At 43.3% G+C, this 124,116-nt stretch overlaps 2 protein-coding genes and 1 long non-coding RNA gene across 12 annotated transcripts; 2 read left to right on the top strand and 1 right to left on the bottom strand.

The window, feature by feature from the left end:
* The first annotated feature begins 3,301 nt into the window (after positions 1–3,301).
* Positions 3,302–91,043, top strand: RALY (RALY heterogeneous nuclear ribonucleoprotein). 9 transcript variants are annotated; one of them, XM_049649965.1, is made up of 10 exons: positions 4,247–4,583; positions 42,514–42,578; positions 78,367–78,631; positions 80,039–80,111; positions 80,305–80,352; positions 82,410–82,576; positions 83,303–83,416; positions 83,624–83,808; positions 84,999–85,047; positions 86,236–86,330. In XM_049649965.1, the coding sequence occupies exons 3-9, from the start codon at positions 78,376–78,378 to the stop codon at positions 85,041–85,043; spliced, it is 888 nt and encodes a 295-aa protein (XP_049505922.1). In that variant the 5' UTR covers positions 4,247–4,583; positions 42,514–42,578; positions 78,367–78,375; the 3' UTR covers positions 85,044–85,047; positions 86,236–86,330. The 9 variants fall into 9 exon arrangements, with proteins under 9 accessions (XP_049505917.1, XP_049505922.1, XP_049505923.1 ...); XM_049649960.1 differs by lacking the exons at positions 4,247–4,583; positions 84,999–85,047 and adding an exon at positions 3,302–3,322 and having other exon boundaries at positions 86,236–91,041; XM_049649966.1 differs by lacking the exon at positions 80,305–80,352 and having other exon boundaries at positions 4,292–4,583.
* Positions 91,044–96,850: 5,807 nt separating this feature from the next.
* EIF2S2 (eukaryotic translation initiation factor 2 subunit beta) lies at positions 96,851–115,040 on the bottom strand. 2 transcript variants are annotated; one of them, XM_049649968.1, is made up of 9 exons: positions 114,750–115,040; positions 108,663–108,840; positions 107,390–107,493; positions 103,401–103,536; positions 102,668–102,768; positions 101,956–102,104; positions 99,918–99,974; positions 97,894–97,979; positions 96,851–97,320 (listed from the first exon to the last, which is right to left on the bottom strand). In XM_049649968.1, the coding sequence occupies exons 2-9, from the start codon at positions 108,838–108,840 to the stop codon at positions 97,145–97,147; spliced, it is 987 nt and encodes a 328-aa protein (XP_049505925.1). In that variant the 5' UTR covers positions 114,750–115,040; the 3' UTR covers positions 96,851–97,144. The 2 variants fall into 2 exon arrangements, with proteins under 2 accessions (XP_049505925.1, XP_049505924.1); XM_049649967.1 differs by lacking the exon at positions 114,750–115,040 and adding an exon at positions 114,345–114,528.
* Positions 114,594–117,981, top strand: LOC125936098 (uncharacterized). Its single transcript, XR_007461928.1, has 3 exons — positions 114,594–114,735; positions 117,415–117,488; positions 117,745–117,981. It is a non-coding gene; the product is annotated as an uncharacterized LOC125936098 (long non-coding RNA).
* Positions 117,982–124,116: the final 6,135 nt, after the last annotated feature.

Below are 124,116 nucleotides of genomic sequence, written 5' to 3'. Positions count from 1 at the left end.
TGAGAGACAGAGCATGAACGGGGAAGGGGCAGAGAGAGAGGGAGACACAGAATCAGAAACAGGCTCCAGGCTCCGAGCCATCAGCCCAGAGCCTGACGCGGGGCTCGAACTCACAGACCACGAGATCGTGACCTGGCTGAAGTCGGACGCTTAACCGACTGCGCCACCCAGGCGCCCCCTCCAGATCCTAGTTCTAGTCTACCTTTTATATCTCATCTTTCCCATCTCAGCTCATACCTTATGCTGCAGAAACCCCAAGCTCTTACATTAATTCCTGCCTTTATGTTTGCTATAATGTAAGGCATTATACCTCCAGCTATTGAACCCTACTCATCTGTTAGGAAATCTGTTTTCTTCTTCTTCTTCTTCTTCTTCTTCTTCTTCTTCTTCTTCTTCTTCTTTGAGAGAGAGAGAGAGCAAGCACAAGCAGGGGAGGGGCAGAGGGAGAGGGAGAATCTTAAAGAGGTTCCATGCCCAGTGAGGAGCTAGATCTCATGACCATGAGATCATGACCTGAGCCAAAATCATGACTTGAGTCCAAATCAAGAGTTGGACACTTAACTGACTGAGCCACCCAGGTATCCAGGAAATCTGTTTTTCGTTGTAAGTTACAAAAACACCAATTGAAACTATTCAAACTATAAAGACATGTTGGTTCATGGAAAAGTCCAGAGGTAGGTCAAGTTTCAGGTAAGTTTTTAGCAGGTTTCTGGCTCATTTCTTCTACAGAGTTTTCTTAGTCCTGCCTTCCTCCATGTGATGGCTTTACTTCTTTGGGTGACTTCCCTCTTGGTGGCTTTGATGGTCAATTTTGTGTGTCAACTTGACTGGGCTAAGGTATGCCCAGATAGCTGGTAAAACATTTCTGGGTGTGTCTGTGAGGGTGTTTCTGGAAGAGACGAGCATTTGAATTGGTACCCTAAGATCACCCTCAACAATGCAGGTGGGTATCATCCAATCTGTCGAAGACCAAATAGAATAAAAATGCAGAGGAGGGCAAACTTGCTCTTAGCTGAACTGAGACATCCATCTTCTCTTTCCCAGGACATTGGACATCACCAATCCTGGTTCTTAGGCTTTTGTACTTGGACTGAATTATACCACTGGCTTTACTGGTTCTCTAGCTTACAGATGTCAGATCATGGGACTTCCTGGCCTCTATAACCATGTGAGCCAATTCCTATCATCTATCCCCATCTATATCTATATATCCTATTGGTTCTGTTTCTCTGGAGAACCCTAATACAGTGGTTAAGAAAAAATTCTGCCACAACTCCAGGCATCATAGCCTATACCACATGTCCTGAAGGCGATAGAATGTTTCTGCTTCATTCTTCTTCTTTATTGGACCAACAAGAGTAGGTCTTTGATAATTAGGAGACAGGTTAGTCTAGTGTTCAGCATGCAGGCTCTAAAACTGGACTCTAGCACTTAGTAGCTGTGTGACCTTGGGAAAGTTAACCTCTGTGCCACAGTCTTCTCGTCTGTACAGTAGGGATTATAATAGTACCTACTTTGAGGGCTGCTGTGGGAATTAAATACGTTTGAAAAATGCTTAGCACATTTCCTGGCAACTAGTAAATACACCACATTAGCTCGTGTTGCCAGTGTATTCTTCAGAAACATCTCCCTTCATACTGTAATCTTCAAGGATTCTTCTGGACAACACAGAGTATTCCTAACACGTCTCTGTTTAATTCATAGCCATCCATTCAACAAATATTAGTTCTAGGGACTGAGGAATGAGCAAAATGGACAAAATCCTGTCTTTGTGAAGTTCACAAAAAAAAGTAGTAGAAGGTGGGGATGGGAGAGGGACAACAAACAAATAAACAGTATTTAAGGTGGTAATGAATGCTACGGAGAAAAATCCAGCAGGAAAGAGCACAGAGAAGTAGGGTGTTGCTATTTTAAGTGTGGGCCAGGGAAGGCTTCTCTGAGGAAGTGACATTTGAATGGAAACCTGAAGGAGTGAGCCATGCCCACATCTGGGAGGAGGGCATTTGAGGCACCTGCACAGGGAGGGTGCAGCACCACAGCCAGCACCTGGTGGTGGGGCTGATGGGAGGGCAGAGAAAGCCTCTCAGAAGAGGTGTTCCTGAGTTGAGTTTTGAAGGATGAACAGGAAGTATCTAGGCAGAAGAGGAGGTGCAGTCCAAGTGGAGAATGTGCTACAGCAGAGGGTGCTGAGAGACTGTTGTGTATTCAAGTGCACATGGTAAGGCCAGTACAAGGGGAGGGAGGTGAGGAGCCAGGAATGGCCAGAAACAGAGCAGAGGAGATTGGCAGGGACCAGTTCCTTAATTGGTTGGTTGATTGATTAATTCACTCAAGTGTTTACTGAACACCAGGTCTATACCAGACATTGCACTAGGTAACAATTGCATTGTTACCAGACAATGATGTACCCAAGCAGTCAAAGATGCTTGGTCTCATGGAACTTACCTTCTAGTGGGGAGACAGACAAAAAACGCACAGACTAATAAATGACAAGACTAAGAAATACCATGAAGGAAATGAATAAGAGACTAAACTAGAGAACATCTTTAGCTGGGGTGGGAAAGGCCTCTCTGCGGTGATATTTATTTATTTATTTATTTTTAATTTTTATTAAAAATTTTTTTTAAATGTTTTTTATTTATTTTTGAGACAGGGAGAGACAGAGCATGAACGGGGGAGGGGCAGAGAGAGAGGGAGACACAGAATCGGAGGCAGCCTCCAGGCCATCAGCCCAGAGCCCGACGCGGGGCTCGAACTCGCGGACCACGAGATCGTGACCTGAGCCGAAGTCGGACGCTTAACCGACTGAGCCACCCAGGCGCCCCTGCGGTGATATTTAAACAGAGACTTGAGGCAGAAGAAGGAACCAGAAGTTAGAACATGTGGAAGAAGAACGTTCTTGTCCTTGGTCTCAGTATCACTATTTCTCCAATTGGACTTCTCTTCCTTTGAAGGGAGACACGGCGTCATCAAATAATACAAACGGAGCTATAATTGCTGGTTTCGCAGGGCGAGGATTCCATTCAAACTCTGCCCTGTTAGGACTCCCGTCCTTAGGTGGGTTCTGGGGCAAGCGATGTGAAAAACACGATCATGAAATCACAGGTCTGCCACAAGATTTCGGACAATTCTCACCCTTCAGGGAAGTATAGCTGAGGACAGAAGGGCAACCTTCTCCTGTGCTCTTTGAAGGCCCCTCCGCCTGTTCCGTGGAGGCTGGAACACTGATTTGGGTGAGAGTTTACGACAGGAGAAATACTCAGGAGAGAGGACCACCACCCAGATCAAGTTATCTATCAAACGTTTCCAGCACCCTAGAAGGGTAAGCGTACTTCAATTTAACCTCCTTTGTAGGTGGGAGTGGCGCCTCCTCTCCAAACCCAACCCAACGGCTGCCTCTCCGCCCCGTCCTAGCCTAGGCTGAGAGGAACTATCCTCGTCCTCTCCACGCACCTGGTTCGCTGAAAGCGAAAGGACCTAGGGCTCCTCCCAACGCCATCTCTTCCGCACCCTTCGGTACGGCCCCCCGCCAACCTGTTTGGGCCCTGTCTCCAGACCCCGCCCGTCTTCAGCACCAGCCAGCCGCTCTTGCTTTGGGTCACGCCTCCTTCCGGCTCTTCCCCAGAGTGGCCACCTTTAAGCCCCCACCTCCCTGCTCCGCTTCCGGGCACGCCTCCTTCTGTCCCGCTTCAATTTTTCCTCCCTCCTGGGTTTCTCTTCAGCCACGCCTCCGGCCCCCTCTGCTAAGGGTGCCGCTTCGCCCAGCCTCGCCTCGGTCTCCCTCCACCTTTGACTCCTCCTACGGGCACGGCCTCCCTTTAGCTCCACCCACATCCCCTCCTTTCAAGCACGGCCCTGGCTCCTGGCTCGGCGTGGCCTCCACGGTCTTCCATACCTGCCTTGCGCTTCTCTCGTCTCCGGCCTCACCACCCTCTCAGCCCTGCCCCGCCTTCGGCTCGCTTATTGGTGTAGCAGAGTCTCTCTTCCAGTCCTTAGCTCCGCCTCTCCAGCCTCCCTCCTCGGTCCCTCCTCCCTCAGTCAGGCCCCGCCCTGGCTCCGCCTGCCTCTTCTCCCCGCCGAAGCTCTGGACCTTTCCAAAGCGAGGCTGAGGGGGTGGGGAAAGCCCATGCGCCCGGGAAGCCGGGCTGTGTCAGGGTGGGGCTGCGGACTCCTAGCACTTGGGTCTCGGTGTCCTTTCCTGGAGAAAGAGGCAGGGGCGTGGAGGGAAGGCCCAGGGCCAGGGCTGGAACGGCGGGTGGGGCCAAGCTTAGGGAAACCGTTCAGGGCACCCCCACCCCCGCGCGCTTCAGTGGTGCCGGCCGAGGGAAGGACTCGCGGCTGCGGGGCTCGCGCCGCTGTCAGTGCGGCGGGGCGCGCGAGCGGCGCGGGCGCAGGGCGGGCTGAGCCGGGAGAAGCTGAGGGGGCGGTAGCGGCGGCGGGGGCGACTCCCGCGCGTGTGCTCAGCTCCTCACGCCGCGGCCGGAGCCGCCTTCTTCCTCCTTCGCTCCCTCCCTTCCGCCCCCGAGTGCGGCGGCACCGCCTCCTTCCGCGCCGCGCGGCTTCCTCCAGACCTCTTGGCGCGGGTGAGTGGGGGCCACGGGCGTCTCCTTAAGGGTGCGGGGGAGTGTTCCTCTTTCCTTTTCGGCCGCCCACCTCTTCACTCGAGTTCCTGCCTATTTTTAGAAACTCTTTTTTCGGCCATTCTGGGCGTCCCGGGAGCGGGAGTAACTCCCGGCCCCCTCCGCCCGCACCTCCTCCCCATCCCCGGGCCCGCCGCCCCGGGTCGCTAGCCCGGCCCATCCTCGCCTGCCCCCGGCCGCCTAGCGTTCCCTGGCCGATTCCCCCTTGCGGGCCGGGCCTGGGCCAAGAGTTGGCGGGGTGGGCCCGCGCCCGCTCGGAAGTTGGAGTCTTTGTGCTCGCGCCCCGCCCCACCCGGCGAGGGGAGGAGGGAAGGGAGCGGAGGCCGCGCCGGGGAGGCCTGGGCGGGCTCGGTCCCGGCTCCAGCCCCGGCTTCTTCCAGCTCTCCTGCCCGACCCAGCTGGGTCTGCGGGCTCCCCGAGGTGCGCAGAACTGGCCCTGCCTCGCTCCCCCCGGGCTTGAGCGCCGCCGCGGCCCCCGCCGCTGCCGTTCCTGGGCTCCTTGCGCACCTTGGGGCTCAGAGAGGAGCAACAACCGGTCCTCGAGCTGGGGCAGTGTTCCGCAATTCACGCAGCCCTCTGTGTGCAGCCGAGCTTTAGTTTGTCCCTCCGTAAAATTTGGGAAAGAAAGTCGCCTCGCAGCATGTTTGTGGATTTAGGAAACTAATACGTGAGAGAAGTGTTTAATACCAACAGGTAACATTTAATGGACTTGACTAGGAACTTTGTAAGCCCTATTTCATTTAATGCTCATGACGGCCTTCTGGGGTTATCCCCCTTTCCAAAAGCAAAAAACAAGGCTCAGGGAGGTGAAATAATGTGCTGCAAATCATAGTAGTCCTAGAAGTGTAAAGTCTTGGTACTAGTACCTGTTACTTATTTCTTAAGTGTGAGCTTGTGTAATCTCTTAGTGCAGAGAGGATTTTGATTTACCCTTGGGTCACATCGTTAGAGACGTAACTCCGTTTTCCCTGACTTCTAGGCTAGTGTCCACTATGCTGTGGATGAAATCCCATTCTGGGGATATGAGGGGTCGGAGGGAAAGGAAATTACTATGGATTTCTTGCTAGTATTGCCCGTTAGAATTTGATGAAGGTAGGGGACTCCAGATCTCAGGCACAACTGAAATTCTCTGGGATTTTGGCTCAAGGAAGGCTTGAGTCATTATAACAGTGAGGGCTATCCATTTTGTTTATAGTATGTTCCTCCCCCCAAACCTTGAGTGTTCTCCATAGTGTTTAGATTTATAGCTCCTGGTTGGGGAAGGGGAAGCAGGAAGTGGCTCAAGTCAAGTGCTTCAACTCTCTGCCTTCAAATAGGGTTTTATTTTCCCTATTTTCAGGTAAGACCAAGAGGGATAAAAGCGAACTAAAATTAACTTTGACTAGTGTTCTAGTTTTCCAGTGTGTTTGATCCTGGTGTGGGAAGTGTCAAAATCAGGTAGGCCACATTTTGAAAGAGTCTCCTGATGTTTGCATTAATTCTTGGGAGTCTGGAGGTCTGTTGTGCCCTCCTTTTTCCAAAATTCTGGATTTAGAAGTCGTGGTATGTAGGGGCTGGAAGGGGTCTTACTATCTGGTCTAACTTTTTTGTTTGCCTTGTCCCTCTTCCCTGTTAATTGAACACTGAAAGGGGAAGTAAGTTGTCTAAATTCACAGACTGCCTTAGTGACAAATCGGAACTAGAATTCCCAGTCCAGTAGTAGTTATATTTCTACAATCCCTTGCCACCTTTTGAAAGGGCAGTAAATTACATAGTCAGGCCTTAAGACCAGGAATCCTGAGTAAATTGAAATCACGAGGAAGTTGTTTAGTTCCAGCCACTCTCCGTGCCTCAGGTTTTGCATTAAAAGGAGGTCAGGTTTTGTGCACAGGTGTACCAGTTCTCATTACTTTTATTGTGTGGTACTTTATGGTTTATAGTACTCTTCTGGAATCATCTGATTTCGTTTCTAATCAGTTCTGTGAGGGAGTTCTTAGAATTTGCTTTACATCTCCATTTTACAGCTGTAATTGAGAATGGAGACATAGCAAGGTTGGGGTACTTGCCTTTCTTATAATCACCAGATTAACAAGTGGTAAGGACAGGACACCTTTCATGGGCAGAGGATTTGATGTGGCATAATAAATTGAGCCACTTATTGTGACTCTGTGAACCTGTTTCCTTTTCTATAAACTCAACAGGCTTGTGTGGGAGCTGTGAGAAATGGCTGTGAAAGTCTATTGCAGTAGTAGAAATAATAGCTAACATTAAGTACTTACCATATACCAGGTACTGGACTAAGGACTTTCTGTGGGGTATCTCATTTATTCCTCAGAGCAACTGTATGAATTAGGTATTATCCCTGATTTACAGAGGAAGAAATAGGCTTTAGAGAGGTTATATGACTTGTTCAGGATCCTGTAATTGATAACTGCAGACAGTATAACTTTAAAGCCAGTGTGGGTGTTTTTTTGTTTTTTGTAAAAATACATGGGACATAAAATTTACCATTTTAACCAGTTTTAAATGGACAGTTCTCTGGCATTAAGTGCATTCACACTGTTACGCAGCCATCACCACTATCCTTACCTAGAAATTTTTGTCTTCCCCAACTGAAACTGTATCCATTAAACACTAACTCCCTATTCCCATCTCCCCCCAGCCCCTGGCAACCACCATACGATTTTGTGTGTCTGAATTTGACTATTCTAAGTACCATATGTAAGTGGGATTGTACATATTTTGTCCTTTTGTGACTGGCAAAGTTGGCACTCTTTGTGCCTCCCTTGACCTCAGGGTGCTTTGTAAATGCAAAATGATCAGCCCTGATTGGCAGTATGCATCCCCAGAGTGGGAACCGAAGCCTGATTGTACCTTTGGTTAAGCTCCTTGCCCCCTTTTCCTCTATCACTGAAGCCCGTTTTGGAGATCTGTGCTCGCCTCTTTTGTGTCTTCCAAAGTGACCTCTTACCCTTGAAATAGAACCCAGAGGACTCTCCACTGGCCTTGTTTGCACCTGCCTTTCTGACTATACAGGGTTTGGGCATATCAGGCTGCAGTGATCAAGAATAGCAGTGCTATGACAGCAGCTCGGATCAGAACTACTCAGAGGATGATTAAATGGATTACCTTTATGAAATGTTCTCTCTCTTTGCCCTCCTCTTTGTATATAGTCACACAAGAGGGATTAGCTTTGGTTTCCTAGAGGGTGTTTATGGATACTCCTTGTTTGCAGGTGGTTAAGATGGAGTTAAATGCATTTAGCCTTCAGAATTCTCTTTGGTTTGACCTTTTCCCGTTCTATGTGTTTGGGAGATGGTGGGGTGGTAGAATGTGGTGTTTGTGAAGGGTAGTTGGAATTTTGTCCTGATATTTACAGGGGGTGGGAGTGGGAGGTGTTCCAGAGATGGGTTTAATAGGGCAGCAAACAGATCTGAGCCTGTTGCACTTTCCTTAAAGATCTGATGGCTTAGCATTGCCTATGTATTAAGTCCAAACCCCTGAGTGTGATAATGTCAGAATGTGCTGAATTGTTTATTGGGGAGGATCTTGTAGTTGAGGAACTTTAAAGTCCCGTTCTGGCTACCTGTTGAGATTTGGTTTCATTGGACACTTCATTATCGGAAAGTTTTTCATTTACAGGAAAATTATTAAGCATCTGCCATGCACAGTCCTAACCTTGGGGATTTGGGTCTGTATAGTGTCGTGGGGAAGACAGGCAAGGAAACAGGCCATGTGAGAAGTATTGTGAATAGGGATAAACACTATGAGAGCATAGAGAAATGGTTACTTATCCAGCCTTGGAGGCTTCTTCAGATCTCAAGAAAAACAGAGAGACCTGAGGCAGGAGGAAACGAGATTTGGAGAGTTGAGGAGAGAAGATAAGACTAGGCAGAAGGAATTGCAAGTTTAGAGATGGTGGTGGTAATAGGTAAGACTTTGGCCATTTACTGTATCTATCAGGTACTATACTCTTAAGCATTTAACATGTGTTACTCCTTCCTATAACCACCTTGAGAAGTATACTATTACTCCCATTCCGTAGGTGAGAACAGACCCAGAGGGGTTAAATACATCTCTCCGTTTTCTCAAGATTGTTGAATGGATCATAAAACAAAAGATGGGTGGATGTGGCCCAAGATGAGAGGAGACTGGTACAGTAGGTAGAGCAGGAGCCAGGTCATGAAAGGGGCTTGTTGCCCAGGTTGAGGAGTTTGAACTTTAAACTGAGATGAGGGGGGCCATGCTCCCCTGGGCATTTTAGAAGGCTCTCTGGCTACCTGTTTGGAGAGTGGATTGGAGGGCTAGAGTACCATGGGCAAAAAAGACCAGTTAGGAGGAGGCTGTTATGGTACATACAGGTAGGAGATGATGATGTTTCTAATGAAGGGTGTGTGTGTGTGTGTGTGTGTGTGTGTAGAAGGAATTGTGAATGAGACACAAAGATGATTGGTGTGGAGAGTAAGCAAGAAATCAGGGATGACTTCTAGATTTCTACCTGGTGCAGTTGTACAGATGAGGATGCTGATTATTGAGGTGAGGACACAAGAGAGAGGGTGGATTTCTCATGCAGGGTCCTACATCTGCTTTCATTTACCTTCTAGTTACTGATCCTAGTTCTCCATGGGGAGGGTGGGAGTGGGGGCATGGGTGAGGGAGAGATATTTCACAACACATCTGGTAACTATACCTGACTAAACTGGGTGATGTAAACGCTAGTTTCTTTTTTTTCTATTTTTTTTTAATGTATTTATTTTGAGTGAGAGGGGAGGGGCAGAGAGAGAGGGAGAGAGAATCCCAAGCACCCTCAGTGCTCTTAGTGCAGAGCCAGATGCAGGGCCTGAATTATGAACCATGGGATCATGACCTGAGCCAAAATCAAGAGTTGGATGTCTGACTGACTGAGAGCCACGCAGGTGCCCCAACATTAGTTTAGAAAAGGGGGAAATATTAAGATATCAGACACCCAGGCCCTCCGTAGCCCTGAAGATTGCTTATGTTAAGCCAAGAACAGCTTACATTTTCTTTAGACAATGTCCTTTGGTACTGCTCTATGTGCTTCTGTGGCCCTCTCTAAGTCACTTGTGTTTACTACCTGCTAGGCACTGGGAAAACAAAGTTGAGTAAAACAGGAGCTTGCATCCAGAAAGGCAGCAGGTCTCAGTAGTTTAGCTAACAGTGGTGGAGGCAGAGGGTAGGGTGAGGCTGGTCAGGGTGGGACCAGATGCCGAGGGATCAAGAGGGATTTTTGTTACGATTCTAGATGATGATTTAGATAATATATCTCTTGAAGAGAGGCATTTTCTTTCTTCTTTTCTCTCCCATTTCTTAGGCAGTGGGGGGGGGGGGTGGTGGTAAGAGTAAAGATAGGAGTGTTTTCATATGAATGTCTATAAAAACTTTTTTTTTTTTTTCAATTTTATCTTGAGGTATAAAAGGTACAACTGGAGTGGGGAAGATGACAGCAGTAATGTTAACCTGCTGACTTACAACTGTCCATTAGGTATTATAAGGAAAGTTTCAGACCTGAGATGGGGTACTGCTCTTAGACTCTCAGGATTAGAGAGAGGGGACAGTGGGATAAACTGGGAGCCTAGTCATGAGCCTGAAGATTATTCATTCTGGTCCCTGCTGTTAATTCAGCTTGTGGTCTTGCCTTTCCTTTTCTGGTGCCATTTCATCATAAAATAATCTCAGAGCTCCCTGAAATTCTGTAAAGACCCAAAGGGTGGGAGCTGGGGGCAAAAATTAATTTTGAGGTCCTTCTCTGGTCACCTTCTCCACCCTGCTTAAATGAATAACTAGACACAGGCATCTGTCCAAGTATCATTAGTTATCTTTTCCATTTCTATAACCCTCCCTTTTTTTTTTCTTCAGTTTTATTATCTTTCACTTCTTAAGGACCTTCATGTGAATAAATGACCATACCTCATTGGAGGATGGGGGGAAGTGTGGAATATATCACTAGGTTCTATTCTATATCTCCAGAAGGTCATTTAGGCTGTCCACTGCTCTCTCTACAGGGTTAGGGGTGGGGAGATTGTGGTTGAATACTTACAGTTTCTTTCTTTGATTTTTTTTTTAATTTTATTTTTTAAATTTACACCCAAATTAGCATATAGTACAACAATGATTTCAGGAGTAGATTCCTTAATGCCCTTTTAGCCCATCCCCCTTCCCACAACCCCTCCAGTAACCTTCTGTTTGTTATCCATATTTAAGAGTCTCTTATGTTTTGTCCCCCTCCCTGTTTTTATATTATTTTTGCTTCCCTTCCCTTGTGTTTGTTCTGTGTCTTAAAGTCCTCATATGAGTGAAGCCCTATGATATTTGTCTTTCTCTGACTAATTTCGCTTAGCATAATACCCTCTAGTTCCATCCATGTAGTTGCAAATGGCAAGATTTCATTCTTTTTGATTGCCGAGTAATACTCCATTATATATATGCCACATGTTTATCCATTCATCCATCGATGGACATTTGGGCTCTTTCCATACTTTGGTTATTGTTGATAGTGCTGCTGTAAACATTGGAGTGCATGTGTCCCTTCGAAACAGCATACCTGTATCCCTTGGATAAATACCTAATAGTGCAGTTGCTGGGTTGTAGGGTAGTTCTATTTTTAATTTTTTGAGGAACCTCCATACTGTTTTCCAGAGTGGCTGCCCCAGTTTGCATTCCCACCAGCAGTACAAAAGAGATCCTCTTTCTCTGCATCCTCGCCAACATCTGTTGTTGCCTGAGTTGTTAATATTAGCCATTCTGACAGGTGTGAGGTGGTATTACATTGTGGTTTTGATTTGTATTTCCCTGATGATGAGTGATGTTGAGCATGTTTTCATGCATCAGTTGGCCATCCTGGATGTCATCTTTGGAGAAGTGTCTATTCATGTCTTTTGCCTGTTTCTTCACTGGATCATTTGTTTTTTGGGTGTTGAGTTCAATAAGTTCTTTATAGATTTTGGATACTGACCCTTTATCTGATATGTCATTTGCAAATATCTTCTCCCATTCTGTCGGTTACCTTTTAGTTTTGCTGATTGTTTCCTTCGCTGTGCAGAAAGAAGCTTTTAATTTTGATGAGGTCCCAATAGTTCATTTTTGCTTTGGTTTCCCTTGCCTCTGGAGACGTGTTGAGTAAGAAGTTGCTGCGGCCAAGATCAAAGAGGTTTTTGCTTGCTTTCTCCTCGAGGATTTTGATGGTTTTTTGTCTTACATTTAGGTCTTTCATCCATCTTGAGTTTATTTTTGTGTAGGGTGTAAGAAAGTGGTCCAGGTTCATTTTTCTGCATGTTGCTGTCCAGTTTTCCCAGCACCACTTGCTGAAGAGACTTTATTCCATTGAATATTCTTTCCTGCTTTGTCAAAGATTAGTTGGCCATATGTTTGTGGGTCCGTTTTTGGGTTTTCTATTCTGTTCCATTGATCTGAGTGTCTGTTTTTGTGCCATCTTTCTTTCTTTCTTAATGTTTATTCATTTATCTTAGAGGGAGAGGGAGAGCGCGCACACGTGACTGGGGAGGGGACAGAGAGAGAGAGAGAGAGAGAGAGAGAGAGACCGACCCAAGCAGGCTCCATGCTGCCAGCACAGAGCTCGATGCAAGGCTTGAACCCATGAACTGCGAGATCATGACCTGAGCCAAAACCAAGAGTTGAATGCCCAACCGACTGAGCCACTCAGGTACCCCAAATAGAGTTTCTGAGGCTCCGACATATGTATTTGAAGTGCTCCACTGACTAAAGTGCACATCTGGTTATTCTTCTGACACGCCCAGTGTTGCTCCACTGGGCGAAATAGGCTTTTTGATGCTTGCCAAAGTCATGTAACTTGTAATTACCTGATATTCTCTGGGATCTGTCTTCCTGTCTAAAACAAGGGGGTTGGACTAGATAATATTGAATGATATTTTTACCTCTTAATAGTATGAATTTCTGGTTTTATGGAAGTGACTTAATTCATTTCTGGAAGGAGAAACAGTTTTGTTAGAGCATTGAGAGTATGTCAGAGGGTTAAATTCTGAGTTCACGGGTACCTTTCAGTATATAAACAGATGGATATTGCTTTTTAGAGTGGACAGATTGCTGAAAAATTGCTTGTGAGATGAATTTATCAGATTGTCTAAGGAGCTCCATTATAAATGTGGAGCTGTTGTCCCATGGACAAACTTGGAGTCTAAGGACTATAAAAAATTATATTTAAATGTTTGGCAAACTGTTTAAAATCATAGAATAAAGACAGATAAAAAACAGTATAAGATTCCCAAACAGTACTAGGACTGGAAAAACACTATACCCGGAATTTGCATTTCCTTAGAGCTTTAGCTTTATGAGGTAGATGCCTCTACTGAGGTTACCTGGCCCTTAAAATGCCATCTGTAGAGACTGAATAGTTCTCTTTATTTGTTAAGGTAAGAATCATTGCTTTATCCAAGTAAGTATTCTCTTTTAGAAGGCCAGGTTAATAAGTTTAATGTTATTGGCCAGGTTTTCTTCATTCTAGAGGTATTTATCTGGTATTTAGCGGTCTCCTGTTTGTTTTATTAAGGATTTTTTTTTTTTTGTAATTTATTGTCAAATTGGTTTCCATACAACACCCAGTGCTCATCCCAAAGGGTGCCCTCCTCAATACCCATCACCCACCCCCCCCTCCCTCCCACCCCCAATTAAGGATTTTACTAAACCTAGTTAAAGGTACTGTTTGCATGGTCTCTGTTGATCTGTTTGTCTAGTTTCCTTTGTAATTCTTTGTGCTAGTGAAAGCAAGCTCAGCAGTAGATTTAAAAGAATCATTTCTATAACTCATTTCTCTAGATCTGGGTTTCCTTTCTGGAAGTAGGATCATGCTATACTGAGAGGTCAAATGTTGCCTGCTTACATGGGCCTTTGGGACTTTGTTCTTCCAGATAGCTGTAAGCTGGCAATGAGGAATGGTATTGTCAGTATAGTAATAATAGCGATGCCTGAATCAGAATCAGTTGAACACAAGAATAACTTTTCTTCAGGCCTTAAAGACTCACCTTAAATTGGTTTTCACATAAGTTAAAATCAGCTCTTGATAAAATTAGGGTCTTAGTAGAGTTACCATACTGAGTAGGCTACCTAGCTGTGATAGCATGATTATATTTATGCAACTGCCTTTCATCCCAAAGTTCAGTCATTCTTTTCCAGGAATTTGGAGTACCTGCTATGTGTTCTGTCTATGGAGAACATAAAAACAAAGTAAGACCTGATTGCTGCCCTCAAATTACTTTCAGTTTTGAGAGAAGTACAGTGGATCCTAGTTTCTGCTTACTCCTGCTGCCCTGGCCCAGATATTTGGGTTGAGGATTCAGACTAGAAATAGCAGAATTGATGGATGTATCACTAGGCAAGGAGACCTTTTTGAAGATCTGACTTCCAGTGTTTGCATATATTTTTGCCCCCCTTTATCTATTGGTGAGGTGCCCCACACACGGTGTGTAAAGTCAAGAACATTAGGGTAGGGGACAACATTGTCCTTCAGGCTTGGGTGTCCAGACATCTGTCTAGTGCTTTTCCTAATCTCCTCACATCAGTTCTCTGGCTGGCTTCCAGAAAGATTTGATACTGTCTAGCTTCTTCTTTAGGAAGTAAGAAAATGAAGTTTCATATTGAATTATTTGAAGTTTTATTATACTCAGTTTTGAAATAGCTCTCTATTTTGCTTGAAAGTGAATTATATGAAGTGTGGTTTCTGGCATTTGCTCAATTTGTGACTTAATAATTGTGATTAAATTGTGGTTCTTGAAGCCCACCACCACTGTCTCTGCCAGTCGTCTTTGAACACTTTGCAGCATGGAGCCCTAAGGAAATGGAGGGAACGTTGAGCTTACCCTGATCTTGAAGGGCTCTTCCCCTTTTCTGGTTTCTACACTCAAAAAAGAAAGGTTTTTTGGATGTTGTGTTGTGTTCGAACAATTTAGCATTGCCTGTGAGGTTTAGAAGAAGAGAAAATATGCCTGTGCCTGTCCTTGAAGGTTGGAGATAATATTGAAATCAGTCATCCAAACTGTATGGAGCCCATTGAATGCCTTCTTGGTGCTGTGAGGGATGTAAACATGTATAGCATATTCTTGACTTCAGGGAACCTATGGTCTCTTTGGGGAGAGAAGATGTGTATCTGACAATAAGGCAGTTTGGTGTAGATAGCGTTGTTTGGATGACTAAGGTCTACTCTTGTTCTTTGACACTAATTTGGCCAGGTAAACTGAAATAAGTCATTTTTCCTCTTGGACCTCCATTTTGTCATCTATAAAATGGGGCTAATATTCCATATCTTAACTTCTTCACAATGTTATTGTGAGGAACAAGTTAATTTTACTAAAAGTACAAATGATACATTATAAAACCAGATGATGCAATTTATATGTGAATTTATATATGAACATATATATATATATATATATATATTATACATGAAGAACACATGAGCTATTTGTCAGAGTTAATGGGTAAATGGCAGTGTTTTCCATAGAAGGAGAGATCTCTTTGGGTTGGAGTGATCAGAAAGAGCGATCTGAATCAGCCTCTAGGACTGGAGAAAGAATGATGGAAGCATTTAGACAGGGGCATTGATGAGGCAAAAGACTAGGAAAAACTTAAGGGGAGCAGGTTAGTGTTTTCCAGCCTCAAGTCACAGGGTAGGTGTATGTTCAGCATTAGTTACCAGTTTTCGAAGGCATACCAGATTACACTCTCGTTAGTGGTATAGGAGAGATTCCTGTTGATTCGCATTCGGGTCAACACTTAGCATTGTCTTTTTCATTTTAAGTCCTGTTGGTTGATAGTTACAGAACTGAGTTTAATGAACGTAATATGAACTCTCAGGTAGCAATGCCATGAAGAAGTAAGATTGGGATTTCAGAGAAGGGAGAGATTGCTTCATTTGTGGTGTGTGGTGCCCAGGGGGCATTTATGGTGGAGTGAGCATTTCACTGGGCTTTGTAGGATAAAGATAGTGACCATATATTATCTGGGACCACTTCAGTTTCTCATGTTCTGTCTGGTTGTGCTTAATAAATTATGAAACACCAGTATTTCTGTGTCAGGACTCTTATCTCCTTGATACCCTGAAATCTCTTCTCAATTGCTGTGCCCCACTCCCTTTCCCTACCCCATTTTCCCAGAAAGTACGGTCACAGGAGATTTTAGGCTATGGAGATGGAGAGAGGACATTCTGTTGAACAGAAACACATGAGTGACTAAATTGAATGGCATCCCTATTCTTGCTAATGAGCTGAAGAGGGGAGGATGTGTCCATACTTCAAGGGGTGGATGGTGATGCCTTCTCATAGCCCTCTGGAGCAGGTGGAAAATGTCTACTGTTCCCAAGCCAATTGTATTTAAACTGGATAGGATGAGAATGACCTCTTTGCCTGAAATTACATCATTTCAGGAAATAAGTTAATCCAGCAGTAATACTTGAAATATATCAAAAGAGAGTTTTTTTTTTTTTTTTTAATTTTTTTTTTTTTTTTATGTTTTTTTTTTTTTGTGAGAGAGAGAGAGAGAGCATGAACGGGGGAGGGTCAGAGAGAGGGAGACACAGAATCTGAAACAGGCTCCAGGCTCTGAGCTGTCAGCACAGTGCCCGACGTGGGGCTTGAACTCACGGACCGAGAGATCATGACCTGAGCCGAAGTCGGCCGCTTAACCGACTGAGCCACCCAGGCGCCCCAGAGAGTTTGTCTTTTAAAAGAAGGGGGAGGTGGCAAGAGGGAATACCAAAACCTAAAGAGCTTAGTCTCTCAAAGCTCATCTATTACTTGTATATTTGCTCAGGGAAAAATTGCCATTTCTTTATCAGCTTTCATCCTGCTGGGTGGACCCTAGCTGAGTGTTTATTTTCTGTAGTTTTACCAAATCACTTTGAAGGCTGGTGTGAACATTGATCATTTCTTAGAGCCTTTCCTCTTTGTTCTGTCAGCAAATTTTAGAAAATGTACCTTAAATTACCTGGTTGGGGGGAAATGAGGTGGCCCTGCCTGCTCCCAGAGAGCAGTACTTCCATGTTAAACATTAGTTAGGTCCTGATCCTGTTTCAGGTCTGGGGTATTTGTCAGGAGAGACTGACACTGATCCCACTGGGGACATATACTAGAGGGTATTTAGGCCTTCTGTCAAGTAGACTAGTTGAGTACTTGATTAAAAATCTGATCTCGGTTCTAAACCTAACTCCGTGTTTGTTATTAATAGTTGCTGCCCTGTATCGGGTGCCCACTGTGTTGAGATACCATGCTTGGTACCTTGGTTCAAACTAATAGAGCTGATGTTTATTTAAAATTACTGTGTGCTAATAAGCTCTTTGTGTATGTATAGAAATCTTTATAAATCCTATAATACAAGACCTATATAAGAAAATTTATGTATCATTTACATATGTTATATAAATCTTGTATATCATGCATAAGTCTGTCTATATATAAAAATCATTTATTCTTACTTCAACCTTAAGAAGTAGGTTCTGTTGATCCTCATCATATAGATAGGAAACTGAGATGCCAGGAGGTTAAGAAATGTATTGTCACACTGCCAGTAAATGAAGTTGCCAGGAGTTAAACCTAACCAGTTATTTATTTTTAATATGAAAAATTTTCAACATACCCAAAATAGAATAGATTAATGAAGCCTGATTCATTACTGTACCTATCACTCAGCTTCAATTCATGGTTAGTCATATTTCATTTATACCCACCCCTACCTACTTCTCATCGTGTGCTTTGAAGAAAATCTCAGCTATCATATTTTGTCCTTAAATATTTCACAACATATTTCTAAAGGATGATTTAAAAAATAAAACTTCAGGGGCACCTGGGTGGTTCACTTGGTTAAGTGTCCGACTTCGGCTCAGGTCATGATCTTGTGTTTCATGAGTTCAAGCCCCGCATCGGGCTCTGTGCTGACAGCTGAGAGCTTGGAGCCTGCTTCAGATTCTGTGTCTCCCCCTCTCTCTGCCCCTCCCCTGCTTGTGCTCTCTCTCTATCTCTCAAAAAATAAATAAATGTTAAAAAAAAAAAATTTAAAAAACTGCAGTGGGGCCTGATTGGCTCAGTTGGTAGGGCATGCAACTCTTGATCTCAGGGTTGTGAGTTCCAGCCCCACATTGGAGGAAGAGTTTACTTAAAATACAAAACACAACTACAGTGCCATTTTCATCCTTGTAAAATTTAACAACTCCTTAATACCATCAAAATTCAGATTGTGTTCAAATTTCCAGTTACCTCATAAATGTCAAAATCTTACTTTTACAGTTTGTTTGACTTAGGATTTATATAAGATCCACATTTTAATTGGTTCCATCTTTTAAGTCTCTCTCTCTCTCTCTCTCTCTCTCTCTTTTTAAGTTTATTTATTTATTTTGAGAGAGAGCATGCATGAGCAAGCAGGGGAGGGGCAGAGAGAGAGAGAGGGAAGGAGAGAGAATCCCAAGCAGGCTCCGCACTGTCAGCCCAGAGCCTGATGTGAGGTCTCATCCCATCAACCATGAGATCATGACCCAACCTGAAATCAAGAGTCTTATCCTTCAACTGACTGACCACCCAGGCGCCCCCTAAGTCTCTTTTAATTTGTAGTTCACCCCTGTGTGGTTTTTGTGTTACCTTTATTTGTTGAAGTAACTGGATTGTTTTCCATGTTCTGAATTTTCTATAAATTGGTGGTTGTATCTAGGGGGCAAATATGTCTTAATCCTCATGGCAACTCTGCAAAAAATAGGTATTTTTGTTTTGCAGATGAGAAAACAGACTGAGAAAGATTGGGTGACTTGTCTAGAGCCTCCCAGCAACCTTGGATTTAAGCACAGACCATTTTGTCTCCAAAGCCTTTGTTCTTTGCTTTTTTCCACTCCCCCATTCTCTGACCTTGGGCAAATCATTTTAAGTTCTCTGGGCCTTAGTTTCTTTGATACATACACTGATGAATCTTATAGGAGTAGTAGTTTATGTGTCGACCATTTGAATGCCTACTATGTGATGGCATGGTACTAGATGCTGTGGATGATACTCAGGTGAATATGTTTTCAGTGAGCAGGTGGTCAGCCAGGGACTGTAGGACTATACCCTGTTTCAGACATGGAGACTGTTTTGGACATGATGGGGCTATAGGAGCTTCCTAACTAACCTTTCTGTCTTGTCCTCTTTCATGCCATACTCCTCCCTGCTGCCAGGTGCCTTTTTCTAAAAACCATTTTTGTTGTGTACTCCCCTACTTATAAATCTAATTTGAGGGACTTGGTAAATAAGAAACACAGTTTTTCCAGCAATAAACCTTCCCTCCTTGAATTGAGTTACTATTTCAAGGGCAGCTGTTTTTTTTTTTCCCCCCTTTTGTTTGGCAAAGGTATGTTATTGCTTTTATGTAAATGCTGAGGGAATCTGGAGATGATAGAAAAATGGTGGAATAAAGCATGGGAATGCCATCTTGATTCAGGGGAGAGCATACATTTAGCATTGTACTGTTGACTCTCAAGGACATCTGACTGTAATGGAGCAGTTGTGCTCTTTTGCAAAGAAAAGGTACTTTTAGTTATGAAGTTTAGGGACAAAAGTTTTAGAGATATTCCTTTAAGGGGAACCAAGCTGCTGAACTTTCATTTTACTGGCTAGCCAAGCCATTAAAATGGATGCAGTATATAGAATTGAAGTCATGTAGAACAGTGGCTTGGGTCTGTAATTTGGGTAGCAGGCAGTCAGCACTGGGGTCCAGGCCAACATACAACTATAAGTAGTAAAAGTCCAAAGTCCAGAGTAGTAAGTCTCAGGGCATTTGTATCCCTAGAGTGCCTTATATGTAATAGGTACCTAATATCATTAAATCTTTCTTAAAAAAATATTTTTAACAGTGGATTAAGCTAAAGAAGGTGTGGAATCATGGGTTCTATTTAAGTTTATTTTGATTTATTTTGAGGGAGTGTGAGGGTGCAAGTGGGGGAGGAGTGGAGAGAGAATCCCGAGCAGGCTCCACACCCTCAGTGCAGATCCTGATGTAGGGCTTGAACTCGTGAACTGTTGAGATCATGACTTAATCCAAGAGTCCGATGCTTAACTGAACTACCCAGGCGCCCCTGGAATCATGGGTTCTAAAGCTCAGGAGCCAAGTGGTCCAGAACTCTGGATAGCTCCTTGGAAAAACAGTTCCTCTGACAAAAGTTAGGAGTCCTTAGGGGACTCCTAAATCCTTTCTGTTCAGAAGTATTCAGAGGATCTTCCCCTCTAGATCAGGGATTGCAAACTGGCAGCCCCTTGGGTTGCCCCTGGCCTGCATACATATTTTGTTTGACTTTACCTGTACTGTTTTTCTGTTTTGTTTTGAGTTGGACCCCAGCCTGGGGAGATTGGGGCTGCCTTTCAGTGGAGATACCTTGTATGAGATCAGAAATCCTGGCATGTGGGCTATGAGGGTGACTGATTTCTCCTGAAGAGGGAATAGCCCCCTGCTATTCTGTAGACGGCTTTAGTCCCTGAGCCCTCTATTAGGGATTCCCTGTATTGTGATTCCTTGTGCACTGCCTGTTTAAGAAGCTTGTATCTTGGCCTTGTTTTTTTTTTTTTTTTTTTGGTCTTTGAGGCAAAGGGATATGGCTTTGATCTTTGGGCAAGTCTGTAGCACCAGCCCAGTTTGGCAAAATGCTTGTGTTTTAAAGAATCACGTTCTTCATTTCTGTCCATCTCATGTAGTGTTTCCTTATTGGCTGGCTTCTTTAAATGGAGCATATTTGTTCTCAAGTTTGTCAAAGCCCTCACCATTTCCTATTGTCTCTGTGATACCCAAGCCCAGTGCTTATTGCCATTTATCATCAGACTAGTACTTTGTTCTTTGAAACACTTGGTCACCTGTACTTAATTTTGCTACCTGCTTGGTCCTTTTGGGCCAACCCCACTCTAGATGGAACTCTTTGATATTGAAGGGGCTTTGCCCAGTTATGTACTTATGTACTTTTAGTCTGCTGGGGCTAGATGAACTATCTTTATTTTATTAGAAACTTTTGGTATCCCTATTGGCTAGTAAGTCTGTCTCTTTGCTTGTCTTAGGACTTCACCAGGACAATAAACAAGTCAAGTCTCAGTGAAACTTGTCCTTGTAAAATTAGCATTTTTTGCAGTCTCTAACACACACAAGCTAGAGGAGAAGTGGGTTCTGATGCCTTGTGAAAGAAACCATGACCTCTAATACAAAACTTTTTTAAGGAGTTAGTCCCTGGTCTTTGTCCCACCTAGTTGCGATGAGCTGCAGCTCCTGGGTGTTTAGGTGACTTTTTCTGAATAAGTGACTTCTTGCTGCTTGATCTCTTTGGCTTCTTGTAATTATTGTAGCATTGTCATCTTGTATGTGGCACATCATGGTAATTTCAGTGACAACTGATCATGATATCCCAGATAAAGGGAGGAAGCTAATAAGTGTTAGGAACTCAAAAAGGATATTGGGCTAAGTTCTTATACGGCTAGTAGAATTTTGAACTGGAAAGGGGTTTTCAGCAAAAACCTAATTAAACCTTTTCCTTTTACAGATCAGTCCCTATTTGAGATACTTAGCTTTGTGTTTCTTTGTGCTCTCTATTCTGTATGGGTTTTTTCCATTATATCCCACTGGACCATGATCTCCACAAAGGCAGGAACCATGTCTGTCTTGTTAATTACTGTCTTCCCAGTGCTTGCCATAGGACGTAAGTATTTTTTGAGTGGATAACATGGACACATGGCTGAGTATTGGATGATATATGAAATCATAGGATAAAACATACCTTCCTAAAGTGTCAGTGTACTCAGATTTTTTGGATTTGGAGTAGTTTAAATATTATAACTAGTAATTGAAAAGTTTACTCTTATATTAAATCATGTTAGTATGAATTTCTTTTAGATAACATGAGAAGGCATCAAATAAATTTCAGAATTACAGTAGGTCCTTTGACCTTTGCCCCAGAGGTTTTAGAGTTGCCTGAATGAACTCTGATATTTTTGAAAAGCTAGAAAACTAATTTTTTTGGTATATTTTTTAAAGTTTGTTCATTTTGAGAAAGAGAGAGTGAGGGCAGGTAGGGGAGGGGCAGAGAGCAGGAGAGGGAGAATCCCAAGTAGGCTCTGCGCTACTGGGGCTCTATCTCACAACTGTGAGCTCATGATCTGAGCCAAAATCCAGAGTTGGATGCTTAACCAACTGAGCCACCCAGGTGCCCCTAGAAAACTAATTTTTTTTAAAAACATGAGATCTGATTTGAAATGCTAGCAGTTAATTCAGAGGTTTTTAAACAAATTTGTGTGGGTAAGACAAAACACATCCTTGGCTTGAACATTTGTTTGTGACCTAGTAGGTAAACAGGTCTGGGGAGCAACTAGACTTTGGATAGGGTCAAATAGATCATGGTGTCAGGGACAGTTGCCATTTTGGGCCTGGCTTCTTGGCTTCAAACTGGCCATAGTTTGAAGTGGAAAGAATGAAGTTACAACTTGATAGGTTAGGAAAATTCTCACATTAAATATCACCGTCTGGGAGGCTCTGTCATTTGAGCATCTGATTTCAACTCAGGTCATGATCTCATGGTTTGTGAGTTCGTGCCCCACGTCGGGCTTTGTGCTGACAGGTCAGAGCCTGGAGCCTACTTCAGAGTCTGTATCTCCCTCTCTCTCTGCCCTCCCCTGCTTGCACTCTGTCTCTCAAAAATAAATAAACATTAAACAAATTTTTAAATTCTCTGTGGGAAGCAGCTTCTATAAAGCTATCTCAGCCCTTAAGAGAGCTTCACCTTTACTCCCCTTGTTTTGCAGTTGAAACTGAGGCCCAGGGAAGAAAGCAGAGCTTTTCTTTAGGAACCTAAACAGCAGCCATAGGTCCTCGGCAGACCCTTCTTCAAACTCCAGATCTTTGTTGGGTGCTCCTGCCTCACACACTCTTAGGGCATGAGGCAAGGTGTTTTGGCATACTTTGGGATGGTTGGTAGAGCTAGGCAAACTCTGTTTCTTGGCATAGCCCTATCATCCTGAGCAAAGGGAGGGTTGAGGTGGCAGTTAGTAATGTGCTCAGTCTCAGCCCAAAGGGTCTATTTCTGTCACTAGCATCAGATTGACCTTATTTTTTCTACATAGAAAGATGTAGAAGATAGTTCAGCAACAAGGAGCCTCAGTGCCAAGATAGATCCATCCCTCCTTGTGTTTCCTCCCTTCCAGCTCCTTCCTCCTTGAGCCCTCCCCTGTGCATCACTTACCTTCTTCCTCTTTGAGCCTTCCCTTATGCATCACCTACCTTCTCCCACCCCCCATCCCCACTCTTTTATTCTTTGTATTTGTCTCATTGTTGCCCTTCTCCTCCATGGGGAAATTCTTGTAATCCTCTGCAGTAGGCAGAGTCTGGGATTGGACCTGTTTCTAGGGTTTTTAAGGGGACTTGCTCTCAAGTAGGGCAACTAAATAAAGGAGAATAGACATTTTTAAACTGCCCCCTCTTCTCTACCTCACCCCAGATTGGAAAGGATAAAATCTCAACTCTGGGCTTGACTGCAAGGCTCGTACAATCTGGTGCCACCTCACTTTGCTACCTTCTGTCAGCAGCATGGTAACATCCACTGTTTCCCTGTGCTCCTGCTCAATTCAGAATGACTTTGACTGTTTCTCTGAGTAGAAAGCTCTCAGCTCCCTGCCCCCTTTACTAGACAAGCTCCTGTTCATTTTTTCAAAGCATTTCAAATGCCATCTTCTCAATGAAGCTTTCCTTGATCACTCCATAAGCAGAATTAATATTGGTCTTCTTTGCACTTTGCTTCTACTTCTGTAGTTGTACTCTGCTGTTGTATCACACTCAGATCTCCTCTCATTCATGAAATTAAGATCTTATGGGCCAGGGGACAGTGTACTACTTAACTGTTTCCTCTGTGTCTCTGTAACAGGCTTGGCATAAATAGTACTTGCAGAATGAATAACAGAAATGTATGTGTACTGATAGCCGTGGTATAAACTTGAGTATTAAATGCTACAGGTAAAATGTGACAAAATGCTCTGGAACTTTATGGGACATTTTTTTTTTTTTTTTTAAGATTTTTTATTTTAAGTTTGTTTATTTGAGAGAGAGAACAAGTGGGGGAGGAGCAGAGAGAGAGGGGGAGGGACAGAATCCTAAGCAGACTGCACTGTCAGTGTGGAGCCTGATCTGGGGCTCGAACTCAAATCTGTGAGATCATGACCTTAGCTGAAATCAAAAGTCAGGCACTTAACGGACTGAGCTAGCCAGGCACCCCCCCCCCCCTTTTTAAAAATTTATTTTGAGAGAGCACATGTATTGGGGGGAGGGGGAGGAGGGGGCAGAAGGAGAGGGAGAGAGAATCCCAAGCAGGTTCTGCACTGTCAGCGTAGAGCCTGACACAGGGCTCAATCTCACGAACAGTGAGATCATGACCTTAGCTGAAATCTAGACTCGAATGCTTAACTGACTGAACCACCCAGGTGCCCCCCCTTTTTATTTTAGAGAGAGAGCATGAGTTAGGGGAGAGTGGTTGAGGGGGGCAGGAAGAGAGAATCTTAAGCAGGCTCCATGCTCAGTACGGAGCCTGACAACAGGACTCAATCCCACGGCCCTGGGATCATGACCTGAGCCAAAATCAAGAGTTGGATGCTCAACTGACTGAGCCACCTAGATGCCCTTGTGGAAGTTCTTGAGAACTAACTTCTAATTGGGAGAAATCTTGGAAGTTTCTAAAAACTGGTAGCATTTGAATATGTCCTTGAAAATTCAGAAGAAATTCAACTTGGCAAAGATGGTGGGAAGAACATTCCAGGTGGAGGAAATGGTTGGAGTAAAGGCAGTGAAGAAGTACAGAGATTCAGGCCACCACGTACTGCACCCATCTCTTTAGCTAGAATCCTGTTAGAGTGTTAGTGTGCTAAATTTCTAGGCCAGCCTAAAGGAAATTCTCTCCTGTCTTTTGTACCTTTTTTCTTTTGTGTTCTTCTTTCCTTCTCTTATCTTTTTTTTAAATATTCTTTTTTTTAATGTTTATTTTTGAGAGAGAGTGTGAGCGGGGGAGGGGCAAAGAGCGAGGGGGACAGAGGATCCAAATCAGGCTCTGCACTCAAACTCAAGAGCTGTGAGATCATGACCTAAGCCGAAGTTGGATGCTCAACCGACTTAATCACCCAGGTGCCCCCTCCCTTTTCTCTTATAACCTACTTGATGCCCCCCCCAACCTTTTCCCTTTCTTTTATCTTCCTATTTCTTCAGTCCTCCCCCCCACCCCGCTTTTTAACTTTATTGTTGATCTTTTTCTACCTATTTTCTTCTTTTTTGCCCTCTTCCCCAAGTTACCCAGGAAATCCAGTACTTTGGGTTGAAATGTGAATCAGCTATACAATATTTAACTCCAAATAAACACCTCCCTTTGTGAAGAAGTAATTATGGCATAATTGCTTGCATAAGATGTGTCTGTTGTGTTTTATTGGCATTGGCTTTTTTTAACCTCCCACGATGCTGGGGGTGTCGGTACCATTTTTTTTTTTAATAGTTGTCATAATGTCAATTTTAATGAGAAATTTCTGCAGACAGCCTTGCCCTTGAGTGGTATGAGCCTTGAGGCAAAGCTAGGGCTGGATGAGTCAGATACGCTCAGGGATCTGTTTTCTCATGCATATGAGTGTCTAGGCCACACACACTCCCTCCAGTCCCTACAAGTTCATATGCTTTGCAACACATAGACACAAAATTGAGTTACAAAGGTGCACACATTGCTTCTCTTCCATACACATCCATATAATCTCTCTTACACCTTCAAATTATGTACTCCCCACCCCCCCTCCTGCCATGTACCAACACGTTTATCCTCCTATACCCCCAGTTCTGTTCTATTTTCTAACCAGGTACTCCGTATGTGTTGCAAAGGTATCTGCAAGCCTGTCTCACAGACACCACACTGTTTACTCCCTTACATATCGACATAGGTCTTCCTCTGTACACAGACACATCTCCCTACACCTTGGGTCTCATACATTCCACATCACACCATCTCCCACTATTGCCTACACCCCTTCCTTAGGTATTTCTAATCCTCATAAGAGACATTTTACTTTCAGACTAGTTTTGAAAGGAAATGTCTTTGCTGATAGCCAAACTAGTGGACCACTAGGAAGTCTGAACTATTACTTATGACAGACCATTCTGAGGCCCCTAGAATAACTTTGTTATGGTTGGGGTGGGGGAAGGCTGGATCAGACAATAGCTGGTTTCTTCTAAATGGTACTACTGTGACCCAAGGTGGATTTGAACCTAGCTATAAACTGGTCCTGTGATTTCAGAGTTCACTTCTATTGGAAGATGATCATATACTTCATAAAAGAACCACTGCATATGTTCTAAAAATTTTTTTTTTTTTTCAACGTTTTCTTTTTTATTTATTTTTGGGACAGAGAGAGACAGAGCATGAACGGGGGAGGGTCAGAGAGAGGGAGACACAGAATCGGAAACAGGCTCCAGGCTCCGAGCCATCAGCCCAGAGCCTGACGCGGGGCTCGAACCCACGGACTGCGAGATCGTGACCTGGCTGAAGTCGGACGCTTAACCGACTGCGCCACCCAGGCGCCCCATGCATATGTTCTAAATCAGGTTCTCTAACAAGTTCCTGGAGTGCTTCTGTTGTGTAGCCAGGTTTGGAGGCAGTTATCAAGAGGAAAGAAATAGAAGTCAGATCTGCATTAGCTTTTTGTACCACCATGGACAAATGATCTTTTCTGGACCTCCGTTTTCTCACTTGTGGCATAAACAAAGCTCATACTCATAAAGGACCCTTTTGGCTCTAAAATTTTATGCTGCTTTATGAGTTCAGTCAGGGATCCTTTTCTACCACAAAAGTGTTGGTTCTCTGGGTCTACCCTGGGCAAGAGTATTTTAGGCTTTGGCCAGAGGCCAGCAGAGGCAGCCTAGGCCCTGACTTTCTGTCAGAAGCACTGACACAGGTCCTAATTAGAAATGGATCAATATGGGCCGGTAGCCAGGCCTGGGGAGCCTGGGAGAAGCCTCCCCTAGCTAGGGAGAATCTGATTACCATGAAGTAAGTGGCTTTGGTTACACTTGTCAACACTTCAGTTCTGCTGGTATAGCCCTCTTCCCCTGGGACCAGTGGGCAGGGGCTGCCCTGAGCAAACAAGGAAATGGTTAACTTGTATTCCCCTTTGGTATGTTTTCCTCACCTCTATAAACTTATGATGCTAGGTTTGTAGGACAGGTGTCCTCCTCAGTTGGAAAAATCACTTATTGAATACCTACTAAGTGCTCAGTACTGGTTTAAAGCTCCTTTGTGTGTTTATTTCTCCTCTAACAGCCTACAGGGATAGGTTCGAAAAGGAAACTGAAGCTCAGAGAAGTGAAATGACTTGGCTGCCCCATGTCACATAGCATGTTCTTTATTGTACTACACTACGTTTCTAGTATTTGCAACACTGATTCCAAGCTGATGAACTGTTTTCTACTGGGGCCATCCCTTACCTTTTTACCTATTGAAGTGGAGCTCAGGCCCTCTCCCTGGAGCCCTTCAAAGACTGGAGGAAATTCTTTAAAATCATCGATGAGGAGGAAGGGAGGAGATGCTCTGCTTGCTTTTGCTTTTGCTCTCCTTTCCAAAGTCCCTAAGGAATGAACAGGCTCTAATGGGAGAGATCAATCATCATTTGGGATCAATAGGAGGACTTCCTCTTGCATGGAGTGCAGAGTCAGGTTTCTGATCGGGCTGTGTGCAAGGAGGGGGAAGGGACTCATGACTGGATATTTCTAGGTGTTGTAGAATCTGGGGGCTTAACATGTTCAGCTACCGATGTGGTCATTCAATTTGTTGAGTATTTCCAATGTCTCAGGGCTTGTGCTAGTGCTAAAGATTCCCAGATGAAGACCCAGTCTCTGCCCTGAAAGACCTCACAATCTAGCATCAGAGTCAAACAAGGAAACCATAGTATTCTGTGTATGCCTTAATGGAGGTGTGTGCAAGGGATTCTGGGATTACAGAAGCATGAAGATGGGCTTTCCTGGGGAAGATAACTTTGATCTGTTCTTTGAAGGAAGAGGATGAGTTGAGGCAGGCAAAGCAAAGAGCGCCACTCCATACTAGGGAATTAGCACAAAGAAAAGCATAAAAATGTGACCAGCAACTCCTGACAAAGGGGTGGACATTAACTCAGTCCCTAACATGTAGCAAATCAGATTGACAACCCTAAGCTCTTGCTCCTTGCCAAAGTTGGGGCTATAATCCAGCTACTGTGAATGGCAGTAACACAGGAGCAGCAGGCAGGGAGGAGGAGGTAGATTTATTAGCAGGTGCTGACTGAAACTTAGTTTTAGGGAGGAAACTAAGGAAGGAAGCTGAAGAGCAGCAGCCCTCTGTCGTCTGGGCCAAGCCTACAGAGGTGCTGGGGGTTCTAGGCAGTGGTTTGAAAGCTCATCTGGCCCAGGCACATGTCTTTGGTTCTCCCATGGCAAAATCCTCTGCTCCATTCAGACTGCCCCTCCTTTCTATGTTTTTTTTAAAAAAGAAATTAATGGAATCTGTTCAAAATACCCCTGAAATGAAATTACATTTTTAACTCTAATTACCCTAATTAAAACTTGACAGCCTTAATCCTGAAATGAAAGATATGCTAAGTACCCCATGCCTGTGACAAGCTCACTTACCCAGATGGAATGTTGTTCTTTTCTGGGCTTAGGAGAAAAATTCTTTTGTGTGTTTGTTTTGTTTTTTTCCCATCAGCAATTTAGTCTTTGTCCTCACAGCTTCCCCAAGCTAGGATAGCCATACTTGTGGGCTATAGGCTTGCCCAGGACTTTTAATCTCCATAGAGATCCCTTTGTATTCAGAGGTGATACTCCTGATGATTCTTAGCACATACCTTTGAATTTCCTCTTCAGTTGAGGTTGGACTTCATGCTGTGAGCCTCTCTCTGGGTGAAATCCTCTGGATACCAGGGAACTGTGCTTATTAGAAGACTGTTTGCTGATTTAGGGCTAAGTATGGGTCTAGATCAGTTTATGGCTGGTATTGAGGATAACAGTTTGAGGTCAGGGACAGGGAGCTCTGAAAGTAAGATCTCTCGTCTCTTCACATATCTTGCACAGGCTAGGGCCATCTAGTAAAATGCTTGGTCTTGACTAATTACCTGTGAGCCCCAGGGAACACAATGGGGAGAGAGATGGGACACCCCTTGAAATAGACTGAAGGCTTTGATGCTCTGAGTCATCTCACGCTTCTGTTAGAAACAAAGTTCCCTGTGTTCTAGTGACCTCCTTTCAGCCTTAGAAGCCTGTTCAGTCAGTGGACACTGGACACTGGGTGCTATGTGAGGTACTGCAAGGGATACAGAGTTGAATGTGACACAATGCCCCTGAGAAGCTGACAATGTAGGGAAGTGGGGAGGGAGTGGTGGGTGAGGGGCAGCCATATAGATGACTGATTACATAAGGCAAGCAAAGATTTTTCACAGGTGTTGGTATTTGAGCTTGTTCCTGAATAGGTAATATTGGCAAAGGAATGGAGGGCATTGCAGGTGTCAGGGAGTATCATGGGGGAAAGGTAGGAAGTTGCCAGGTGACAGTTTGCTGTGATTGGAGTATACTGTGCAGGGGAAGGATATGGTAGAGGATAGGGGTAGAGTTTAAACTTTATCTTGTAGGCATAGGGGATCCATGAGGGTTTAGGGCTTGTCATATGGGTGTGTATGATGGATTGGGCAACAGGGTGATTGGAGACAGTAGATTAGTTAGAACAGGTGTCAGCAAACTATGGCCTGTGGACTGAATCCAGTCTGCTGCCTCTTTTCATAAAATTGTACTGGGCTACAGCTACACTTCTTTGCTCCTCTGGGATTGTTTTTATATTACAGTGGCAAAGTTGAATACTACAGAGACTGCTGTAGCCCACAAAACCTAAAATACTTACTATCTGGCCCAATACAGAAAAAGTTTGCTGACTTATGAGTCAGAAAGCAATTATGAAATTTCTGTAAGAGAAGATAAATGTTAGGACTAGGCTTGAAATGGATTGGAAGTATCCAATGAGACTTCTCAGAAGGAACGACTGAATGATTTAACAGAGGACACTTGCCTTGCCTACTTCTAAAAACTTTATGAAGGTCAAATTTGCTGAAAGTCACCATGGTTACAAAAGGACTCGAGATGCCAACAACTCCCAATTTGCCCTTATTAGCTTTGTGACCTCGGACAAATCACTTAACTTCCCAGAAGTTCAGGTGACTATGGTGAATAGACCAAAGAAAAGACTCAGTCCTGGCAGATTCTCCACATGGTGTAGGGCTCTTGCCACTTCTGTGCTTCAGTCTGAGGGCCCTCTAATGGAAAAGACCAGTATCCTCAAATCTGGAACGTAGTTTGAGTGGGATCTGTGGGCAGAGGGTTTTGATCACCCAGAGCAGCTGCTGTTACGGGAGAGGGGCTCATGAGTCTTTGAGGACACTGTGTACCATTCTTCCCTAACTTGTTCTAGCCAGATTGAACTTTGCATCAAGAGTGTTTTAGGCCTGTGTAAACCTAAAGGCTGGATTTCTCAGTCACCTCTCCCAGCTAGAAACTGCATAAGTACCATTTGACATCCTTTATGAATTTCTCCCTGCCACTAGATTGACACCCCTCCTGCCATGCCTCATTCCCCTTTTCCTAGAACATTGTGCATCTGCTCTATAGGATAGGAAAAAACACTAGATGGGGAGACCACAGTGGTGGGTTCCAAACTCGTTTCCCTTTAGCTTTCTTTGTGACTGAAGTCACAGTTTGTTTCATGTCTCTGGTCCTTCTGTAGGCTTCAGTACAAATGGCTTTAGCCATTTCTTGGAATTTGAGATTTTTTTTTCCCCTAAGACCCTAACTTCAGAACACAGCCTTCCCCTACCTCCTACTTTCCCTCCCTCCTTTCAATCTAGAATATTAGTATATTCCCACACCTCATTTGCTTGAAATTCACAGCCTTTGTGAGGAGAGTAGTCCTATCTCTAGCTGTTTTTACTGGCAGGTTCTAGGAACTGTCACTCAGTCTAATTACTGGCATGGAACAGGCCCTGGAGGTCAGGTCCATGTGATCCTAGAGGTTCAGCAAGGCATGATGTTTCTAGGATGGGCAGTCTAGTTCAGTACAGGCAAACATTTGGCCCTGGGCATCCATGATACAGTAGAGGAAGGTGTTGATCCAGGCAATTTGCAGACCCCCCCCCCCCCCCATTTAAAACCTCACAACTCTGAGATAGGTGATATTCCTATTTTACAGACGTGGAAACTGTTTTAGAGGATCATTCAGTAAACATGACTCACTCATTGAGGGTGCAGGGAAACAAATATTCCTTGTTTCTAAGTAAGGGAGAGTGGTAGAGGACATAAACAAGTAAACATTGATCAAAGCTCTAAGAGGATACTTGAGAGCAAGAGAGCAAGAGCAGTTAAAAGTAACTGTGTCTAAGGATACCTTGTTTTGGTGGCAGAGCCTGGGCTCAAACCCAGGTAGATCTGCATTCTATTTATACTGTACTTTGCTGCCTTCCTTGCAGAAGGGTGGGGAGGGCAGCAAACTCAAGTGCAAGTCCAGATTTGTAGGCAGTCTCTGGAGAATGGGCACTGATGGGGAGACTTGGCCTTGGATTCAGAGCTGGGCTTTAGTCCTAGAAGGGCCTGAATTTTTAGGCAGGTGACTAGAGCAGGGGTTATCACATGGACTTGGGCCCTTTTGTAAAATAGAGCACATAATTTTGTAACCTCTAGAAGGTGAAGTCTGGTGGTCAGCACTGGCTGACCTGGTATCCTGGAATACCACAGGGAGCCCATAGTCATCTCTGCTAGGAGAATGGAAGGAAACATTGATATCCAGGCCCTGTGGGTAGGGGATGGAGGTTGCTGTTCAGAGTGATTTAAGTATTTCCTGCCTGGAGTCAATTAGTTTGAGGACTGGATTGGAGTTGCTGAATCCCACCTGAAATGATAGAGCTAAGATAGACACTGAAAGGGAAGGGAAGAGATTTTAGAGGCTGACAGGAGCTGGCCTTCAGGCTAAAAAAATAAGCCTTATTAGATTCTAACATTATTACAGCTTAAAAACTTAAGCCATTTTCTTCTTAGTACAGCCTTTGCAAATACTGGCTCCTTTTCCAGGAGACCAGGCCATGGCTAGCTCTAGGCTGTAATATCCTTCAGTCCTGCTGCTTCACCTTGGGTCCTCTCCTCTGAAGCTCCCAATAGTGCTAGATTTGGTTTCTTCATTTGTGTCATATGGGGATTGGACTAGCAGACTGAGGGCTTTTTTTTTTTTTTTTTTAACTTTTTGAAGTTTATTTATTTATTTTGAGAGAGAACAAGTCGGGAGGGGCAGAGAGAAGGAGAACAGAATCCCAGGCAGGCTCTATACCATCAGTGCAGAGCCTGATTTGGGCTTTGAACTCATAAACCATGAGATCATGACTTGAGCCAAGGTCAAGAGTCAGGCACTTAACTGACTGAGCCACCCAGGTACCCCTAGCAGACTGAGGTTTAAGTGTACTGTCCTTAGCATCTCTTTTAGCCACCAGATCTGAAGTTCATTTTTAAGGCTAACTTTGAATCTTCACATAACTGAACTGAATACCAGCTAAAATGGCACAGATTCTTTTTTTTGCCTGACCATCTACTTGTGATTTGTTATTTATTTTACTTTTTATTTATTTAAAAATTTTTAAATATTTATTTATTTATTTTTGAGAGAGAGAGAGAGAGACAGAGACAGAGCACAAGCGGGGGAGGGTAGAAAGAGAGAGGGAGACACAGAATCTGAAGCAGGCTCCAGGCTCTGAGCTGTCAACACAGAGCCTGACGTGGGGCTCAAACTCATAAGTCATGAGATCATGCACCTTTTTATTTTTATTTTTTAATGTTTATTTATTTTTGAGAGAGTGCAAACAGGGGAAGGGCAGAGAGAGAAAGACACAGAATCTGAAGCAGGCTCCAGGCTCTGAGCTGTCAGCACAGAGCCCGATGTGGGGCACGAATCCATGAACTGTGAGATCATGACCTGAGCCGGTCAGACACTCAACTGACTGAGCCACCCAGGTGCCCCCATCTACTTGTGATTTTAATTTGGGGGTAAAATTGGCATTATCTCTCAGATCCTGGCTTTCCACCCATAACTGAGATTCTTGGGCTGAGTCCATATCTACAGAACATTGCTTTTTAAATACCTATTCAAAATCAGTATGTGAACTTGAAACTTACAGTTCCTGGTTCCACATTGAGGAACCTCCAAAGTCATTCTGTACTGTAGGAAGAGGAAGTGCCCTGATTGGAAGTAGGCATCTAGCCTTGCCACTGACTTCTTCTGTGACTCTGGACAGATCCTCTTGCCACTCTGGTTTTACTGCCCCTTGTAAAATGGTGGGGTGTCTTCCAGCTCTGGTCTCATCAGGGACAGAAAGCCATCTTTGTATACAGTTCAGGTGCAGAGCACTATCTGGCCCAAGCTTTGGTGTGTGGGTTACAGATTATAAACCTTTAGATTCTCCCTTTCAACTCAGAAGGGGGAAGGGGAACCATCCAACTGTCTCATTAGCATGGAGAAAAGAAAACAGTAATTACTTGTTCCTCCCTTGATGATTCCTGCGGGGTTGGTTCTTCTAGGGAAGGAGGAGGGGGAAACTGGAGACAGCTCCAGCTGAAGAAGAAGAGCTGTTAGCTGTTCAGAAAATGCAGAGGCAAGAATGATTGTCTTGCACATCTGTTGTATTCTCTGGACATTCCTCCAGGCAGCCTAGAGACTGCCTGGATTGAGTTTCATCTATTTATGGCACAAATACTGTTCTCATACACGGACATGGATTAGGCTCAAGAGCCCTAATGTCACCTGTCATAAGAAACCAGCTGCCCTTGAGGGCCTCCTTTTGTGATATGCTGGGCATCCTGACAACCTGTCTTTGTTGGGGAGTAGAGGAGGGTTTTACTGAGCTATTTTGTGACCTGGCTGCATTTTTATTATGTTGTGAGTCATCTTTTTAGCCCCCATGGCAAACTACAGCCAGTTGGTTTATTATGCCTGGGCACAGGCAGCTACACAATAGAGTCAGTCACAAGAGTCAAGGTCAGGTATTCTTGTGAGTGGGAGGAGTCTAGGAAAAGCAGGCCTCACAAGGATTGAGGCAGTTAGAGTTTTGAGGCCAAGAGGGTTAGGGGGCAGCTAGAACAGAACTAACAAATAAGGTTGGCAAGCATGGCTCCTGGGACAAAGGCTATTTGTTCAAGGGCCAATCTTACACTCTCTGGATATGGGCATTTTGCACCCTCAAGTGCTGATCATAGCAGAAGTGGGTCTGAGGCCACCTGCAGGTGAGCCCTGCCTGATTGAGCTTGGAGCTCTTATGCTATGATTATTTCCTGGGGCTGCTCATTCTTGCCTTGGTTGCTACCCTAGAGGCCTAGAGAACCCAGCTTCTATTTTCCTTTCCCTCTCCAGAGAAAAATATCACTTCAGCAATACCTTTCAGTCAGTCTTCCTGTAGGCCCTGGAGATTGCTTTTCTCTAAACAGCAAAGTTTTGATAGAAACATGCTATTAAAATTTTTCTTTTCTTTTCTTTTTTTTTTTTTAACAAATGTAGATGATTTCTTTTATCACAATCTTTCCTTAGCCCCCTGAAGCACTCCCTTTTCTTGTTCCAGGCCTTTTGCTTGGTTCCCCACTCTCCCAAAAGCGTTTTATGTCCAGGACTCAGTTCTTCCCCCAATTTTCTCTTAATTCACTTCCTGGCTCCTCTCCCCTAGTTGCCAGCTGTAGTTGTACTCCTGTAGAACATGCTCTCTATTGTTTATTTAAAATAATGTCCTGTGGGAATGCAAGCTGGTGCAGCCACTCTGGAAAACAGTATGGAGGTTCCTCAAAATTCTAAAAAGAGAACTACCCTACAACCCAGCAATTGCGCTACTAGGCATTTATCCACAGGATACAGGTGTGCTGTTTCGACGGGACACATGCACCCCCATGTTTATAGCAGCACTATCAACAATAGCCAAAGTATGGAAAGAGCCCAAATGTCCATTGATGGTTGAATGGATAAAGAAGATGTTGGACACACACACACACACACACACACACAATGGAGTATTACTCGGCAGTCAAAAAGAATGGTATCTTGCCATTTGCAACTACGTGGATGGAACTAGAGGGTATTATGCTAAGTCAAATTAGAGAAAGACAAAAATCATATGACTTCACTCATATGGGGATTTTAAGAGACAAAACAGATGAATATAAGTGAAGGGAAACAAAAATAATATAAAAACAGGGAGGGGGACAAAACAGAAGAGACTCAAATATGGAGGACAAACTGAGGGTTACGGGAGGGGTTGTGGGAGGGGGGATGGGCTAAATGGGTAAGGGGCACTAAGGACTCCACTCCTGAAATCATTGTTGCACTATATGCTAACTAATTTGGATGTAAATTTTAAAAAATAAAAAATAAAAGAAAAAAATAAAATAATGGCCTGACCCAAGGGAAGGACTGCTTCTCTTCAGACTAACTTATAGTCATCTGTGCCATTGTAAAGTGCTTCTCAGAAATAGGGACGATATGCACATCTAGGACATAGTACATGCTGAATCTTGCAAAGGTGTTCATAGCATTGTATTCCCTCCTGGTATTAGGTGTTTTAGTCATTTTTTAAAGGTTTTATTAAGAAAATTTTTTTTATGTTTATTTTTGAGAGAGAGTAAGAGAGACAGAGCGTGAGTGGGAGAGGGGCAGAGAGACAGGGAGACACAATCCTAAGCAGGCTCCAGGCTCCGAGCTGTCAGCACAGAGCCCAATGTGGGGCTCAAACCTATGAACTGTGAGATCATGATCTGAGCTGAAGTTGGCCTCTTAACCAACTGAGCCACCCAGACCCCCCCCTTTAAGATTTTATTTATTTATTTATTTTTAATTTTATTTTTACTTTTTTAAAATTTACATCCAAATTAGTTAGCATATAGTGCAACAATGATTTCAGGAGTAGAGTCCTTAGTGCCCCTTACCCATTTAGCCCATTCCCCCTCCCACAACCCCTCCAGAAGATTTTAAGTAATCTGTACACCCAATGTGGGGCTCAAACTTAAAACCCCGAAATCAAGAGTTGTATGTTCTACCAACTGAGCTAGGCAGGTGCCTCTTTATTAGGTGTTTTGATCTGGTATTTGAGTTCAACCCAGGCTGGACCTGTCATGGCTTCTTGACTGTTTGATACAGTCCTGGAACATCTTGTCCTTTAGGGTGTGGTATCTAGTTTGGAAATCATCCCTCTTTCCTTCCTTACTATAACAACTGGCTGAGAGCTCCTTGGGAAGGCCTGGTAAGCCACGTCCTACAAGTCTGGAACTTGATGGTACACTTGCATTCCACCCCTGCCCATCATTTCCCCAGGCATCTGAAACCAGTAGTTGCTTCATCAAGTATAAAATGGGAGAATTTGGTCCATTTCCTAAAACTTTACTATTGGTACCTATATGGGGGCGGGGAGGGGGTTCTCATTTTTGAGCAGGAGAAAAATGCAAGGTACAGGGTAGAAAGAACACAGTCTTTGGAGTCAGACCTTGGTTTCAGTAAGTTCTGCTTTCTAGCTATGTGGTACTAGACAAGTTATTTCTCTGAGGCTCAGTTTCCTCCTTTAAGATAGGGATAATTCTACTAACCTCAAAAGGTTGTTGGAAATAAATGAAAATAATTACGGTTTTGGGCATAGGACATGATACATACATAATAGGTAATGGCAAATGTGCATTTTTTTTCTCCTGGGTCTTTTTATTGCTTCTGATTTGTCCTTTTGTGGTACTTAAGTGGAATAATAATAACTATCCTTGAGTCACTTTTGCCAGGCTCTGAGCTGTGGGCTTTCCTAAACTCTCACTTATTTCCCTAATACCACATTTATGAAGCAGGAACTATTTTTAACAAATATAGGAAACTGAGGCACAGAAGGTCAGTACCTTGCCTAAGGTCACAAAGCTAGTAAGAGACAGAGCTAGGATTCAAACCCAGGTGTCTGATTCTAGAGCCTGAGCTCTTCACCACTGATCATTATTGATCATTACTACTTTTACTTTTCCTGAGTAATACGTGACTTCTAGTGGTTCTTATTTTCTCTCTACTTGGACTTATGGGGATTTGCATGCATGTGGTCCATGAGCTTTTCTTAGTCTTTTTTTTTTAATATATATATTTTTAATGTTTATTCATTTTTGAGAGATAGACCGTGCAAGTGGGGGAGGGGCAGAGAGAGAGAGGGAGACACAGAATCTGAAGCAGGCTCCAGGCTCTGAGTTGTCAGCACGGAGCCTGACATGGGGCTCAAACTCTTGAACTGTGAGATCGTGACCTGAGCTGAAGTCAGATGCCTAACCGACTGAGCCACCCATGTGCCCCAGGTTTTCTTAGTCTTGGTTGGTGCCTCATTTGATGGAAGTATAGACAATGACCCTGTTTGCTCCAGTTCTTCCTAATTTTTCCGCTCAGAGCAGATCCCTTCAACTGAAGGGTGGTACAGCCCTCTTTCTTAAGAGACCATCCCCTCATTCCTTCTTTACCATTTACATAAAACCAAGTAAATTTACAGTTAAAGTGTTCTTGCCAATCTTTCTGATCCCTCTGAAGATCCTTCAGAAGAGCAGATGCTGTCTCCCTCTTACAGACATGGAAACTAAGGTCCAGGAAGGTGAAATGACTTGTCCAAGGTCACACAGTGAATTAGAGGTAGAGCTGGAACTAGCTGTTATGTTTTCTGCCTTTCTCTACTAAAAATATAGTAAGGAGAGGTGGTGTGTATAATTTGCAGATCAGACCTAAAGAAGGTTAAGCTTTATTAGGACCCAGATCAAATGAGTTCTGAAGGGACCCTGCCTCCATCATCCACATCTTCACCCTCGTTCTTTCATACATATTTGAGGAACACAGCAGAAAGGGAGAATCACTTTCTTCTTAGGATTCAACAAAGCTTTCATGACAGTTTGCTGTGGGGAAGCATTCAGAGGCTGCAGTGTCTCCTCATCCATAAGGAAGGTTGGATTCCCAGGGCTTACTAGCCTGGAATAACCCTTGTGAAGGAGCAGAGGAATGTCAGGACCTGTATGTCTTCTGACTTCTGCAGGTTTTAGCTTAAGCCAGCTGAGGGTTGGGCTGGAGCAGGATAGTGGTAAGAACTGAGGACAGGAGCCCTGAGGAATTTAATTTTACCCCCCCTGCTGGTAGATTTTGTCAGGGGGTTTGGACAAGCAATTTGAAATTTATAAAGAGGAATTCCTACTACTCCTCTTAAAAAAAAAAAAAAAATCCTTGGTTTTGGCACCAGAAAAGAAACCTTTCCCAAAGTCTAGGCCTCGGACATTTCAGTCGTGGCTGAGACATTACCTTCCTTTTTATCTTCCCCCTCCTTTCACCCTTTTCTTCTCCCTCCTTTTTCTCCTATCCAGTCAGCTTCCCTTTTCTTTCCTCACCTCTCCTTTAACTCCTGAAAACAAGAATGGGGAAAGGGTACCTTCAGACAACAGATTAGTAGATAGGTGGTAATATAGATACTGGGGCTACAAGTCATAACTTGGAGCTTGACATTTTGGACATTACTTCTAGACCTCAGAACAATGGTTGATGGAACAGGTGCTTACTCATTCATTTATTTGCTTATGTACAGTGTCTTCTAAGTATAACCTGCCAGGCTCTGTTTCAGATACTTGGGCTATTCCAGTTAATAAGACCCTAAACCTGCCAATAAAATTATAGTCTTATGGGTAAGACATAGCAACAGTAAACCTCCTCTCCTACTCTCTCATTCAAATCATTGAATTTTAAGGTGGGAAGAACTTTAGAGTTTATTTGGTATTCCAGACCATGAAGTAAGTAAACATACAGGCTTTGGAATAAAGTAAAGCAGACCTGGGTTCAAATTCCAGCTCTGCTACTTCCTAGCTGTTTGACCTTGAATGGCACACTTAGCCTTGCCCATGTTCAGTTACCTTAGGTATAAAATGGACCTGCCATCACCTCTTCACATTATGAGGGTTAACTGCACAACACCTAGCTCAGTGTCTGGTGCATAGTAGTAGCATGTGTTTTTCTGTCATTCTGCATCAATGCCTGGCTTAAGTCCTTGTTCCTTTGAAACTTCTAAGGCCATCTCCTGTCAGCCTAGTTTCTTTCTCCATTTTTATAACACATGGAGCACTCTTTGAACTGTTGGATCCTACCTAATATTATTAGTCGTCCTTTACAGGAAGTTCACAGAGTCCCACCCTGGAATGCAAGGAGGATAAGAACTGTTCTCATCCATCCCTGTGTCTTCTATAACCCTAACTTAGAGCTGTGACCATGACCAACCAGGCCCAGGAAGTATTTTTTTGATTGATTGGCTAAGAAGGCTTCTATAAATAAACTTCCGAGTGTTTTGCAGTGAAAAAAAGAGCTATTGAAGACCTGGCCCAAAGTCTTCCATCCTAACTCTTCTCCCACTCCCCTTCTGTTACCATATTGATTCTCACAAAATCCCTGTCCGGTAATCAGGATGGGGATTGTATTCCATTTTGTAGAAATCTGAGGCTCAGATTAGAACCCAGGTCCTTTGTTAGGTGATAGATCCAGAGTAAGGTAAGAGTAGCAGGAATGAGAACAGAAATCTTAACTGACTAGGTCTTCGTTCTCTGGAAACAGCAGGAATCTTTACAAGGAAGAAGGAACAGAAGAGTTGGTTTTGAGGCCTTACCTGATGATGAGACCAGAGTCAGGTCTAGTCACAGTTAGAGATGATTTGAGAATATGACAGAGTGGTGAGAAAGGGTTCAGAATAACTTCATAGATTTGCTAGGCCTTGAAGATTAAGAAGGATATGAATATGTACAAAATTCCGAGTGAGATAACAGCATGGACAAAAGGATGAGAGCTGGAAAGCCCATAATAGAGGTAAGACAGATAATTAGATGAAGGCATACCTAGAGAGCAAAGTTTAGGTGATTGGTAGCTATGATATTTTTTCCTCTTTTTTTCTTTTTTTTGAGCAGGAAAGTGGCCTTGGGAGCATTAGTCTGGCAGTGTAGGCCCAGTAGTTAGAGCATGGAGGGGTAGGAGATTAGTGAAAGAGAGACTGGGGAAGACACTACTGCAACAGTCCTTGTAATGTCAATAATTTTTAAGAAATATTCCAGCATTGCAGGCAAGAGATAGATCCTGAACCAAGAGGAGGTTGACACAGTAGGGAATAAAGAAGAACAGTTTAGATGTAGAGCTCTTAGAATGACAACAAAAAAACCATGAGGATTTGGCAATTGAGGGAATGGGGCATAAGGAAAGGAGAGGTTGGAGAGCATTAACATTTGGAGTCTCAGTACTTGGGAGAATGGTTATATCATTTGCTGAACTGCAGAGGCTGGGAACAAGGAGATGAGTTCAGTTTATCAACATGTTGAATTCGAGGTGCTAATAGTTTATTCCCCTTACTGCCTACCTCCTAGTGCCTCTGCCTTTGTCCTTTGACCTGGGCGTACAGAGATCCTTCAGTTCCATGTATTTCCTGCTTTGTTTCCAGGCCTGGAACCCCCGGGGGATCCCTCCACTCATGTCTTGGAGCAACTGTTTCTCCCTGTCTGAAATAAGATAGTGCATGTAAGATGCTTAGCCTGGTACCTACTCTTTCAAAGTGTGCATTAAATGTTAGTGGCTATTAAATGGCTGTTGTTGTGGTTGTCATCATAGCTTTGTGATCACAGTAGCTAGAGATTTAGAGAAACGTCTGGAACCACCTGGCTAAAGGACAGTCATTTAGCTGGTATTCCGTAAGAAGTCTGGACTGCAAGTAAATGGAGAGGATTTCATTCAGTGTAATGGTAATTACACTGGGTGTAATTACACTGGGTGTAAATGAGGGCTCTGAGCCATATCAGCTAGGACTAGGGTATGAGTATGTTTCCTGTCTTTTTCTTCTGTTTTTGAGAAGTTGGTATAATGTGGTTAAGAGGGCAGGGCAAGCCCTAGAGGTTGGACTTCCTGAGTTCAGGTCTCAACTCTACCTTCTTCCTCCTCCTCCTCTTCCTCCTCCTCTTCCTCCTCCTCTTCCTCCTCCTCTTCCTCCTCTTCCTCCTCCTCCCCCTCCTCCTCCCCCTCCTCCTCTTCTTCCTCCTCCTCCTCTTCCCTCTTCTTCTTTCTTCCTTCTTCTCTCTTCTTCTTCTTCTTCTTCTTCTTTTTTTTAAAGTGTATTTATTTATTTTGAAAGAGAGCATGAGTGGAGGAGGGGCAGAGAGAGAGTCCCAAGCAGTCTGTGTACTGTCAGTGCGGAACCTGATGTGGGGCTCAAACCCACAGACTGTGAGATCATGTCCTGAGCTAAAATCAAGAGTCAGACACTTAACCGACTGAACCACCTCATTGCTCCTCAGCTCACTGCCCCTTCTGTTACCTGTGTAACTTGGGCAAATTTACTTCTCTGTGCCTCAGTTTCCCCAGAAGTAAAATGGGGAAATAACAGCAATCTTCTGAGATTGTTGAAAATCCTTTATTTGTATTAATCTTTACAACAGTGCTTGACATGTGCTACTGTTCTCCACAACCCTAGAATCCCCTCTGTTCCACATTCCAGGTAAATATACTCTTTCTTCCCACCCAACAGAGGAAGGGATGAGTAGAGGCCTGAAGCCAGTTGTAAGAGTGCTTGAAAGTTTGTCCCAGCTGGGATCCAGGTTATCTAAGCCTGGAGGAACCTGGCCCAAGAGGCAGGGAGTTGTCCAGATGACCTGAATTCATTTCCAGTTCTTTTTTTTCTTTTTTTTTTTTTAAGATTTTATTTATTTTTATTTACTATTTATTTATTTATTTATTTACTTACTTACTTACTTACTTACTTATTGGGAGCATAAGTTGGGGAGGGGCAGAAAGAGAGGGAAAGAGAAAAAATCCCAAGAAGGCTCTGCACAGACAGTGCAGAGCCTGACATGGGGCTTGATCTCATGAACTGAACTGTGAGATCATGACCTGACCTGAAATCAAGAGTTGGGTGCTTAACTGACTGAGCCACCCAGGTGCTCACATTTATTTATGTATTTTTAAAGATTTTATTTTTACGTAATCTCTATACTCCCAATGTAGGGCTTGAATTTACAACCCTGAGATCAAGAGTTGCATGCTCTACCGACTGAACCAGCCAGGCACCCCTCCATTCCCAGTTCTGCCACTGATTTACTTTGACCTTGGGCAAGTCATTTAACCTCTGAGCCACAGTTTTCTCATATATAAAATAGGGATCATAATTAATTTCTCCATATATACTTAATATCTCATTCTTTCCCTCACCACATTCTAGCTATATTGACTTTCTTGTTCCTTTAAGCATAACAAGCTTATTCTTGCCTATTATTGCTGCAGGGTCTTTGCACTTGGTATTCTTCCTCTCTGAAACAGTCTTCCCTCAGACCTTTGCAGATCTTACTCCCTCACTTCATTCAGGCTTTTTTTTTTTTTTTTTTTTTTAAATTCTGAGAGAGCATGAGCGGGGGAGGGGCAGAGAGAGAGGGACACACAGAATCCGAAGCAGGCTTCAGGCTCTGAGCTGTCAGCACAGAGCGTGATGTGGGGCTCGAACTCACAAACTGTGGGATCATGACCTGAGCTAAAGTCAGACACTTAACCTACTGAGCCACCCAGGTGCCCCCATTCAGTTCTCTTTCTGGTGGTCACCCTTTGGAGGTTTCCCTGACTATTCTCACTCCTTGTCATTTTTTCCTCCCTTACTCTGGTTTATTTTTCCTTATAGCACCTAGCATGACCTAAAATAATGTATTATCAACCTATCTTTTGCAAAGATATAAGACGTGTGAGAGCAGGATCTTGGAATGCCTGCACTGACCTAAGTTCATCCCTATTCTGAGCAGGACCCTGACTGACTTCTCTCTTTTTTAGGTGAGCCCTATTCCCAAAGGCAGCTGGTGCTGACCCTGTAACCCAAAAGAGGAAATTGAAGGCTGGTGAGTGAGGGTCTTTGGCAACCCTGGGCAAGCTTGGGCCAAGATACAGGGTAACTAGTTTGGGGCTTATTTTTACCTTTAGTACAGGTAACTTATAGGCAATTGATTATTCTCCTACTCCATGTTTGAGATATTGGCATAGGCAGCTTCCTGTGCTGGGAGGAGAATTGAACTTGGCTCTCTTGGAATTGCCATGAGATGGTTTGGGATCATTTACCATGAATAAGGCAAAGCAGGCTCAATTCTTTTTGGCTTCTGCCAGCTTTGTGTTGGGGGTTATCCTGAACCTGGCAGCTAAACTCATTCTCCTATAAGCTCTCTTAACATGACCTTGTAGCCCTTAGAAACTTTCCTGATTTCAGTCTTGACTGGCCTACCAAGCCCATAGGTCAGCTTCAGAAACTAGTTTTATCAGTCCTGGAAAATGTGATTATAAGTGGTGAGGATGGAGCGAAAGAGTTGGGGCTGTGTGAAGGGGAAATCAGGGGAAACTTAAAGGAAAAACCGAAGATGCTGAGACAGGAAGGGAAATCAACACATTAAGAACCAGTTGTGTTATGGGTCTCATTTAATCTAGACAAAATTTATGGATGAGGGAATTGAGGCTCTGATAGCTGAAATAAGTTGCCTGGAGTTCACATTTGGGAATCCATAAAGCTGATGTTAGAACCTGGTCAGTGTAAACACCATTGTTCTCCTTGACTTGGCAGACTTTCCTTGGGCTGTTAATCTCCCTGGAATCCTGATTTTTCTTATAAAGTTAAAAAAAAGACAGACCTCCTTAGGGATTCAGGAAGGAGATCCAGTTATTTGAGGGGCCCAGCAGGGAAGGCAGGAGTTCGGGGTTCCTTCTGAGGCAATGGCATTTCTAGTGAGGGGGCCAGGAGACTAAAAGTTGGAAAGAATCTTCATGCAGTTAAGGCCCAGCGCCAGCCATATGATTATAAGGGGGAGAAAATACCTATAACACATAATCGTAAACACGGGGATAAGCACAGATAGGGACCTGGAGAGCTGGGTTGGAGTTGGGAAACCTGGTTTTTTCCTCTTCTCTCTCAACATCTGCCCTTGGACAATCTCTGCTTCTGTATTTGTAAAATTGGACTGCTTCCCTGCACCCCCACATGTCTCTTGTGTGTACACCAACCCTGCAGGATGTCGTACAGAATCAAATGAGAAATGCAAGTTGGAAAGCTTTGTAAATTGTAAAGCAGCATGACCGAAATGAGAGAAAGTGAGAATAAAGCACTATAAGTATCTCTGGCACCTCAGTCCTTGACCTGTTTGCCACCCCACTCCCCAAAGGAAAAAGGGAAGGTTTTCCTTTGGAGATTTGTGCTGTAAATCTTCTCCCATACTCTTCTCTTCCTCTCCTTGTACAGGTTCTGCCTGAAACTCAATCTTTCCACAAAGGAAGGGATTCCAAGGCACACAGACAAAGCCAGGCAGCATCGGCAGCATGATTTGCAGCATGGGGGCTACAGAATGCAGGTTTAAATGCGCTCACACATACGGGCTCTGATATTAAAGCACTTTTCAAGAGCCAATCCCCAGCATGTGTCTGCCCTCACTGACTAATTCCACTTAGATGTTGCCTTGTTTCCTACTGTCCTGTCAGAAGAGGAAGGCTATTCCTATTTTGGCCCTAAGATCTTTGTCCATCCCCACCTCTCACCCTCCAACTAGTGAAAAATGAACTTATGCTAGAGCCTCATAATCTTATCAGAGGCTATGCTCATCCAGTTTTCCCCACCATCTCTCTCATGCCTGTGGTCAGTGATATAGGCCACTCTCTTCACATTCTGTAACAATGGACATTTTGTTCTCTGTTCTGTTTGCTGGAGGGTGCACAGAGAGGTCTGTCCCCAACCTGGTGCTCTTGGAATCCATATTAGCCAATCTTCTGTCCTATTCTGAATCTTCAGGCTCTTGATGGCACCTCTTTTTGTCTGGTTAACCTAAGTTCTGTAGCTTCTTGCTTTCCCATGGCCTGGTGCTAAGCTTGGACCTTACTGTTACACCACGTGCCTTGTGAAGAATTCCTTTATTGATTGTTTCAAACTATGAATGATTCCACGTGATAAAGTGTCTAGCTTATTTATCTAATGTACTCAAGTTTCTACTAAAAACAAGTTTCAACTAAAAAAAAACAAGGAAGCAAAGCATTGTCATCCTTAAGCCCTTAAATTTTTTTTTTTTCAACGTTTTTTATTTATTTTTGGGACAGAGAGAGACAGAGCATGAACTGGGGAGGGGCAGAGAGAGAGGGAGACACAGAATCGGAAACAGGCTCCAGGCTCCGAGCCATCAGCCCAGAGCCTGACGCGGGGCTCGAACTCACGGACCGCGAGATCGTGACCTGGCTGAAGTCGGACGCTTAACCGACTGCGCCACCCAGGCGCCCTTTAAGCCCTTATACAGCACTAATTTACTCCTATTTTTATGTGTTGTAACAGGCTTAGTAATCTGGTTTCTAAACTCCCATAAGAATCAAAGCAGCATATCAAAAAAGGGGGAAGAGCTGCTATATTAACAGCTAAAGGAGAGAGCTGAAAGGTAAGGATAAAAGAAGAATGATCAGAAAGAGAAGTTAAAATGAGTATGGAGGCCATTTAGTTTAGGGGCAGCAGTCCTACAGACATCTATGTACTTCAGTGAAGTGGAGCTAGGTAATTTTTAAGGTAGTTCTAGGTCCTCTTAAAGGCCAGGGGTATCAGAAAATGTTAAATTATAATGTCTACTATATTATCAGATGCTGTACTGAATCCTCTACATAAGTTGATTTCATTTTCATAGCAGCTTGGGAGGTAGGTGGTGATATTCTCATTTTAGAAATTACTGAGGCCTAGAGACAGACAGTGATTGGAAGAGCTAAGCTTAGAACCCAGAAGAACCCAGCTCCAGACAACCAAATTTTTTTCTATTATCCTATATTGGCTCTTCCCTGTGACCTAAAACCCTGGTCTTTCTCAGCCTCTTGAGCCAGTGATTTCTTCCTGCTCCCCTTTTATTCACTCTCCTATATAAAACTTTATTTTTAAAGATATTCATTCATCCAGTGAGTATTGAGTGTCAACCATGTGGCAGGCACAGTTTTAAAATATAGCAGTGAAGAAAATAGTTTTCTCTCTTATAGTTTACATTCTAGTGGAGGAAAATAAACAAATGAATATGTATGAAGACAAAGCAGGGTAAGGGAATGGAGTGGGACTTCATGATGAAAAAAAGGCCTCTCTTGAGAAAAAGGCCTCTTGAGAAAATAAAATCTCTGCAGAAATATACAGGAACTGTAGTAGTGAGCTATGCTTAATATCTTGGGGAATAACATTCCAGGCATAGAGTACAGCAAGTTCAGAGACCCTAAAACAGGGAGCATGCTTACTGTGTTTGAGGAGCAAAAGGGAGCCAAGTGGCTAGAGGTGAAGTGACCAAGAGGGAGAGTGGAGTATGGAGAAGTCATAAGGGTAGACAGGGACCCAGATCATATAGGGCTTTATTCTGAGTGAAATAGGAAGCCATTGGAGTGTTTTGAGTAGGGGAAAGATATAGTCTGACATTCATTAAAAACCTGATTGCACCAGTTGAGACCTCCAGCACAATGTTGAATAGAATTGGTGAGAGCAGACACTCTTACCTTGTTCCCAATTTTAGGGGAGAAATTATTTAGTCTTTCACTGTTAAGTGTGGTATTAGCTATAAAGTTTTTTGTTGATACTATATGTTAGCTATAGATGAATTTTATCAGGCCAAGTGAGCTTCCTTCCATTACTAATTTACTGAGAGGTTTTTTACCATGGATGGATGTTGGATTTTATAGATTGTGTGTTTTTTGTTCTTTATTCTACTAACATGGCACACTACATCAATTGATTTTTGGCTATCAAACTAACCTTGTATTCCAGAGTAAATCCCACTTGGTCAGAGTATATGATCCTTATTTATTTATTTATTTCCCCCCATCCTCAGAGTGTATGATCCTATTTAGATGGTGTTGGATTTGGAGTGCAGTGTTTTTTTTTTTTTTAAAGTTTATTTATTTTGAGAGAGAGCAAGTGGGGGAGGGATAGGGAGAGAGAGAGAGAGAGGGAGGGAGAACGGGACTACCAAGCAGGCTTCACGCTCTCAGCATAGAGCCTCATGGGGGGCTGGAACTAATGAACTATGAGATCATGATCTGAGCCGAGATTGGACGCTTAACTGACTGAGCCACCCAGGTGCCCTTTACATTGCTATTTTGTTGAAGATTTTTGTGTCTGTATTCATAAGGATTATTTACTTTTTGAATGTGTTACAGAATTTGCCAGGGAGGCCAATGTGGGCCTGGGCTTTTCTCTGTTGGAAGATTTTTAATTACTGATTTAATGTGTGTGTGTGTTGTTGTTGTTGTTGTTGTTGTTGGCCGACTCAGATTTTCTGTTTCTGTTTGAGTCACTTTTGATAATTTGTGCCTTTCTTGGAATGTTTTCATTTCATCTAAATTGACTAATTTCTTGGTTTAAAGTTGTTCATAGGATTCCTTTATAATTCTTTTAACTTCTGTAAGATCAGTCATGATAACCCTTTTTAAATTCCTGGTTTTGGCAATTTATATCTTCTCTTTTCTTGGTCAGTCTTGTTAAAGGTTTACCAATTTTGTTAATCTTTTCAAAGAAGCAACTTTGGTTGCATTGTTTTTCTATTCCATTGATTTCTTCCTATAATCTTTATTACTTCCTGACTAGCTTTCTTAGGGGTAGTTTGCTCTTCTTTTTCTAGTTTCTTAAGACCTAAGTTATTTAAAATAAAAAAATTTTTAAGTTTATTTATTTTGAGAGAGCATGCTAGCGAGCACATGCAAGTGGAGGAGGAGCAGAGAGAGAAGAGAGAGAGTCGCAAGCAGACTTTGCACTGTCAGTATGGAGCCTGATGCAGGGCTCAAACCCAGGAATTGTGAGATCATGACCAGAGCTGAAAGAATCAGATGCTCAACCAACTGAGCCACCCAGGCACCCCTGACTTAGGTTATCTTTTAAAGGCACTTTGCAGTTCCTAAGAGTCATCTTCAGACTTGACTGATGTGTGGGCTGTCAGTGTGCTTCCGATGTAGTCTCTTCAGAAGTATCTGGAGCTTCACAGAGGGCCTAACTCAGAAACATTGGAGTAGGCAAATTGTTCACATTGTATGTGTTATCAACTGGGAGGGGGCAGGGCTAGACCCATAATGCTGGGCAGCCTTGATCCTGCCTATCTCAAGTCAGGATTTGGGTGAGGCCTGAGCCTCATGTAGAATATTGGGGTGATGCAACAGGAAGTCAGGTGATACATGGAAAGCCAGAGCTCCCCAGGCTTCTGAGGAGATTTTGCCTGATACAGAGCTGAGCCAAGAGCTGGAGGAGATAACTGCCCACTTCACAGATTTTAGAGGCTTCAAGATGGCTTTTGAGACCTTGCAGAATACCTCTGTTGCCTGATAATGAGATTCTAAGCAGAAATTTAATTCTATTAAAGAAATATGGCTTAAATGTAAATCTCTTAGGTAACATTGAGGTGTAAGAGCTCTGAGGAATAACCTGGGCTTGTTGGTTACTTATTTGTGGCCTCTAGTTCCCACATCTGTGAACAAGGAATAACAGCTTCTACCTATCCAACTGTGTAAGGCACATTTCAAGTAAGTGCTGTATAAAACTGTTAAATACTGTACAAAATGTAAGGGACTATTAATGTTAGTAATTATGGTGATAGGGACCAGGGACAGAGTCTGAGAAGGTCCAGGGGCGGTAGCAGTGCATTCTTATCCTTCAAGGTGTGGGATGAATGTCTGACCTAAGTGGGCTTTTGGCTTAGTAAGGCAGGAGGTTTCTTATCTGCCAGGGTAATCATCACATGGCTCCTAGAGAATTCTGTGGAGAACATCTGAGGGAGGCTACCAGGGCAGCTCATATAAGAAGCAGCTGTCCCTGTTTTTTTTCCCCACCCAGGAATTTTGCCCACATTTTATTACTTTGGTTCTAGAAACAGCTGGCTTTCTCAAGGGTTGCTGTCACAGGAAAGCAATAAGGTCCAGCTCACTTAAGGGGAAGGAATAGTATGTAAAGGGCTCTGGGCTGTATTGGGCCCTGTGCCTCCCTCCTTCCTTTCCCAGTTTTCATTAAAACCAACGAGGGTCTTTCTGTCCCACTGGAGCAGCAGGCCAGACAGAAGAGGGACTGATAGGTCCTTTAGGTCAGATCAGCTAGAGGGCAGTTCTAAGGATGTTGGCTGTGGCAGAGAGGCAGGGTCCTGAGCCTAAGCATAAGGCCAAGAGATCAAAAATCCAAGATGTGAAACTGGGAAACAGTAGATGAGGAAACCGAGGTCTATCAGGAGCTGTGGTGCTAGACCCCTAAGATGAGTAGGACATAAGTTGAGGTGACTTAGGATTTAATGAGACAGATACAGAAAAATAATGAAACTATGCTACAAAAGCTTAAATTGCTTATTTTGAATTATCTGTCATTTTGTATTGTCTGAATTTCCACTCTTTTCCCACCCTCTTTGCCTCCCCCTGCCCTATTAGGATAATCTGTCAAGAGTTATTGCACTAAGTGCATAGGGCAAGAGACAAAAGTTACCTGCAGTATAACTGGTCTTTGGAAGTTTATTATTATTTTTTTAAAATAACATTTATTTATTTTTGAGACAGAGAGAGAGAGAGAGAGCATGAACAGGGGAGGGTCAGAGAAAGAGGGAGACACAGAATCTGAAACAGGCTCCAGGCTCTGAGCCATCAGCACAGAGCCTGACGCGGGGCTCGAACCCACGGGCCGCGAGATCATGACCTGAGCCGAAGTCGGACGCTCAACCGACTGAGCCACCCGGGCGCCCCTGGTCTTTGGAAGTTTAATTACACCCTTCCTGTGTACCTCTGAGCTGTAGTTTCCTCATCTGCAAAATGGGAACAAAAATTGGGATGGTTATTGGGATGCTAATAGGAGATTATGAAGAAAAAAAAAAAGTGCCTGGCCTGGATTGGTGTTCAGTCACTAGTGATAGAAATAAATTCTGATACCATGTGTTCAGTGTCAGATTATAATAGAAGGTGAATATTGCGACCCAGGCTCTTAACTCTGTTTTACTAACTCAGCCTTGGAAAAGCATTTAGTATGTCTCAGCCTCAGTTTCTTCTGCTCTGAAAAGAAGGAATGAGATAGAAAGTTGACCTATAATTGCTGATGTCCCTTCTAGTTCTGTGCCTCTAAAGGCACATTGATCTGTGGTTCAAAGGCATCAAAGAGTCAAGAGAAAACAAAAAGTCAAGAGGGGGTCAAAGAAGCCTTCAGTCCTGCTCGAGGCTGCAGCAAGGACAGTTACAATGAAAGCCATTATCTACAATGAGCAGATGTTGGAAGTGTCTGGGAGTCTGCTGCAGGGGCAGGGACCTGCAGGTCACCCAGCATTTGGAAAAGAAATATCAAAGAGTGAATCAGAATGGCCCAGAAGGTTGGAGACAGTAGATGCCAAGTATGAGAGAGACCATGAGACATAGGACCCCAATTTGTGCTCCATTACCTCTTTCTGGGTGTTCCCAGTCAAGTGATTTCTCTTTCTGCAGTCTTCATACCCCTATCTTTAAAATGAGTTAGGTGATGTATTCTCAAAGTGCCTCTTTAGGGCTTTCTAAAATTTCACTGTTCACTTTCTTTTGGCTCTCCTTGGTGTTGAGGATTTCATTTATATGCAAAGGCTTAACAAGTCACGCTTTGTCTAGCCCTAGAGTATTTAGAATGCTTTTGAAACCACAATTTCAGGCCACTAAGAATCATAAATTTTCAAGCTGAGGAATGCTTTGGTCCACCTGGTCCAACCCCTCATTTAACATTGGGAGATAATGCAGCAGAGTAGAAGACTATAGGCTTTGACAGCAGACTTTGAATTCAAATTCCTTCCAGTACTTGCTTGATCTTTTGGAGCTATAGTGTCATCATCTGAAAATGATGAGATAGAGTGATAATAGAGTAGGAGGCACATAGAGAATTACCATTATTTGGAGGAGGAAAGAAAAAATTGAGGAGAGAGAGATTAAGTCACCTGCTCAGGGTTGAACTCAGACCAGAACCTAGGTCTCTTGTGTCTCCATCTAGTTTTCTCCTCTCTGGAGCCAAGGTCAGTTGTAGTAGCAGAGATGAGATGTGCGTGTAGTAGCAGAGATTAGAAATGAAAGCATGTCAGCTTTCTTAACATATTCGCCAACAGCCTTCTCAATTCCCCTGTGGCATGTGTCAATAACAGCCCGCACTTGTTTTAGAAACAAGCGCTCTATAAGCACTTCTCTTTGATTTGCTTTGGCTGGTACAGGAGCCAGATGCTCTTAGAATAGCACATCAGACTCTCCAAATCAGCCCATTCCCATTCTGAGCAACTTTGATCAGCAGCTCTGATCTGCTGCTGGCTGGGGTGTTTGTCCCCAAGTCCTCCCTACCTGGCATGTGAATCACATTCAGTTGTTTTTTGCTATTTGCCCTTTCCTTCTTGATGGAAGTAACACTTATTGAGGTGTCTACTATGTGCCAGATATTGTGATAGGTACTTTAAATTGATTATTTCCTTTAGTCTTTGCAATTCATCAAGTTATTAATAGTTCTATAGGGAAAAGCTGAGGCTCAGGGAAGTAAATGAATTTGCTTGAGGTCATATATATCTAGTCTGTGAAAGAGCTGGGGTTTGAACTCTGGTCCTCCTAACCTCACAGATCCCATAGCAAGCTCTTCCTTGAGTACCATACTGCCTCTCTGGCCTCCCGGCAGGTAGAGTATTCAGAAGTGCCCAGGAAGGGACATTTAGTGGCTTTAGTATAATGGGAATATTCTCCATGCCTTCAGTGCCATTTTCCCATGAGTTTTTTTCTCTGCCTGCCTCAAACCAACTTCTTTAGGACCCAGGTGTGTGGCCCAAAGATCCAAGCAGGAGGCCGGGTTTCCATCTTCAACATGCAACACTGAATCCCTTGTAAAGAGTGTGCTTGTCATTTTCAGAGTTGAATGAGGGAACTATTTCAAGCAGTAAACCCCTACTTACGACAGCAGCTCTGAAATGCAGGGAAAGAAGAAAGAGGGTCTATATATCTGAAGTTTGATAAGCTTCCTTCGGGGACCTGGCAGGAGAAGAGACCTACATTTAAGAGATTAGGAATAAGATTGTTCTAATAGGTCCTCAAATCTGTACTCGGTTTTCAGTTACAAAGCACTTTACTTGAAGAGATCTTACTGTGAGGAAACTGAAGGCCTTTGCCTTCAGTAGCTAGTCTTGGTGACAACAGTGAATCTAAGCCCTTCCTGAAAGGGTTCTGTCCCTGGCCTTGGGCACCACCCAGTCTTCAGCTGCAAAATGGGCAGACTTAGTTCCTGCCCTTTTCTGAGTCCTTCTCTATTTGTCCCCTTCCTCACCCATTTTTACTCAGTTACTAGGGCTTCTTCTTTTTTTTTTTTTTTTTTTTTTTAACATTTATTTATTTTTGAGACAGAGACAGAGCATGAACGGGGGAGGGGCAGAGAGAGAGGGAGACACAGAATCAGAAGCAGGCTCCAGGCTCTGAGCCATCAGCCCAGAGCCCGATGTGGGGCTCGAACTCACGGACCGCGAGATCGTGACCTGAGCTGAAGTCGGACGCTTAACCGACTGAGCCGCCCAGGCGCCCCATACTAGGGCTTCTTAATGAGACACCCTTATAGTGCTACATTTTTAGGAATAGGGTAAACAATATTTTTGGCTCTGCATTTTCCCCATGATCATTTTCTAAAATGATGGAATTTTAGGATGTCAGAGTGGAAAGATACCTTAACTAACTGTCATCAGGTTTACAAAGGAACCCTTTTAATTATGAAATTGGGGCCCAGCAAGGGCCAATAAGTTATATGCCCAAGGTTGTGCAGTGAATTAGTGGCAAGTCTTCTGACTCTCAGCCTGGTGCCCTTTCCACTACACTGAGCTTTATGTCAGTTCCTAAATGACCACCTGGTCAACTTCACTAACTTACCTGTGCCTGGATGTGAGGCTTTTTTGTGTCTCCTTGGGTCTGTTTCCTGTGAGATAGGCCTATGGGTGTTTGTACTTTGTCAGGGCATAATTCTCCTGCATATGGTGAGCATGTGTCAAGTTTTGTTTAACTCATTAGTGTGGAAACCAAAAGAAAGAGAACAGCTGAGAAACTGGATTTCATGTTGTTAGTAGAAAAAAGGATTGCTGAAATTAGATTGCTTAGATTTCAAAATTGATTAATCTCCTAATGAAAATGTAAACTTTGGCATTATCCTCTCTGCTTAGAATTGAGCCTTCTCTGTTTTCTACACATTAACCTCTAACTTTGCAGTTTTGAAACATTTGGGTTCTAACCATTTGTGAACAGTAAGTCAAACAAAATTCCATTCTCCAAAAGTATCAGAGGAGCATCAGATGACTCTCACATGCATATTAAAAAATGTTCTAATCTGACTTTAAAAGGTCACACAACTGTTTCTATGCCTTATTTCCAAATTTTGGATAATTTGGAATTATCATTTCAGTATCATCACTGAAAATGATTAGAACCTCTTGTATTAAAGCTAGCTAGAGCTGTTCCAACCCAGGAGGGCACCTTTCTGTTCAGGGCACAGACCTTACTTCTTTGCTGAAGCTTCTGCTGATAGCAGCCATCAGCAAAATCTTGAACTCTCTCCTACAGCCCTACCCACTGGTGTGGAGCTTGGCCTTTACTGATCCTAGATTTGCTCCCCCACCCCCGTGTCAAGGAAGCTTTCTCCTTGCTCCTGGTTTCCCTCAGGGCCATCTTGGATGCCAAGAGCTTATATACTTCCATATGGAGGAAGTTGGTTTTGAGCACAGAGTTCTATTTGGGTGAAGTAAGTAACTGCTTTCATTATGTGGTTTTGTCTCTGAACATGTTTTACCCATCTTCTCATCCTCATTGCTACCACCCAAGGCCAGATCTTAATCCTCTCTCACTGGGACTATTTTCATTGTCAATCAACCCCTCTCCCTACCTCCAGTCTTTGTCCCTGAAGTATAACCTCCTTTCTCTTGCAATAGGTTTTAAAACACATTCCTTATTTACTACTTCCTGCTCATAAAACGTCTAGTAGAATAAGTCCAGTCTCCTTAGGATGACATTCAAGGCTCTGCAAAGACTATTTCTTTCCTTTCTTTCTAGCCTCTTCTCCATCTCCCTGTTCCTCAGGCTCTTTGTTCCAAAGGAGTTCATACTAGCAGGTAGAAATATTAGAGAAACCAACTTTTGGACAGTAGAAGGGAAGAACTACCTGATTGAGTCTATGAGAGAAGGTTAGGAAATGTTCTTAGTTTTGGAACCACACTAACACTCAATTTGATAAACATTTGTGGCAGGCATAGGGATATAGGTCCTTAGGGATATGGAGAAGGCAAATGCATGGTCAAGGCCTTTGGAGCCCATAGTTGATTTAAGAGGACAGGCAGGTAAAGTAAGTAGACTACAGTGATGATCACTATAATGGAAGCATATAGTTGTGGAGATCTTACTGTGCAGTGCTTTGGGAACATGGAGGAGAAGGGGATACTAACTGCCTGAGAGATGAAGGGAAGGTTCACGAAGATGGTATTTGAGTTGGACTTCAAAGATGAGATAGATATTTGACATTTGTGAAAGAAGTATTTGGTAATTGTGAAGGGGAGTCTGCAGCTTCCAAGTGATGAGACCAGTGAGGATAAAGACACAGAATTTAGGCGTATGTCTCAGAGAAGGGTAAATAGTCCAGTGTAACCAGAGTATAGGATTTCAGGAATGGAGTGTGGTTAGGGTTAAAGTTAACAGTAAGTTGGGGCTAAACTGGGTAAGGTATAATATTCTAGGCTAAGGAAATTCTATGTGAGTATTGTGTTTCTTATATAGCATGTAATTTACCATCTTTGAATTAAGTGATATGTATTTATCTATTTGTGCGTGTGTGCGTGTGTGTGTGTGTGTGTGTGTGTAGCTATGTGTTACGGTGTATATGTTACATTTGGAAATAATTTGTGAAGAGCCACTGAAGCAAAGTGAATGTTAAAAAATGGAGCCAAGAGGACAGGTTAGACCTAAGCTTACTTGAGCTTGAACCTCTGAGATGTTCTCCATTTCCACAAGTCCGTAAGTTAATCATAGCATGCTAGAATTAGAGTGGACTTCTCAGGACCAGTGGTCGGTCAGTCGGTCTGTCCATCTGTCCGACCATCCATCCATCCATCCAGTCATGTATTCAGCAAATGCCTGATGATACTCTTGGAACTGTGATATGGTAGTGAACAAAACAGACTACCTTCATGAAACTTGTAGTGGGGGAGACAGAAAATGAGTAAATCATTAGTTATTCTTTCATTTTGTATATGAAGAAAGATAAGCAGGAGTGAAGGGTTAAGCCCTTTCTAACATTTTCAGCTGATAGAAGAGCAAGTGAAAAGTCCCCAAGGCAGGAACACGTTTGTAGAAAAACCAGAAGGCAGACGGTGTGGCTGGAGCAGCAGCCTGAGGGGGCAGAAAGCAGGAGATGAGGTTGGTGAGGGCCAGAACATACAGGGCCCTGAGGTCCAATTGGCCAGTGAGAAAATGAGGCTGACCAATAAAGAGCCAGGGCCATACAGCAAGTTAGCAGCAAGGCCAGGATTGGTATCATCCTGGTTCAGCTTCCCTTCCTTTGCCTCCCTGCTGTCTTTTGGCTTTGATCCAAGATTAATTTGAATCTCATTTAATCCCTTCCTTCTCCTCTCCCTCACTCAGCTCTTTCCCTCTTCCTGTTCCCTGGGCTCCTGTCACACCATTGTAGTATTTCATTTCTGGCTACTTTTCTTTATCACAGCATTAGCATTTCCCAGACCCACTTTTGCACTCATGATCTGATAATACAGTGATTCCTGGAAGGTCAAAGCTAGAGAGGTTCTTGGACATCCTTTTGTTTCAACCCCCTGATATTAGAAATCCAGAGAGGACAAGTGATTTGCCCAAGGCCACCTATCTAATTAGTGGCAGAACTTGATTTCCTTTGCCACCCAGTCTCTGTTTATCTAAAGCTTTTTCCTGTTTATCTAAAGCTAACACTTAGGGGTTTTTCTGTGTGCCAGGCACTGTGCTAAGTGCTTTTAAAAAATAATTACAGCATGTGAATCTATAGTTTTCTCAAAGTTAAAAAATTTTCAAAACATTCTTTTTTTTTTTGTTTGTTTCTATTTATTTTTTGTATATAAATAGATGTCAGGTTAGGATTCGGTGCATACCTATGTTCTAGGGTTTCTATTTTCTAGCTTTGTAAACTTGGACAAGACTCTTGACCTCACTCTTAAATGTTTTTCCCACCAGAGCCCTAAAATTTCATCCCCTAACAATTTGGAAACCTGATATGCTTACCTGCTCACCTTGGGAAATGTGCCTCCATTGATGACTGAGCAGCCGTAACAGGCTGGCCCTGTGTGATTTGAAGAGGAAAGGATGGGGAGGCAGAGAACTGGGTGCCTGGGAGCCACTAGATCAGGAATTGGCAACTCCTCTCAAATCAAATAAATCAAAACATATCTAGGGTAGGAGCCTCGGGGTAGTGTTGATGGTGACTCTGCTTGGATTGTGTTCTGAGGATGAGGGGATTGCCAACTCTATTGAATGAGAGGAGCAGCAATGCATAGCGACCCTTGTTTGTGCAAGGGCAAAAGACAGTGTGTTGGTGGCAAGTGTCCCAACATGGCTGTGGCTGCCCATAGGCCATTTCTGCTATTCATGACATCAGCCATTGACCTTGTGTCAGCCCCTGGAGAGGGCTGCTGTGGTCTGATACAAAGAGCCCAGTCTCTGTAGTTACACAGATTGAGTTCAGACCACTGTCTACCAGTTACTAATTGTGTTTTTTAGTCTAATTCTTACTTTACCTCTCAGAACCTCCTGTCTTCCCTGTCTGTAAAACAGTGTTGTTGATAACAGTGTTTTGGGATTTGTTGTGAGGATTCAGAATACCTTAGGTAAGTAAGTGTCTCACAATACCTGATACTTAGTTGAGTGAATGGCAAGTTGCTCTGTTGTGATTAGCTCTGTGAAGACTAGTATCTTTAGAAGGTGGTATTAAAGTCAGGTCTGCTCTGATTCTCTGACACTCTCCTCCCCACATGCCCTGGATCCCTCCATTCTTTCCTCAAGTTCCAGCCCCAGAAATGTTGGGCAAGTGGGAGCCTCTCAGGCTAGTCTTTCGCTCCAGCTGGTATATCTGAGTAAGCACGATTGTTACATAGCAGACATAGAAGGCCAGGGAGGTAGCTCAGGCAGCAGTTGATGAGCAAAAGGCTTCTCTCTGTTCCCAATAAATTGGTCCGTGGGGATCCTAGCTTTGAAATTCTAATTGACACAGGAAGGAAAGGATTCATTAGGCTCTGGACTCATTAAAATGCTCTGCTGCTCACCTACGATTTATTCTTGGCAGGAATAAATCAGGAGGAATTCATCAGGAGGAATTAAGTAAACCAATGGGTTGGGAGCTGCTGACAGAAGAGTCTGGTTGTGGAGTAGGGATGTTGAGCTTCCCATATTATGGAGCACATAATTGGCTTCTGAAGTTCCTCACCTCTAGGACTTAGCACGAGTCTAATACTCGTATACTGTTAGTGCCAAAAGGACCTTCTGAAATCATTAACAGACAGTAGCTCATTTATGGGTCATTCAGAGAAGGGCTAGGGTTTGCCCAAGATCACCAAGCACTGTAGTCGTGGAGCTAGAATTAGAGTCCACCAAGCCTCTTGACTTCCAGGCCAGGAACCTTTTTCCTGCATCACTTTTGGATTTCTAGATCCAGTATTTCATTCATTAAACCTTGAGCTGACACTTTTGACATGGGAACAGTCATGGGAGGAGAGGGGACACCTAACCCAGTATTAGATTAGAAAGTCTCCAAATCTAAGGGGTGAATAGGAATTAACTAGGCAAAGAAGCAGATGAGCAGTGTTTAAACTTGGCAGACAAGCACGTACAAAGGCCCAAAGACTTTCCAGGAATGGGAAGTTGAATCTTGCTTGAGTTGGGGAATTGAGGAAGAGAGAAGTTGTCATATCTATGAGGTTTAGGCCCCTTGCTCTTTGGTAAGAATCCTAGACCCGGGATTAGTCCTGGGTTCTAGGTGTGTTTCTGCTACCAATGTTAGTTATTCAGGTAACATTTCTTTAGGTGTGCCATGCTGGGCATGGAGGTACAAAAATGCATAAGATGTATGTAGTCCCCTTCCTCAGAGATACGTCAGTTTAATGAGGCAAACAAACTAATAAACAACTCCTATAATAGAGCAAAGGAAAAATTACCTCTGCTGGAGGAAGTCACAGTAGAGCTGTATGTTACCGTCAGTATTTTCTCTGGGCTTTGATTATCTCACCTGTCACGTGGTGACAAGTACTGTTCTATGTTAGCTCATGAGCTGATGGGAAGACAGCTTTGTAATAACTGGTATTTATGTGGTGTTTTGTGGGTTACAAAACATTTTTCCATCATTAATTAATCTTAGTTACAATCTTGTCACTTAGGAAACTTCCCCCTAGTTACAGATGAGGAAACTAAAACAGAAAGACTGAGCCTTGTTCATGGTTTCACAGCTTTTGTTTAACAAAAGCTAGGGTTATAAATACAGTGGATCCAAACAGACTTTTGAAAGTAGAAAGATGACAACCTTTCTGTCCCTTGCTTGTGTGGCCCATTTCCTTCTCCCATCACTAGAAATACAAAGAACATCTCCAGTGTGAGAAAGGCAGATCTAAGTTGGCTGGGGAGGAAGAAAGGGATCTTATTTCAGTCTTTTCTAGATTGGGCTCTGAATTTAAAAAAAACAAATTTTTTTTATGTTCATTATTTTTGAGAGGGGTGGGGAGGGTCAGAAAGAGAGGGAGACACAAAATCTGAAGCAGGCTCCAGGGTCTGTGCTGACAGACCCTGACGCGGGGCTCAAACCCACAGACCCCAAGATCATGACCTGAGCCGAAGTTGGACGCTTAACCAATTGAGCCAACAGGCGCCCCTGGGCTCTGAATTTTTAAGACTGTATGTCCCAGTGTTCCTTCACTTACGGCCGTTCCATCTCATGCCATGTACAGAGTGTTGTCTCAACCATTATCTAATTAGGTACACATATCACCTTATGGGGGTAGACAGAGCCTGCTGTACAGATGGGTAAACTGAGGTTCATAGAAGTTAAGTAATTTTCCCAGAGTTCACTGAATTATTTATGCAGACCAAGGACTGGAATCCAGGGCTCCTGACACCAAACACGTACTCTTTTAAAAAAAAAATTTTTTTTTTTAATGTTTATTTATTTTTGAGAGAGAGAGAGAAGGAGGGAGGGAGACAGACCTCGAGAGGGGAAGGGCCAGAGAGAGAGGGAGACACAGAATCTGAATAGGCTCCAGGCTCCGAGCTGTCAGCACAGAGCCTGATGTGGGGCTGGAACTCACAAACCGCAAAATCATGACCTGAGCTGAAGTTGGACTCTTAACCGACTGAGCCACCAGGTGCCCCTAAACAGGTACTCTTAAAATTATAGAATGTAGGCTCCTTTGAATTTGTTCAGTTCACACAATTCTTGAATATACCCCATGAGCCAGAGACTTTGCTATACAAGAGAGTCTCTGGTTAGGCTCAGGCCATCTTGGTGCAGCACTTTCCTTAAGAGCAGGGACTTTTTGTTATTTACTTCTCTGTCCCAAGCCAGGGCCTGGTTTCAAGAATGCTTTGCTGTTGTTTTTGGCCTTAGTCTGCCAGAAGCTGGAGGGAGCAGATGGCCATAGCAATGTGGATCATGAGGGTGTGTGTGATCCCAGGCAGGGACAGAGGATGAGTTGAGAGCCCTACACATATACTCCTGTTCCTGTGCATATAGGCCCCTGCCAAGGTATTGTTCCATCCCAGAACAAAGTGAAGCTGGCCAACAAAGTGAAGCTCCCATCTCCTGTCACCTGGCCTCCATACACACACGTACTTGTTGGTCTCCTGGATGTATTTCATACAGATGCTTCTAGGTCCTGCTGTCCCAAAAGACCCTTTGGACCTATTTCCCAGGGATATCCCAAAATGAAGTTAAGAAGCCTCATCCCACAGCCATTCTGACATCTGAATGTTATAGACTCCAGCAGGCTACCACCCACTCTGCTGTTTTTACTCCTAACTCCTTAAGCAGATTGGCTGCTTAGTGTGACTTTGACAAAGAGACTAAATAGTAATCAATACTGAGAAGTTAACATGTTTCCTATTTATCCAAAATCTTAACCAGAAAGTTTTAAGGATTTTCTGGGGTGGGAAGTAACTGGGATAAGGAAGTTGACTTGCATGATGGGAAGCCTGTAATAACCTCAGGTACCTTATAAATCATGGAAGAAAATATCAACATTCATTCACAATGTTTCAGATGCCCCTCATATTCGTATCTTTATACATCACAGAGCTCTTTCATGCACATCACTGCCTTTGAGTCTTAGAGAAACTCTGCGAGGGAAGCAGTGCAAGGATTACCATTCCCACTTGACAGTTGAGACCAGGGAAGGTTAGTGACTATCTGATTGTCATGGTGGCAGAGCCCTAAACAAAATCACGACCTGAGAGACAGGTAGTCCTGGGTTTGAAGTCTGGTGGTCACCATTTGCTGATTGCATAACTAGGCAAGTTACCTAGCCCCTCCAAGCCTCAGTTTCCTTCTCTGTAACAGGAGGATAATAATATTTACTTCTCACGGTTGTCTAAGGATTAAATGGCATAATGAATAAAAAAGATGTCAACATGGTGTAGAACAAGTATTAGAAGCTCAGTACCTGCAGGTTTTCCATCTCAGGTGTTTTAAATTCTTGTATTCTCAGTCTTTGAAAATTAGTACTCTCATTACAGTAAAATGAGCTACATGTAATAAATTTCTGTTAACCAGAGTATCGTTTAAGTGCCTCATTGGGTTGAGAGAACTGAATTAGTGGGAAGCAAGGGTGCTGGGGTATTCTGGCTAAGTACTTCTTTTTTTAAAACTTTTTTTTTTTTTTTTTAACATTTATTTATTTTTGAGAAACAGTGAGACAAAGCGTGAGCAGGGGAGGGGCAGAGAGAGAAGGCGGGACAGAATCTGAAGTAGGCTCCAGGTTCTGAGCAAGCGGTCAGCACAGAGCCTGATGCGGGGCTTGAACCCACAAACTGTGAGATCATGACCTGAGCCGAAGTCGGGCACTCAACCAACTGAGCCACCCAGGCGCCCCCCGGCTGAGTACTTCTGATACAAACCACAGTGGGCTAGACCTGATAGGGACTCCAGAGGTGTGTGCTAGTGTGTCTTCCTCAGAAGAGATGTTAATAAACTGGGAAAGGTCAGACTGTGTAATATGAAGCACATTTCTTTCCTGCTGACTTCTCAGAGCCATAGTATGCACGTGACTCTGGGTGGAGTGATGTGTTGTGGGGAGATGGAATATGCCAAGTTTCTTGTTTGTATTTGACCTTGGAGCCCCTTTTGTGAGGAACTCTCATTAACATCTTGAGGAACACTGGTCATCCATCGAAGAGTTCATGCAACACTGAGCTGATCCAGTTCCTCTATTTTCTGACTAAGGTAATAGAGGTCTATAACCGAAGTTTACAGAGCCAGTCCATAGTGGAATGAAGTTTGAAGATCAGGGTGCCTGGAGAGTTCTAGCCTTTGCTTGGTAAGGACCTCGTACATCTTTCCCCACAGAAAGTCCAGATTTAGCAGTCTCTGGGCTGTAGTTTTAGCCTTTTTCTCTATTTAAAAAAAAAAAAATTAATTTCTATACCCAACATGGAGCTCGAACTCAAGACCCCAGGATTGGATGCTGTACTGACCCCAGTTGGATGCTGTACTGACTGAGCCAGCCAGACACCCCTCAGTCTCTCTTTTGAGCCTCTGCTCCCTTTGTCTACTGAACAAAGACACCAGTGGTCCCCAGCTTGTTGCTCTGTCCCTCCTTTGTTTTCTCTCCCATCACTGTCTTGCCTGTTCTTTTGCCATAATGATGGGTGAGGAACTTGGGCTCATCTCATGAACACTGACTGTACAGTTTACTTTTGAGGAGTTGCCATGTCAGGAATCCTGGGTAACCATTTACTGAAGCAGCACCCATCTAGGATTCTTTCACCTACCTGTTCATAGCAGAAATTCACTGAACATCTACTGATTGCCAGGGCAGTCTGGGAGCCTGGGATTGCAAAGATTAATAAAGAGTCTCTGCCTTCAAGGAGTTCAGAGTAAACTGGAGAGAGACAGGTGTATGAATACAAAAGTGCAGCAAATGTTGCTGCAGCAGAGGTCCATAGAGGATATTGGGTTCCAGAGGAGTGAGGGACTGCATCTGCCTGGGGGATGAGAAACAGGAGGCTTTTCTGAAGAGTTTTCATCAGGGGCATCACATCAGTGGATGTATGCTCAAGAGAACTCCTTCTTGCCCTAGCCTCCATCACCAAATCAAATAGACTCTGGTTCTGCTTTACTGATGAAGTAAACTCTCTCTTAATCTTACTCAATGATAAGATTGTGGTATTTTGAGCAGGGGGGCCAGTACTAATAGTTTTTTCATTTAGAAAATTCCTGAATGCTTAACTTGATGGTACATTATCTCATTGAATTCTCCCATCAGCCTAATGGGGAGGATACTGCAATGTTATTCCCATTTTACAAATGAGAAAACTAATTCCCAGAGAGGTTAAGTCATTTACCCAGGATCATATAGCTGATATATGGCAGAGCTGGGATTTGAACCCAGGCTGTCTGATGCCAGAGTCATTCTCCTAAAAGGGCCTCAGAAAGGGCTATCATGATCTTGATACAATTCTTACCTCAAAGACTTGTAAGAATGAGAAAATACTTAGCACCTCATCTATCACATAATAAGCAATTAATAAATCCTAATCATTTATTACATTATAAAACAGACTTCCCTAAAGGTTGGGTGGATTAGGCCCCTGCAAAGATGCCTCCTTTCCGTCTCACTCAAGTCTCTTCTGGCTGTGTTATCTGTACAGCCTGCTTCTTTAAGAGGAATGGATGGTGGAGGTGGCAGGGGCAGTGGTACGTGGAGTTCAGTTCAGCAGGTACGTCTGAGCTCCCACTCTTGGCCAGGGCCTATCCTGAAAGGCAGAGGGGATGCTGAAAGTGCGGTCCCTGCCATCAGGAATTCACAAGTCAGTGTAGGAAAGGAGATGACACAGAAACAGATTATTTTAATACAGTCTCCTCAGATGGATGTTAGGCAGCACATCAGATCCCACTGCCCATGGCTCATACCACAACCAGCAGGGTAGGAATCACTTACTATTATATTAATTGATTAATCATCCTATTAATATCCTTGTAATCAATTAAAGCCACTTTTGTTAATGTAGAAAGTAGGTGATACCATAAAGAAAGTCAGCAGCTACTTAAAGGAGACTTTTAACATGCTCAATTGGAAAAACCCATTTTATTTTTATGAGGGGGGTGGTGGTGGTGTTCCAAAACTGCCAGTAGAGCTGAGGGAGTCCTTGGCTTGAGGAGTGTACTATGGGGAAGGATTTATGTCCCTCAGATTTCCCCCCGGTCACCCAATGTGCTCCTTAGTTATTACTTACTTTATAGCTTCTTGTACCCAAGCATATTTTTTTTTATTTGTCAGAATGAGCAAGAAGGGGGAGGTAGCTTTCTGAGGCAGGACATCTGCCAAGAGAGGCAATGACTGAGCATCTGCTGGGATTGGCAGGGGCTGTGCCAGGGCAGCAAGGGCATTGTGAGTTGTGTGTATTATTGCATGAGGTACCTCTAATTAATTGGTTCCACGAGCACTTTTGGAATTCATGCCATGTACCTAATAATATGCTAGGTGATGTGAAAAATACCCCAAAGTTTTATGGTGCTTGGTGAGAAAAGACTAACACATAAGACAAAAAGGAGTCCACGCAGATGGGATGATCAGGGGTTGACTTGTGGGGTTCAGACTCTCAAGAGCTATAGAGACTTAGGACTGCCTCCTTACAGAGCACTGTCCTGCCTGTGACTTAGGAGTGGGTGATGGCTTCCATGAAGTCAGGCTCTTCAGCTGCCCACATGGCCGTTTCTGATCTGGCCTCTGCCAGGTCCCCTGCTTTCCTTGTACTCCAGACAAATCACAATACATATTATTGTTCCCTAAATATAGAAGCTTTATTTATTTATTATTTATTTATTTATTTATTTACTCACTCACTCACTCACTCACTTACTAATTAGCTTCCACAGCCTTGCTTATGCTCTTTCCGAAATGTTCTCCCTCTCTTGTTTGTGTTTGGGCTAACTTCCTTTCATCCCTCTGGACAAGATCAGGACTTCTTGATGACTACTTTCTGATTTCCTCCTTTCTCTTCTTTCCTGTCCTTTTGGTAAGTGACATGCTTTTGAGTTCTTCATGTCATAGCCTTTATCAAGATGAAATATAAGTTCTTGTTTTTCTTTTTTTTTTTTTTAAATGTTTATTTATTTTTGAGACAGAGAGAGACAGAGCATGAATGGGGGAGGGGCAGAGAGAGAGGGAGACACAGAATCGGAAGCAGGCTCCAGGCTCTGAGCCATCAGCCCAGAGCCCAACGCGGGGCTCGAACTCACGGACCGTGAGATCGTGACCTGAGCTGAAGTTGGATGCTTAACCGACTGAGCCACCCAGGTGCCCCAATAAATGATTTTTAAATGAGTAGATAAATAAAATGTTCAGCATATTATTCCTCTGCCTAGGAGCCTATAAAACTTCTTTGTGGCATTCAAAACTCTGTAGACCGAAAAACAAATAAACACAGGACACTATTATCTCACGTATACATGAAAAAAAAGATTTGCCTTTTTTCTCCTAATTAATTCTCCCGCCCCATCATAATACATGATACTTGTGAGATTGCCATGAAAGTGACATTCATTGGTGATAGGAGAGTAAATTGGTAGGTACAACATTTTTAGAAAGCAATTAGTGTATCTTAAGAGACATTAAAAAATCATACATTTTGACATAGTAATTTCACTTCTGGGGATCTGTCCTAAGGAAATAATCAAATATATAGAATAAACTTTACCTTAGATGTTATTTATAGTCATGAGAAATTGGGAAAAGCATAAATGATCACTTGACTACAACCATTATAAACTATGATAAAGTCACTCAGGGGAGTGACTATGAGTTAATAAACTCATAGTTAATAAACTATGAGTTAATAAACTATGAGTTATTTAAAACAATCACAAAAAATGGGGCTTATTGAAAATTATGCAACAATAAGGACAAATATATTATATATGTTACAATGTTAATTGAAAAAATCAGGTTACAGAATTGGATGAATGATTTAACTATGTAACCCAAATATAATGCAAAGGGAAAAAATGGAAGGAACTATACCAAAATGGTGACAGTAGTTCCATTCTAGAGAGGAGTAGGAGTTTAGGTGATTTCTTATGGTAATTTCAAAAAGTAAACACACTAAGTAGTACAAATACCCAAAATATTGGCTAAGAATTTTGAAATAGTAAAGCAAAACTTTAATTTCAGTTTTAAGCAAAGGAGTGATATGGTGTTATTATTCCAGTAACTGTGTGGAGGATGAATTTGAAAAGTGATAGTAAGAATAGAGAGACAGGGTTACATTCTAAAAGTTTTAGGAGGCCAAATCAGGCCTTGGTTCACTGTGTCAATGAGGGGATGGATGATTCAGTGTGGAGGGAGTATATATGCCAGTAGAGAACACTGGTTCAGGGAGTTGATGATTTGTCCAAGGTTATGTGGCTAGTAACCTGGATTTAAATCCTGGTCTGTCTGTTCCACAGCACATGCTCCTGCTCCCACAGCTGAGACCTCTGTTACAGTTTTGGGGGAAATACCAGCTATTATTGGACTATAGAAACTTGTTTAGTGTAGTGTTTTGTTTTTGATGGGAAAGGGGACCAGAAAGGGTTAGTTAATTATTTCTAAGATGATGACTGGGGGGAAAAGACCATCAAGTTGATTCTGTCATGATCAGTTGAATTGACTAGAGGTTCATTAGGTATTGGGTATGTTACGCTTGTTTTCTTGGGGGCTTCCCCCCCTCCACCAACTTGTTGTGGTTCATTAGTTGGCTTTTATTTGATGCTTGTGGCATCAGTGCCTCTTGAGCTTTGGTATGCACATGTGTACCATATTACATGCAGATGAATATTTTGGTCGTTATGCCAAGTTTATTAATGATGCTGTAGCTGGAGGGTGGAAGAGGTCAGATTGGCAGCCTCCAACAAGGGACAAATGTCTAAGCAGCTCCCTGAAAGGAAGGGTTTGCCTGAGCCATTTGATGCCTTATCCCCACACCTGTCTCATATAGCTTTGTCCAATAAAAGTTGGTTTCAAACTTCAGTCTATACTTTGGAGTCTGATACCCAGCCCTTTAGAAGAACCCAGTTCATGTTGCTTACTGTGTGACCGTGGGCAACTGACTTTGCCTGTCTGAACTGGAGTTTATTCACCTGTAAAGTGAGTATGACTTAATAACCCCTTAGAGTATCTTTGTGTGTGGATTTGATAGCCTTAACTCATGAAGCGGCTTCTAAGCCACATTAAAGGTGTTGGACTGTATTCTTGGTGGTAGGAAGCCGCTGGAAGGTTTTTAAACAGGAGGTGGCAGGGACCCAGTTGCTTTCTCTCAATCAAGGTAGATGCTTAGTAATGTTTGTGGAGTTGATTTGTTATCAGAGGGACAAAAGCAGAGTGACTTTGACTGACATCCTTCTTAGTGGTCCCTTTTGGGGCAAACATGGCACTGTGAGATCATGCTTAGAGTAAGCCCTCAGATACATTTAGATCAGCACCTTGGAGAGAGGTCAGCTTTTTTCCCTTTTCTGAATGTGGGAAATTAGAAAAATATATATATGCCAATGCATATGCTGTCTGTAGGATCAAGCTTTTGAGGGACTGTGAGGGTGGCATTCAGTATTTTTAAGGAGAAGGATTGTTGTAATGAGCAAAATATTGATTGCACATGAAAGGATTTTAATCAGCTGCCCTTACACCTGAAGGGGGCACAGTGCGTGGCTGCAGTGCCAAGTTGTGCACCATCCACCCCCTGCTTCCAGCTGACTGGCTTCCTGCCCAGATATCTCTGTCTAGGAAGATCTGCAACAGAAGTCCATCCAGGCAATATTCCTGTCCATATTTATGAAGCACATCTCCTGTAAAAGAGTACACTCCCATATGTTATCTCCTTTGACCTTCATAGCAGCTTGCATTGCCAGTGGGCAGAACAGGGATTTTTATCCCATTTTACAGATGAGAAACCTTGAACCTCTGAAGTGAAATGCCTTCCCAAGTTCACACAGCTAGTAGAGGTGAGATTCAGGACCAGGACTCCACAGACAAACAGAAATCCAAAGTTAGCAATCCCCTATTGCTATTTGAGGGCAAGGCCTGCTTGGAAGGGGTTAGGCCTCTCTTTCTGTTTTCCTCAGAATCACCTACTTCTACTTTTTTTATATTTTTAAAAAAATGTTTGCTTATTTTTGAGAGGGAGAAAGAGAGTGCACGTGAATGGGGGAAAGGGAGAGAGAGAGGGAGACAGAGGATCTGAAGCAGGCTCCATGCTGACAGCTGAGAGCCCCATGCGGGGCTCAAACTCCTGAACTGAGAGATCATGACCTGAGTTGAAGACAGATGCTTAACCAGCTGAGCCACCCAGGTGCCCCTCCCTTACTTCTAAGATAGTCTGGAAAATGGGGACTCGTGCACTAACATTGCACAGCCTTCTGCAGCCTTATTCAGTATAGAATAGCCATAGAATGTGGAGGTTATATTGGAGATACAGAACAGTGAGCAAGTAGAGGTTTCTTGCGGTATCGGCCCCTGGGGCCCTATTGCCCAGAAGAGGAGCCCGACCTGCCTTCTGGGTCTTTGAGGTACAAAGAGGCTTTTTGTAACTTTTACTTAGGGAAGGACCTCTTCCTGACCCCCTTCTCCAGTTGTGTTTTCTTGGAAGGGGGGAGCTGCTTTACTCTAGGTACTTATTTATTCATTCAACACTTAAGTGCCTACTCCTTGATTCCTTGTATGTTCAAGACACATTTCCAAATACTAGAATTTTGTGACATGCTTGAAGAGACTGTTGCATCCACAGTGATGGTATTCCTTCCTTTATCGCAGTTTAGTTCTGGGAGTATTCCTTCTTTCATCACAGTTCAATTCTGGGTGACATTATCACAGCAGAATTCACCACCTTCCCTTTGATACTTACAAGGAAAAGTTCTTACAGGTTCCATAGTAACAATAGTGGCAGCAGTAGCTAATATTTGCATACTTTGTAATGTACCAGATACTGTTGTAAACACATAAATTTTATCCTCCAGCAGCCCCACAGATATTGCTGTCCCCATTTTACAGGTGAGCCAACTGAAGCATAAAGAACCTAAGACACTACCCAAAGGTCGTGTCACACAGCTAGTGCAGTGGCTGAGTGAAGGCATTTTGGCTTCAGAAATTGCTCTTTTTTTTTTTTATTTTTAAATTTTAATTTATTTTTTTAATGTTTATTTTTGAGAGAGAGAGAGCGAGCATGAATCGGGGAGGGGCAGAGAGAGGGAGACACAGAATCCAAAGCAGGCTCCAGGCTCTGAGCTGTCAGCACAGAGCCTGACGTGGACCTCAGACTCGTGAACCATGAGATCATGATCTGAGCTGAAGTCAGATGCTCAACCAACTGAGCCACCCAGGCGCCCCTAATTTTTTCTTTTAAATTTTTTTTTTTTTTTAACGTTTATTTATTTTTGAGACAGAGAGAGACAGAGCATGAACAGGGGAGGGGCAGAAAGAGAGGGAGACACAGAATCTGAAACAGGCTCCAGGCTCTGAGCTGTCAACACAGAGCCCGACGCGGGGCTCGAACTCACGGACCGTGAGATCATGACCTGAGCCGAAGTCGGACGCTTAACCGACCGAGCCACCCAGGCGCCCCCCTAATTTTTTCTTTTAAATGTTTATTTATATTTGAGAGAGAGAGAGAGCAGGGGAGGGGCAGAGAAAGAGAGACGGAGACAGAATCTGAAGCAGGCTCCAGGTTCTGAGCTGTCAGCACAGAGCCCAGTGTGGGGCTCGAACTCACAAACTGAGATCATGACCTGAGCCAAAGTTGGATGCTCAATCGACTGAGCCACCCAGGCGCCCCGAGAAGTTGCTCTCTTGACCGGATTACATGGCCTCTTAATGTGGGAATAAACATGCAGGCTTTGGCTCCTGCTTGAGGACAGGCTCCTCCTCACAGCAGCAGGTTATACTCATTTCTACACCACCTCATATGACCCACTCTATTTTTGGTTGTGCTGAAAGATAGGCTAACCACATATGCTCAGTTAGAACAAACTTTTGTACAGTGATGATAAATTGGCCATGCACCTGGAAGATTCACGGTACACTATTGTGTCTTGGTTGCTCATCTGCTTTAGCCAGTCATACTCTTCGGTATATTGTGGCATTCGGGAATGAATCTGTCAATCTTACTTTTAAGAAACTCCTAGGAGAGGGAAGACTACTGTGTAAGCAGCCATGATACAAGACTATGGAAGTTACACATGCCCCCTTTTCCTGCCTAGTTTCTTAATGTAGTCTAGTGTCGAGGGAGAGAAGGTCCAGAAGTACCAGCCTCTTCAGGAATATACCATCCTCTCACATCCCCAGGCCTCAGGAAGGCTGTTTAAGTCCCAGACAGCCTAGATCATCTTCCCTTGAAGGATATACTATGAGCTAGAGTAGATGACCAAGATAAATTACCTGAAGTATTTGGTAGCAAGTTCTTAAACTTACCCTTGGCCTGCTTACCCTGTTCTCTTTCTTGATGGAAGCAAAAAGGTTAGGATAGTTTTTGTAAATTGGTCTAATAGTGAAGTCTAAAAGAATTGGGCTAAAGGACTTGAAAGAAATAAAATAAACTCTTCTTTCTTTGCTTTGGTTTCCATGGAGGTTGACAAAGACAGGTGAGAGTTGCTTCCAGGGTAGCGTGCTGAGTGGATGCCGGTCCACAACTCTTGCGGGGTTGTGAAAAGTCTAGAAATGAAGAGTAAGTGCCCAGAAACTAGTAATTTGACTTTTTTATTGCATTTGACAAATGTATTTGTCTGCAATGGATTGGAAGTTTAAAAAGAAAAAGAAAAAAAGTAGTTCTTCATCACAGTTTTGAGAAGTACCGTTTTGTCTGTAAAATGAGATTGATAATACTTACCTGTTGCATGCTCCTGAGACTGAGACAGCCAGGAGCCCCAAAAGCTGGCACTGTAACCATTATGGCATGTTCTGGATGAGGAGCCTGACATAGAGGAGAGGGCTCCCTGTCACTCTACTTTTTCTACCTCACAGGAGGTTTGGAGACGTGCTTCCTCATTCCACCACTGACCCTAACTTATTTTTGTGAGCTTGGGCAAGTCACTTCTTTAGACCTTAAGTATCTCATCTACTTTCAGTAGCAGGGACTATGTTTTATTCATCTGGTTCCTCAGCATTTAGCTGGACAGGACTTGGCATGTAATGAGTATTGAGTACTGAGGCAGTGATGACACTAGATGATCTGTAAGGATCCTCTCAGTCTGAACATCTTAGGTACCTTATCGTCTCTCCTTTCTGAGCATCCTATTCCCTACCTTCTCCACCTGGTAGCATACCTCTATTTCTTCATGTCTGTTTGTCTAGGCAGTCTTGATCCTAGTACTTTGAGACAGCCCACGTGGTGTCCATGTTTTGACTCATTTGTGAAGTGTGTCTAGGATAAACCCACCAGGGATAACACAAAGGATAGTAAGAGCTGGCTCACAAAGTCAGAAACATGCTCTTACTCCATTCTTACCCAGTGGGGCCTGGGCCTAGGGTAACCCTGCTGGCAGCCCTGCCAGACCTGAATAATGGCCACAGCCTGGAACAGGGTTTTCCATGAGCTCCATCGGGGTCTCCAGTAATTGGAACATGGCACCTTCCGACTTTTAATGGATGGCAGACGAGAGGAGCATTTGTCACTGCCTGACTTCCCTGCGGGAAAGAGGCTCATAAGTCACAGCTGACAGACCCTTTGATGACTTTTAAACTTCATTTACAGAAAAGAATAGCTCTAATCAACCAACAGCAAGCAGTGACTAATCTTGCCACATTATCACTGTGAGGAGCCAGCCCCTTAAGGTGTAGAAAGGGGAGGGGGAACATGCCCCAGCTTACAGCAGGTGCTTATTGGTTCTTGGACTTGAGAGTATGCCCTCAGCAAGACCCCATGCATTTATGCCCAGAGGGCCAGAGAGTGTTAGAAGCTGACCTCCTGGCTGGTACAGGGCACACCTAGCATGAAGCCATTTTGGGCCAAGGTTAAGAGCACCACAGCTCTAGTCTCAGACTGATGGATTGCAGCTCTGCCATTTCCTGGCTAGTGTAAGACTAAGTTCCAACCCTTAGTCTCCTTATCTGTGAAATGAGTACAATGTGTATACCATCACCTACCCTGAAGCAGAAGACTGAGTGCAGTAGTAAGTGCTCAGGAAGTGTTGGTAATGATTATCATGGTTAGCCCTAAAGGGGTCCTTTATGGTCACATGCTCCAAAACCCAACATCATGTGGCACATCAGCAGCAAAGCCAGAATCAGTCTTCTATGGGAACAGGGGAAGTCAGTGGGAGCAGTCTAGTGGATTAGGAAGAGCACAGACTTCAGAACCAGATTAAGATTAGGGTCTTTTTATCCTAATCATGCCACTTAAGTGTGACTGTGGACAAATTATTTAAGTTCTCTGAACCTTAGTTTCTTCATCTGAAGAGTGGAGATGATACTTAATCTCACTGGGTTGTGGTCAGGATTATGAGAGATTATGCCTGTAAAATTTTCAGCACAATGCCTGGTATAAAGCTGCTGCATATTAAATTGTGTGTTTCCTTTTTGTTCTTCCCCAAGACAAGAATTTGTATGCAGCTATCAAGGGAGGAAGAGGCAGCACTGAGGAAATTCTATTTCAAACATTTATTTCCAGCCCTGCCTTGCATATACTTGAAGGGGGAGCAAAGAGGAAAAAGCGGCATGTTTTGTACATTGTTATTGCAGTTTTTCCTGCCAAGCAGAGCCTCTCCTCATGTCACCACCCAGTTGAAATTAGCCTTAAACATACTCTCTTGTCGTGGAGACTTCTATGATGCTCCTTCCCATTCTCTGATTCCCAGACTGCTTTGTTTGGGCAGCTTCTGGGGCAGTGAACTCCAGCCCAGGGCACATGTGCTTGATGGTCATGGTGCATGTACCCTGATGGACTGGGAGTTCTTGAGATCAGGTACCAGACCAATTCCTGGATGAATGAGTTGGCCTTATTCACTTATGAATGAGTCGTGACTATTTGGATAGCTATAATTATGACTGAATGCATAGGTAAGTGTTTGGAGGACTTCTTTGGCAAAAATGAAGAGGTTGACAATTATTTTTAGATTCCTAACTGTAACTTAGTATTGGGGATTATAGGGCCAGGGTCCTACCTACCCACTCCTTGCTGCCTTTCTTCCCTATAGCTATAAGGACTGCTTGTCACAGATGCTAAGCCTCAGCCTAAGGCCACAATCATGGGTAGAGTTAGGGTACAAGATACCCAGACAACACTGTGGGGAAAGGTGACTGAGGCCCCAGCCCTGCTTCTGTCTGCTTTGGGGTCTCCCCTCAGGGCCTGTTTGATGCTGTTACCAATGTTGTAGTTTAGGAATAGAGACCTAATGGTATAGCTGAGGAGTGAGTCACTGGCTCAGCAAGGCCTAAACCCCAAACCCCTCCCAGCTAGCGTTCTTTCCTCTCCCAGCCCCTTATAGTAGTGATTTGATAGGCATGGGTGGAAGCAGCTTTATGAAATTTCTAGGTTTGGTTCCAGACACTGGGACAAGGGAGAGAGTATGCGTAGGCCCTCTACCCCTGACTCACTCACTCAGGCAGAGTATGGAGCACTGGGAGATGACAGATGGAAAGAACATAGGGCTGGAATGTGGATGATCTAGACTGCTGGGCTAGATTCATCTGTTTTCATGGGGCCTAGAGCATTTGAGTTTCTTATGTAAATACCTACTGGTCTTAACCATTATATCAGGCACTTTGTACATGTTATCTCTGATCCTAACAATCCTGGAGGTTGGTATAATTCCCATTTTGCATTTGAGGAATCTGAGGTTTATCGAGTTTAAGGGACATGTCCAAGTTTACATCTCATAAATTGTAGGGCTGGAATTGGAACTCATTCCTGTCTGACTCCAGGGCCTGTGCCATTTCTGCTCTTTCAGGTGCATTCTTTCCTTTGTTATTAGGAAACAGTTAAGAAACAGGTTCCTGGAGAGAGGGCTTTGTTGAAAAGCTAGTAGAAGATAGTGCCCTTGAGCATTCTTCCCCAGCATCTCCATAGTGCCTGCACAGAGGGGAATGCTTAAGAAATGTTTGTTGAATGGGTGAAGGGGATAGGAGTTGGGTAATAATAGCTGTAATCCTCTATCCTTTTATATAGTATGGTACAGATGCAACAGAGCACTTTCATACTGATTAGCCTATTTGATTTTATATCAGTTTTTAAAGGTAATCAGGACAAAGATTATTTGTTTTCGGAATAAGGATGATAAGGCTCAAAGAAATTATATGACTTGTTGCAGGTCATATGACTAAGAACAACAAAGCCCAGGGCCAGGCCTCCTGAACAAGGAGAGTACTCCTTATACTCTCACCCATTCTAGGAGCCCTCAGTATTCACATCCTGGGAGCTGGAGTTTCTCATGGGAGTGGGAATTGTCAGGAACTAAAGAGCATTCCTTGGGAAGTTAGTCCTCTCTGACCAGTAATTACCATTTTGGGCAATGCTAATGAGCTGGGGCCTGGTGAGTTGAATGAGATTAATAGATGTTCTGTCATCCTTGGCCGCCTGTTAACCAGGAGCCTCTGGACCAAGGAGGCCCTGGGCACTGATCAGTCTAATTGCTTGGCTTTCTCCAGAAATAACCTCACCATCACTGATAGCTATTTTCCTTCAAAATCATTCTCATATCCCTAATGTTATCTAAGGGCAGAGGTCTGGCCACAGGCTGGCGTGACCCTCATCTGCACTTTGGAGAATGAGACCAGAAGTGTCAAGCAGGGCTGGCCTAGACAGAGGCTGTAAATGGCACTGGGAGGCATCAGGACCAAGACCAGCAGCTCCTCTTTTGAAATTAGTGCTTGAAGAAGAGATCCAGTGCCAGGTAGGATTTACAGAATTGAGGCAGTGGGCATTCTGATGGCTAAGTGCCTCAGAGGTTAGGCTGAAGACTAAATTTGATCCTGATAGCCAGGATTATGAGGGCTGACATGGCAGAGTCAGAGCCTTGGGACAGTTGCTGAAACAGTGGTGTGTAGCAGCCTGGATTCCAGTCCCCTAGCTGTTCCCTTTACTAGCTGGATGACCTTAAGTAAGTCACTTTTGCTGAGCCTCAGCTTTTCATTTGTAAAATGGAACTAACAACATCAGGATCAAGGACATAAACTGGTTTTGTTCATTAAAGTCCTTTAAAGTCCTTACCTTGGCAATCAGTATCCAAGACCTCTCTTTGAATAGGCTTTTGGAGTCAAACAGACCTGGGTTCCAGTTCCAACTTTGCTCTATTAACCAATAACCTGGCCTGAGTCTTCATTCCCCTATTTAAAACACCTCACAGAGCTGTTGTGAGGATTAAATAAAGTGGCACATATAGAGTCAGAAGCTCTTTTTACCTTGATGGTTCTCTGGGGGTCTCATTTACCCAGAGTTCAGGGGTCGTCATACGTTTTAGGGTATTTCTACCTTTACAAAGCCCTGTCACCTTGACCACATGTTCAAGCTTGGGCTCTTGGCTTCTAAAACATAGCTTCCATCTGAAATGTTTCAACTGGGAAAAACAATTTGTTTTTGCTAAATTTCCTCTGTTCTTACTAGCTTGGAGAAGTGAGCCCATCCCTTTGAGCTGTAAATTGCATTTCAAAGCCTGTGTCTCTGGTGGGTTTTAATTAGCTTAAGGGCCTGGCTTTTATGCAGCAGTTGTTTCACCAGCAGGTAAAGGTCAAGACACTTGGGAGCCAGTCACCAGTTTTCCTCTAATAGCATATCTGCCCCCTCCCAGCCCCTCACTGTCCTGAGGGGCAGTCTTTCGCCAGCCCAAAGGAAAGATGGAATTTAAGAACTTGGAGGACTAATGGGGTTCTCAGCCCTGCCACTCATGGGCTGGGGCATTGTGGCCAAGTCCATTCCCCTCTGTTCCTCAGGGTGAGAGTATATAAACCCCATGTTCACTGAAGCCCCTGCTAATCTGACATTGCAGAAGTTTCTGTGAAGAAGTCTGGTCCCTACTTCCTCTTCCCACCACCACCAAGAATCATCTTTCTACCCAACTCTCCTTGGCTCGTCCTTCTACCCAACTTTCCTTGGCTCATTGCTAAACATGGGGCCTCTGGGGGGGGGCTGCAGACACCTTGCTCTCAATTACACAGCTAATCTGTGAGGCAGAGCTTGGCTTGGGGAAATAGCTTATCAAACCAAGCAGCTTCTGCTGAATAAGATGTCAATATTTACTAAGGCTCATACTCTAAGCTAGGGGGAAGCCTGGAAGAACCAAGAAAGAATTGTGGGGGGAGTATTAAATTGGGGATGGTTGTTCTGCAGGGGGTAGGAGAGTGTTTGGGTCAGAGACTCTAGTATTTTAATGAGATATCTGGGGGACCCTCCTCCCCCCCCCGCCAGCCCTGGCCATACATACTTAGGGCTACAGCTAGCCCTTCTCAGCACCTCCTGGGACATTATTCTTATTGCTTCCTCCGTAATTCTTATTGGGCACTTACTGTGCCCAAGCCTTCGTCAGGCCTGCCTCTACCATTTGCAGGACAGGACAAGAGTACAGGTGGAGACTTACATGCCATATTCTAAATATTTGTTTGGAGGTTATAAGGGAAGCTAACAAATTGTGAGGTTCGTAACAACCTGGAAGACTATGTCTGAATTTAGAATTCTTGACTCTTTGGGATTCTGTACCTGAACCTAGCAGTTCTGGAAGAACTAGTCTGGGCACCTTTTCATTTCCTAAGCGCAACTTGATCCCTCACTTTGAGGAGCCTCATAAACGTGTTTAGACACTGAAGCTTTTCCATATTCCTGTAGATAGCTATTCCTTTGGGCTTAGAGAGTATGCACAGTAGCAGCACAGCCTTCCCTTGGAAGAGTGTACAGGCCTTGAAAGCAGATTGAGGGCTGATTAGATGGGGTGGGGGAGTGGGTGGAGTATAGGGGTTGGTGCCTGGAGCATGCTTCAGATGGACATTTCTTCATGGCCCTGAAGATTCCTCACCCAGCTTGGCCACACGCATACGTGTCCCCCTTTGTGTGACATGGATTTTATGCTTTTATACATGCATACATGTCCCCCTTTTATACTAACTTTTGTGTGACATGGCTTTTGTCAGCCTTTTCTTGGCATTATTCAGAATGTGCTCCAGTCTGACCTTCATCTTCATCTAGAATGGGCCTTACCAGTGTTGGGCAGTGTTGTCAGAACAGAGGAGTTCAACTAGTCAGAGTGTAATTAATAGATCCTATAAAGAGTTTCACTGTTTGTAAAGTCCTTTTATGTACATTGTCCCAAACCCCAAGTGATGAGAGAAAAGATTGAGTACTGCCAAACCTGAAGAACTTCTCACCAGCCAAGGAGTGAATGCTGATCCTGCTGTAGAACTACACATAGTAGCTCAGCAAATGCTTCCTGGTCAGTGGTTGGTATTAGAGGCTCCTGCCAGAGGTAGGAGGGAGCCCAGCACCTGTCATGCCCCTGCCAGGTCAGTGGCAGAGGTAGTAGACATCAACAGGTCTGAACCATCGCCCCCCTTCTCTTTCCATCTTGGTCTACAACCCACGTCAGTGGTTGGTTCCCTTCAGCCACAGCAGGTGGCTTCTCCCTGAGCCCAAACTTCATTTCTCTGAGCTGAACCAACCAGGAGAGTTATCTGATGCCTGTGGAAGAGCCCCACAAACTTCTTATATATATCCACGGATGGATGAAGAATTAACTTTTGAATGGCTTGTCATCCAGCTAGGCGAGGGATTATCACAGAGGACTGGGGGGGGGGGGTGGGCAAGGGAACCCACATACATGGAGCATTTTCTGCTGCACATGGACGTTATGTTAAGTGTTTTCATGGATAATATCTTTTATGTTCCTCACTGCTTAATAAATGATGACTGGACGTAAAAGTAAACTGAGCACCAAAGAATCCTTTCCAGGCCCTTTCCAAAGCTGGCACCACCTCCTTCATCAGTAGCAGTGCCCTCTTAGCCCCTGTCCTTTACCTAGGATGGTACACACTTGACTTCAGTATATCCATCAAGCTACTGCAAGCCTGCCCTAGAATTTCCTCAGAATTACTTATTCTCAGGTCCAGCCTATGGTTTCCTTGCAGTGAGTGCCATCTGCTGGTCAGAACATGCCAGCTTCCAGACTGGGAGGATTGAAGAGAAAAGGGTCTCTTACCATAGTGGAACAAAAGATACCGCTTTCTCTGCCTATACTTAGCTCTGCTCTAATTCCCTGAAAAGAAGCTCCCTTTGCCCCCAAAATATTAGGTTTGTAAGCAGGTGTTTACAGTTAGCCTAGGTTGATGAGAGGTTTTTTGTTTTTGTTTTTTTACATACTGCTTAGGGTCTTCAGCACCTTCTGTGATAGCTCTACAATGAGGTATTGAGATAGGAAGGTTCCAAAGGGATTTGTACAAACCCATGCCAGTGAGCAGGGAAGTCTGGGCCAGTAAGTAGAAATGCCAGTACTTACTGTTAGACTTTTCCTACTGACATCAAGCCTCCTTTTCCTTTTCCTCTGGAGCCTGTGCTCTGTTATAGCATGTCCAGGGTTGGGGATAGGAGAGATATGTATGGCCCCTTGGGGTAAAAGACATTGCCAGGGTGTAGAGAGTGAAGTGTAGGTACAATATTATCTCTAAGCAAACAACAAAATTTGAATGAGTTAGTATAAAAATAGATAATATGCTGACTTAACTATAATATTTAAATTGGCTTTAGCTCTGGGAAGGAGAGTGATAGAGATGAAAAAAATGGGCTGTGGGGACCAACTGGCCTGTTTCTGACAAGTCAAAGAACTTATTAGAGTCTATTTCTGGTAAAATATGAGTAATAGTAATAATATTTAATGGAGTCTTGTGATTACTCAATCTTGCCTGCCACCCTTAGCCTGCCATGAGTGCTCAGTGAGGCTTATTTCACTCACCTTTTTAAAAATGGTTGGTACCAATAAAGACAGCCACAACTAGGTCAGTGTCTGCATCAAACAGCAATTTTCATAATGTGGTGTTGTTCTAGAGCAGGTATTATCCGCAGTTACCATATGACTTCCTCACCATGGTTATACATTGAAGGAACAGAAGAAAAACTATGGAAGGTCTTCAAATTTAGATCCTGCATGGTGTAACATTTGAGATAAGCATTAAAGAATGAGTTTAAAAGAATTAGAGTCCAGCAGACCAGGGTTCAAATCCCAGCCCTGCTGCTCACTAGCATTGTGACCTCTGACTGTGCATTTTCTCCCTTGTGAAATGTCTTGGTTCTGCATATCATGTCAGTACCAAATGAGAGAACATATACAAAACACCTGGCCACGAGGTCAGCATCCCAGTGAGATGTTTAAAGGGGAGGCTGAATGCTGTATGGTTGTGTGTATGTAGCAGGGCACAGAGCAATCCAGTTTAGCTAGGATTTGGGCCATGGGTAGCCCTTGAGCCCAACTGGGAGACCCAGTCTCACAGTGGCTCTCTCTCTCTCTCTCTTTAGGTGGCCACCATGTCCTTGAAGATCCAGACAAGCAATGTAACCAACAAGAATGACCCCAAGTCTATCAATTCTCGAGTCTTCATCGGAAACCTCAACACAGCTGTGGTGAAGAAGTCAGATGTAGAGACCATCTTCTCCAAGTATGGCCGTGTAGCCGGCTGTTCTGTGCACAAAGGTTATGCCTTTGTCCAGTATGCCAACGAGCGTCATGCCCGGGCAGCTGTGCTGGGAGAGAATGGGCGGGTGCTGGCCGGGCAGACCCTGGGTAAGCGTCTCTCTTTGGCCCTGCTCCTGGTATTCTCCTGAGCAGGTGCTGGCCTTCACTTTCCAGCTCCCCTCTTAGACCTTTCTTTTTCCCTTACTCTACTACTTGCTACCCTACCCCTATCTGAAATGTTATAACTAAATAGTTGTAAATTATATTTAAGTTATAAATTAAGTATTTATAAAATATGCAGAGTTGAGTTTTAGAAGCTTCTCAAAAATGGTTCTGTCTTGTCTTTGCTTTCATAGTGACTCTTAATGACAAGCTTTATGATTCTGGTTAAAATGCAGATTCCTAAGGGAAACGGAACAGAGTGGACTAGCATAGCCTGTAACATTATGCTACAGATGTCTTAGGTTAGAACTCTTTTTTTTTTTTTTTTTTTAAGTTTATTTATTTATTTTGAGAGAGCAAGTGAGCTCTCTAGAGGGGTAGAGAGAGATGGAGAGAGAGAATCCCAAGTAGGCTCCATGCTGTCAGTGCAGAGTCCGACACGGGGCTTGAACTCACGAACCATGAGCTCATGACCTGAGTCAAAATCAAGAGTCAGATGCTTAACCCGACTGAGCCACCCAGGTGTCCCCAGGTTGGAACTCTTTATGAGAGCCGGGAGGAGGGGCTAGGAGCACAAGGTGAAGTAGGTGCCTTTGGCCTTGGTGCTATGTATATATGATGTGGCCATGTGGTAGTCTACCGTGGAGTGTGTACAGTGCACCTACTTCTGTGTATATGTATGTTCAAAAAGGGATATTGATAGATGTATTCCTGAATGTGTGATATGTGGATGTAACTAAACATGTGGAGAATATGTGAACACATCTTTAGAATGTATATATGTAAAGTGTATGTGTCAGAATATACTAAGTGTGTGTAAGAAGATATGCATATTTATTTGTCAGATATTGAGATCCTGTCATAGGCTAAGCATCATTCCAGGTAGAAAGATGTTTGGTAGGATATTTGCTTGAATGTGGCTCATTTGTAGATAGGCAGTTATGTATATGACATCGGAGCCAAGTCTCAGTGTACTTGAGAGTCTATATGTTATTTTTGTGTGTGACTTGATTACCTGGATATGTGAACACGTATGTGAAGATATGTATCTGAAGTACTTATTTACATCAGTGTGCTTGAGAATGCTTATATGTGTGATGTCCACAGCATGTGTGTGTGAGTGATATGTGTGTGAGCGTGCGTGCATCTGAATGTATACGAATTTGTAAATAGGCATATCTCTGTGATGTGTGGGTAGGAGTCTAATGTGTGAAGACCTCTGTTGGTTGTATTAGTTAGGAGAGTCCATTGTCCCTCACACATAGAAATTGCTGCTAGTGTGCAGGAAGGTGTAAGTGTTTGGGTTCCCTGGTACCCTGCCAGCATCTGACTGTGCCTCCTTTCTCCACACAGATATCAACATGGCTGGAGAGCCCAAGCCCAACAGACCCAAGGGACTAAAGAGAGCAGCATCCGCCATATACAGGTGGGGCGCTCTGTCTCTTCTGTCTCTCTCCATCCGGGTGGGATTGGTCCCTCTTTCCACAGAGGGAGTGAACATTGGTTGGTGACAGTGTGCCGAGCCTAGAATTTGGGGAGGTGTTTGGAGATGAGGGCCTGCGGAGAGTGGGCTGAGTGGCTGTCCCTAAGCCCTGGCCCTCTCCCCTTTGTTTCCCCAGTGGCTACAGCTTTGACTATGATTACTACCGGGACGACTTCTACGACAGGTGAGCAGGGAAGGGGCGTGCCCAGGCATGAAAAAGCCAAGCTGGAAGGGTCCTGAGAGATTACTGGTGTAGCCCACTCAGTCCTCCATGTGGAAACTGGAGCCTAGAGGTGTGGACGGGCATCTGCCCAAGGCTGTTCCACAAGTTGGTGGCAGAGTTGGAACTAGGGTCTAGTTCTGCAGGTGCCCAGGTCAGAAGTTCCCCACCCCACACTGTCTCCCATTCTGACTGCCCTTCCTCCTCCTAATCCTGGGTTGGGACTCAGTGGGGCTAGACAGCAAGGGACATATAACCGTAGCAAATTGGATTATAGAAAAGGTTACTAGAGTAGGTGCAGGGAGTTTGAGCCCTCATGTTCCTGCTGTTTAGTCTCCTTACCTATTTGAGGTGCTCAGCCAGTTGGAAGGAGCCTCAAAAGCTCAATGAATACCTCTTGGCCTTTCATTTATAGCCAGGAGGCCAGCAGTCCTTTGGAGGTCTGAATTAGTTCCTGGTAGGCTATGTGGTCCATCCCTTCACCCTCAAGCCTTCCCATACCCCAGCCTTGAGCTGTGGGCTCCATTCTATGGCACTAGCCATATTCCCAAATGGAAATCATGATGGGGGCTGTTCCAAAATTCTCCCTTCCTTTGTCCTTCCCATCCTGCCTGCCTCAGTCTGTCCAGGAAGAACAGAACCTCTCTGAGCCTTGGTTTTCTCACTTCTGAATGGTTTCAGGAGACAGTGCGGTGTAGTGGAATGTGCCCTAGCCTGAGAGTCAGTCAGAAGACTGGGTGCTAATCTCAGCTCTGCCACTGAATGGATTGTGTGACTTTGGGCAAATCCCCTCCCAGTCTGTAAAATGGGCTTAACACTAAGTAATCCCTCAGGGCTCTTCCAGCTCTGGGAGTCTGTGGTTAGTGATTCTGACCAAGGCCAGAGCCGCCCCCTCCCCTTAGGGGCAGAAATGCAGGGTCTGGGACTGGATCCATTCCCAGAGACTCTCCATCTCCAGCCATCCCCACCCCAGGGCAGGGGCTCCCTGAACAAAGGAATGCCAAGCCATGGGGCATTGCATTGTCTAGTGATGGCATGTTTCCTGGCTGTCACCAAAGTGATTCCATAGTGTACCCCCAGGGCTGTGTTTCCCTGAAGAAAGGTAATAGTAGCAGATGTGGTGGGAGATACCCCTACTCAGCCTATTGAACTTCTGACTGATGAGCAGGAAGAGAAACTCTCTCGGAGAGGGCTGGGTGATGACACTGGGGACAGCATAGTCTGGGAGCCCAGGGATCTGATTGGTTGTCCAACCTTGATATTCTAATGGATCTCCTCCCCTCCATCTCTGGAGTAAGAGGGATGGTGTGATTAAGAGGGCCCAGAATGAGGACAGGTGTTTGGGACTCCAGCCTCATGCCTCTGAGGTCATAGTCTCCTGGTTTGAGAGTCTCAGTACCCTGGCCTTCACCTATCACACCTTTTAACATGTGTGCTTTTAACCAAGTTTTCTCATGCCCTGCTCTCACAATAGCCTTGGGGTGGGGTAGGGTGGGGGCCTGGCACAGAATTTGAGGTAGTCATCCTCATTAAGCAGATTTCGGGAAAACTGAAGCTCAGGCAGGCTTAGGGACTCCCTATTCCTACATCTTTTTGTTCCCAGCTGGAATTTTGCCTTGCTTTAGGGACATTTGCAAACTCTGACCAGAGGTTGGGGTGGCAGTTGACTGAGCAGAAGCAGAAGCCGGCAGGCCTGGGTGTTAGGGGGACCTGGGGAAGGCTCTTTTCTGGGGCTGGTCTCTGTTTGCTCCTTCCTTGAACCAGGGTTGAAACCATTACCACCTGCCACCTCACCTGCCCTCATCTGACCTGACTGGTAGGAAAGGTGGATGAAATGAGAGTCCCGGCAGCTTTTAAGGTGCCAGAAGCCCATCCTCTTCACTCCCAGGGCTTGTTGGGAGCAGGCGGAGGTGTGTAGTACAGGCTGCCCAGCCCTTCACCAGCACATGCTTGTCTAGAGTCGCAGTGCCTTCTGGTGGCCACAGGCCATGCTGCAGCCTCTGGCCCATTTGCCCCTACAGGCTCTTCGACTATCGGGGCCGCCTGTCACCTGTGCCAGTGCCCAGGGCAGTCCCTGTGAAGCGACCCCGGGTCACAGTCCCCTTGGTCCGGCGTGTCAAAACCACCATACCTGTCAAGCTCTTTGCCCGCTCCACAGCCATTACCACCAGCTCAGCCAAGATCAAGTGTGAGTGACTGTATCTTCTTCCTAGATCTTTTTTGTTTTTCCTCATTAGCAAAATAATAGAATCATATATTTTTACATTGGAAAATAGATGAAGGAACAAATCTCCCACAGTTCTGCAGCTCTAGCACAACCAAGTGAGTATTCTTACTGCATTTGTAAGAGGAAAAGCCTGACCTATGAGGAGGAGGGGCTTGGGTTGGGCACAGAAATGTCCAGTGCTGTGACATGGAGCCCAGTGAGGAGAAGGTGTCCTCTTTCCTATAATAAGGACAAGTTTACACAGGCCCACTGCTGGTGTGCACATTCATTCTGGTGTACACATGTTGCAGCCAGGCACCCAGGAAATCTGATGGTAAAACACCCACATCCATCCATACACCTTGAAATCTGGGCACCACCCTATTTAACATAAGGAAGAACACATGATTGCTCAGGTGCATGCCACATCTGCATTCTCCTCCATCTCTAGTCCCTTTCATTGTTGAGAGGTCATGGGAAGAGATCCAGGTGCAGAAGGGTGGACTGGTTACTATAGGCATGGTCTCAAAAGTCTCAGGGAGAAGCCACGGGCAGTTCCAGCCTTTTTGCTGGCAAAAGAACCATGGATGAAGACAGTTCCTGCCACTGGCCTGCCTTCCTGGTTGACAGAATGGGACTAGGGAGGATCTTAGGTTAGTGTCAAGCTCCCAGCCCCTGGGTGACAATGTATACTCCCTGTGCTCCCAGTAAAGAGCAGTGAACTGCAGACCATCAAGACAGAGCTGACGCAGATCAAGTCCAACATCGATGCTCTGCTGGGCCGCTTGGAGCAGATTGCCGAGGAGCAGAAGGCCAACCCAGGTCAGCTTCCATGGGTCCTTGCCCAGCTCGGGGACCAGGGGCACAGGGCAGAGTGCGGGGAGGTCAGCGCACAGGGCAGAGAAGGGCTGTGGCCTCCAAAGCCACATGGATCCACCATGCCGAGGCCTAGCTGCTGCTAAGATCCTGCCTTGGGCAGCTGCCCCAGGCTGAGTTCTGTTCCCCTCTTCCCACCCCTTTCCCCTCAAGATGGCAAGAAGAAGGGTGACAGCGGAAGTGGCAGTGCCAGTGGTGGGGGCAGTAGTGGTGGCAGCAGCCGGCCACCAGCCCCCCAAGAGGACACGGCTTCTGAGGCAGGCACGCCCCAGGGAGAAGCACAGGCTCGAGACGACGGCGATGAGGAGGGGCTGCTGACACACAGCGAGGAAGAGCTGGTGAGGGCACAGCTTGGGAGGGGTGCATAGGAGGGGAGCAGGGGAAGGGGGAACCCTCTGAGCTGCTGAGTGTCCCTGTTGAGCTCCCTCCTTCCTCTTCCTGGGAAGGGGGATACCTATTTCAGTTGCCAGTCAGAAGTCCCACTGAGGACCAGGGTAGACCTCTCTTGAGTCAGGGCCCATTCTAGACTTGGTTTCCATACAGGTTGGACAAGGGAAGAGTCAGGGGCTTCAGGGAGCACAGTCTGCAGTGTTTCAGGGGGCAGGACTAGGATTGCCTGGGGAAACCTCAGGGAGGTTGGGTATCCACTTTACCTGAGGATTTTCTAAAAGCTATTCCTGCCTAAGCATAAAACAGATTGTCTCATGAGAGGCATGGAGGGAGTTCTTTGTTATTGGAACCCTTCAGAGTGAGGCCAGGAAGTCATTGGCAAGGAGCTTATGTCAAGTAGGAAGGTAGACCAGACTCTGTGAGTATGTATGATAACTGTTGTGTGCCTACTACTTGTTTACCTAATAGACACTCACTGAGCACCAGGCCCTGTAGTTTCTAACTTTATTTAACCTTAACAGCGTCACACTGTGCAAAGTTACTACTCTTCCCACGTTTTACCCAGTGAAGAAACTGAGGCTCTGAGGAGTAGAGTAACTTGCTCAGGGCCTTATAATTAATAGGGGATGAGCCAGAATTAGAGCCCTGACTTCTTCACCAGGTCTGGAACTTTCTCCTTTTCATCAGTGCTGGATTCTGGCATGAGGACAGATGGGCTCATGGCCACTGTAGTTAAGAGATCCTCCTCCTTATGTCCCTAGCTTGTCTCTCCTTTTTTGGACCCATTTACTCTCTTAGGCATAGTAGTCTCCATAAAGGCCCTAACAAAGGCTTAGCTGTCCCAAGGATAGGGAGCTCACCCGTCCACCAGGCTTTCAACCTGCTACAGTCTAAGAAGGTCTTTCTACGTAGAAATGTGCTCCCCTGCCACACCTAGAACGCCCTTGACTGGTCCTGTCTCTCTTCTGGGGGACGGGCTCAGACCATCCTGTCAGGATCCCAAGCCAGCTGTGTTGAAACTGGTCCCATAACCATCCCTCTTTCGGAGTTTGGTCTCCAGAAGTGCAGTGGGCCCCAGGACATGGCTCAGAGTTGGTAGTGAGTGATGTATGGTCTCTTGTTGCCTCCTCCCTATCAGGAGCACAGCCAGGACACAGACGCGGAGGATGGGGCCTTGCAGTAAGCAGGTATGGGGCTCCTGGTGGACAGGGGGTGAAGAGAAGTGGCAGGCATGCCATGAAGCAGACCTGGCAGGGTCTTGCTATGCCCAGCAAGGACGGCCCCTCCATCCTGTCAGCCATTTGACCATGCTCCTTTGTAGCAGGAACTTGCTAGGCTGTGGGAGCAGGAGCCATGGATGGGCCAGGCAGGCCAGCCCTGCACAGGTTCCCTCAGTGCACTCTGAGGCATGTTGTCCAGCTCCACCCTTCAGAAGTTCAGAGTCTGGTGGAGGAAGACACAAACCATGTCCACCCAGTGTGAGCAGGATGATGGGCTGTAGAGGCAGGGTGTCCATAGGGGTGTGGTGGAAGAGTTGATACTTAGCTGAGCCTATTCAGGACTGAGGGAGAGGTATCTGAGGGAACAGCTTTAGTAAAATACAGGGTTCTGATGGTCCTTGGTATGTGGGAGATGGTCAGGAGTCTCCTGTGGCCATAGTCCTCCTAGCTCTGCATGGTAAGGCAGAGGGAGCAGTTCATCATCAAAGTGATGTTTGTGCCAGGCTTAGGGGCTAGGACTTAACCCTGCAAGGTTGTGATTGTATCAGTGTAACACATGGGAACTGAGGCACTGAAAGGGGCAGGGAGGTAGCATATATCTCACTAGATCCCAAGGTGGTAATCGGTGGAGCCTAGGTTTGAATCCAGTGGTGTATGGCGTCCCAGCCTACTCTCTGGCCAGTGCTTGCCCCCCTGCTCTGCCCCATTTCTTTGGGGGTCGTGTTCAGGTTAAGACAGGCTTGGGTGGAGGAAATCCTTGACCTCAGAGGTGTCTTTACACCTGACACGTTCATTTTGTGAGGTGCTCCACCAGCAAGAGCTTCCCAGACAGTTTAGGAAATTGTATATATGGAATCCATCCTCTTGGAGCTTCATGGTTGGTTTTACCAAGGTAGCTAAGTTTTACCTTGTGAAGCCGGTTCTCAGATGAGGTGCAGGGCTCAGGTGAGGAAATGGAGGCTCAGGAAGGGGGAGAGACTCACCCAAGATTGTATGGCCAGAAAATTAGGAGGCGAGAGCCAGAGCACAGGCACATCTCTGTCCGCAAACAGTAAACACCGTTCTGCCCTTTTGTCTTCCCAGCCCTAGTAATCATGGGTCCCAGGGGGCTCTTCCTGCCAGCCTCAGTCTCTCCTTTGTCTCTCTCTCTCTCAGCCTGACAGGAGCAACGGCCAGCGGCAGGAGAAGGGCGTGCACTGTATCAGGCCTCATGTTGGGCACCCACCCCTGGATACCACCCCCAGCGGGTCCCAGGAGAGCTGGCAGCAGGCACCTCCTCCCCCACACGTCCCAGCCACTGCCACATCCTCTGCAGGTGCAGTTATCGGCCTCCCCTCCCCACGCACCCTCCCTGTTGGCACCACCCAGGCCAGAGGACAGAGGTTTCCCTACACTCTACCTCCCCTCCCAGGACACTCCCAGGCTTGGGGTTTTTCTATAGGTTTGGAGAGGGGAGGGTCACGGGAGGGTACCCTGACAATAAAGAGATTGGATCCCAACTTGCTCTGAGATGGGATGGTTTGTATTTATTTTCTTAAGGTATCCTAGTCCTCCTGCCCAGCCAGAGTCTGGTCTAGTCTGCTTCATGCCAAGAGTCTAGTCTGGTTTGCTTTACCCTGTTCTTTTTCCTCTTTCACTTCTCCCGGTTAGGGAGCATTGTCTCGGGTGCATACTGCTGGGCTGTCTAGGCCTTAGTTTCCACAGCTAAAATGGGAATAGAAATGGCTAGTAGGGTTCTTGGGGGAGGGTCAGATGTCCCAGTGCCGAAGAGAATACTTTGGTGGCTGAAGTGCCAAGCAGTTATGAGCTACTTGGTTAGGCAGTGGTAGGTTCAGGTCTTAGCTTCTCATTTAGTCTGGTCTTTCCCAGCTTTAAGATGATTCTGGAAACTGCCTCGTCCTCTCTTCTCTGTCCTAGTTTAGGATGCTGTGTTTTTTCACTTGGGCTCTGTCCTCTCACCAGCTTCCCAGTCTCTGGCTTCTCCCTGCCCCATTTCCCACTAGCCACTATGGTGCTTTTTCTGAGTCGTGTCCCTTCCCTGTAAAACCCTTATCTGACAGCTCACCGATGGGACAAAACTCCCAACTCCTGTACATGATCCTGTATACTTTGGCCTCTCCTGTCTTTTGTCACCTGCCCCACACAAAACAAGTCCTTCCCTCTCATAGGCAGCAAGACTTAGAGCCTCACTCCCATTAACCTCAAGCAGTAGGAAGTTGGCATCAGGATACCTGTGGCTTCCCTGTACCTATTCTGGGCTTCCTGTCTAGATGTTTGCTTTGTTCTCTGACAACTGACAATGTTCCTTCAAATTTCCACTTCTGTCCTAATTTTACTCCACAAGTTGACGAATTTCCCTGCGTTCAAATTCCTAGGAGAGGATCACCTGCCACAGCGGATCTTTTTGATTCACTCATAGGTTATATAAGTACCCTCCCCAGTCCTGTGAACCTGGTGACAAAGGTGTGGTCAGTTAGTCTGGTCTCTCTGGTGTGGGGCTTTGGTGGGCAGACACCCAGAAGCGTGCTTTGCTCCTGGTCTGGCACGTACTCTTGCTCCTTTCTCCATCTGAGAGATACCCACTCATTATTAAGCTGCTGTTCCAGTGTCAGGCACCTCTGAGAAGTCTTTCTTCTCAGCTTACTGTTCATTCTCTCTTCTAGACAAACTTTCCCAACACCGAGAATTCGGTCCCATCATCAGAAAGGGGTTTGGGCTCTCCAGTCGTCTTTACATGTTCCTCAGAGTGTCAGGCCTGCTGGAATTCTTATTGAAAATCCCATTTCAGACCAACTGTTCTACAGCAGTCTCCATCAAACTTTCCCCAGACTTTGGCCCCAGGTTTTGGTGGAGGCTAGAGGCTGGGCTCGAGACAGTGCTCAAGCTAGGCCACCCTGGGTGTGGAATCACCCAGGGGAGTTTTTGTTGTCTCGTGTCTCCCTCCCTGGGCAGCCCCTCCTGCCTGTCATTGGCCGGCTAGCAGTCTGAAGCCTGAGTGTGGCTCTGCATTCCCAAGCTGTGCAGGGGGCTGATTAACCCGCCCTTGAGGCAGCCCAAGTTCTGGACCCACAGCTGAGCCAAATGCCCCCATCCTCGCTTAGCCATTGCCTCATAATGTGATGTGGAGCAAAGTTTCTGCCTTTTTGGAGCTTTAGCTCCACAAGTGGGCTCACAGTCCCCATAGGTGTGCCTGTCAGGGACCCTGGGCAGCAGGGGGAGAGAGGGTAGAGGCTGAGGCCTTAGTGGACTTAACACTGAGGGCTGGCACCGTGTTCCTGAGTCTCCAGAGCCTAGTGCTCTGTGCCCATTGCATTGTAATAACATTTTCGGATTCTATGCGGCCATACTCAATAGTGACTGAGGCACTCACTTTTCAGGTTTGGGGTCAGGTAGAATAGGAGGGGCTGTGAGCTTCTGTAGTATGCTAGGCAGAAGAGCAGGGAAAATCCCTTCCAGGGCAGGAAATGTCTGCCCTACGCAGAGGCCCTGCCTAATCACCCTAGCACCAGGACGTCTTGGACAGATGGAGATCCCCATCCTGGCATTCCACAAAAGGCCCTAAACTACTTAGCCCCTGGGAAGATTTGAGTGGGAAATTCACATCCACAAAACCCTGCTGCATACATCTGCCCAGTCCTCTCATTCCGTTGCTCATCGGTTTTCATTTATCTGTTCAACCTCTGAAAACCAAAAGGAGATGATGAAGAAATAGGATACCAGATTCTACCCAAAGGGCTATGATTCCATAGATATTTTGAAGATCTGAAGCCTCATTTGTGATCCTGGCAGCTGTTGAAGGAATTATCACAACCAGTGGTTTTACTGGCTTTCCTCCCTGTACTGCTGCCAATAAAGTTTGTGATGTAGGGCGAGTCTTATTCCTTGCTAGGTCTTCCGTTTCCTCATCTGTGCAAGGAGTTGGCCTAGATCAGGGATAGTAAATGGGCCTCTTATCATCAGTTAACTTGTATAACAAGCCCAAAATGTAGTGCCTTTAATAAACATTTATTACCTTCTGATTCAGTGGCTTGGAAATTTGGGCTGCACTCAGCTGGGCAGTTCTCCTTATCTCATCTAGGCTATGATATGGCTGAAGTGAGCTGGCAGATTGGCTGGGGGGCCGTGGGTCCCAGATAATCTCACCCACTTGTTAAGGAGTTGGCTGGGTAGCAGGGCAAATGGGCCACATGTACCCAGAATCTAGCAGGCAGACCAGGTAAGCTCCAGTGTACAAGTGCTCTTCCAAGTTCTTGCCCGTGGCATGTTTGCGAGGTTCTTTTGGTCAAAGCAAGTCACATGGCTAAGTCCAAACTCTTAATTTGAGGAGTCTCAAAATATGGCCCAATTTTGTTTTTAATCTCTCTCAGTCCTCGTTTCATGTGCTGACTCAGAATGTTTTTAGTAGCAGCTGCTGGAATGCTTTTTGAGGATTTGGAGCAGTTTTTAGATAGCTAGGAAATAGTAACATGATTTGGGTTTTTTGTTTTGTTTTGTTTTTTGCTTTTTTTTAATGGATGAGGAGTTGAAATGAGAGTACGTGAGTGTCCATTCAGTATTAGCCAGGCCTGGCCAGGTCATCTCTAATCCTATCAGGACATTATACACTCTACAGTGGACCATCTGACAAGACCACAGAAATACGGAGTGTAAAGCTGGGCAAGATTCTGATCTAGCTTTCCTGGGTTTGAATTCCAGTTCGACCATTGATTAACTTTGGGCAAATAAAAATCCCTATAGCCATGGCCACATTCTTTATAATAAGATTATTCTATAATAACAGTAAATAAAACTTGTGAATATGTGCTGTGTAAAAGGCACATTTTACATTTATTTAATCTCTATAACCACCTTTTAGGTGGATGTAATATGAACTTTGTTACAAGTTGTAGAAACTGGACTCAAATGTGCTTAAGCAGGGGGAAGTTTACTGTTTCACCAATTTGAAGTTCCAGATACAGTTATGCAGACCCAGTGGATGCAGGGCTTCAAGAGTTGTCATCAGGAATGTATTTCTTTATTCTTCAGCTTGGTCTCCTCTCTTAGCATTGTTCTCAGACAGGTTCTAAGTGGTGGCAGAGCATGGCCACAGGGCCTATGAGTGTGGACAGGGAAAGGGAAGAATCCCCAAAAGGAAAATAGGAGTTCTGCTGCTAGAAGAAGGGAAGTTTGGCATGACAAAAATAACAGGTCTTCATTGTGCAGTTATGTCCATCTTACAGATTTTATAGATGCGGAGGTTCTAAAACTTAGCCCCATTGACAGCTGGTATTTCTGTCCTCTCCCCTTTATCTGGACTCTAATCAGTAGGATACAGTGATGGTGATGCTAGGCCAGTCTCACAGTTGTGTTAAGAACTAGTAGTTTCTACTTCTGTGTCTTGAGACCCAGCCACCATGCTGTGAAGCCCAGGCCACATGGAGAAGCCTGACATGACAGCCCTAAGTTCCAGCTGATAACCAGTATCAGCTGTCAGACATGAATGAGGAAGCCTTCAGGATGACTCTAGCCCAGCCACTGACTGAAAACCAAGACAGAACTGCCTAGCTGAGGCCTGTCAAAGTCCAGCACCATGAAGGATAATAATCAGTGATCATCATTTTAAGCTAAGTTTTAGAGTGATTTGTTATATATCAGTAGATAATCTGAACACAGACTGAGGCTCAAAAGGTTAAGTAGTTTGCTCTACTTTAGGGGGACTGGGCTAAGAGTATAGACTTTGTGTAACTGAGTTCCAGTGCAGGTTATTTGCTGTATACCTTAGACAAGTCAGTTAACCTCTCTGAGCCTCATCTTCCTCATCTGAAAAGTGGAAAAGAGCACACTGTTATTATGACAATACCTAATGAGTTCACTTATCACCTAATCCAGATTTAGGTGATTTTTCTCTTAAAAAAATAACAGACCATAAGTTTCTTCTCTCTTATTTTTATATTCACCCTTTCCCAAAGTGTATTTCAGTATATATGTAATATTTAATTTCTAGTTAAATATTAGATGTAAAGTTAAACATTAAATAGAATATTATAAAAAGGAGACAAAGGAAGATAATAACAAGAAGGCTTTTCCCCCTACATCTAAGAGTTACTGCAGTCAGGAGCAGTGTGTCCATCTGGTCACTAAGCCTGTGGGGCAAGCCCAGCTGGCCCTCCTGCATGTATGGATGGATGGACACGATACCTGCTTCCTCTGACTGGTGAGTGGACCCCTGGTGCACACATACCCCTCCCTGAATCCCTGCCTCAGTCTACCTCCTGAGGGAGCCAAGATGATCAGGGTCTCCTCATACAAAGGTGCAGCGGCCAGGGCTTATTTGGGCAAGTACATGGGTTTGGCTTTTCCAGGTGCACAGAACACACACAGGGTCACCCAGTCCCACTTTCTGACATGGACCCCATTTCTTGTCCACATCCTAGCACCTTCTAACAATAAGCCCCCCTTTTTTTTTTTTCAACGTTTTTTTTTTTTTTTATTTATTTTTGGGACAGAGAGAGACAGAGCATGAACGGGGGAGGGGCAGAGAGAGAGGGAGACACAGAATCGGAAACAGGCTCCAGGCTCCGAGCCATCAGCCCAGAGCCCGACGCGGGGCTCGAACTCACGGACCGCGAGATCGTGACCTGGCTGAAGCCGGACGCTTAACCGACTGCGCCACCCAGGCGCCCCAATAAGCCCCCTTTTACCTCTAAAACCTACCTGCCGTTTCTCCTCTACCCCCTGCCCACCCCAGTGTTCAGTTCCATGACTACACAGGGAGCTGTCTTAAGGCCAGAGACTGTCTCATTCATTCTTGCCCATAAGGGCTTTAAAGAGAGTTTTAAAATCGGATGTGTAGCTTAGTCAAATAACTATGGAGCATATGCAAACAATTCAACCCAGCATCTACCTTTGTGGTTTTTTTTTTTTTTTTAACTTTATTAAAAAAATTTTTTTTGATTGTTTATTTTTGAGAGAGCATGAGCAGGGGAGGAGCAGAGAGAGGGAGACACAGAATCTGACGCAGGCTCCAGGCTCTGAGCTGTCAGCACAGAGCCAAACACAGGGATTAATGCACAAACTGTGAGCCAAGGTCACTTAACTGAACCACCCGGGCGCCCCTATTTATTTTTTTTAAGTAATCTCCACACCCAACGTGGGTCTTGAAGCTATGGCTCTGAGATTAAGTCACTGAGCCAGCCAGGAGCCCCTACCTTTGTGTTCTTAATTATACGTCGCTTATCCCCCCCTGCCGCCCCCCCCCCCCCCGCAGCATTGGACTTTAGAAAGGGATATAACATATATATGTATATATGTTTGCATTTCTGGGGTGCTCTAGTTCTTGAACATGGATCACATTATTTAACTCTCAGAATAATCCCTTAGAGCTGGAGATACTCCTCTCATGTTACAGGTTTGGGAAATCATGAACTTTGGTTGAATAGTTTGCCAAATAACATGTCCCCTGGGAAGAGGGGAAGGCAGGATGCACACCTGGGCAGTCCTTTCCCACATGCCCTGTCACAACCTGACTCTGAAATTTCTTTCCTGATTCTTGTGATGGCACGCTCTCCTGGCTTTCTCCTTCTCCTTTGTACTCTGCTCCTTCTTCTTCTTATGCATACCTCTCTACCCTCTTTTTCTATACAGCTTCCTGGCTAACCAAACCAATGGCTTCAGACTCCACAGTAATGCCTCCCTATCTCCATCTCTAACTCAGTGCTCCCCAAGAGCACCACAGTCCAGGCCTGCCCTGCCCAGCTACGAGTCTTTTTCTTCAGGCGTCCACATCTTGGGGAATGGCACCACTGTCCACCTGTTACCCATGTCAGCATTTTCTCTCTAGTCATCAAGTCATGTTAATTTTTCCTTGGTATGTCTTGGCTCTAACCTGTCTCCATCCCATTGCCTTAGGTTAGGCCCTTCTTTCTCTCTTACTTGGACTTTGTAAAAGTCACCTCTGAACTAGTCTTCCTGATGCTTGCCTCCCACGTCTGTCTTCTTTAGCACCATCATTTAGTTATTCACTACCCAGTGGGTAAACTCCAGACCCCTTTCCTTTCTTTCTAATTCAATGTCTTCTATCTCCCAATCTGACCCCTGTTGTCAAGCACATAGAACTAACTGTGGAAGGAACTATCTGGGTTCTGTGTCTTTACAGCTCCAGCTGCTTTTACCTGGGATGTTCTGTCTTCATCTGGTTCATTATCTGGCCTTCCTGGCCTGAGTTAGTCACCTTCCTGGCCTGAGTTAGCTGTGGCCGTCCCTACTTCTGTCACCCCTCTTACCAGACTATATTTACAGCTGGTTATTATTATTAGCACACCTATTATTGTCACGAAACTATAAGCTCCTGGAGGGCCGGGGACTGCCTTTTGCTGCAGGCATTCAGGTAACACTATTGAACATATGACATTGTTGCAGAGAGGCAGTGTTGCAGAGGCCGGGCACAGGCTCTGGAGCTTGAATGCCTGGGACTACAACCTCTTGGGCAAGTTGCTTATCCTTTCTGAGTCTCTGTTCCTCATCTATAAAATGGGAAGAATAGTATATCTTCCTCAAAGAGTCGCTGTGCTGATTAAGAAAGCACTAGAACAGGAACTGGCACAAAGTTGGGACTTGGTAGTGCTAGCCACTTACATAACAGATTATTTAAGAATATTTAGGAATAGCTTAGAGTTATTTAAGAATATTCGATTAATAAATTAAAAGAACAGAGGGGTGCCTGGCTGGCTCAGTCAGTAGAGCATGTGAATCAAAATCTCAGGGTCATGAGTTTAAGTCCCATGTTGAGCGTGGAGCCTACTTTAAAAAAAAAACAACAACAACAAATATCCATCATACTTAGCCTTTACAACAGTTGGTCTTCCAGTGTTGTATTAATAAAACAGAAGCCAAGCTTAAATCAAGGGGCAGTGCTCAGAACATTTTGGTAATATTTTGTTGTCAGGGAAGGTTTGAAAGGACAGGAGCCATGACAGACACAGGGGACCCAGTAGGAGTTTGGTCCTTTCTTCTCAAAAGCACCATTAAAGTGACAAAGCTCCAAGGACTATGCCTCTGTTGCACAGTGTTGGGAGAGTTTGATGCACCTGTGGCCAAAGGTTTATCAGGATCACTGTGAGACAGGCAACCATCCTGAGAGCGTCTATAATAGCCCAATAAACCCACCGTCACCATAAAAATAGAAGCAATACCCACAGTTCTCAGGATTTGTACACTTGGCTACCCTAAAGTCTGCCCATTGACTGTAGAAATTCAGTCTAAGAAGTATTCAACAGAAGGAAAATAGTTCCAGGTGTCAGACAGGGTTAAGCACTTGGCATATACTGTCTCACCATCTTTGAGGTAGGCATTTTCATACTTTATAGATGAGAATACAGAATATAATCAATGGCAGAGGACTGTCACTCCAGATTGGTCAGAGCTCATACTCCTAGTATTACCAAGAATTAACAAACACGCATCATCTGAGCACTAATTTAATAAACTATGGTAGAACATGGAAAACTCTTTGCAGCTTTAAAAAATTTTGAAAACTGTACTAACTTGGAAAACTGTTCTTGGTACTAAAAGGTTCTATGTTGGTAGGATTATGGGGATTAAGTTTTTAATTATAAATCCATCTTTTCAATTAAAAAAGTATACCACATGCTACAAAGCCCAACTTCTAAACATAATGCAAAACCTAATATTCTGTTCAAATGTGAAACCTTAGAATTGCCAGTACAAAGGATCGGGGTGGGGGAAACCAGGTCAGACTGGGCCTCATATACCACAACAGCATTTCTTTCCAGATGTCCAGCCCAGCAGTTTTTTTCTGCCAGAACACTTAGACTGATGTTGGGGCGGGGGAGAGAAGGGACTATAAAAGTTTGCATATTCTATGCTTTTAAGCAAACTCAAGTATTGGAACACCTACTACTTGCTCTCAGTACTTGGGGGAGGGGTGCATGAGTGAACAAAAACCCTTGTTCTCGGTGCCTACGTTATGGTGGGCTGGGAGGAGAAACAGTATTTTACATGCAGTGGGCAGGTGGGAATGAGCCAAGATGGAGTCAGAAAGGTTTTTCTGAAGACTAGAGATAGAACTGCCCGTTTATGTAGTCATGAAAATACCTATCAGCGTACTACTAAAGACTTTTCCTAGGTAGTCATGGAACGTGTTCATCTAGTCTCAAACTTTTTTTAACCACCAATGGAACCCTTTTTTCCCCCCTTTGCATAATTAGGAACACTCAAGACACACTTTGGAGATGGTGGTCTGGTTCCCCTCTCACAACCAAAACGTGGATCTTGATCAAAAACTCTCAGTTGCCTTTTGCTTTGTCACCCTACAGAAGGTTCCTTGCTGCTGAGCTGGTTAGTGAGAGGTAAGAGAGATGAAGTTGATACTACTGTGAATGGGTAACTTAGAGCAGCCCACAGTTTTGAATGGGTTAATACAGAGTTAATCCCATTTCAGTTCAACAATCTTAAAAGGTTAGTATTAGTCCAGGGACTGTTTTGAGAATGAAGTTGAAATTGGGTTGAAACCGCAAATATAACTGTGTCCCACAGGTAAAATTGTAAAGTCTTATCTTCTTTAAGGGGTCCCACTAAAGTAAATAAATGAATTAAACACGTATATACACACACAAAAGCAATGGAGCGCTCATTGATGAGCACAAAAGAGGCACTCATCCTTGCTTTATTCACGCAGTAACATCCGACATTGGGAACTATGTGGGCATAGATACAAAATAAGGAAGATGGCATCATAAACAGTTGAGTTCATCAGGGCAGTGGTGGCAGCTCAGCCAGTGTGTGGTTTCCCTGGGACCTATTAAGTCGAGGAAATACTCTCCTCCCTCCACCACTTCATGGCCAAGATGTTTTACAACACTTGGCCTGTACTTTAAAGGTCACAGTGATTAAAAACAACATGGGTAAGACATTCAGGGCTGAGTGACTGCTCCTGGGGCCACTTAGGAGTCTGGCAACAAGAGCGTGAGGAACAGCGATATGCCCTTATCCTCTGAAGTGTGTGCAAGACAGATCACAGCAGACACGTGAAGGGATCTTTCTCCCTGTGCTGAATGGAGAAATAACCGTTCGGCCAAATGCTTAGAAGGCAGAACTGGAGGCACCAAAAGCACCACACAGGCAGCATCACCTCTTGGTTTCTCATGGTCACACCGAAAAGCTACTGTTAATATACAAAATAGAAAAACATTTGTAGTGGGCCTTTTTCAAACCCAGAACACAAGTTAGGGAGGAAAAAGAAAAGCTTTCCCTAGGGTCATAGGTCAGACTCAAGTTCTCTGTACAGTACATGCCACGCTGCTTCCTCACCAATAGATTCCCAACTAGGGTTTTTTCTCCATGTGCCAGTTATCATAAAGGCTAGGTTTCTAAGATCTTCTTAGTGGTCAATAAGAAAGGGAATTCTGAGGGGGAGGGTACCTTGCACCTTGTATTCCTTCATATGGTAACAGCAGGAGGATTTGGCAGTCAGGCGGTAGCAATAATCCTCACATAATGAAAAGAATTCAAATCTATGAAATCGTCCCCTGACACTGAAAACAGGCTGTCCTCCCAGATCTCATGCTCCAGCCACCCTCTCTCTCATGTGAAGCTTTATCTCCAGAGAAGTTGAGAAGAAAAATGGCTGCCCAGCTGAAGCACCTACCAATCTCCAGTTTCACAGGATGAGACTATAAAGCCCTCACCGGAGCCCAGGCATAAACTGTTTTTGCTAAATTCATTTTAAGCACAGTTTTTATAGAAAACTGAAGGACAAACCAAGTTGAAAGAATCACTGTTATAATAACTTTAATTTATCTTGCATTTTACATAAGTCTATGAACGATTTTAAAAAAGCACCGCCTTACCCCATCATGTTTTTCTGACAGTTGTTAAAGTAGGCAATGAGTAGGTCAACAGCTTGAGCATCGGCATCTTGCAAAGATTTCAGACCAACCAGCCACAAGCCAAAAAACTTGGCAGCTTTTCTATCTTGTATTTAATACAATGATATATCCACTTTGATGGTAAACCTGTCCAGCCAAATCTCCACAACACACTTTGAAAATCAGTGGTGGTTAGCCAATTAGTTAGCTTTGGCACGGAGCTGTGCTCGCTTGCCTGTGACAGCCTGAAAGCCGGTCTTGATGCTGGCAACAGAGCATCGAGAATGACAAGTTTCGCACTGTAAGAAATAGAGTCGGGTGTCCTTTTGCAGGATTGTGTCCGGTGATCGGCACGTGTGACAGGTAACGTATTCCTCTGCAGAAAAAGCAACATACAGAATTACCTGTTGACTGCAGTGAGCCAGAAGTTTCTTCTCTCAAACATACTCTACACAGAACAACATAAGCCCAAATGGTACCCAGACCAAGGAAAACTTTAGCTTAACTTAGATATTCTAGGGGTAAAGACACAAGGTGTTTGCTGTGATACTTCAGGCACTAAATCATGGGCTGAAAGACCAAATGTCCAAGGAGGTAGGGGTGCTTGCCAGATGCCACTCCTGGATCTGTCTACAGGAGAGCCACTCAGAACTTCCTAGGTTACCTAGGTGGGAACAGACCTGCTAACTTTAAGCCATTAGGAAGATGATAAAGACAGGCCAGGCCTGAATGCAAACAGATTTCTCTGACTTGGCCTTCAGTCTACAACCAACCAGCAGCCTTGGTCTGCTGCGCCTTAAGAAAAATCCAAACCCTTCTCCCTGCTACACAGCTGCCAAGAAGTCACCTTGCTGTCCCACCTTCCCATCATTATCATTCTCCCTCATCCCCAAAATACTGCAGCCTGATGAGAACATTTCAGAGCGAGATTATGGAATTATGTACTTACTGATATATCTTCTCAAAACATTTTCTATCTGTTTCTGTTGGAATCTTCCTTTGATTACAAGTTGATTATTACCATCTATAGAACCACTATGAGAGAAAGCAAAAATATTTCCATTATTGTTTCCTGTAAGGAACCAAAGGACCTTTATACACTTGATGAATTTAAAATATATTCAGTGGCATAAGTTCTAGAGCAGTCCGATACCACCTGGTTTCTCAAGATTTATTTTTAAGTAGTTGGTGCCTGATGACCTACCCATATTTCCTAACATTAAATCCAATTTCAACCAACCAAGTCTCTAGTAACCTTTAAGTCTAAAACAAATTGATTCTGTGATGGCTTATTCATCCAACAAAGAAAAACACTTTTACTGAATGTATACCATGTACTAGACAGTGAGGGGGTCTATAAATATAAAAATAGGGAGTTGTATCTCTAAAAATTTTGAGCACTAAATGTTTTGATTCAGTCACATAGGTGATGAAAATATTCTAAGATGGGTCGTGGTAATGGTTCAACTATGTCAACATATTAAAAACCATTTGTACACTGAATGTGTGAACTATATAGTTACCAATAAAGAAGTACAGTTGAACTCACAGGCCACATATTGTCAATGGTGCTTAAAGAGAAACTTTCTGAAAAGGTGCTGACAAGCACTTTTGGTAAAGCTCTGGGCTAGACATCATTTGTTAAAAATTACAAATCACAAAGTGAAACAAAATTAAGCCAGGTAGCATTAAATTTACATTTGTTTTATATCTCATTATAAAACTGCCTTTTGTAAGAACCTCTCCTGTGATTCTCCTTTAACTATAAGGTTTATTATCCTCCACAGATTGTAACCCTTAATCTCCAGGCTACGGTGATCCCAATGCTCGATGTAAGAGTTTTTTTCCATTCACTGTCAAAAGAAATGGAATTTTCTCAACAACGCCATAATATTTAGCCCATTGACCATAAGTTCACTGGTCACAACTTGTTTTAATACCCCACCTCTACAAAAACTAAAATTATTCTGAGTAAGAAAACCACTGGTAGCTTTTACTGCATTAGTTTATGTAAGTTACAAATAAAGTAACAAATTTACATTTAAAACACAATTCTACAACAGAGCCTACGTATCCACCACTAGTCAAAGTAAGCCACTCCTTAACCCCAGAGCAAGTGTAGCCAATTGCATCAAACGGTTTTAAGAAGAGTTTTGAGTAGGAAGAGAGCAGAACACCTTAGGTATCTCTGTAAGCCTTTTAAGAGTTCAAGCTCCAGAGACAGGCAGAGCTGAGTGTGCCATCTTGGCTATGATATTAACTAGCTATGTGACTAACTACAACTTCAATGAAACGGTTTCCAAACCTGTAAGACGGTATTATTAATTTCTGTTTACAGTTCATAAGACTGTTATAAAGACTGAGACAGTACTCAAAAAAGTGCTTGGCACAGTGCCTCTCACACAGCAGGTACTGAGCATGTTTGAGTTGCTATTATCATACTGCTCTTAAGTCTACATCGCTTATCTTTAGTATTTATGGTCACACTCATTGGGATGGCCTCCCAGGGATTCTGGTCTCCCTGAATGGGGAGGGACTGGCTTGGTGCCTTCAACAGGTGAGCCCTGAAGACAGGGAAATAACTAACTAAGGCTCTGTTTCAGTGTTTCTCCTGTGCCACTCATCAACTTCTAAAGCTCTATTTCTTCATAGTAACAATTTAGAAAATAAATTCTGATTTAAGAAAATCGTTTCCTCCAAAAATATTTGCTCCATAAAAAGACCCAAGAATTCCAGTTAATGACAGGAATACCAGCAGGCCTGTACAGATGAGCCACTGAAAACTGTTCTCTATTCCTCAGCAGCCAAGCTCTCAGAAATCATTTCCCTCACTGGCCTAAAATTTCCTCTGATTATCAGGTGAATGTTCTAAGGGTGTTATGTATCCTTTTCAAGTTAGGAGAAGTTCCTCTGAAACATCCAGTACTACTATATATATAACTGTATATAATAAATGTGAATATAGTTTCTTACCTTGTACCCAATTCAGCCAATAAAAATGCAAGGAGATGTTTGGGCTGACGATGTAATCTAAAAAGAAAATGGAATATATAAACCTTATCTCATTGGAAATGGAACCAAATGTCTAAAACACCATCCTGTTCACTGTTTTAATCTGATTACCTAACTATTCAGTGAATTTTAGTGACCAGTTCATCAAACACTGAAATAAAGATATATAGGATACCATTTATTTATATTTAAAAGCCCATACAACATGTTATTTATAAATACAGATATATGAAAAAATGTCTGGAAACATGGACAGGAAAGTAAACACCAACTTTAGAGGTTAACATCTTTTTCTGAGAAGGAAAATGAAGGGATCATAAAGAGATAACAAAGATGTCGGTAATTTTAACTCTACAGCCCTCTTTAAAGAAAAAGATCTGAAGCAAATGTGTCAAAATATACCAACCCCAGGCAATGGACACTTTGGTGTTTGTTATGGTAATCCCTATGTATTTCCTATTTGAAATTTTTCATTAAAAGAAAGCAGGGGGGGGACAACATATTGGGAAATATTTCATGGTAGCACAACAGTAGAAAAATTGGTAACAGTTTAAATATTCACCAACTGGGGAGCTGTTAAATAAGTTAATGATACATCCATTCTATCTATGTAACAACAACAACAAAAGTACACATAGGAAAAAGTACAGAGCAATGCCAGTCAATATTTTAACTTTTAATTCTATTCACTTGGCATTGTTTGAACTTGTTCCAAACCAGGTACTACTATTACAATTTTAAAGTTATTTTTTCCCAAAGTGTAGTGAGGGTTGGTGAAAATACAACAAAACAGGTAAGCTCCTACATTGCTAGTGGGAGTATAAATTGGTACAAGCTTATTAGAAAGCAATTTGTCAATGTTTGCCATAAAAAATATCCATTCTTTTTAACTCAGCAATTCCATTTTGGGAACTTTTGCCCTAAGGCTATATTCTGAGTTATTGTCAAGATACATGTATCAGAATGTTTCCTGAAGCTTTGCTGATCATGGAAACACGGAAGCAACTGTATCCACCTAAGAGCTGTTAGAGTATGTTGTGTAGCTACTAAAAACATTTATGAAGACAGTTTAATGACATGGGTAAATGTTTTGTGATATACTAAGAGAAAAAAAGATTAAAAACCAGTATGACACCAATTTATTTAAAAATAACTACATGCACAAAACTAGCTAAACATAAAAGTATTAAACTATGATCTCTTAATGGTGAACTTACAGATGATTTTTCATTTTCTTGCATGTCTATGTTTTCTAGCTTTCTAAAATAAAAATATACTACTGTTGTCATCAGCAAAAAAAGTCTAAAATCTTTTAAGTAATGTGTATAATGAAAACCAGTGATTATCTCCGGGTGGTAGAATTTTTAGAGATTATTCTCTTTTCTGTCCATCATTGTTTTGCCTTTTATCTGCAATAAGCATGTATCATTTATGAAACTGAATAACAAACAATAAATGGATAAGATTGGTTGCCCTAAGAAGCCTCTCAGAAGAGATGCAGTTGAGCTGTGGGAAGTGACAGACCCAGACAGTGACCTGGTGTTGAAATACACATGGAATGTGATGGTAATTAAGAAATCTAAAATCTCACTGATCGTGTCTTGGCAACGGCCATCCAAGAAAGAAGCACATCAAATTCAGCTGCTTTCCCAGAGCTCATTCTTGCACCTGTTTGTAAGGCCTACCCCAGCCTGATGAGCCCTTCCACCTTCCTGGGCTCCCCAGGTTCCTGTCTGAGGACTACATTCAGCCTCCTCCCTTTTCAGTCTATAGTTAGGATCCACTCTCATGGGTCTCTCACCTCTGGATGCCTAATAAAACAAGCCCTGAGACCTATGAATTGAAATATCTACGGATAGGACAGACTTGAACGGTGACCTCCCTCAAACCAACCCCGACATTCTTTCTACCTGCAACAAAGTGCACAATAAAGACATTTAACATATACTCCTCTGAGAATCTGGTATTTGGGGTGGAGACTCTCCATTAACCAACTTACAGTTTACAGATATCTGTAAAGTTGACAAAAGAGGTTTTCTTTGTTCCTACTCGGACAACCTGTGGAGGTTTCATGACAAATTTCCTTTTCTCTCCAGCAACCATATCTGGATTCTTTTCCCTCATGATGTTGAACACTCGATTCAATAGCTAAAGAGAAACAATTGGTATTCATGTACATGCTTATTAATAGGAATATAAAGTTCCCACTCGAGTCACTGTTTTACTTCAAAACAAACATCACTTTTTACTAAACACACACACGTATCACTACATGAGAGCAAGACTCATCCCTTATGGATGCTGAGCAACAACCTGTTCACAGTTAAATGAACGAATGAGACCCTACTAATTCTGCGGCTTTTATGGGAGAGAGTATGATATATAGAAAAGATTCAGGAAAGCTGCAACAAGTGAATCCCAGACTTACTCTGGCCCCAAAATTAGTCACCCCTTCCTTTACTCTTCCCCCAAGTCCAAGGGGCTCCATGTCCTCAGAAGTTCTTGGATTCAGTTGGAACAGTGAATACCATAATGACTGCCAAACTCTGGGTAGCTGCCCCATATGAGGGCATCAGGCAACACTGTGCACTAATTGTGTGACCTCTCTAGGTCTGTTTCACTGTCTGTTCTTCAACGGCCCTTCCACTTCAGTATAAATATCTTGCTCTTCGTAACATCTTAGCCCTTTTTCTTAACAGAATTTGTCTTACCTCCTCATATGTGTAGTCTCTTTCTGAGCCTGCCCAAGCAGGGCCTGTCTGGTTACTGAAGGAGATACCATCATCTTTTTTGCTGTCTTCATCTTCTAAAGCTATAGATAACAAAGACTGTAAGAATGAGGGGTAGGCAGTAACAAAGTGAGGGGGGACAGATCTAGAGAAATGAAAGCTTCAAAGACATTTGTCTTCTGTCCCACAGAAAGCATAAAAGCATCAAGGATTAGAAACAACCTGTCATTTCTTAAAGACAGGGATGTTACAACTTTCATTAACAGACCACTCCAATTAGAATTTGTGATAACAGACATACCAAATTATTTCCTGATATAACAAACACAAGAGAAAATAACGCACTAGGATAACGAGAGGAAAAAAGTCCAGCTGTTCTGAAGTAAAAACCCATCTGCTGACTATACTCAAGTTCTCTAAAGACTTTAGTACTTAGAATTAATAAAACAGCACTTTTAACAAAAAATAGTAATTTTTAAACTATTTAAAATCCAGTTACAGTGATTTTCCCAATAGTCTTAATCAGCATGTCTTCATTGTAATCACAACTACCAAATTCTTCCCCCATGAAATCTTTAACAGTCATTATCAAGTTAGATACTCTTTCCTTTTAGCTTCCAGGCAGTGGAAGGAACAGGAAATAATAAAAAGGGACCAAGACACTAGGTTAAAGTCTTGAGTAGAACAGAAATGAGCTGCTGAGCCCCAATATTACCTTCATCTTTCTCTAGTATTTCATCCTCATCTGGGAACTTAACATTCTTCTTTTTCTTCTTTTTATTGCCAAGCATAATGTCAAGGTCATCCTCTGGTTCAGCTGCTTCTTGGATATCACTTTCAATCTTAAGATCCTGAGAAATTAAGTAAGAGTCTCAACATTTTGATACTAGGACTATTTTTTTAAATGATACGGGCTGGCATCATTTTGGAGGAAAAAATAAAATATTCACAACTGAAGTAATAGATAAGAAATGTCTTGGGGCGCCTGGGTGGCTCAATTGGTTAAGCGTCCAACTTCAGCTCAGGTCATGATATCACAGTCCGTGAGTTCGAGCCCCGCATTGGGCTCTGTGCTGGCAGCTCAGAGCCTGGAGCCTGCTTCAGATTCTGTGTCTCCCTCTGTCTCTGCCCCTCCCCTGCTCATGCTCTGTCTCTGTCTCAAACATAAATAAAAACATTAAAAAAAATAAAAAGAAATGTCCCTCACAGGTGGGCCAAACTGGCTCAGAGTCTTTGTCATTTAAACTAGAAATTGTCTAAGACACTTTTTTAAAAGTTGGCTCCACGCCCAACGTGGGCCTTGAATTCACAACCCCGAGTTGAAGAGTCACATGTTTTTCTGACTGAGCCAGCCAGGCACCCCTCTTTAAGACACTTTTGTGGGACCTTTTCCTTTCTTTTATCCATCAGCCTGGAGATCTTACAATTATTGCCCATATTTCCAAACCAGGCCACTGTCATAAACACCTGAGAATCTTTAAAAGACTCCTAATCTTCTGATTAACAATCTTTAGCAGGAAAAGGAGTATTCAGGAGTATATTAAGGAAGTTTCTAAGTATTTTGATGCAATCACTGGGAGGGGTTTTTTTCCTCCTAACACCAAATACATACTGTTTTCCACAGTAATTCTCCAACTCTCTGACATTAACTAGGTGGCCTATGATTCAATTCAATTCTGACACTATACGGGCTCAATGATAAGACTCCATAGGTTTAATGGCTCAGTCCAAGACTGTCCTTACTTCAGAGGCCAATGCAAGGATAGGGTCCCCATGTTTTACCCACATAGTCTGACAAGACTACAAATTTACAACACCCCTCCACCCCATTTAATAATTTGCTATGATGACTCAGAATCCAGAAAAGCACTTCACATAACCATTACCAGTTTATTATAAAGGATATAATTCAGTAACAGCCAAATGGAAAAGTGCACAGAGCAAGAAAAGCAGGGAGGGAGACAGGTGCAGAACCTTCCCTGGTTATATCATTCTCCCAACAGCCCATGTGTCCATTAACCCTGATGCTCTCCAACCCCCACTGTTGAAGGGTTTTTATGGAAGTTTTATTATGTAGGCAGGATTAATTAAATCATTGTCCACTGGTGACTGACTCATCTCCAGCCCCTTTTCCTGGAGGAGTAGGTGTGTGTGTGAAATTTCCAATTCTCTAATCATGGCTTGATCTTTCTGACAACCAGCCCCCATCCTGAAGCTATCCATGAACTCCTAGCCACTAGTCATCTCAAAAGACACTTTTGTCACTGCAGAGATGACAAGCGTTTTAGGAGCTGTGTGCCAAGAACTGGGAACAAAGACCAAATATTTATTTTTATTATACCACAGTCAGCCTGGCACCAAACTGTGAAGAGGTCTTTGGGCATCATTTCAATAGATGACACCATGAAAGAGGGAAAAGGCAGAACCCAGAGAATTAGGGTCACCTGATGAATGGAAGGAGACAAGGTAAAACTTATCCGAAGATTGGCTGCAATAGTTATGGAGGTAAATACGGCACTAGAAATGAGACATATACACCCCAGAAAGGGCCAGTCTCTGTCTCCAGCCTTCTAATCTCTGTCCTTTCACCAGCTTGTCCTGCTTCCTACCATGAAGTATGCTGTCGATATTACCTATCATCATCTATTTTTGTGTGCCTGCATCCTGAATTACTGACATTAGCTACTATAGTTTCATAAATCTTCACAGAAAAGCTGCAAGAACTGGAAATAAATGAAGCTCAGCCTTGAGATTCCAAATCCAGCTGTGTAGTTTGCTGGGTTTTTTCCCCAGCTGTGTAGTTTCAATGCCACATTTGGCCATCAAAGACCAAATCAGCCCATATGTATTAGCTGGATAACACATAAACAAGAAAGCAGATACTAACTTAGTCTCTGAGATGACAGTCAGTAAATGAGAAACTTGGATGTGCTGACATAAGTTAGCACACAACAGCCAATTTCTAGTCTTATACTATTATTTATTTCATCCCAGTAAGATCTACTTCCAAACTGAGGCTAAGACCCAGTGAAACACAGAAAATGGCAGTGTTTCTCAGTATTTTTCTAAAGTCATGTGATAGTCTAAAAATTCAGAAGAGTAACCCAATATCTTAAAAACACTTTAGTGTTTGACGGCCTGATGAGGATACTTTTAAACAAGCTCTTATGTTTAGGACTTGTCAATAGCAGAGAAAATTGTATTCAAGCACTTAGTAAGAATAGAGCTCATAAGCAATTCTTCAGGATGAAAGCTACTAGAGGAAATGCCTCCAAAAAAATCTTGTTAACCAAGACCTTCTGTAGCACATCTCTGATATGTCACCTTGATACCCAGGATATTTAAACCTCATTTATTCAGTATAATCTGAACATTTCTTTCTCAATTTCCTTACAATAGTAGGAAGAGAAGAGAATCCCCAGACAGGGAGAGAACAGATGAATCCAGGTAAAATCATCTTGTTCTAAAGGACTCTAAATTATCCCTGAACTAAAATAATCTCTGAAAACAGGAAAAATATCTTGTTCATTTCAGTACTCTAGCAATTAGCCTGACTCTCTGTAATTACCAATGCATATTTGCTGAATTAACCAAGTTATCAATATTATGGCACTATTTCTAAAACTGAATGAATTACTGTATACATTTCTTTGTTACATGTGGGATATACCTTATTTACTTCAGTTCAAGCAAACCAAAGAAAAATTGGGGTAGAAGGCATAAAATAGGACACTTAGTACATGTGCATGTGTTCTCATGCTTGCTCCTTCTCACTTGTATATACATAAAATTGCTACTATCCTGGAATTTTTTTAAATAGATGTGTGGACTCTGCTCAAGATTCCTGAACAGTCTAAAATAGTAGCTCCAGGGGTGCCTCTTAATTTTGGTTCAGGTCATGATCTCAGAGTTGTGAAACTGAGCCCCACACTGGGCTCCATGTTGGGCATGGAGCCTGCTTAAGATTCTCTCTCTCTTTGCCCTCTCTCTCTCGAAGGAAGGAAGGAAGGAAGGAAGGAAGGAAGGAAGGAAAGAAGGAAATAAAATAGTAGCTCTAAGTGAAGGAATAACAGACTTTCATCTCCTTCCTGATCCACCCTCTTATTTACCCCCCTACTCATACATTTACCTATCCCTGTTCAAAAGAGTTTTGAAGTATTTACATTGGAAACTGATCCAGTAACAAGACAATTATAGGGCCTCCTGTCCCTACAAGATCAGAGAACCCCATAAAACCAGGCTCAGTGCTCCTGTTCTCCTATAGGCCATATGATCATCAGCCACCAACCATCACAAGCTGGGGTTCATTTTTTGCTGCTCAGAGGCACACATATAAGTTTGTGTATCTTCAACATGCTACCAAAAGTTTAACAGAAGAAACCATAGGAATAGATACTCCATAGGATTTCTCTTACAGAAATATCTCTTCCTTAGCCAATTTCAGTGTGGTTAATGACAAGGGGCTTGTAACCATCTTAATGGCACACAATACAATGTGTAAAACCTAAATTTATATTCCTTTAAACCATAATCCCTTTAAGACACCTAGTCAGACCAAATCCCAAGAAAATGACCTCAACAGTGGTTCAAGTACTTAATAACAAAAGCAAAGCTGGTAAGAGACAAGACAAAGGGAGGGAAACATCAGTCATTAGCAACCTTTCGAGAGGTCAAATTTTACCTTCAATAAGAAAGCAATACTACCTTTACACCTTCTTCAGCTTCATCAATATCAAATATCTTTTTTGTTTTTTTCTTCTTTTTCTTCTGATTAAAGAAGTTCAAGTCATCTAAATCATCAGAAGCATCTAAAAAGACAGACAATTGAGATTAAAAATTATTAATAACTAGCAGAAGGCATAGCATCAGAGTTAAACCAACATTTTAGCTATTAATTAGTCATCACAATAGAGATCGAGTATTAATTAGTACAGTGGTCTCTCTAAAACCACAAAGATTATGATTCTGAAAAACACAATGGCAGGTCAAGTCAAAGCTCTGTAGGAAAAACCTGGTTAGGGGACCATGTTGGGAACATTTACTTAGTAATCTAACCATATTGTGCCTCATTGTTCCCAAGGCAAAGTCAGGGTTCTAACACAATTTTCAAGGCTCTCTAGTTTTCTCTCTCCATTTCTGTCTACCCTCTCATCTCCCTTACTTTAATCCTTCATTCCAGCACAACTAATTATTTCCACTTCTTAGTAAACTTTATCCATTATTAGTGAGTAAATAATGGGTTTATTCAATCAGTTTTTCATTTGCCCTGCCCTCTTGTACACTAGGAATATTTTAGGATCCCTCTACTACAAAGTTTTTCATGGAGCTATTTATGAATTTGTTTTGTCTTATTATGAGAATGATTTACTTTTCAAGTTTGTTTTAAACATGTACAAGATGCTTACTTAGCACATAGTAAATGCTCAATAAATGTCAGTTGTCCCCATTACTAGCAGTGTCTTATGTTCAGCAGGCGTAAATTTTATTTACAGAATCATTTCTTTCTAGTAGTCAAATGGTGTCTATGTCAGTGTGCAAGAGGGAATAACTAGTGCTGATATCTAAATCCAAACATTTTAGGTTGTAATTTTAATCTCTTCTATACATTTTCAGACTTGCTAAGACACAAAACTATCAGGCCCTAAATCTTTTTGCCTACACTCAAATACAACCACAATTAAAATTGGAGAAGAGACTTGACAAGTTAGACTGGAAAAACCAGGCCTGGAATGATGAGGTTTTGTCATTTCTACAAGTTGTGGATTCAGTAGCAATTTCTCTGGAACAAGTTTATCAGAAATCTGGCAAGATCCAGTGTACAGGGCCTGGTGATAGCCTCAACTTCACTGGAACAACCTTATCAGGCTGAGAGGTCACTGTATGTAAAAAAAAAAAAAAAAAAAAAAAAAAAAAAAGAAACACTGATGGAAGAGAACCAGGTCTCAAAAGACAACAGTGACTCATATCTACCACCTACCTTTTTTCCTACTGTCCTCTTCATCGGCTTCTACATCTCTGTCCTCAGTGGGCTCTGGTTCTACTTCTTTTGTTTCTGAGGGCTGGGTTTCTTCTGTCTGGGCATCCCCTTCCTCATCTAACATAAAAGGCTTCTTCTTCTTCTTTTTCTTCTTGCTCATAGTAGGATCAAAAATCATCTGTTTAAAAGACAATAAAGAAAAAGGAACTAAATGATTGTTTTTTTAATGATACATTCCAAACATGTTGTATTTTCTTTTTTTTAAACTTCTTAAAATGTTTATTTATTTTTGAGAGAGGGAGAGGGGAGAGGGAGAGGGAGAGCGCGAGCGCGCAGGGGGGAGGGGCAGAGAGAGGGAGAGAGAATCTGAAGCAGGCTCCAGGCTCTGAGCTGTCAGCACAGAGCCCGACATGGGGCTCGAACTCACGAGCTGTGAGATCATGACCTGAGCCGAAGTCGGACATTTAACTGACTGAGCCACCCAGGAGCCCTGGAACATGCTGTATTCTTAAAGGGTATATGCTTAGAAGTAAAACAGTATATGGTGCATTTAAGTACCAAATAGGATTTTACACACACAAAGTCCATCCAACCTTCCTTGTATTATTAAATAGGGGTGGAGGTGGGATTCTGAAACATGTGCACCTGCCTTAAATACGTAAACTGTCACAAGATACAGTAACTTCACTTTTAAAATTCATGAGCAAATTTGGAGACTATAAATGCATCATGGAACTTAGGGAAGGGACCGTAGAAATAACCTATTCTATGCCCCCCATTTTTTGGAGAAGAAAACCAATGCCTAGGCAGGTTATATATGTTTTATTTAAGGCTGTAACCTGGGGTTGCTATACCAGACTTGACCTGATTTAAAAAAAAAACTATTTTCCCCTCCAAGTTCAGATAAACCTTTATAAAAATCCATCAGCAGCCTTTCCTATAGCTAATCTCTATCTGAGTAAGAAAAACTTCCACACAACCTTTTACTTTGCTTTTTGTTTCTAGAACATTCAAAGTTTTCTTAGGTCATTTTAAATCTAATGTCTACTAGAGAATAAGTGAAAAACTAATTTATAACTTGTTTTAGATGATTTGTGTACACTGATCACTTGGGAAAAAATACAGATCATTATTTTAGACACAACAGTTTAAGAACATATAGGGGAGATGCCTGGTAGAGTGGAAAGAGGTCTCTGAAGTCAAGTAGAATTGGATTCAAATCCCAAATAATTTTTCTCTAAGTCCCTTACCAATCTTTGTCCAAATTCTACCATGCTTAAATTTAGCATTTTGCCCAATGAGCTTCTGGAACAGTTTAGTGAAGTATTTAAAAGCACAGGTTTGGGGGGTGCCTGAGTGGCTCAGTCAGTTGCACGTCTGACTCTTGATTTCGGACTCAGGTCCCGATCTCACTGTTCATGAATTAGAGCCCCACTCCATGCTGACAGTGTGGAGCCTGCTTTCTCTGTCCCTCCCCCACCTCTCTAAACAAACGCACAGGTCTGGAGTCCAACTGATTGAATTAAAATCCTGACTCTCACTGGTACTTGTGTTACTCCAGGTAAGTTCTTGACCTCTCCATGCTTCAGATGTAAAATGGAAATCAGTAGCAGAAGCAAAACCGAACCTCACAAATTTACGTAAATATGTTCATATATATTTAAACACTTGGCACAGTGCCTGACACAAAAGTACTCAATAAATGTTAGCAATTATTAGAATTTATACAACGCTTCATGGTTCACAAAGCATGGTATCTATTGATTCCTATCACTCAAATTTCATCAATTTAGGGTGATCAAATTTCTAAGACATCATAAAACTCAAAATCCCAAAAACTGATTCTAATGTACCCAAGTACATTAGAGAAATTGAGCTACACTGAAATCAAACTAAGGTCTGTAATAAGGTAGGGTAGTTACTGTCTTCACCCAATAGAGAAGGATCTTCAAGACATTCTGGAAATTGATACAGCCTTCTTTCAAAGACTTCCTCTTTTACTTTCACAAAAGATTTAATTGTATAGCAAATGAATAATTCTGAAATGCAGTCAGTCTGAAGGACATTACTGATTAAACTTTGAAAAAAAAAAAAAAAAAAAAGAAGAAGAAGACAGAACAGGAGGAAGTTCCCCACTGCTGATCCATCAGGCCTTGAGTCACCCTACATGGAGTGTTGCAATCTATTCCAGGGAGGTTATCTAGTTTATCCTCATTACTGAAATATGGAGGTTTGGCAAAAGGACAGCAATCTAGGCACTAAAAATTTGGATGTCTGGCAGGGCTTACAATTTACTGCATTTTTTTCAAGTATCAAGTTCTCTGGAATATTAATTAGCCTTTATTATCCAACAAAATAGACCAAAGATTTGAGGGATTCTCAAATCAGTGCAGCCTTACAGTTTTCTTATCCTATGAAAAACATTTGTACTTAAGTCTACAGGGAAACAGTTTGGTTGTAGCCTTGTAAAGAGTAATAAACATACAGGAAATTATACACTGAAATAATTAACATCTCTCTCAATTACTGTCTCTGGATGTTTAAGACACATACTCATTGCCTCATTATACTCCCACCACCTAGCAAAGTCGATTTTAAAAATAAGGAAACTAGGGATCCCAAAGTAGTGCCCAGAGAAGGACTACCCCAAAATATAAGGCCAGGTCAGCCCTGAAGTGAAAAAGTCTTTGTTTTTTTTTTTTCTTTAAGATTTTCATGTCTGACTTACAAATTATTACATTCAAAATGTTTTATGAGACTAGTTTGGCTTTGAGCAGCAAATAGTTGCTGACAGTGCACTTATGGAAAACCACAGAATCTCTTGAGTTTTTTGTTTTTTTTTAAGTCCACAACGAAGCTTTCAAAAAGTTTCCTACTTGCAACTTCCTGGGTTGGGCTGGAGGTGAGGAAAAGGGATACCAGCAAAAATTTACGCTGATAATAGCCTAAAATGCTTCATGAAAGTGGTAACCTACTCTCAGCCAACAGAATTTACCCAAGATGCTAACTTTATGACCACATCACACCCAGGAGACAAATGTTAGTTACAAAAGAACCTAGAGAAACAAGGTGAGAACAAAAGCTAAGCACTGTCATGTCTGTGTGACAGGATCCTGGAAAATTTTCATTTTTTGTATTCTTCTGTTTTGTAAACTTTGTACAACACACATCCATTTTTAATCAGAAACTTTTTTTTTTTTTAGTTTAAAGCTTCTTTTGTAAAAACATCCTACCATGTTGTGTGAAAACCCAATGGTTCTGATACTTTGTGAATGGGGCCTACTAATAAGCAGTAATCTTTGCTACTGACAGCACTTTTTAAAAAAAAGGTCTGAAAAACAATGAATGCCTGCAGATTAGGGAATTTTTCCTTACTAGGTAGCACCCCATAATTCTAGAACACTGCTTTACCAGGGTAAAGGTTATATATCAGTGAGTTTCTGGCTTAATTACCAGGCTTAAAAAGAAACGTGTGCAGTTTGTTTTATGTCAATTATACATCAATAAAGTGTTTAAAGAAAAAGAAATGTGAAGAAAAGAGGAAAAAAAATTTTAATAGTTGGTTCTTTAACCCTCTATCCTAGCCCAGGAATTCTACTCTTGGGGAGTCCCTGGCAGTTATAAATCATTTCCATGTACAAATTTTAACCTGATCCTCACAAGTCTGTAAAGTAGTCCAAAGTTAAGGGCTAGTCTAAGAGTATTTATCTAGTCGTCAGTACTAGAGGAATCAGATCCTGCACATACCTCCAGAGCGGAAGCCAAAGGCTGAGAGGTTCTAGTCCCACTAACTTGCTGTGTGATCTTGAGCAAGTTAACCTCCCTACGCCCTTGTTTCCTGCCTATAAAATGTAGTTGGACTGGCAGACCTGTGAAGTTGCTAAGCTGCTTAATACTTTATTGGCTTCCAAAGCCTTCTGTAGGAATGCTGGTTCTGCCATTTCTGCTTGATAAAATCCTGTTCACCCTTCAATAATGTATTCACATTCCAACTTCCTTCAAAACCCGATCCCACTGTTAACGCTGAATCCTCCAGCTCCCCAACTCGCTATGTTGAAATGGCCCTATTTCTTCTACCTCCTGTAACAACTAGTTGATCTACCTCCCTTACAATACTTGTGAGTACTTTACCATAAAACCCATGCACAGAATAGTACCCCACAGTACTACACAGGCACGCTGTTAAAGGTTATGAGAAGCTTAGAATATGGGTAGAAAAAAAGCATGACGCTGCTACTCTCAGAACTTTTGAAATAAAGTAGTCAGAGCATGACCTCCAAGCAAGAACCACCTACTTCACTTAGACTCTCAGTTTCTCTCCTAACAGACCAAGAGCCTGTTAGTTATCTAGATGGAGGTAATATTGCATAGATCTGGAATTCTACTACTGGTTCCACCAGTTACTATTTAATCATGGACATCACACAACTCTCTAAGCCTCTGTTCTCTCATCTCTAAAATGGGCATAACAATGATACAATCTTACAAGGTTTTTGGGAAAATCAAATGTGAGATTGGAGTCTCCTCCAGAATAAAATCAAAATTCCTTATTTTGGTCTTGAAATCCTTCTGTGAATTAGCCACCACTATATTTCAAGGGGATCAACCTTAACCAAATTGCAGAATGTTCTTTCTGTGATTACATGTACTTGCCTTCTCAACCACTCCTTTACCCTGTGATCAGGCCTTTCCACTACTTGTGGAAATTCTCAGCATCGTTCAGGGTCTACCTAAAACACCAACGCTCGAAGAAGCCTCGATTTTTTCCTCTAACTCCTCTCCAAGGCGCTAGAGGCCAAGCACCCCAATATTTACAAAGTGAATTATAAATTCAAGAGCATTGCTTTTGGCGGGGAGACCTGGCCGGTAAGCCGTAGCTTTCCCCCCCAGGGTTGATCAATACCTACTGACAGTACTTAAAATCAAATTTCATCATAAGCCGTTTGATTTTAAGTGAACTGGAACCAACCTGGCTAAAAAGGATTTGAGAAAATTTGCTGAGGTACAGGCACGACGGGAGAAAACGATCCAGCCAGCTTTGCAGCCGGATTTTCCCGCTCACGTCTCAGAGCTCTCCGTTCAGGAAGGCTCAGGGACTCCCTCCCTAAAACTTTCCGAGGTCAGTCACTTACTGAGGCTGAAGGATCTTTTCGTCTCGTCCTATCTCCCTCACCCCTCGGTCTTTTTAAAAAATAATGCTCGTTATGAGCATGAGGGCGGACACCGGCCAGGACAAGCCAGCCTGCAAAGTTTTCAACGAGGGCGCTCCGCCGGAGCTGAGGAAGGCTCCTCTCAGCACGCCTGGCGCCCAGCGAGGAGAGTTGGTGCCCCAGTGTCAAACCGAAAAGAATGCAGGGGTCGCCAGCCTCAATCTCGTTCTTTCGGGGCATTACCCGGGCATTCAAGCCCCCTTCTGAGACGGCGACTCAACGAGCTCTCAATTCTGGAAACGCCGGCCAACCAAAGGACGCAGGCCTCGGCGCCGCCGCCCTGAGGAGAGCCGGACGCGGCCAGGCCCGCGGCTCCGAAGTCCTCACTGGCTCTACCGCTCCCGGCCGCCTAGGCCCGGCTGCTCCACATGGCGGCGGCCGGCTACTAGGCCGCAGGCCCGGTCTCCCACACTGGGGTGGGTTGGGCTCCCCGCCTCAGTCCTCAGCCCTAGAGCCAGGCTCAGGCCCTCACCTCATCCCCGGACATGGCGGCAGCTCGAGTGGGCTCGGCACAGACGGGAAGTCGGACGGGTCAGCCCCAAGCCCCAGCTGCAGCGTTGCTCCTGCCGACACTTCTCCCACCGCCGCACTAGGCTCTTGCATCAGCGAAAGGGAACGACACCCCGCCCTCTCCTCCCAAGCGTTGGAAATACGCCTGCGCAGAACCTGCCAAAGCGCAGGCGCGCGGCGGGGCCATCCTGGAGCGCTCCGTCTGGCGCGAGTTACCAGGCGACGGCGTGGCGCCAGGCAAGCCGGGACTTGTAGTCCGCCTGGAAGAGGCGGGCACTTGAGGCACGGCAGTCCCGCGATCCGTGCGCTTTTGCTACGTCTGAGGAACCTTGCCGGGAGATTGGTTCTTGCAGGTGGCTGCTCTTACCTTAGTCTTTCGCAGCGCAGAGGTTTCTGCGATGTTCTGCACGGCTTGTCAGGTGAATTCGGGGCCATTTATCCTAGGTTAGGGTAGGAGGTGAGAGCTCAATAATATGAGCCCGTTAGGGTTTTAGTTCCCTTGCTACTACCTCCACTATGCGCCCTCGAGGTGTTCTAACGTTTGAGGGACTCATTGGTGCTAGAAGCGCGCACCTCACTTAGGAGCTTTTTACTAGGGGCGCCTGGGTGGCTCACTCGGTAAAGCGTGGGACTTGGGTCCGTGGGCCTTGGGTCCGGTCACGAAGTCGTGGTTAGCGGGTTCCAGCCCCACATGGGGGCTCTGTGCTGACAGTTAAGAGCCTGGAGCCCGCTTGGGATTCTGTGTTTCCCTCTCTCCCTGCCCCTCCCCTGCTCGCGCGCTGCCTCTCTCTCTCTCTCTCTCTCTCTCTCTCTCTCTCTCTCTCTCAAAAATGAATAGACTTTTTTTTTTTTTTAATTTAAGAGGTTTTACTTAGTGGGATTTCTTTTAAGTTTATTTATTTTGAGAGAGAGAGGAGAACATGAGCGGGGATGGGGCAGAGGGGCATAGAGAGAATCCCAACCAGACTTCGTGCTGATAGCGTGGGTCCCACCGTGGGGCTCCGAACCCACGAACTGTGAGATCATGACCTGAGCTGAAACCAAGAGTGGAGACTTAACCGACTGAGAGGCGTCCCTGCTTAAGGAGAAATTTAACCTAACAACAGGCTAGATTTCAACTTGGGAGGTCCAAAACCAAGTCTCTCCTCATGTAGTCTTGAGAGAAGATGTCCCCTAAAAGAAACAGTCTGCTAGCAGTCTGTCAGGAAGCCTGAAAATACTTGTTTATGAAACCCTGCTTGAACGCTGTGGGTGCATCATGCAATTCCCCTTGAGGCATAATAATAGCAAAACAACAACAACAACAACAACAACCCTGTTTATTTATTTATTTATTTTGAGTGAGGGAAAGAATGAGCAGGGGAGGGGCCCAGGGGAGAGAGAGAAAGAAAAGAGAGCTCCAGGCATGCTCCCAGTGTGGAGCCTGACCAGGCGCTTGAGCCCACCAACTGTGAGTTTGTGACCTGGGCCAAAATCAAAAGTCAGAGGCTCAAGCGACTGAGCCACCCAGGTGCTCTAAAAGTGGTTACCTTGTAAGGAGCTCTCACCATTGTCAGTGCCCTCCAGCCAAAGACCACTGAGAACACAGCTATCGTTGAACAAAATTGGGCTTATTGTCTCCTTGAGAGGAGGGAGACACACCAGGAAGGATGGGGACACTCAGGAAGAAGGTCCCGGGAAAAAAAATTTATATATGGGCTTGTGTTAGGTAACTTCAAGGAGTGTTTCAAGGAAGCAGGCCTTCTGTCTAGATTGGTTACTGTTTTGAGGTGGTGGTAATTCTATGATGGGGTATTTTAATAATTCTTATTTAAAAAGGGAGAAGAGCCAAGAGAAGCTAAAACTATGATTGGTTATGAAGCAGTCCCTCCTGTTAGCCAAGACAGGGAGATTTGTTTTTTGTGTGCATATGTGATTGGGACAACGTTCTTTGTTTGTTTGCTTGTTTGTATTTAGACATGATTATGGAGTGGTTTTGTTTTTGTTTTAATTCATCCTGACCAGAGTGGCTTTGTCCGATTTTGGTGTCCTATAAAATTGTTTATGTTCAACGGGGCAGCACATCCCAGTTTATGGAACCAGCCTAATTCCCACTATCAGGGGCTGCTTTTCTCCTTTTCACTGTGTTTCATATCACTTAATATATGTGTTCTACTTGAGGCCTCAAAACAACTATGTGAGACAATCCATAGACATTTAGTACTCTGCGTCAGATACTAGTCCCTAATCTAAGCTTGGCAGGTAAAATTAGGTCACTGCCTCTAAGGAGTTTACAGCTTATGAGAACACTTTATTAGCCCCTTTTTCTGAATGAGGAAACTGTGCTTTCATGGCACTGAGTGATTAGTCCAAAATCACAGCCAGCAAAAGAGGGAACCTGGGGAATCCAAGTCCAGACAATCTGATGTCAGCAGCTGCCCCTTTACCATCCTGAGAATCAGCATCCCTGTGGAGGCTGCAGTAGCTGAAGATGACTGAGGAGGCACTGCAGCCTCCTTAGGGCCAGATAATTCTTTGTTGTTGGGAGTTCTGTGCATAATAGGATGTTTACCAGCATCCCTGGCCTCCATCGTGTCAGTGGCACCCTGCCCCTAGTTGTGACAACCAAAAATGTCTCCAGACATTACCAAATCACCTGTGGTTGAGAGCCACTGGTGTCTACCATTTATCTCCTCCTGGGTCTTTGAGAGGTAACAAACATTTGGGGCATGAAAATCCCCAAACCATTTTGAATGGGGAGATCTTGAAAAGAGAGAGAAACAGTGTGCCTTAGGTTTTGGAAAGCCTATTCAACTAGAAAAATGAAGACTGAGACAAAGCATAGACAAAGGAAGTGGGGGAAAAACAGAGAAGTGATCAAAGTGGAGAGGAGCTCTTAGGAAATCACGCTTCAGTTATTCAGTTCACACTAACAAAGACACAAAAAGTCTTAATGAGGCCTCATAGGACCTCTGATCCATGTTTGGGAAATGCTAGTATGCTTAGCAAATAGTCTTGACCACTTTTCTGAAAAGATTTCTTTTCCATTACAGCGTGGTCCCAAATCTGACCTCCCTGAGCTGGCAACTTGCAAGAGACTCTTCAGAGATTTCAGGTATCCCCCAAGGTAATAGCTTGTTTTTCAGGAAAGCCAAGATTCCCTGGGGAGCTGACAAAAATCACAAAGTAATGGCAGCTAAGCTTTTCCAGGTTTTCGAAGAGATAGATCCTACTTAGAGTAAGCTAATAAGAGTAGCAACACAAATAATCACTTGTGTCTTCCTAACCTCTTTCATCTAAGAATCTCTGCAAAATATATAGACATTTATTAATTTTCTTCTCATTACAGTGAGGGAAATCGTTGTGATTTTTCTGTTTTATAGATACAGAAGCCAAGTTATGGAGTCCACAACGAATAGTGAGAAATCCAGAAATAGACTATTGGTATATTCACTCTGGGCCATTCTTGATGCTCAGTACCACTCCAGATCTCCAGCTACTCAATATAAAGGTAATGATAATCCTTCAAGTATATACAAAATTTTATGTTTTCATAGGCTTTAAAATAATCCATAGTGTTGGGGCACCTGGGTGGCTCAGTTGGTTAAGCATCCGACTCTTAATTTTGGCTGTCATGGTTCATGGGTTCGAGCTCCGCTTTGGGCTCCACACTGGCAGTGCAGAACCTGCTTGAGATTCTCTCTCTCTCTCTCTCTCTCTCTCTGAAAATAAATGAATAAAATAAACTTTAAAATAATCCACAGTCTCTTCACTTGGCCCATAAAATAGCAGGCCTATAGAGGCTATGACTTAAAGAAAATTTAACAGTGATAGTATTTGAACCGCAACCCAGAGCTCATGATTCTTAATCCTGTACTCCTTCTACTTGGTAAGCAAGCCCATATATCCTTGTAGGTGACACTTAATTTACAGAAAACATAAGATATTCTAATCCATATAGAAATCCAAACCTATGCAACCCTTTCATCTATTTGCACATTATGTGGAGTTTTTTAAGAGTTAGCTTGGTGAAGAAAGAGAACAGTCACTGAGATATTAATAAAAAGCATCTGGCAACTCTGAAATTAAATTAATCTTTGGGTTGCTGTAGTAGGCAAAAGGCATAGTGAGGCTCCCTGCAAGGAAGTCTTGAATAGAATTAACCTTTAGGAACTAAATTAGTAGAAATGAATTATTAATTAGTTAACCATATATAAAAATGACTTGTAAAATAATGTGTCACTGAGGAGATTTAGGAATTATCAATTCTAAGAAAGTTAACCAGGCTGTAGTTTAATGAAAATACATCTCTAAATACTGTCATTATGTTAATGATTCCTAAATTCATATTTCCAACCCAAACCTCTCCACTGAGTTCCAGCCGCAGATATCCGAGTACCTACTTTTTCTATGTTTGTTTGTCTCAGAGAGACCTCAAAGTTACTGTGTTTAAAACAGAATTCTGGGTATTTTCTGCTACATGTCTTCCTCATCTCATAAATTAAGGGCACTGCTCTCTACCCAGATGCTAGTTAACTCACTTCCTTCCTTTTCCTTGCCCTCTTCATCCAATTCATTATCAAGTCTTGTTGATTCTGTGTCCAAAATAAATCTGAAATCCAACCACTTCTATCTCCACTGCCACTAGTTTAGTCCAGGTGACTTTCTTGGATACTACATTCTCCTCTTGACCTTTTCCTTTATAACACTTACCATAATTTGTTTAGTTTATTGGTCAGTTGTTTACTTGTGATTTTCATAATCTCACTTCACTTCTAGAGTATATATAAATTCCTTGAGGATAATTTGTTGAATTGATGGATGAAAATCCAATAGTATTGAAATTTTAACATGATTGCTTATAGTGATATAGTTGAAGTTGGAGCCTTTATTTAACAATAAATGATTAAAAAAATACTGAAACTTGGATGGAACTGGAGGGTATTATGCTAAGTGAAATTAGTCAGTCAGAGAAAGACAAACATCATATGACCACTCATATGAGGACTTTAAGAGACAAAACAGATGAACATAAGGGAAGGGAAACAAAAATAATATAAAAACAGGGAGGGGGGCAAAACAGAAGAGATGCATAAATATGGAGAACAAACTGAGGGTTACTGGAGGGGTTGTGGGAGGGGGAATGGGCTAAATGGGTAAGGGGCACTAAGGAATCTACTCCTGAAATCATTGTTGCACTATATGCTAACTAATTTGGATGTAAATTTTAAAAAATAAACAATAAATTAAAAAATAAAAAAAATACTGAAGCTAACATAATAAAAATCAACTATGTTGCGATATGTTTAAGAGTGTGTTAGAATTGAAATGGTTCACCTGGAATCCAGAAAGAGAATCCTTAGCTTGGATACATCCATGTTTTCTTTTCTTTTCTTTTCTTTTCTTTCCAAAGGAGGAATAATCTTTTTTGTTAATGTTATTGAAATATAATTAACATACAGTGTTATGTTAGTTTCAGTATACAATGTAATGATTCAACAATTCTATACATTACTCAATGCTCCTCATAATAAGTGTTCTCTTAATCCCTTTTATCTGTTTCACCCACCTCCCCTCCCCACAACCACCAGTTTGTCCTCTATATTTAAAAGTCTGTTTTTGTGTTTGTCTCCTTTTTTATTTGTTTTTTCATTTGTTTTGTTTCTTAAATTCCACATATGAGTGAAATCACATGGTCTTTTTCTTTGTCTGACTTGCTTCATTTGGCATTGTACCCTCTAGGGCCATCTGTGTTGTTGCAAACTGCAAGATCTCATTCCTTTTTATTGCTAATATTCCATTGTATGTATGTACTGTGTCATCTTTTTTTTTTAGCTTAATTTATAACTTCATTTATTTACTTATTTATTTTAACTCCAGATAAATACCACATCTTCTTTTTTTAGTGTTTATTTATTTTTGAGTGGTGGGGAGGGGCAGAGAGAGAGGGAGACACAGAATCTGAAGCAGGTTCCAAGCTCTGAACTGTCAGCACAGAACCTGATGTGGGGCTCGAACTCACAAACGGCGAGATCGTAACCCGAGCCGAAGTTGGACGCTTAACTGACTGAGCCACCCAGGTGCCCCTACATCTTTTTTTATTCATCTATGGATGGACACTTAGGCTGCTTCCATATCTTGGCTATTGTAAATAATGTTGCAATAAACCTGGGTGTACATATAGCTTTTGGAATTTGTGTTTTTGTTTTCTTTGGGTAAATACCTAGTAGTGAAATTATTGGGTCATATGATAATTCTATTTTTACAATTTTTTGAGGAACCTCTATACTGTTTTCCATAGCGGCTGCACCAATTTACATTCCCACCAACTGTGCACTAGGGTTCCTTTTTCTTTACATCCACACCAACAGTTGTTATTTCTTGTGTTTTGATTCTAGCCATTCTGACAGATGCAAGATGATATCTCATTGTGGTTTTGAATTGCATTTCCCTCATGATTAATGATGTTGAGCATCTTTTCATGTGTCTGTTGGCCACCATTTGTATGTCTTCTTTGGAAAAATGTCTATTCAGGTCCTCTGCTCATTATTAAATCAGATTATTTGGGAGGGGTATTTTTGGTGTTGAGTTGTATACATTCTTTGTATATTTTGGATATTAACCCCTTATAGGATATATTATTTGCAAATATCTTCTTCCATTCAGTAGGTTTCCTTGTCGTTTTATTGATGGCTTCCTTCAGTGTGCAAAAGCTTTTTATTTTGGTGTAGTCCCAATAGTTTAATTTGCTTTTGTTTCCCTCATCTGAATAGCTAGAAAAATGTTTCTATGGCTAATGTTAAAGGAATTACTGCTTCTATGTTTTCTTCAAGGAGTTATGGTTTCAAGTCTCACATTTAGGATTTTAATCCATTTTGAGTATATTTTTGTGTATGGTGTAAGAAAGTGGTCCAGTTTCTTTTTTTTTTTTTTTTTTTTTGCATGTAGCTGTCCAGTTTTGTCTGCACCATTTGTTGAAGACACTGTCTTTTCCCCATGGTATATTCTTCCTCCTTTGTCAAAGATTAATTGACCATATAAGCATGGGTTTATTTCTGGGCTCTCTATTCTGTTCCATTGATCAATGTGTCTGTTTCTGTGCTAGTACCATACTGTTTTGATTACTACAGCTTTGTAATACATCGTGATGGCCATGTTTGTTTTCATCCAGAAATGTTCAGGAAGAGAAATCATAAATACAAGGAACATTGTTAAGCTATTCATTACAATGTATACCTGTTCTGGCACGCAGATATACCTGTGGCCAGAATGAAATGGACTTTAAAATCATCTACCTCTTTTTTTTTCTGATCATTCACCAAAGAACATTTTGACAATCAACTTAGATTCCCTGGTAATGAAATGCTTTCGACAGCAAACACAAATATTTCAGTCACTGGAAAAATATATCCCATGCTAGAATGTAACTCTGTGAGGGCAGGAAATTGTTAATCACAGCTGTGTCCCTAGAACCTAAAACAGTGCTTAGCACAAAGTAGATTCTTTGTGTTCGATGAATGAATGAACATTAGTAAATTAGAATTATACTTTATACCACATTTTCTTGTGAATTTGGTTATTGTAAGTCAATCCTCAAATATCTCTTCCATGCTAGATGCATTAGGAATATCAGATTTCTGGTCTTGAAGGCCAAATATGAGACCTTGAACTCTAGTGCTCTACCACAAGTGTCTGTAAGACCTGATTTGGTTAACCAGCTGACCTCTTTTGATGTCTCCTTCTTGATTCTCTTTGACTTCAATTCATCCTCCATCTAGCTCACAAGTTTTATTTTAAGAAATCCAATCATATTGTTCCCCTGCCTAAAAATCAGTTAATTCTCTGTTACCTTCAGATAATAGCTATCTACAGTCTACTTCTCCAGCTTTCCTACCACTTTACTCTCTACCCTTCTTTCTACTGCCTATCAGGTATTGTCAGTTCCAGCCACACTGAGTTACTTTATATTTCCTGAAATGCCATTTCTCTGGCTGGAATGTTCATCCCTCCTCTTCCTAGGTGATGAACTCCTGCCATTCTTTAAGATCCAGCTTAAATGTTACTTCTTAAAAGCTTATGACTTCTCTAGAGGGGAAAAGCTGTTTCTTTCTTTCTGATTGTTTTCTCTCTTTCCCCTGCAACAGCCCTTATATATTATAGCTACCTTTGAGATCCTGCAGGGCAGGATCTATGTCTTATTTATCTTTCCTTGCTTCCCAAATACCTTGCACATGTTTCTGAATGCAAGGATCCATATGGAGTGATAAGTATGAGTGCTAATAACTAACTTGCAACAGCTTGAGCTTCTTACACATAGTCTCCTTCCCAAGGAAGAATATGAAACTTCTCAACTGTATCGGGTTTTTGTTGTTGTTGTTGTTTTTAAAAATTTTTAACGTTGATTTATTTTTGAGAGACAAAGCATGAACAGGGGTAGGGCAGATAGAGGGAGACACAGAATCTGAAGCAGGATCCAGGCTCTGAGCTGTCAGCACAGAGCCTGGCGCAGGGCTCAAACCCATGAACCATGAGATCATGACCTGAGCCAAAGTTGGACGCTTAACCAACTGAGCTACCCAGGTACCCCTCAACTGTATTGTTTGAAACAATTGGGTATGAACATAGTCAGGAAAGAAAGGTGCTTTACATACTCTCTTTACGAGTTACCATAAAAGATTTTTTGTCTTCTTGACATATCAGCAGACTCTTAGAAAGGGGTGATTCAGTGCACCATGTATACACTCAGCACCTTGGATTATCACTACTCATTGTACATCTTACTGCCTTTCTCTTGAGAGACTTTGTAACCCCAACACTTTCATAGTGTCTAGTACTTATTGGGAGCACAACAAATGTTTATTGAAAGAATGTATGAATTAATAAATGAAATTCAAAAATTAATTTCTTCCTCTCTTCTTTTGAATAATTAAACCCTCCCTTTAAAAATGTTTGAGGTGCCACTTGCTCTTTAAAGCCTTTTGTAATCATCCCCTGTTATAATTTTACCCTTCTCCATCTTCATGTAGCACATATTATTTACACCATGCTGTCTTGCATTTTTAAGTGCATATGTTCTTTCTTCCTAGCTAGATTGTAAAATTCTTGAGAGCAGGGACTATATGTACTGTTGCATCCTACAGTAGTGTCTTAAATCTAGTAGGATTTTAATACTGCAAATTCTTGGTAAGTTACCCATGGTCATTCAGTGTCTTGTCATCTCAGAAGACTGCAAAACTCTGAAGATAACCTCTGAAGATACTACCTCACATCCATTAAGATGGCTATTATAAAAACAGAGCAAAACAGAAAACAGAAAAGGACAAGTGTTAGCAAGGATGTGGAGAAATTGGAACCCTTGTGCACTGTCAGTGGGAATGTAAACTGGTATAGCTGCTATATATAGCTGTTTTTCAAAATAGTATAGTGGTTACTCAAAAAATTAGAATTACTGTATTATCCAACAATTCCACTTGTGGTATATACCCAAAAGAGTTGAAAGGAGAGTCCCAAAGAGATTTTTGTATACCTACGTTTATAGCAGCATTCTTCACAGTAGCCAATAGTGGAAGCAACCCAAGTGTCTGTTGGTAGATGGACGGAAAAACAAAATGTGGTTATACATCCAGTGGAATATTATTCAGTCTTAAAAATGAAGGCAGTTCTGACACATGTTGCAACATGGATGAACCTTGAGGGCATTATGCTGAATGAAATAAGCCAGTCACAAAAAGACAAATATTATATACTTCCATTTA

This window comes from Panthera uncia (assembly GCF_023721935.1).
Source record: "Panthera uncia isolate 11264 chromosome A3 unlocalized genomic scaffold, Puncia_PCG_1.0 HiC_scaffold_11, whole genome shotgun sequence".
NCBI classification, from domain to species: Eukaryota; Metazoa; Chordata; class Mammalia; order Carnivora; family Felidae; genus Panthera; species Panthera uncia.
Note: the sequence above shows the minus strand (reverse complement) of the source record. Positions and strands in the feature narration are given on the sequence as shown.

Excerpts from the sequence above, each read along its gene's own strand:
- RALY (XM_049649963.1), top strand. The coding sequence starts at position 78,376 with ATGTCCTTGAAGATCCAGACAAGCAATGTAACCAACAAGAATGACCCC. Across the intron at positions 80,353-82,409 it reads CGGGACGACTTCTACGACAG|GCTCTTCGACTATCGGGGCC; the intron begins GTGAGCAGGGAA and ends TTGCCCCTACAG. Across the intron at positions 83,417-83,623 it reads GGAGCAGAAGGCCAACCCAG|ATGGCAAGAAGAAGGGTGAC; the intron begins GTCAGCTTCCAT and ends TTTCCCCTCAAG.
- EIF2S2 (XM_049649967.1), bottom strand. Across the intron at positions 103,537-107,389 it reads AAGCTGAAGAAGGTGTAAAG|GATCTTAAGATTGAAAGTGA; the intron begins GTAGTATTGCTT and ends TTAATTTCTCAG. Across the intron at positions 99,975-101,955 it reads TTTACAGATATCTGTAAACT|ATTACATCGTCAGCCCAAAC; the intron begins GTAAGTTGGTTA and ends TTTTCTTTTTAG.